At 49.9% G+C, this 140,051-nt stretch overlaps 8 protein-coding genes and 1 long non-coding RNA gene across 14 annotated transcripts; 5 read left to right on the top strand and 4 right to left on the bottom strand.

Annotated features, from left to right (window-relative positions):
* Positions 1-1,586: 1,586 nt before the first annotated feature.
* Positions 1,587-20,741, bottom strand: apoba (apolipoprotein Ba). Its single transcript, XM_018732711.2, has 29 exons — positions 20,687-20,741; positions 20,175-20,219; positions 19,598-19,710; positions 19,347-19,492; positions 18,892-19,039; positions 18,381-18,533; positions 18,036-18,160; positions 17,655-17,740; positions 17,067-17,520; positions 16,722-16,839; positions 16,468-16,614; positions 16,144-16,355; positions 15,839-16,046; positions 15,507-15,686; positions 15,203-15,406; positions 14,613-14,780; positions 14,279-14,484; positions 13,979-14,161; positions 13,770-13,900; positions 13,471-13,681; positions 13,211-13,380; positions 12,949-13,124; positions 12,640-12,761; positions 12,124-12,494; positions 4,153-11,682; positions 3,926-4,037; positions 3,430-3,459; positions 3,009-3,195; positions 1,587-2,863 (listed from the first exon to the last, which is right to left on the bottom strand). The coding sequence occupies exons 1-29, from the start codon at positions 20,739-20,741 to the stop codon at positions 1,661-1,663; spliced, it is 13,194 nt and encodes a 4,397-aa protein (XP_018588227.2). The 3' UTR covers positions 1,587-1,660.
* A 204-nt stretch (positions 20,742-20,945) lies between these two features.
* On the top strand, positions 20,946-21,390 carry LOC108922522 (uncharacterized). The gene is made up of 3 exons (XR_001965143.2): positions 20,946-21,105; positions 21,212-21,264; positions 21,355-21,390. It is a non-coding gene; the product is annotated as an uncharacterized LOC108922522 (long non-coding RNA).
* Positions 21,391-31,222: 9,832 nt separating this feature from the next.
* LOC108921352 (G-protein coupled receptor family C group 6 member A-like) lies at positions 31,223-37,603 on the top strand. Its single transcript, XM_018730812.2, has 6 exons — positions 31,223-31,480; positions 31,590-31,899; positions 33,834-34,682; positions 35,386-35,592; positions 35,700-35,814; positions 36,292-37,603. Exons 1-6 carry the CDS (start codon positions 31,290-31,292, stop codon positions 37,221-37,223), a joined length of 2,604 nt encoding a protein of 867 aa, XP_018586328.2. The 5' UTR covers positions 31,223-31,289; the 3' UTR covers positions 37,224-37,603.
* An 8,947-nt stretch (positions 37,604-46,550) lies between these two features.
* LOC108923409 (hippocalcin-like protein 1) lies at positions 46,551-71,877 on the top strand. 5 transcript variants are annotated; one of them, XM_018734130.2, is made up of 5 exons: positions 46,551-46,934; positions 66,755-67,099; positions 67,728-68,247; positions 70,135-70,240; positions 70,813-71,877. In XM_018734130.2, the coding sequence occupies exons 3-5, from the start codon at positions 67,870-67,872 to the stop codon at positions 70,908-70,910; spliced, it is 582 nt and encodes a 193-aa protein (XP_018589646.1). In that variant the 5' UTR covers positions 46,551-46,934; positions 66,755-67,099; positions 67,728-67,869; the 3' UTR covers positions 70,911-71,877. The 5 variants fall into 5 exon arrangements, with proteins under 5 accessions (XP_018589646.1, XP_018589636.1, XP_018589656.1 ...); XM_018734140.2 differs by lacking the exon at positions 46,551-46,934 and adding an exon at positions 58,993-59,141; XM_018734120.2 differs by lacking the exon at positions 66,755-67,099.
* Positions 71,878-81,063: 9,186 nt separating this feature from the next.
* odc1 (ornithine decarboxylase 1) lies at positions 81,064-86,002 on the bottom strand. 2 transcript variants are annotated; one of them, XM_018734541.2, is made up of 11 exons: positions 85,809-86,002; positions 84,060-84,202; positions 83,668-83,803; positions 83,375-83,548; positions 83,107-83,279; positions 82,801-83,017; positions 82,606-82,689; positions 82,337-82,499; positions 82,139-82,254; positions 81,834-82,048; positions 81,064-81,711 (listed from the first exon to the last, which is right to left on the bottom strand). In XM_018734541.2, exons 3-11 carry the CDS (start codon positions 83,773-83,775, stop codon positions 81,573-81,575), a joined length of 1,389 nt encoding a protein of 462 aa, XP_018590057.2. In that variant the 5' UTR covers positions 83,776-83,803; positions 84,060-84,202; positions 85,809-86,002; the 3' UTR covers positions 81,064-81,572. The 2 variants fall into 2 exon arrangements, with proteins under 2 accessions (XP_018590057.2, XP_018590050.2); XM_018734534.2 differs by lacking the exon at positions 85,809-86,002 and adding an exon at positions 85,274-85,406.
* A 6,929-nt stretch (positions 86,003-92,931) lies between these two features.
* Positions 92,932-102,531, bottom strand: nol10 (nucleolar protein 10). The gene is made up of 21 exons (XM_029258546.1): positions 102,288-102,531; positions 102,080-102,125; positions 101,557-101,655; positions 101,332-101,409; positions 100,104-100,141; positions 99,816-99,952; positions 99,556-99,621; positions 99,356-99,416; positions 99,196-99,281; positions 98,183-98,261; positions 97,868-98,017; positions 97,669-97,735; positions 96,828-96,880; positions 96,394-96,520; positions 96,128-96,207; positions 95,828-95,926; positions 95,630-95,722; positions 95,354-95,536; positions 94,974-95,254; positions 94,486-94,588; positions 92,932-93,764 (listed from the first exon to the last, which is right to left on the bottom strand). Exons 1-21 carry the CDS (start codon positions 102,351-102,353, stop codon positions 93,624-93,626), a joined length of 2,133 nt encoding a protein of 710 aa, XP_029114379.1. The 5' UTR covers positions 102,354-102,531; the 3' UTR covers positions 92,932-93,623.
* Positions 102,532-104,575: 2,044 nt separating this feature from the next.
* Positions 104,576-110,508, top strand: atp6v1c2 (ATPase H+ transporting V1 subunit C2). Its single transcript, XM_029258679.1, has 12 exons — positions 104,576-104,776; positions 106,075-106,142; positions 106,286-106,371; positions 106,962-107,056; positions 107,339-107,430; positions 107,654-107,752; positions 107,877-107,945; positions 108,342-108,434; positions 108,905-108,992; positions 109,099-109,196; positions 109,321-109,450; positions 109,861-110,508. The coding sequence occupies exons 1-12, from the start codon at positions 104,648-104,650 to the stop codon at positions 109,951-109,953; spliced, it is 1,140 nt and encodes a 379-aa protein (XP_029114512.1). The 5' UTR covers positions 104,576-104,647; the 3' UTR covers positions 109,954-110,508.
* A 54-nt stretch (positions 110,509-110,562) lies between these two features.
* pdia6 (protein disulfide isomerase family A, member 6) lies at positions 110,563-116,370 on the bottom strand. Its single transcript, XM_018734415.2, has 13 exons — positions 116,278-116,370; positions 115,065-115,206; positions 114,450-114,507; positions 113,701-113,827; positions 113,455-113,561; positions 113,210-113,343; positions 112,982-113,096; positions 112,317-112,457; positions 112,131-112,215; positions 111,829-111,901; positions 111,561-111,719; positions 111,296-111,392; positions 110,563-111,136 (listed from the first exon to the last, which is right to left on the bottom strand). The coding sequence occupies exons 1-13, from the start codon at positions 116,291-116,293 to the stop codon at positions 111,068-111,070; spliced, it is 1,323 nt and encodes a 440-aa protein (XP_018589931.2). The 5' UTR covers positions 116,294-116,370; the 3' UTR covers positions 110,563-111,067.
* A 4,581-nt stretch (positions 116,371-120,951) lies between these two features.
* On the top strand, positions 120,952-123,289 carry kcnf1b (potassium voltage-gated channel, subfamily F, member 1b). The gene has a single exon (XM_029258683.1). The coding sequence runs from the start codon at positions 121,358-121,360 to the stop codon at positions 122,819-122,821; it is 1,464 nt and encodes a 487-aa protein (XP_029114516.1). The 5' UTR covers positions 120,952-121,357; the 3' UTR covers positions 122,822-123,289.
* Positions 123,290-140,051: the final 16,762 nt, after the last annotated feature.

The following is a 140,051-nucleotide window of genomic DNA, read 5'->3' as shown; positions in this document are numbered from 1 at the left end:
AATGTAAATGCACCTTTCATCAGAGCCTGTTTCTCACAGTTGCTCCTTGGGGCCAATAAAGAGAACGTTCACGGTCCACAGGAATCGACACACCTGAATGCATGTCAGAGCGTGCTGGGATATCGAGGAGGAACCAGCTATAGAGATGCTCAAGGAAAAGGATGAACCCAGGAATTGGTTTGCAAGAGCTGTTATAGCTTCAAATCCCAGAGAGCTGTTCAAAAAAATCCCCCGTCCTTTGAGAAGATACATGGAACACAATCATGTGTCATATTTACAGGGACTACTGGCAACAGGTGTACATTTACTGATTTAGCGCTCACTTTTCCCCAGAGCAACTTCCAGCAATAAGCTACTTGCACTGATTTACCCGTTTACACAAGAGGGTCATTTTGACCGTATCAATTCAGGACAGGTACCTAGATCGAGGGCGCTGCAGCAGAAGATGGGATTCGAACCCGGGACCTTCAAGTCCAGAAGCAGCAGCACTCATTGGTCATCAGTGGCACTTAGTGAGGGCGGAGGTGCCAACGGATACAGGGTCTGGCACAGGTTCCAAAGCTCGTCCATGTAGGAACGAGGAGAAGACGGCGGTGGCGGCGCTGCTGTGGGCGGGGCCTCCGGACCACCATGACCACATGATCTATAACCTTTGAACAGACGACTGTGGGAAACGCAGCACGCTCCGCTGCATGCCCGGCCCCCGGATTCCTGACAGGTGGCTGCCGCCGTGCTTAGCAACATTTGTTGCAGCTCCGTTTCAGGAGGGTATATGAAATGTCAGCGGGGGGTTACAGTGGGGGGGTGGGGGGGGTTACAGTTTCCCACCAGGTAACCAGGGGGAATAAGTAGAGGGAATGTGGAGAACAATAATGGAGAGGTCAGGAGGCCGCTTGGGAAGCCGAAGTACAGAGCACAAGGGCTCGTCCACCTCCTAACCATGAGTGTGTCTGCAGCGCCACCACATGGCCGCGTGGGGAACTGCCCCCGATGGTCTGCAGGGGATCAATTCCCCGAGCCGATTGAATCCGAGGGAGAATCGATACGTCTTTGTCAAGAGTGGGATCCCTAAAGTTACGCTGTATCCTTAACTGTATTTTTGAAACCCGAAAGAAATGAGCCGGAGCGTTCAAGGATCCGCACTGGCGACCCCCGGAGCTTCTGTTCCTCCGGTGCGAGGACCACCGCAAAGTTCGTACTGCGACATAATTTCGTAAATTAATCCCAGGGCCCAGACTGAAAACAAAGGTAATCTAATGTTTTGCGAGTCAAACGTGTCTGTTTGGCTGCCGCCGCTGCACAAAATACGTAATACAGAGACAATCATGAACATTGCATTAAAATTGTCTTTATTGAAATTGCATATGTGTCTGTAGAAAACATACAAAGGAACAATAGTTCCAACAAAGAACTGCCGCTTGTTAAAACATAGTAAAGTAAATTAGCACACCGGTGTTGGTTAAATTGCACATAAAGGAAAAACAATAACTTTGACGAGATCTGCATGAGTTACTATAACAACTTTAAATATTTTCCCAATGATTTTATGAGATAACAAAAGTCCATTTTTTTATTTGCTGTACGTTCCCTCATTTGAACCCCTTCACTGAGGCCACATCTTTCTCCCGTTCAGATGGTAGTGTTTGCAGGCCGTCGGCCACTAACTAGCTGTGGGCCACTCGCTGAACGACTTCCAGCGGAAGGGCAGCGGGACGTCAACGTCCACCTTCCTGTTGCTCACCTTCATGTACGGCTGCACGCTTTCGGAAACCTCCTGCAAGAGCTGGATGAACCTGTCCAAGAGGTTTCTGAAGCCTGTTTCCACTCCATCGATCCACAGCTGGAGATTGGTGTTCAGGTGCTCAATGGTCATCTCAGCATAGACCTCCTGGAATCTCTCTTTGGCCTCTTGTTTGTAACCTGCAATTACATTTTTGGACTCCGCAATTCGAGCGTTGATGTTGCGCAAGGCATCACGGGTCACCGCAAAGGCGTCATCGATAAAGGCAGAGAGCATCTCCAGCTCTTTGGTCTTCAAGGATGCCAATAACTCGTCGGCCTTCTGAAGGCACAGCTGCAGGAAGTTCTTCAGTTTCTCAATCACTTCTTCCAGCTTCACTTTCTTCAAGGTCTTGGCCATGTCAGTGATGTAATCCCTCGTGCTCCGCAGGGCAGATTTCACATTCTCCACTATTTCCCTTCCACTGACCACGTAGTTTGTACCTGGCACTGTGAATTCAAGGTGTTTTACGTGACTGATGAAGGCATCTGTGTAGGATTCGACGTAGTCTGCAGCAGTCTGGATGACCTGGTCAACTCTCGTGGTGATGGAGATCCAGAGCTCCTGTGCTGTGAGCTTCTCCTGGAAGCCAGGCAGCTGTAATTTGGTCTCACGCAGGAACTTCATGACTGCATCCAGCAAGACCTTGACGTTCTTCCGGTACTGCTTGAGAAGTTGCCTGACGTTGCTGGATAGGTCATCGCTCATCTTCTGGAGGTTCACAACTTGCACATTTTCAACGGCTCTCTTGTACACTGCTTTGCTCCTTTCGCCCATCTGCTCAATCTCGTTTTGCAGGGTGTCCAGGCTCTTGAGGATCTCCTGGTTGGCTTTCTCGATGGAGCTAGACACGGTGTTCTTCAGCTTCAGAGAGGCACGGTTCAAGTCCATGCCCAAGTGAGCAGTGTGGTGCTTGTTAGCGAACTTGTAGAGAGCAGATGTGATGTCCGGCACTCGCTCCCTCAGTCCACTGAGCATATCGTATGGAACCTGGGCGTTCCAGGAGGTCTGCAGGTTCAGCCTGTCCGAGTCCCTCAGAGTCGCTCTGACGCTTAAGATGTCTATATCTTTCTCTGGAGCAGACTGGGCCAGAAAAATTCAGAGCAGTTAGATTACTCACTTGATCAGACATGCTCACTAATTCCCGTATCCCATCCGAAGGAAGCGACCCGAGACAAAACAAACTAACAAAGTTTCGAGGAAGAGGACGACAAGAAGTTTGTCTCACCGGGTATCGAGCGTACAGCTTTCCGAGCACCTGCGATGGGTTCCTCCTCTGCAAGAGGAATCCGAGGAACCCCGAGGATGGAGAGGAGAGTGTGATGCTTGTGCTGTCTTTGTGACACACGTAGCGGACGCTCAGGTCGGTGAATGTTGGACTAGTGATGTCGATATTCAGGGTGTGGCGAGACCCACTGGAAAGCAAATATGTGATGAACCTTCAATGAGGGGGTGCACGGCACACAAGTGAAGGTCTCTGTTCTCAACAGTCTTGCAATGGAATGTCAATATCTATGCTTCACATGTAATTTTATCGCATGGCGTAAGTCCAGTTTTCATTGAATTTATATTCTCGTTTTCAAATGCCGGTGAAGTGAAGGCTACTGCTTAAATGCAACCGGTGCATATTCTTATAGAGAATAATTTACCTGGTGCCTTGAGAAGCTTGACGTTTCATTCTGAAAGGGAACAAGCGCTTGTTAAAAATAGCAACTGTGGATATTACAGCTATTTAAAATTAGAGCGTTTACACCTGTTGATAGTTGACTTAACATGAATTCATATTCAGACCATCTTGGACATAGTTTAGCGTTTTACAGTTCAGAGTTCTTATTAATAGGGGCAGTTGGTGGATTGCACTCAGAGGACCATTGATCTAGGTAATCAGCCAGCAGTGATACAGTAAAAATGACGGCGCTTCATCAATGGCTCAGTAAGCATAGATATCTCAACACTGTAAATGGCTTACAGTAACACTGCAAATGAGTCGTGACGAATGGTTTGGTCCTTGATCACGTGGATAGCCTTATAACCCCCCACACGTTACGCATCTCATAGTCTCGCAACTGCCAGACGTAAGAGAGAACACAGCTTGGAGAGTAAAATTTCTGTACGTTCACCAGAGCAGAAAGCAAAATGTTTTACCTGAGATCCTGGGTGAGAGCCTGCTGCCATTCCATGGAAAGGTCAGAGTGGTTGAGGGTGCCCTTTCCAGTCACGCTCAAGGCATCGTTTTTAACATGGGCAGTTGCAGTTGCTGTGAGCACACGAGCACAAGGAGTCGCACTCTTATTGCACTGCAAATCTTTTCTGTCTCTGTGTAAGACTAAAACGGGACAGAACATAACACAAATCTTTACCGACACACTTACCGTCCAGCTCGTACTCCAGGAAGAGCATGGTGGAGGTGCAGGTGGACTTGAGCGAGGCAACAAAGGAGGGTTCTTTGTTCTCCAGGTTTGCAGCCCATGTTACATTGTAAATGGGAGAAGACACCTTCACCGTTGTGGAAAGGGACCCAAAGTACGGAATAAAGACACCAGTGGGTAAGTGGAGGTTAATCTCAGGAACTTCAATCTTCTGTTCAGGGATGCTGATGGTTGGCAGCTCAAAGTTGGAAATCTTACTGGCAATCTCATCCAGGTGGATGGTGTGAGCTCCAAGAGAGAAAGATTTTGGCAGGGTGATCGATGACAAAGTGATTTCGTACTTTGGCACCTTCACTGCCAGGGAGGAGATTTTGTCCCTCAAGTAGGCTACATCAATGTTGACGCTGGGTACTTGTACCTTGGGTAGACCAGGCAGGTAAACATGAAATTTGGGCACTTTGATGTTCTTTGGGATCTCAATATTCTGGGGATCAATGGTGTAGGAAGGCACCGACAGAGAGGTAAAAGGCAATCTGAAAGCTGGAATGGTGAAAGAAGGAACAGTGATCTGGTCTGGGAAGGAGATGCCCTCATCTACCAAGTCAAATTCCCTGATGTTTTGAGGAATGTCCTTCACCCACTTAGGAACTGTCAAGGTGATTTCTGGGATGCTAAAAGTGACACCATTCTCAAAAACTTTAGTGGGCAGAGCGAAATAAAACCCTTCCTTGTTCTTTGTGTACACAACAGTAGAGGAGGCATTAAGGAACTGCAGCTTATCTTCATTAGTGGTCTCGTCAAACTTCAGCACATCCCACAGGCTCTTCTGGTAGATGGGCAGCCTGATAGCCTTCAGCAAGGCAACGGAGCCCTCCACAGACTCGCTGACCTCCAGTCGTACTTCGGAATCATCGTTGGACAGTACCAAGTCACTTGCGTGCACAACAAATGCCAGCCGCTCCCGGCCACTCCAGGTGAACTTCTGGTGCTCCGCAGTGACTACAAGGTCAATGTTCTCAAGTATGCTTACATCACCAGTGTTACTAGGCTGGGACACATCGATCTCTACTCTGGATTTCAGGGTTGTCAATGGAACATATTCAAAAGTTACCTTGGCGTTGTGATTTCCCTTGGTTTTATAGAATGCCATATTGCCCTGATTGTTGCTGCTGTAGGTCAGTGTTGCATAGACACGGCGCAAAGATGCCTCCAGAGCCAGGTTTTCACTCATTTCCATGTTCCACACTTTAGTCTTCTGGTAGTCAACATTGGAGTTTGCTGTGGTCTTCATGGTGGATCGCAGGCCATTAGCATTCAGATAGGTGTTAGCCTCATTCTCAAAGGCTCCAGCAAATTTGCCATTTGACATCATAGTTCCATCAATTTTTCCTTTAGTTGAAGTCTCCAGGGAGAGATCTGATGACAGTCCCTCCAGGGCTAAGCTGTGCTCAATGTTCCCCTTGCCAAGAGTATCATATTTGGGCACGCTGAATTCATATTCCAAATTCATCTTGGAGGCCACATTTGGTTTAGTCTTAGTATTTCCTTTAAGTTCCTGTTTAAAATCCAGTTTCAGTATTGGCAGATTCGCCTTAGCCACAGTTGACAAGGAGGCATCCATATTCTTCCTGGTGAGGCTCACTGTGCTCTCGTGATTAGCCTGAACATAGGTGTGCACCAAGGACAGGGCAGTGGCCAACTTAAGACCTCTTTTTCTTGTGAGGCTGGTGGTTCCTTCCAGTCTGCTTTTGAGGACATCAAAAACTGAGGTGGTGGAAGTTTCAAGTCTGGCCACGATGTTGGACTGGTTGTATAAACCACCGTTGGCATTCACAGTGATCACAGAGGACTTAAATGAGAAGTCGTACGTAACGTTTCCCATAGCAGGAATGTTAATGCTGTTCTGTTCAGCTGGTAGAGTGAAAGTGGGCAGGGTTAGCTGTCTGAGGGTATCAGGAACATGCAGTACTGGCAGCCCAAGTGTAGGCAGGACAAGGGTGTACGATGGAATGGAGAAGCCCATCACTTTGAAGCTGGGTGTGCTAAACTCTTTGGGAAAGATGAAGCTGAATGCAGGCAATTCTTCTGTGAACGAAGAGACCTCAATGTTTAACATGGGGATGACAAATGCAGGCACAGTCAGGCTCCTGGGTGGCAAGTTGGAGAGATCAGTCTTGTATTTCTCAAATCGTGCCTTAGCTTGATTGTAGGAGTCTGTCAGGAGATTGACAGCTTTGTCTCTTCCCTGTTCAAATTTTGTAGCCAGGAGCTTGGATTTTTCATTGATGGCACGGTAAATTGGTGTCAGGTCAAAGTCAAAGGAATGACTGTCAGGGTTTTTCTGATACTGAACCTTGAAAGTCATGTCAAATACCTGCCTGGTAGACGCAAGGAGTTTTTTCAGGCCAAAGTCTTCCCAAAGAGAAAATTCTGTGATTTGGGGGGTTTTCATGTCTGTGTAGGGCACATCAAGAGCAGGGATGGTGAGGTTCTTTGTCAAGAAGTCAAGGTTAGCTTCACCGTTCATCGCTGCATAGACACTGATATCTTTCTCATTGTTCTCCACAATAAAGTTCTGGTGGTACTTGTACTGATTGAATCGGGCCAGGCTGACCCACTCAATATGCTGCACTCCACTTTTGAGGACTACGTTGTAATCATTCTGAAGATCAATCTTGCCAGTCAGCTCGATGGGGAACATCACCTTAACATTTTCTTTATTCTTGGTATCAAAGACCATCTCAAAAGGACGGACTAAGAAGAAAAGTGAATTAGAAAGATCTCCACTAACTCTGCCAATCAACTCAGTGTTGTGGGAGCCTTGTAGCTCAATTGTAAGGTCTTTCACTTCAGCCTTTCCATCCAACAGCAGAACGCTGCTTTTGATAAAAGGAGTTTCGGTCTCAGCTCGGGCATTAACACGGATGTAGCTGAAAATGGCAGATTCAATATTTGCACTTTGCTTCATTTTGATGGTCTTGCTTTTTGTCTCCCCTGTGAATGTAAGCTTTGCAGTGCTGATGTCAATATTGAACTGAAGGTCACTCTTGTGTGTGCCATCATCAGCGTAATCCAAAATAGACCATTTTCCACTTCCATCGGTCTCAGCAGTGACAGAAATGGCATTAGCTTCCAGTTGGGCACTTGCTTTATGGTTCAGAGAAACCTGACTTGATATGTCTGGCTCTTGGATATTTAGGTTATGATGATAGGCGGTTTGTGTGGATGCAGAAATTCCACCCTGGAAGAGTAGCCTGATGTCATTCCTCATTTCTGCTGTGTACACCTCTGTGGTAGCCTTAGCTTCAGTCTTTACTTCTCCCAGAACTGATGTGGGATTGAGAGTAACTGAGGCCTGGTGGTCAATGTTAAGGGCTTTGTGCTCAAATTTCAAGTTCTCACCGAGGACCATGTTGTTCATTGTATGGGCTTCAATACTAGCGGCAGCACTCAAAGTGTATTCAAGGAAATCCACAGATGATTGTGCTTGGGAGGACAGTGTAGCAATGAATTTTGGGTTCTTCTGGCTCTCGGTTGAGTTTTTCAGTGCAGCTTCTGTCTTAAGGTTGTACTGAGGGCAAACAACTCTGAACTCACTGTAGAGCTTGCCAAAAGCAGGGACCTGGACTTCACTGGGGATCATTGGAATCTTTATCTCAGGTATCTGGAGCATATCCATTTTGAAATTTTCCAGATTGAGTTTAGGGATAGCAATCTCCGGGAACTTGATTTCCGAAAGGGTGATCTCTGGAAATGTCAGGTCTGGTAGGTCAGACAGGTATACCACTCTCAGGTCTCCAAAGACGTCATCAGGACTTGGCAGTGAGATGTCCATGCTTCTGATGCTATTGATGAAGGAAATTATTATTTCCTTTATTTCTTCAAAGTCAATGGTGACAGAGGCAATTCTATAGGTGTCCAGAACAGTGAACTCTGGGATAGAAATCTTTTCTGGGACTTGAATCTCCTGCAGCTTCTGAAGGTTGATCTGAATGGCGGGCACAACCAGATCAGTGAAAGGAACGGTAAAGGATGGAAAATCAAACTGGAATGTCTTCAGTGTATTGATAAAGAGTTGAATTGCCTGTTCAATTTCATTAACAATTTCTTGATTCTCAGAGACTTTGCGGATTTCCTCTGTCATTTTGTTCAATATAACTGTGATGTAGTTGACAATGTTGACATAGTATTCACTTGCTTTTTGAAGATACAAAATAATTTCTTCTCTGATGTTCATGTTGCTAATTCTCTGTCTGAGGTCATCAAGGCTCTCCTGCAGTTTCATCTTGATGTCACTGATAGCTGTGAAGTCAATCATTTCCTGCATTGTCGTAAAAACCTCTGCAACCCTTGTCTCTTCCAGTTGTTTCAGGACGTTCATGACACAATCCCGGGTCTCTTTCACAAACATCCTGGAGGCCTCAAGTTTCTGAGGAATGTCATATGCTTGGATTTGCTCATTCACACTCTTAGTCAGTGCAGCAATGTTCTTGTTTGCCATGTTGACAAATGCATCGTAGTCAAACTCCATAATCTGCTGTACGATCGTTGTTATGTAAGCATTCAGATTGTCAATGACTTCCTTGAAGTCTATTACCTTCAGCTGATCAAGTGCACCTACCAGATTTTCCTTCAGTTTCTCAGACAGATATTGGAAGTCAATAGATTTTAGGGTATTAATCGCAATCTGTACTACTTTTTGTATTTTGTATTGTTTGATGACCTCTACTCCCTGGTCCACAAACATTGTAATTTTCTTATCAAACTCATACTTCACTACAATTTCCCTCACCGTAGAGTAAATATAAGTGACCTTTTCAGCAATTTCATACTCCTCTATCCAGTTGATGATTACATCTTTCATGGATTCAAGAACTCTGGCAATTTCTTCAGTGTGAATTTGAGCTGACAGCTTGTGAATGTATTCATTTACTTCAATGTCAGGGATGTTTTCCTTCAGTTTATGAACAAATGTCATAATGTCAAAGTTCATAATGGATTGTTTCAGTTTACTTACAGTTTCCAGAATCTTAGCTTTTATGTCATACTTAGCATCAAGCTTCTGCAACCAGGCAATACTGCTGTCCTTCAGTTGTTGTAAATCAAGTTGCCTGATGATGTCTTCAATGGCATGAATAACATTAAGAATGGTCAAGGAGATCTCGTGTCTTTCGTCAAAGGTTCTTAGCTTATGTCCAATCTCCATGAGAGAGTTTCTGACGGCATTAGTCAAGGTACCTCTTTCAATGTGTTCCTTAATAATAGCTACAGAATCTCTGATTTTATATGCCAGTTCACTTAATGTTCTTTCAAAAGCTGCCCTCAGGTTCTCCAAAGAGGCTTCCAGGTCCTCCGTGGTTATGATGTACTCCTCTGTCAGCACAATAAGCTTCTTCTTTGCCACATTGATCTTGTTTTCTAGGTCCATTTCTGTAATGTAATCATTAAGTTTCTTTGGTATGCTGTCTAAGCTGGCCTTGAACTCTTCAGCAAGCTGGCTGATGTCCTCACTGTTGATGTACTGCTGCAGGGACTCAAGAGCGTTCAAGATGGTGATTTTAAATTGATCAAAAATTTCAGGGAAGCTTTCTATGAAAGGCAGCGCAATTACATGGACGTTACCATTCTTGTCATACTTCAGGAAACCTGAGATACTGTATTCTTTATCCTGGTCCCCACTGGCAGCTTTCTCTAGCACTTTTCCAGAGAGCTCAACTCCAACCCTCTCATCGTTATTGTATGCACTAATTTCCTGGTTGTAGGCATAGCTGTTCACACTCGATTTCATCTTCCATGCAGCAGACTGCTCACTGGGAGTCAGAAGACCATCAACCTTGGTGTCTAACTGTGTTACTACAGGTGCTCCACGATCCAGTTGGTGTCTGCTTGACGCCCTGCAGTCATGGGAGTAGGCCACAGTCAAGGGTTCTGCCTTCAACAGCAGTTTGCTGTACATCTGACCCGTATGCATTCCATGTGTGATCAGTTCACCATTGGCATTCAGCAGAGCATCCACACTGATGCTAAATGGCATTACAAGGGTGCGGAGGGTGTTTTCAAGTTTGAGCGATTCAGAGTTGATCTTTGTCTCGCTGTTAAATTTAGAAGAAAGTCCCGCAACTTCCAGGTCAGCATTGTGGCTTAGCTGAGATCCTAGGTACTTGCCAGTGGTGCTACATTTCACTTTGCCTTGCAGGCCAGCATAGCCAATTTCGTATGAGTGTCTGAACTCTTGGTCCACTCCGTAGGCTCCCCGCAGATTTCCAGTCAGATCCATCTTGTAAGGCTCCAGCTTGACCTGTCCGTCATTGGTCAACTCAACATTTAGAAGCTTAAGGTTGTTGTTCATACTCACAGATGCAACGAAGGGCTTCATGTTAACCTTGATGTCATGCTTGTAGGAAGTGCTGTCAGAGATGAAGTTGTCAGACTTAGAGTGGAAGGCCAAGGTCCAGAGGGTAAGGGTCAGACTGTGAGTGTGCTCAGTTTTCATTTTCTTCAGAGATCCCATCAGGTTGTTTGCGAACATGAGTCCCTGTTTGTTCACCTTCAGATTCATTCTGTTCCTCGAGCTCATGTCAAACAAGTTTCCTTCATAAATGCTGTTCAAGTAAGCCTCATCACCTCCAAGTTTTCCTTCAATGACGAGCTCTGCGCTGTGCTGGCGGATACTACCTTTTGATGTTGTAGATAGAATTGCTCCAGCACCATCAATCTTGCCATTGAAGTTGTTTTCAAAGGTCAGGGGCTTTGACTGCAATGTGGTTGTGCCGCTAGTTTCCAGTCGATCATAACTTATTGTCACAGTGCCCTTGTGTAACCCACGGGTGGCCTCAAAGGTGATGGAGCCATCAGAGTTGATCTCCATGCCCCGGTCATTCAAGGAACCTGACAGAAGTGAGTAGGCACGGTTCTTCCCTTCATCAGCTTGGCTCTCCACTCGTATGTTTGCAGCTTCATAGGTAATAATTAATTCCGCTTTGTTTTTGAGTACAGGCCCAAGAGCGGCACTTACTGCATCTGACTTGAGGGACAGCTGACCATCCTTGTAACTGAGCTCTGCAACATGTTTAAGAGAATTTTTTTGTACATTGGTGTCAGACACAATTAACAAGTCACCATAGTTGAAAGATCCCGTAATCGTGTTGTCCACCTGGAGATATGTGGATTCAAACTTAAAGGTTGACTCTCCAGTTGCAATTTTCTCCAGATTGGGGTTCAGTCTGAAGGACTGAGCATAAACGGAGTTGGCATACACTGGGCCGACTCGGAAGTTTCCTTTTATGTTGTATTCTCCAGTCAGGTCCAGATCAGCTGTATTCTCGACACCTTGGAAAGAGAAGTGTAAGGAGGTCTGAAGACCTATGGGGCTGGAAGCTTCAAACTTGTAATTTGATTTTAATAAAGTGCTGACTTCTTCATATGTCACTGACTCGATAACACTATAACTAGTATCGATGAGGGTGTGTCTGAAGGAACAATTCACACCGTACATCAGATCTTCCAGGAAAGAGCCAGTAATCATTGCCGTGCCTATAATGAGAGAGAAGGAAGGTAAAAAATATGGTTTTACCAGTTCTGCACGTCCCTTCATGCATTGCTTACCATGTTATTCAAAGAATGTCAGGCTAATAAATAATATAATTCATACTGGGGTGCCTTGCAACGGACTGGCGTCCCGTCCTGGGTGTGTCCCCTCCCCCTCTAGCCTTACGCCCTGTGTTGCCGGGTAGGCTCCGGCTCCCCGCGACCCCGTATGGGACAAGCGGTTCAGAAAATGTGTGTGTGTGTGTGTGTGTGTGTGTGTGTGTGTGTGTGTGTGTGTGTGTGTGTGTGTGTAATTTTACATCGAGCAAGCCATTAAAATCGACTTGCATTCTTGGATCACGTTTTATATGACAACCGATGCTCTTGATTTTTATAACTATTTATTTAAATTTGAAAAAGAAGCTAAATGAAGATTTAGATGATTACCTTCAGAATTATAGGACAGGATGTTCACAGGACTATCAGCTTTGACTTTGTATGAGGCAATGTAGCTGGGTACATTGACTGTGTTGTTGCCACCAGAGATGGAACCCTCCCAGTTGTAGAAGTTGCTGCTCAACTTGGCTGACGCCTCAGCAACACCCAAAAGAGGGACATGGATTTCATAGTCATGAGGGATGGTGAAAGTGGGGATTGGTTGCATCCGTTTTGGAATATACAAGCCAATCTCTGGGATGTCCACTTCAGGGAAAGTCACAGCTGGGGGAATGTTCAGATCTTTTGAGGATTTCCCCCCAAATGGCAGAGGGATAGCGATGGGGACACTGTCCTTGTATTCGTATCTCAACAAGCCGTCACTGTTGGGGAAAAAAGGAAAAGGTTCCGGATCCATGAATAAACCTTTAGAGAAATTAATGGCTTTCATAATTTATTGAATTCAACGCTAGGAAATGAAGGCCATTCTTCTGAACGTAGAGCTTCTGTTAATTTTCCATTACTTACTACGTCAGGAACAGTTTCTCTGGCAGAGAAGGCATGGTCAGGTCTTTGAAGCTTTCCATGTTCCTCAGATTCTCCACATAGGGGAATTGCACAGCCATCTTGTCCAGCCAGATGTTGCTTGCCTAAAAGAATATATAAAAATTCACACTATTACTCATCTTCAACAATGCTGAACATATGTTCATTTTAAATGAGTAAAAACATTGCAAAAGGTACCATATTTTGAGCGTGACTTTCCTCTGTAAATCAGACTCACAGCCTACAACTTGTAACTGGTTTTCTACATTAAACCTGTATTTTCTCCCTTACCTCAATGGTTTTGGAGACAATGTGACGCAGTTTCATGTCAGTCTTGGTCACCTTCTGATCCAGGATATCATCAACAATATTCTGCAGGTGCTGCTGGTAAACCTCTGTGTCAGGGATGAGTTTTTTGATTTCGGAGCTTGTGTCGGACTTCATCTCCACCTCCACCTTCTTCTTGTCTACAAAAGACACTGACTTTATTTCCTACCCATCAACACAGACATGATCATGGCAATGCACTGTCGAATATCCTAGCGCAGTATACCAAATCTAAAGGTGACTCTCTGAAGGGAGCTTGTCTCTGGGAGTTTGACGGCTGTCTCAAGCTGTAGCATCAGGCCGTTGTGTTTCAAAGTGGCCGTGGTGGTGGCGTCCGTCTGCAGCGCGGGGACGGTGAGCTGGAACTGTGCCATAGCATCCTTCATGGCATCAACTCTGCAGAAATCATGGAAGTCCAAGACCATTAGCAGCAATGAATGAGTTTCAGGAGCACTAAAGCATAGTAACGTACGCCGCCAGAATTACCTAGTGCGCCCAACGAGGGTGAACTGAGGAATGTTCTTATTGGTGACATCTAGTGTGATAGCTTGCATCTTCTTTCCCTTCGCAGTAGTGTCAGAGGCAGACACCTTAATTCCAGCCTCCACATCATAATCAGGGATCTGAATGTCAGTAGACAGCATGTTCTTGTGCCTGTTGTACTTGACCGTTGCAGTGGCCTCAGTAGGTTGGGAACCTGAGAAAAAACGATACTTCCCGGGGTAAATGGGGAGAGCAAAAAATAGACAACGCTGTGAGCAACTTGAAACTCATTTCATTGGTACCTTCTGCCTTTAGGACCATCTTGACGACATCAACCTTGTGGCGTCCCTCTTTTCCCTCCTTGAGCAGGTCGTAAGAAATGGTGGCAGTGTATTCTTTGACGTCTTCTGTTGGTTGAACCTCCAGAGCAAACCTACAGCAGGGAAGGCATTAGACTGTGGGATCCTGTCAGCGAAGCACAAAACAAAAGCAGGAAAAGGGCAGGACGTACCGTGTCTCTCCTGTGAGCGGGTAGTAGGGAGCAGCATCGGTGGAGCTGGCATTGGAGTAACGCAGTGTGACGCAGTATTTGACTCCCAAGAAGGGTGTACTGCAGTCCACAAGGTCTGTCCTGTCCTCAACCATTGAGGGTACCATTTTTGTCTGTGTGGTGGACACAGACAGCAGTCTGTTGCTGTGTTTTCAGGTGAAAAAGATTTTAAAGAGTTAGTTAACATCAGGTACAGCAGCATGTTCCGAAACCAAAGATCTGTAGAGGTCCACATAGAGGATGGCAAAGAAGCAGACTCACCTGACACTGAAGAGCTGGGTGGTTCCTTGAGGAGCAGGGATGGTGAGCTTAACCTGGTTGCTGGAGATGGCGAGATTAGCATTGAGAGCACTCTCGTGGAACATGCTGGTATGCATTTTGATGCCTGCTGTCACAAATTCAGGAATGTGGATGCCCATCTGTGTCACAAACTCCACTCCCATGGAGGGCATGAAAGACAGTTCCTTCTGCGGATAGAAAAAAAAACAGGCTCACTGAGATCTGCCTCTAGTTTAAGCAGGAGATGGAAATCAAGGTCTTGCTAACATTTCAGCAACCAGAAATGCTGAAGGTGGAGGGCTGCAGAGACACTTACCTTGCCAGGTACCATCTTGAAGCCTCCTTTGGCTCCTGGAGCAAAGATACCAGACAGGGTGAACTTCAGAGGAAAACCAGCAGCAGTGGGAAGAGCAAACTCGTTGTCCATGAATATGTAGTGAGCAAAGAGCTCGTTGTCCGTCTTCGTCACCAGAGCCCGGAAGAACTGAGATGAGAAAAAGAAGGCAAGGGGTTTCATGTTGAAACCTTTGTGGAAAAAGTGATCGGAAAACATTCTGGGACAGCTTGTACTATATGGTCAGAGCTGCTGCCTTTGGTCCCAATGGTCAGAGGTTCAAATGCCACCTTGAGTTTGAGCAAGGTGCTTACACTATATTTCTCCAGTAAAATTACCCAGCTGTATAAATGGATAAACAGTTGTAGGCAAATTAACATCGTAAGTCCCTTTGGAGAAAAGTGTCGGCTAAATGAATGGATGTACGCATTCATGTCTGATGATGAAAACTGACACGATTTCTAAGCTTGTCTGAGTGACCCTTCTTCCCCTCCACTGTTCAGTTCACTGCCACTGTGTCCATTCTGTACTGCAATAATGTACCACAACAACGTGTGCAGAGCTGCATGTACCTCTGAAGGAATTGCCTCGAAGAAGGTCTGAGCCAACATATAAGCACTCTGAGCCATTGACTTCATCTCACTTGATTTGATATAACCCAACTCATTTCCCATGATCCTCAAGTAGGACATGAACTCAGGAGACTGTTGGGAGCGCAGCTGCTTCACCAGCTTTTGGAAACTGCGGTTGACTTCTTTCATGATGTCCCTGGGAACCTGGCAACAAAATAAAAGGACAAACTGTTAAAAAACTGAGAAGGAAGACAGAACTAACTCAGAATGATCCAACTGTCTGTGAAATGGTTTGCACAAATACCTGTTTCTTCACTCTTTCATTCTTCAGTGGAGCCACCCAGTTCTGAAGAACCTCCTGGATCCTGGATGGCATCTTGTTCTCAACCCAGTACATGGCCAAGGATACAGCATCAGGGAAAAATCCTTTCTCTCCAAAGAGAGCGTTGATGGTTGGTTCAAAACCACTCCCCTCTATACCGACCTTTGATAAGAAGAAATGATTGATACATACAGAAGATGTAATCAGAACACTTCAAGAACGTAAAAAATCTTGACACAAGTGAAAAAAGACTTCAGTGTTGCATCTCTGTGAGTCAACAGGCCTTGGGTGTGATGAAATGTTCAGTTTCATACCTCAAGGATGTCTAGGTTGTATCCAAATGCATTCAGGGTTGTCTCCAGCATAACCTCTCTGGGCATGTAACCAGTGGACTCAAAAAGCACATTTCCTTCCATAGACGCCATCATGGGGTTGATTTTGTAGTTGCGGGAGAACTTGGTGAAGTCCATGGGGGAAGGAACATTGTTTCTTCCCAGAGCTTGCTTAATCATCTCCCTTGTTCTGCAATGTGTTAAAGTGGCACAATCATAAAGCAAATAGGAATGTTGTTCGTGTGGACTGAATCGTAGATCCCCTGCAGATCCAGAAAGGTGCCTACCTTTGGGATTTAGCATCCTCAGAGCTCAGGATGTTGGTGATGTGGGATGCCACGAAGCTCTTGACCTGCTCGTTCGGCTCTGCTGCAAGGGTGCTAATTAGCTGGGCCAAGTTGGCCTTCTCAGGACTTTTCATCAGCATGAGGTAGGCAGCAATTCGCCTTTGGACTGGGCCACTGGTATCCTCATAGGTCTCCTGCAGGGCTTTGCTGATCTACAAGATTGGCATTGAGAATGGAAAAATTTTATAATGCACACAGGCTCAAAGCAGTCCAAGAAGGACACTGTGCTTATCCAAGGGGGGAATGGAAATGGAGGTTCTTTACCTTTTGGTCAACGTTCATCTGCCTGAAAGCCTGGACGGCAGCCTGCTGAACCGAGGAAGACGCTGCAGGTTGTGTCATGCATTTGAGGAGGGTGGACTGTAGAGCTGGATTGGCGGCCTGCATGGCTGCTCCCATGTTGCCGATGACCTGGAAAAGAAACAGCGAGTTTGGGTATTTCGCTGTGAAGACCCCCAGAGCAATGTAGAAATTCCTTTCCATCCATATAGAGATCCTTGAATGCCCAGGATACAGACCCTCAGTGTCAGGAAAGTCTTGTCCTCATCACCAGAGCAGTCGCCAGCCAGGAGGGAGGCCATGAACTGGGACACGTCGGCTATCTCGGGGGTCACCTTTCCCTTGGTCTGGAAGAACCTGGTAGAACACAAAGCCCAAGGCGGTTAAAGTCTGAACAACTGAACCTGTGCTTTGGCTTCATTGCAACTCCTCTGCTCTCCACTTATACCACATTGATGTACATGGGACCACCAAGAAAGTAGTAAAGCAAATTTAAAATGACATTTAAGGAAGGGTATATTTCAAGAGACCTTTTAGTGTATCCAGATGCTGTGTAATGAGAGAGTGAAAAAGACTGGACTCACTTCCTGACGGCGTTGCTCAGGCCATACATGATGGCTTTGCTCTGCCTGTGCTGAGCCATACTGAGCATGTCTCTCACACGGCAGCCGCACGGCTTCTGCACAAGGCCCATGGTGTAGACGGCAGCATCTATCCCCAGTGCGCCCACTGTGCCCATTTTCTGAAGGGCCTGCAGAATGGCACTGGTGCACTCAACCGTACCGCACTGGAGCAGGGCCTGCATGGTCAGGGAGGTGGAGATCGCCATCATCTCGGACACAGCGGGTCCCAGAGTCTCGTTCTTCAGGCCTCGCATCTCAGTTACAAGCTTCTGGAAGAGGCCGGCCCTCTGCTGACCCTGGTCGGTCTGAGCCAAGCCACTCAGGTCCCTAAGGGTGGTCAGCATGATGTCCTTGGTCTGGATGGGGGATTTGTCCGGCACAAAATCCAAGTGCAGGGGCTTCCGGTTGGACTCATCTACACAACGGATCAGTCAGGCAGATAGAGTGAAATTTAGCGGGAGCTTCTCCTTCAACAGATGCAACAGGTCCTAATTCAGCCCAGTTGTATTCCAGCCATAGCAAAAGGTTCGGATTTCAGAGGCACCGTACCGTAGTCCGAGATTCTGTTGTTGATCTTGCTGGAATCCTGCAGGGTTAGAGTCTGCAGCACCTCCGATGTCATTCCGTACGTGGCCCTGTGTGGGGGGGAGTGAGTGGAGGTGCTTAGGGCGCAAAGAGAATCACAAACCACCTGTGGTTCTGCTGCTCAAACACACAGCCCTCTGTTAGTGCACAGCTCCAAAGGGGCCCTACAACTTCACAAGCTAATCCAATATACCAGGCAGCAAATTAAATTTACTCAAAATCAGGCTCCCATCTGAAATTTAGACTCAGGACCTTTCAGACCAGCACCGCGCTTCCCACACTATTGTAAGCGGCAGCACGTGAGAAAGTGCTGCTGAGGGCCACCGAAGGCTCTTTGGCTCATACTTGTGGGAAAACGGCAGGAAGATGTGCTTCTCCATGCAGCTAGCTGCCGTCATGTGTTTCTTCTGGCTGTCAAACTGGTACGAGCAGGTCTGCGTGCTTTGGATCAGCTTGGACAGCGGCCTGCTCTGTGGACGGGAGAGACGGGTGTTGTCAGTCGCACAATTCGGGGACAAAATGAGAAGGTCCTGACAGACCTCCTAGGATCGAAACCCTGGGCGCTCACATGGCGTCGTCACTGAAGTTCTCGGCAAGATCAAACCGACTACTTTCGGACTGGGTGAACGAGTACGAAATTGTTCTGCAGGCTTTTTTGCAACAATGCCCCCTGGTGGGGAGGCCCCTTACCATCCCTGAGACGAGGGCCAGCGGGCTGGTGTGGTCACTCATGGGGTTAAACTGGTCACACTGTGACAGATCCCTGGTCACGGTGACGTCGGCGGCTGTCTCCTTCCTGGAGTTAGCGGTAAAGTCTGTCTTGCAGAGTCCGTGAACCGTGGGCTGCGGGGAAGAAAGAGAAAACAACACTGATGGTTTCGTGATTTGACAAGCTCAGGTCATGGGCTCAGTGACTGTCTCTTTTATACGATGATGGAGAGAGGAAAATTTACAGCACATAACCGCGTTTTATATAAAACAGTCCTCAGCTGTGCCACCCATCCTGAAAATAAATGAACATAGATAGATAGATAGATAGATAGATAGATAGATAGATGGATAGATAGGCAAAGAGCCAAAAACATACACAAAACAATTAGGAAACACAAACACTCAACAACAAATATATTCTCGGCACCAGTCGCATTTATGGGTGTATTTACAGGTGCATTCTGGGTAACGGGTCACTAAGGCCTCCTACCATGAACTTGTTGTTCTCCTCCTCGACCAGCGGCACCATGAGAGCGGAGATGATGCCCCTCTTGACGTTCAGGATGTTGGCGGGCTCGTCCTGCTCGGGGTACAGGTTCACCTCGGTGACCTGCTCAACCACGAACTTCAGAGGGTTCCTGAGGAAGGAGCACAAAGTTTCGGTTTACCTGACTGTCTTCTTCAAAGCAGCTCACTGTGGTAAACTGCTTACAGTGATTTACCCATTCCACAGCAGGGGAATTTTTACTGCATTCTACTGAATTCAGGGTGAGTACTTAGGCTAAGGGTAGGACAGCAGAAGGTGGGACTGGAACCCGGGTCCTTTGAGCACAACATGGCAGCACTAACCGCTGCGCCCCCTGCTGCCCATCATGGTGGCCTGAAAGCCATAAGCCCCCATGTTTGCCCATCTCTGCCGGAGCACGGGATGCCGAAGGGACCTACTTCTCCATGGCGGCGCGGAAGTCCTCGGAGCCGGCGGCCGGCCGGTACACGGGCTGCCCCTGGGAGTCGATGACGGACACCTCGCTGAGGGTGCACTCGGTGGTGCGCAGGACGAAGCTGCACGTCTGGGGCACCTCGAGCTCCACCTGTCGGAACAGGGAGAGGGGTCAAACGTCGGGCACGGCCTCATACTCGCAGTGCGGTGCGGCGCCGAGACGAGCGATGCCCCCCACCACCTCCGCAACACCTACCTTACAGGTGACCTTGGGTCCATTCTTCAAGTTGGCCGTTCCGCTAACTCCATTCCTGCTCTCGGCGTTATACTGGTACACATATTTCCTAAAGTTCTTATACCTTGTCGCCACTTGAAAAAGACAAAGTATTGAAACATTAATTTTGAGATAGCTGATAGAGTAAATGCCCACCAGCAGTACTGTGTACCGTTCTGTAAGTGTCATATTTAATAGTCTGCGTATTCAACAGCCTTAATGACCGAGCTCTTTGCGCAAACATTCATTGCCATGTTCTCCACCTCCATGGGGAGGCACTGCTGTGGAACGCAGCACTCGGGTGCGATAACACACCGGTCAAAGATCGAGTTCCACATCACCGGTGTCTCTCAGGACCTTCAGCCCCGTGTTGACAGGCTGCCAGTTCTCTGAGTCAACATTATGTGTTTACGGGGCAGCGAGGGGGACGGTGCAAGGGTCCGGTGCCTCTATCTCAGCTCTTGTATCTCGGCCCAGATAAGCGAGGGCTGCGCTGCTCTGTCCCCCTAACCAAGCTGTGCGACCGGTGACCAAGGGAATCGAACCCGGGCGGACTTACGCAAACATGTGGGGGTCTGATTGTCTCCGCTGTCGCTGCCTTGTTCTAGAGAGAAAATGGAATTTTAAAAATTAACTGTGATAATAGCAGTTCAATCAGGTGTGTGTGTGTGTGTGTGTGTGTGTGTGTGTGTGTGTGTGTGTGTGTGTGTGCGCGTGTGTGCGCAACAGTAAACAGCAGACAGTACACAGCACAACATATTACAGAGTCGGGAGCAAAAGAGTAAACTGACTTTTACTGGCCTCAAATAGAATGGAAAAGGGCTAAAATGTGCTGCGTTCTCCATAATTTTAAATAAAATACCACTTTAAAGCGAAAGCGATGCCAGGAAAACCCTGCCAGGTGACACAAAGAGTAAGCTGCCACACGTAAAGGTAACGGCTGAAATAAGAACGTCAGCGTGAAATACAACGTTGGCACCGGTCAGCGGCTATAAAGACCGAGGATGAAAACGCCTTCCGAGAGGATCGGGGCCGAGGGCCACGCGCGGGTGCCCGCTCAGCGCTACTCACGGGCCAAGGCGCAGGTGATCAGGAGCAGCAGGAAGCAGAGCCTGGAGTCCCCCATGGTGGGTACTGTGGCGCTCTGTCTCTCCGCTGTGTCTCCGCTGTGTCTCCGCTCCTCTCTCACCTGAGACTGAGTCTCCGTCTTGGCCCCGGCTCTTTTATACCTCCCATGGGGCCATGGGAGCGGAGCCCGGTCCAAAGTGTCCTCTGAGGCTCCAAAGGTCCCTGCGTGCGGCTCGGGGAACAAAGCTGAGTTGCTCCGCAAACCTGCCCAGATGAGCTGGGAGCCTCGTGGGCTGGAGGACCCCCCCCCACCCCGAGTCCGTCCCAACCCCCATTTCACAGCCCCCAGTGGCTTCAAGTGACCCTCTGAACGGGGGGGTCGGACTCCTGCGGATGTCCAGGGCTCCGATATACGAGCACAGGTGACTCCAGAAGGGAAAGAGCAGGGAAATTCTTTGCTTCTTTATAGTTTCTTTATTGATTTGTTTCTTTATTGTTTATTTACTGACAGTGTTTGTATATTTTCAGAAATGTATTTGTATGTACGGTGCTGCTCGAGAGTGCGCGACCCTGTCGGGACGGTCAGTGTTGCTGTATGAAGTGTTAAAATAAGATCTAAATGTTACACACACACACACACACACATTTTCAGAACCGCTTGTCCCATACAGGGTCGCGGGAAACCAGAGCCTGCCTGGCAACGCAGGGCGTGAGGCCGGAGGGGGAGGGGACACACCCAGGACGGGACGCCAGTCCGTCGCAAGGTACCCCAAGCGGGACTCAAACCCCAGACCCACCGGAGAGCAGGACTGTGGTCCAACCCACTGTGCCACCGCACCCCCGATCTACATGTTAAATCTTAAAATAAACATGTAAAATGAGTAAATGACTGTGATTTACACCCTTGATCCTACTTACCTACTTGGATTCTTACTCAATAACCTTTTTGTGGTAAAAGTAAGGGACACGGGGGCTTCGCACACTTTCAAGCAGCTCTGTGTTTATTTATTTATCTAGCAATTTTCTCCAAAGCCACTTACAGTACTGCTTACACTGATTTACCCATTTGTGCAGAGGGGTCATTTTTCCTGTATCAGTACAGGGTGAGTACCTTGAGCAAGGGCAGTAGAGCAGAGGGGGGATTCGAACCCGTGGCCTCCGAGTTGTTTGTCTCTTTAATTGTTCCCTGTGTCACCTGTAAACGTGTGCCCCTCGCGAGTTCGCTCTAAAAAAAACAGCTTCTTGTGTCACTCTGATTCATCGTTGTTTTCCCATAAACAGGTCCAAAGGTTGGGGGCGTGGTGGTGCAGTAGGTTGAACTGGGTCCTGCTCTCTGCTGGATCTGGGGTTCAAGTCCCGCTTGGGGTGCCTTGCGATGGACTGGTGTCCTGTCCTGATTGTGTATCCCCACCCCCAGCCCCTTGCCCTGTGTTGCAGGGTTAGGCTGATGCGGTTTGGTCACTTCGGTTGCACTGAAATACAGAAATCCACCAGATGATGTGCGTAGGTGAGATCCAAAGGTCTCGGTCGCACGGCGGCAAGCCCTGGTGGACCACTGCACGGCAACTCAAAGCCACGGGCCTTTTTAGCCGCCGGTCGGTGGAGGTAAAAGACACGGTAAAAAGGAGACCGGGTGCAGGATGCAGCAGTTTCACACGTGTCTGGAAAAATGAGCAATTCCACCACGGCGGCGCTCCAGCCGCGAGCATCTTCTCGCACCTTCTGCGTGAATCACCGCTTGCACTATCTGGGTGTCACGTTATCTATACGGCGCACATATCTGCCCCGTGACATAACGCACGTATCGCCGGGACGCCTCTATCTATCGGCGCGTGAGAGAAGTCAGCATTTCGCATCCCCCGCCCTCTCACAGGATCCCGAACGAAACCCCACAGGGAATCTGGTTTCATTCACTGTATTTTTGCCGAGCGCTGTACGAGTAAAGGGTCAGCGTAGCGCGTTAATAAACATCAATAATGTAAAGAGGCTAAAAAGGCCGGCTGTACGTAACATGAGCACAAGACCTAGAGTAGCTGGTAAAGCTGTACTTGTGCCCACTGGCCGCCGAGGAAAGGAAAACAACCGAACTCCCAACCGAAAGGGAAAGGAACCTCTGGGGGTCCGAGTGCCCGCGGTCGCCCGTCCCCTCTTACACAGAGTCCAAGCACTAACAGCTAACAGACGGAAGTATATACGGCTGTTAATGGTGTGTGTGTGTGCTGACAGTGTGTGTTTACCAAACAGTTACATGTGCCCTACTTAACTCAGCTGTCCACGCATGAGCAGAGAAGGCACCCCCCCCACAGCCCATTAACTCAACCCTGGACGTGATCACAAGGACCCCGGAACTGAGCAGTGAGTTGCGGGCGTTAATCTCGTAGAAATGAGTCTGAACAGTGACGGCCGGGAGGAGGGGAGGGGAGGGGATCGTCCTGCGGTCTGGTTACTGTGTGACAGACCGGACACTTTGCCGTGTCCCTTCGCCTGCAGTGCCCCCAACCCCCCCAGGCACCGAGAGACCTTTGTGTCCAAACATCATGTGCAGCTCCTATCAGGAGGGGACGCTCGCAAACACACAGCTGGACAGCAGAGACGCTCCGGCTCACAGCGGTTTTCGCTGAAATTTAGGTTGAGTTTGCGGTCCTGGTCTCTCCATCGATCGGAAGCCTTGAACTTTGGATCGACGGTTCAGCTCCTCTCCCCGCCGGCCTGAACCCCCCCGTTCCCCGCTCTGAGCCGAGACGACGGGTGGGACGTGAGAAGAGAGATGCTGAGTGAGGACTGGGATCTTCGGTCTGCTCCTCCTTTACAGCATTTGGTGGTTTCCATGGAGACGCCCTGCAATGGCCCAGAACCACATAAACAGCCATTACATTTACGAAGGGGCTCTTCTGCTCCTCTCCTCTCCTCCAGAACCACAGTGCATTTTTTCCCTGATCCGCAAGTGCAAAGTTCAGGGTTCGAACGCCAGTGCAGTGCTCCGGCTGGGTTAGCACGACCCACTTTCCGCCGCCGATATGATGTCCTGCAGCCATAAGGAAAGTGAGACACCGGTGCCTAATCAGAGATGCTGAGAGGCCTGATTCTTCGCCAAGCTTATCGGGCAAAAGTCCACGCAACTATCCTGGGTACGATAACATAACACACCTGGTATTTCCACTGGATTCGTCCCGCTACCCTCCGGCTGGCACGGCACCACCCGCAGCGTTACACAACCGGCGCAGAAACCGTGATTTTACCGCGCACCCGAGACAGTTCGGACCTCCACCGGCCCCCTCCTGCCAAGGGCCGATGGGTGTTCGATGACTCGGGGAGAGGGGGTTTGAGGAATTGTGGGTGGTTGTGGGACCCCACCGGTGCCCACGACAAGCCGGGGGGAGGGGGGGCACATGAAATGAAGGCTGATGTGCAAAAAGATTGAATTTGTGTTCAGAGCTCTTCGCTGTAAAGGTGAAGTTGAAAGTTAGAGATTATACTCCAGTCTCCCTGGCTCTGTTCACCCTGCTTACCGTGTTAAGCTTCGTACTCTTTTTCCAGCAGCTCTGTCTCGTCTCTCTTTGGAATCATTATTATTTATTGAGATCTCGGACATGTTTTCTGTACCGGTCCCTTTAAAAAACCTAAAAGCAAGTTGCGCTTCTCCGAAACCCGACTGTCCCGTTTCCGGGTTCTGGAGAACACGGCGCTCGACCCGGGGCTCAAAGCGGAAACCTCGATCGGGCCTCAGCGGAGGCCGATGAGCTGAAAGCGCAGTAAACTTGAGGCGAGTTAATGATGAAGCCGTCGAGAATAAATAGGATTGGGTAACGCGCTGTGCTGGACGCGGTGTGGTCACACTGCCGTGGCGCTGCGCGCCAAAACAAGGGTGAGAGCAAACACACCGCTGGGTTCCTACGCGCTGCGGCCTTCTCCTCCGCTCACGGCTGCTCGCGTGTGCTTTCGAAGCTGGAGACGTTCCCTGGTTTTCCCGGTGAGGGATGCGAGTGAGGGGTTACCGCTTCCAGAAGTTTCCAGGGCTCCTCACCTCAGTGAACATCACTCCAGCGCCTAAGGGTTGTTTACTCGCCCTCGTTCCAAAAGTTTCCCTGCCTGACAAAAATTGATGTGGCCTTTCCCTCACGTTGAGAGCACGCGGGAGACTGCGTGTGTGGGAGCGCGCAGCAGGCGAGGAGCACGAGCCACCCGTGTCCCGGCGCTCATCTGCGGGCCGTTCGCCCTTTTCGCGACGTGCCGAACTGTGATGCTCGGCTCCTTCGCCGTTCGGAATGAGTTCACCTTTGAAAGACTTGCACCGATCTACGCTGTGCGGCACCAGCAGGTGGCGCAGTGGTCAGAGCGCTCACGATGCAAGGGAAGGACCCAGGTTCGAATCCCACCTCCTGCTGTTACACCCTGGATCCAGTGACTTACCCTGAAGTGATACAGTAAAAATTACCCTGCTGTTTAAATGGGTGGATTTCTGTACTTCAGTGCAACCAAAGTGACCAAGTATAAAAGGATTGGATCAATGAATGAAGAACAAAAACAATAATACTGGCCTCACATCCACTGTGATCCTACAGGGGGCAGTAGGTGGCGTAGCAGTTAGTGCCATTGCCTTGTACCTGTAGGTCCTGGGCTTGAATCCCATATCCTGCTGTAGTGCCCTTGATCAAGGTACTTCTACCTTTTACTGAATTGATAGAGTGAAAATCACCCCACTGTATACATAGTATAAGTAGCTTCATGCTGTAAGTCACTATGGAGAAAAGCATCAGAAAAATTAATAATGAGTAATAAATGTGGTGTATTACCACCCTGATACCTTGCTGTGTTAAATCCTTCTGACTGGGCCTCCTTCACTTTCATTTACATTTATTTATTTATCTAATGTTTTTCTCCAAGAGGGAGTGCGGTGGAGCAGTGGGTTGGACCGGGTCCTGCTCTCCAGTGGGTCTGGGGTTCGAGTCCTGCTCGAGGTGCCTTGTGACGGACTGGCGTCCCGTCCTGGGTGTGTCCCCTCCCCCTCCAGCCTTACGCCCTGAGTTTCCAGGTTACCGTATGGGACAAGCGGTATCAGATGGTGTGTGTGTGTGTGTGTGTGTGTGTGCTTTTCTCCAAAGTGACTCACAGTGTTAGGTTATTTACAATTATTTACCCATTTTATACAGCTGGGTCACTTTACTGTAGTAATTTAGGGTAAGTACCTTTCGTGACAGAGTTCCCTAGAAAATACGCACCGCATTATCCGCTCATTTGCCTGTCTCTAGCCGACTCGTGCACACACACACACACACGGGATGCATGCAGCCACACGGCACGGCAAGCCAACAGGCAGCCACAGAGACTGAGACACAGAGCTGCTCTGGTAACGCAGGTGAAAGCGTTAATAAAAAGTGTACCTTTTCATTTAGTCATTATCACTTAAAAGTTTCCTCCATGGTGGCGTACAGCACTGCACCTAATTTACACTGATTTACCCATTTATACAGCTGAGGAATTTTTACTGCAGCACTGCAAGGTGGCATTGAAGACCAGTTCTACTCTAACCACTGCGCCACCTGCTGGATGTCGATTTGAAATGCACCCGTGAGAGGCGCTGCAGCTACTGCTTCACACACGTCAGCGCCTCCTGCAGTGTGTGTGGGCTGGTGCCCCAAGCAATGGGCCACAGGACTGAGGACACACACCTGGGACCCCCCCCAGACACACTCAACACAGCTCTTGACACAGAGGAGGATGTGCTGCAGTGACTCAGGGAAACTTATCAAGGGAGGGAGGGAGTCCGCTGATGGGACACTTTCTGACACACACACACACACACACACACACACACACACACACACACACACACTCAACTGGACTTTGCATGTTTCCCTTCTGCGTTGGATCCTACCTTTGAACCACCATAAATGAGAGCATCAGGAGTGTCGCCTGGTAACCTAGGACAACAGAGCTTGAAGATCAGCGGTAACACTCTTCCCCAGGCATTTTTGAAAAAAGCCACAAATTTATTATTCACTTCATCATGAACAAAAAGTACAGGATGAATGTGTGGAAACACTACGTCCTTTGTTTCTGTGTGTTTCGGGTGTCCACGGGTAGGAAAGGGATGGTGAGCATCTCCCGGGTCCCACTGTAAGCTCAGCAGGACAGTAGGGGGTGGGACAAGTCGGAGAGGCCGTGCAGCATGTGAGTAGCAAAGTAATGCTGTCAGTGCCCTTCCGCCGTCAGCCTCTGTTTTCGTCACTCAGCCAAACAGAGGCCTGATAAGAGCTCTCTGCTCACTCAGCAAAGGGGATAAAGCAGCTCTGACAACAGGCCTCATGGCAAGAACTTCACAAGTTAATGGTACCTCAACCACCAACCTAGTGATGGTACCTCAACCATCAACACAGTGATGGTACCTCAACCACCAACCTAGTGATGGTACCTCAACCATCAACACAGTGATGGTACCTCAACCACCAGCACAGTGATGGTACCTCAACCATCAACACAGTGATGGTACCTCAACCACCAACCTAGTGATGGTACCTCAACCATCAACACAGTGATGGTACCTCAACCACCAACCTAGTGATGGTACCTCAACCACCAGCACAGTGATGGTACCTCAACCATCAACACAGTGATGGTACCTCAACCACCAACCTAGTGATGGTACCTCAACCATCAACACAGTGATGGTACCTCAACCACCATCCTAGTGATGGTACCTCAACCACCAGCACAGTGATGGTACCTCAACCATCAACACAGTGATGGTACCTCAACCACCAACCTAGTGATGGTACCTCAACCATCAACACAGTGATGGTACCTCAACCACCAACCTAGTGATGGTACCTCAACCATCAACACAGTGATGGTACCTCAACCACCAACCTAGTGATGGTACCTCAACCACCAGCACAGTGATGGTACCTCAACCATCAACACAGTGATGGTACCTCAACCACCAGCACAGTGATGGTACCTCAACCATCAACACAGTGATGGTACCTCAACCACCAGCACAGTGATGGTACCTCAACCACCAACCTAGTGATGGTACCTCAACCATCAACACAGTGATGGTACCTCAACCACCAGCACAGTGATGGTACCTCAACCATCAACACAGTGATGGTACCTCAACCACCAGCACAGTGATGGTACCTCAACCATCAACACAGTGATGGTACCTCAACCACCAACCTAGTGATGGTACCTCAACCATCAACACAGTGATGGTACCTCAACCACCATCCTAGTGATGGTACCTCAACCACCAGCACAGTGATGGTACCTCAACCATCAACACAGTGATGGTACCTCAACCACCAGCACAGTGATGGTACCTCAACCACCAGCACAGTGATGGTACCTCAACCATCAACACAGTGATGGTACCTCAACCACCAGCACAGTGATGGTACCTCAACCATCAACACAGTGATGGTACCTCAACCACCAACCTAGTGATGGTACCTCAACCATCAACACAGTGATGGTACCTCAACCACCAACCTAGTGATGGTACCTCAACCACCAGCACAGTGATGGTACCTCAACCACCAACCTAGTGATGGTACCTCAACCATCAACACAGTGATGGTACCTCAACCACCAGCACAGTGATGGTACCTCAACCATCAACACAGTGATGGTACCTCAACCACCAACCTAGTGATGGTACCTCAACCATCAACACAGTGATGGTACCTCAACCACCAACCTAGTGATGGTACCTCAACCATCAACACAGTGATGGTACCTCAACCACCAACCTAGTGATGGTACCTAAACCATCAACACAGTGATGGTACCTCAACCACCATCCTAGTGATGGTACCTCAACCACCAGCACAGTGATGGTACCTCAACCATCAACACAGTGATGGTACCTCAACCACCAGCACAGTGATGGTACCTCAACCATCAACACAGTGATGGTACCTCAACCACCAACCTAGTGATGGTACCTCAACCACCAGCACAGTGATGGTACCTCAACCATCAACACAGTGATGGTACCTCAACCACCAGCACAGTGATGGTACCTCAACCACCAACCTAGTGATGGTACCTCAACCACCAACCTAGCGATTTTATCTCAACTACGATCTCAACTGATGGTGAACAATACGCCAATCCTGAAAGATAATGCTGAAACCACCCCCCATGATGATGGTAGATGATTGTAAGTACACCCCCACCCCCAGTGATGGCAGCTACACCAGCTTCACCACAGCAGCTGTTGCCTCAGGCTTCTGCCACAAAGCCTGTAGAGCGTGGCATCCAGACATCCAACAGTAAGGCCGATATTTTCGGAATGCATTTTTTGCTGAAAATGTGTCGGATGTATCGTTAGTTCACTCTGGAGCCTGATGTTGCTCCAAAAGCCGTGGCAACATGAGTCCCGTGTCCTTCACTGCTTTGCCTCATTGCTTCGTGTGCCTTGTTCTCCTGCCTGAGGGACGAGGACACGGCCCACAGTCAATATTTGTCCGCTTTCGGAGAATTTCTGAAAGCCCTGCATGTTTGCTTCTAAGGACGAGAGCAGCTGGGCGGTGCAGACGTGGTGCGTTTTTTTAATTCAAGGTGTCTTCTAATCATGCAGTGACCCCCCACCCCCACCTTGCTGGACACGGTCATTGGATGTACCACGCTGACCTGGTACATACTGTGTCATCCAGGCATCTGATTGCGAGTTTGAAAAAGGGCAGGAAAGCAAAACATTTAGACTGCATGTGCCAGCTGACCCCGAGTTCCTGTTGGGTTCCACGAATGAAAACAAGTCACGTGTTACTGTTTCACACGCTGTCTGGGAGCCGAGTGAGGAGCGCGGCGATGGCCCGGCTCAACCAACTCCGACTGCTGCGTCTTTATAAAACGAGCGTCGACGAACGAGGGAAAAGTTCACCTGAAATATTTCGAAATGCCCTCACTCCACATGATGCCCGTCGAATGGTCTCCGTTGTCAATATTAACGAACGAGACGTTCTCATGAGCAATTTGCTGAAAGATGATGAAAACACGGGGGACGGTAAGACAAAGAGCAGGAAAGCCGGCTGCGCGTGCTTCAGAAAGAACCCGTTTGCTCCACAAAGCCTAGAGAGACCCCTGCTGGAACTGTTTATGGTCCACAAGTCATTGTAATAATTATTAGTCCGTGTTTAATAATAATCCACAATAATAATAACAGCAACCATTAATGGGAGGTCTTCTCTCTCCTCGCATCCTTTTCCTTGCAGCAACATTCAAATTAAGGCAACACCATTGATGTGCGAATTCAACATCATCTATTTGACAGTCAAATACGGCGTGTTGAAGAGCACAAAGGACTGAGGACGGATGTTTGCGCGCTTGTTTGTGGATTGTTCTGCGGCGGCGACGTCAGCAAAGCGCAAAAGGGCAACACGTGATTTGCGGACGCACGCGACTGCACACGTGAGCCTCGAACGAGGCTGAGGTGGAGCGGCAGGTGGCGGAGCGGCCGGAAAGGTCCGGAAGGTCACGTGCGGCGCGTCGGTTCGCGCCCCGGGGGAGGCCCGGCCTCAGCCAAGCAGCGAAATGATAATAAAGCGTGAGAAATCCATGCAAATGTAAGTATTTTGACAGTTGAACGGTTTTTCAGGGCAGAGCGCAGCCTCTCGAAACGCCAAAACGGGATAATTAGGCCCAATCGGGGCTCTAGCTGTTATGAAAGAGGAACAAAGTGTGCGGGAAGAGAGCGAGAACGAGAAGAGCGGGTTTTTTCTCGTGTTCTCTTTTCTCAGTTCCACGGTAAAGGTGGACATTTTTTGCTGAATTCCTTTTTGCGTCCCCTTGTCCACCTGTCGCGTCCAGCCTGGGTTGTGACGGCAAGTTATTAGCAAGGCTTTCACGAGGACACGCCGTCAAATGAAACAGAGCACAGGATCGCAGTCCCTGACCTGCAATCAGACTGAATTCCTCTCTGGGACTAATACAGTTACATGTAAAATTCATTCATTCATTCATTCATTCATCCATCCATCCCTTCCTGCAAAAACACCTGTTGCAATAAAGGCCAAAATGCAGGTTGTGCAGTGATCAGCACTGCTTCCTTTGGCCCTGAAGAAGCCAGGTTTGAATCCCACCTCCTGCTGTATTTACCCTCAGTCAAGGCACTTAACCTGAACTGATACTGTGAAAATTACCCTTTTACATAAACAAATAAATCTAACTAGTTTAACGCTGGAAGGTCATTTGGAGGCAAGTGTGAATGAATTAAATGTAAATTTAAAAGAGGCGAGAGGGCACGGTGGTGCAGCGGGTTTGGCGGGTCCCGCTCTCTGGCGGCTCTGGGGTTCGATTCCCGCTTGGGTTGCCTTGCAGTGGACTGGCATCCCATCTTGGGTGTGTGAAAGGGGTGATTACCAGTGTTGTGCCCCCCCCCCCCCCCCCCCAATGTCACACATGCAAATGATTTCCAGAAGTGGCAAAGAAGCTTTTGTGTGCATAAAGATGATGATTCCTGTTTTTGTTCTGCATGACAACTTTGTCATAATCTATGCAAATGAGCTCACGTCCCTGTGAGCGATACAAGGCGTTTGTGGAGCAGAGAAGAAAGCGCCCTCAGAAGGTTGGCAGCGCTGACCGTCGGTGCACCAGCTCAAACATGTGCTGCTTCTCCTACCTCTGGCTTGTGCTCCACGCCTGTGCCCTCCTGGAGTCTCAGACTCTGGCGCCTGGGGGCTCGGCGTGGTTTAGTAAACCCGGAAACATCACCATCGGTGGGCTTTTCCCCTTTCACCAGCAAGCGATCGCATCTTATGACCTTTCGTTGCTCGACACCGTTAACTGCACAGAGTAAGTACTGTGAGAAGACGTTCAGGCTTCGTGTTGTTGGTGCCTCTGCTGATGAAGAGGTCCTTCATTGTTGTCTCCACTGATTCTGTTGTCTCTGACACTTCTTCAGCTTCGATCTGACGGCCTTCCTAGACACCCTAGTGATGTTATACTCCATCGAGCAAATCAACAATTCAACGATGCTGCCCAACATCTCTTTGGGCTATAAGATCCACGACACGTGCAGCGACTCCCCCACGGCGATAAGGACCGTTTTGGGGTTCATGCAGGACAAAAACCAGCCGGCGGACAACTGCTCCATCTCCATCCCCTGCAATTTCTCTACGCTGGAGCCCAGGGTGAAGGCAGTGATCGGAGAGGAGTCCTCCGAGATATCCACAGTGGTTGCCCGCCTGCTGGCCGTGCCTATGATCGCACAGGTTTGACCTGATTCCTCACCGAGTTTGCACTTGTTTCTTTGCCTTCCTTACTGGAAAACCCGTCGATAGGAAGCACATCACACATCGAATCGTTTTCTGTTGCCTTAGGTATTAATAGTTTGTCTCAGTGAGCGGAGAAACCCACCTTTGTTTTTCCGAGTAGGGGAGCGCGGCGGCGCAGCAGGTTTGACCTGTTCCTGCTCTCCGGTGTGTCTGGGGTTCGTGTCCCGCTCGGGGCGCCTTGCGACGGACCGGTGTCCCGTCCTGTCCTCGGGGTGTCCCCTCCCCGTGTCCCCCTCTGGCCTTGTGCCCTGTGTTGCCGGGTTAGGCTCCGGCTCGCTGCAACCCCACTCGGGACAAGCGGTTTCAGTCAGTGTGTGTGTGTGTGTGTGTGTGTGTTTACTGAGTTGTACTCCGCCTTGGAGAAAATACCTCTTCTTTGTTTCTATCTGTTTTTCCTGCTTTATGCCTGTGTTAAAGCATTCTGTGTCACTGCGTGAGAAGAGCACTCCATAAAAATAAAAATAAATAAAATAAGTAGTACCTGCAAAAGTAGGACTGCGGCACAGTGCTCCTCAAAAGAAGGCGGCAGCTCAGCTGTCTGGAAAACAAGGGTTTTATTGTTCATTTTTCGGGTTATGAATAAAAATTTCTAAATATTAATTCTTAGGGTTGGGAATTGGATAAGATTGCATTTAACCATTTAGCTGACACTTTTCTCCAAAGCGACTCACAGGGTTACGGTTACAATTATTTACCCATTTATACAGCTGGGTAATTTTGGGCAAATGCTTTGCTCAAGGGCACTGCAGCAGAGGTGAGGCTGAAACCTGCGACCTTTAGGTCCAAAGGGAGTAGCTCTAACCCTAACACTACCAGCTGTCCCTATTCCCTACCCCCATTTATTCATTTATCGGACGCTTTTATCCAAAGCGACGAACATCTCATAGAAAATACAACATGTTCATTACTTTAGCAGGAAGAGACACTTAGATGCAGACGTGTGATTCTTAAGTGCGGTTAATTTCTTTCTTTCCACCGTACGAACCGATGTTCGTCGCACGAGCAGCCGCATAAAACTTTATCCGAATATCAACGATTCCTGATCATCTTCCTAGTAATTTTTTTTGAGATACATATAAACATTTGCGTTCCATTTACATTAAAAACATTGACGTTAAGAACAGCGGACGGAGGTGCTCCTTTCAGATCTGAAGGCTGTAGGTCCTGCCCACTGCTTTAGTACCATCAGGCAAGGAATTACCTTAAATCGCTTCAGTAAAAATTACTCAGCTGTGAGCAGCTTAACATTGTAACTTACTTGCAATGTTGACAAGTAACACACACACACACATTTTCAGAACCGCTTGTCCCATACGGGGTCACGGGGAACCGGAGCCTAACCCGGCAACTCAGGGCGTAAGGCTGGAGGGGGAGGGGACACACCCAGGACGGGACGCCAGTCCGTCGCAAGGCACCCCAAGCGGGACTCGAACCCCAGACCCACCGGAGAGCAGGACTGTGGTCCAACCCACTGCGCCACCGCACCCCCTGACAAGTAACAATGTGAGCTAAATGAATAAACATAAATGCAAAAAGACACTGCTGCTACATTGAAAAATGTGGGGTTTTCAGAAGACATTCCTCTTGTTTCCAGTGGTCTTCAGAGCGTACTGGAATTATTATTATTATTATTATTTAAACTATTTCACATTACAGATTTGAATCAGTCCTGAAATATTTCCAAACACCAGCTCATTCTATCGCACTTCAGACGCTATCAGTGTCAGCTTTTCAAGATACGTTAATTTAACGCTGCGGCTGCATCGTCTGCATAGGAGACGTCTACATAAATCTTCCAGGTTCAGGAAATTTGTCATATTTCCAAGAGGTGAAGCCGGATAATTTTCTAATGTCTGTCCACCTGTTTCTAGATAAGCTACGCATCGACGAGTCAGGTGCTCAGCGACAAGTCCAAATATCCTTCATTCCTGCGCACGGTGTCGAGTGACGTGCATCAGGCAAAGGCGATTGTCGAGCTGATAAAAACCCTGAGCTTTCACAGCATCGGACTAATTGGCAGCGACGACGAATACGGCAAATACGGCATAGAGAATATAGCCGATGGTCTGGAGAACCTCACCGTGTGCTCAGCCTTCAAGGAGATCCTGCCCTCTTACTTTTCACAGAACGACAGCCAGACACAATCCGAGCTGAGCGAAGTCATAGATAAGATAAAAAACTCTACGGCGGAAGCTATTGTGATTTTCACCAAAGATCTGAATGTGGAGCTCATCCTGGAAGAAGCAGCCAGGCAGAATTTCAGTAGGACTTGGATTGCCAGTGACACCTGGTCCACCTCCACCAGAATCGCAAGCATGGACGGCATTCGGAAGATCGGGAGGGTCTTTGGTTTCATCTGGAAGACGAAGAAAGTGCCGGGGTTTGAGGAACACATACGGAGCATTCAGAAGAAGGCCAAGGAAGATCCTTCATACTGGGGCCCTTTTCTGGCCTGCCCCAACACTTCTGCTGCAAGCGATCGGTGGAACTGCTCATTTGAAGTAAAAAAGGGAGAGCCTGAGGACGATGTCGACAACGATAGCGGGAATGACACGGTTACATGCATGGACCTTGGGTGTTTTGTGCAACACGTGCAGATGTTCACTGGAGAGCACTATGCCATATATCTGGCCGTGAACGCCATAGCTCAAGGTTTGAGAAGCCTGCTCCGGTGCGACGATGTGAAATGTGAACGGAATACGGACTTCTACCCGTGGGAGGTGAGATTTCCTGCTTCTGTTTTCGCAGTGTTCTCCACTAAATTCTGGAGAGCCCCAAACCTGCTGACACGAGACTTCGCGCACGTTGTAATTTTCAGTATCTTCATGATCGCTGACAAGCTGAAAAATCCAGGCCTCCAGGAGCAGCCCGAAAGAGCACTCTCCAGACCTGGCGTTGGCCATCCGTACACGTGGAGCACCGATAAATCTATAGGGGGGACATACGAATTGAAAAAACCTGATTTCACCAATTCTAGTTTTGGTGGAACAGCATATATACTGTATATCTTTTCATTCTAACCATGTACATAAGCATTTTATTGAATAATTGTCTTTATTGACCTTAAGTAATGAGGTTTGAAGAAGTTTAGAGACAAGCAGGAAATGGACAGGAGTAAGATGAGGGACTCTGGGGACATACCATGAAAAAACCTGTTTGGTGCTGAAGAAATCATTTTTTCTTTTATATTTGCTATGATGTCGCTTGGACAGGTACCTCTAGAGCGTAATTACTGTTCTTACTATTAGTATTGGTGCTGCGGATGACATGCGGACCTCATGCATTAGTAAGTCAATCAAATGATGGAGTATGTTTAAGGCACAAAGGCACCTGCAGATGATGTTCTGCTGAAAATTGAAAGGTGAAAAATCTAAGTTGACCAAACAACACAATAATATTTATCCCGTCTGTTATGAATTCCAGCTTCACGATGCAGTGAGTAAAGTCAATTTCACCTTGAACGACACAAACGTAGCATTTGATGAGAATGGGGACCCCAGCATTGGCTACAACATCTTGAGCTGGAACACGAGCAGCGTGGAGATTCCGTTCGAGATTATCGGCGAGTACAACCTCTGCGGGAACGTCACCCTCCCACAGTCCCTCGTCGATGAGTTCACCAGCATCGCGGTAAGACCTCCGGCCCCCAGGCCTCCGTGCCCACGCATGTTGAGAGCAGGGGGGTCGGTGCTTATCGGGACTCTACCCCGTTCCTCTGTTTCGTTCCCGGACTCCAGGCGATTTTAGGGTGCGACAAACAGTGCAGACCCGGCTACGGCTTGGTTACGAGCGACAAAATCTGCTGCCAAAAATGCACGACCTGCAGCACGGACAGTTTTTCCCCCGGAGGAGGTAAGCGGGCGGAACGATGGGGAGCACAGTGGCATAGCAGGTAGCGCTGCTTCCTCACACCTCCTGGGCTCTGAGTTCGGACATGTGGGTGGTGACGTTCTCCCCATCTTCACGTGGTTCATGCTTCTTTCCTCCAGGTACTCTGTCTCATGCGTTTCAGGTGGACTGGTGACTCCAAAATGCCCCTGGTGTGTGTCTGTGAGTGTGTAAGAGAATGAGTGTGTATGATTGCCCTGTGATAGACTGGAATCCTGTCCAGGTGGTACCCTGCTCACACCCTATGACTAGATAGACTCTGGACCACCGAGTCCCTGAAGAGAGCAAATGGTTAATGCTAACGGGTGATGGATGTATGCTGGTGGGGCGAGACACCCCTCATCGATTTACGATTAAATGGAAGTGAGACCAGCTCCTAACGTTTCTGTTAATGAATCCAGAAGAAGTCGCGAGGGCTACGGTCTCGCTGTGTCCCCACAGGTGTGCAGTGCAGCACGTGTGAGGAAAACATGACTTCCTCCGCCAACCGTTCCACCTGCGTGTCACTCAAGGAGAAGTACCTGGAATGGAGCGACCCCGCGGCCGTCACCCTGTCCGTGTTCAGCGCCATCGGCATCCTCTTCCTGCTCTCCATCGCCGCCCTGCTGGTGAAGCACCGCAACACCCCCATCGTGAAAGGCGCCGGAGGGCAAAGCTGCTTCGTCATCCTGGTGTCGCTTTGCGCCTGCTTCTGCAGCGTCTACACCTTCATCGGGAGGCCCACCTATCTGTCCTGCAAGGTGGGCCTGCCCCTCTTCACGGTGTGCTTCACGCTCTCCGTGTCGTGCATCGTGGCCAACCTCTTCCAGATATTCGTCGGCTTCGTGTTTGACGCCGAGCTCAGCGCCAAGGTGAGGCGGTTCAACAGGCCCGTCGCCATAGTAACGGCCTGCATGGGCATGCAGGGGCTGCTCTGCTTGCTGTGGTTTGTGCTGAGCCCACCCACTATGATAGAGGACAAGAAAGACCAGGTCATCAACCTGACCTGCACTCGGGGCTCCGACATCATCTTCGGGATCCAGCTGGCCTACACGGCCTTCCTCTGCATCGTCTGCTTCCTCTTCGCCTTCAAGGGGAAGCGCCTGCCCGACCTGTACAAAAACGCCAGCTTTGTGACCATCAGCATGCTCATCTACCTCGTGGTGTGGGTCCTCTTCTTCCCCATGTACATGCACTTGATGAAGACGGACGTGCAACCCATCGAGGCCACGGCTATCCTGGTGGCCACCGGCAGCCTGCTCTGCTGCCACTTCTGCCCCAAATGCTACGTCATTCTGTTCAAGAAGGAGATCAACGAGGAGAGGGCCATCCTGGAGCGCATCCGGAAACACTTTGAGAACAAGGGAATCTCCACCGTGACGTTGGGCCGCTGAATCCGGACCTTCGGCAGCAGAGCTCAGGCTTTGTGCCTCGAAAACGTTTATTCTTCATGAGAAAACACCTGAGAGTTTCACATTTTACACTCGACGCTGCTCCCAGTTGGTGTTTTCCGCCGGGATGGGCGCCGTTGGCTGCAGGTGGCGCTCATGTCCTTCCAGCTTTGACAAGGAGCTCCACTGTCTTCGCAGCTTTCTGCCCGTATATTGAGCGCAAAATATGTATGTGAAACATTGTTAACACAGCTTTGTGATAAAGAGCGCTCTTCTCTCGCCGCTGAATTCTCCTGGCTAAACATTCCAGCTTGTAAAGGCACAAGGGGCACAGCGAATAGCGCTGCTGTCTCACAGCGCCTGGGTGGTGCGAGAGGACGTGGGTTCGATCGCCACTCAGTCTGTGTGGAGTTTGCATGCTCTCCCCGTGTCTGTGTGTGGGTGCTCTGGTTTCCTCCCACACTCCAAAGACATACTATTCAGGTTCATCCATAGTGTGTGAGTGACAGAGAGAGAGAGAGTGTGTGTGTGTGTGTTCCACTGATGTATGGATGAGTGACCCAGTGTATGTAGTGTATCTAGCAGTGTAAGTCACCATGGTGAATAAGGTGTGTGGGCTGGTAACACTACATAGAGTTCACTGGAAGTCGCTTTAGAGAAAAGTGTCTGCTAAATAAATAAATGTAAAGATGTGATGTGTCGCTTTAGCAGAAAACTGTCTACCAGCAGAGGGTATTGAAGAGTGAGGAATGTTCCTGAAGAAACGAAAATGAGCGAAATAGACAGAAGATACGTCTCCGGGCACCGCGGCCGGCCCGGCGCAGTCGTCCACAGGGTACCGCTGGCTTCCCTTCCTGCCTCCCTCCAGGAACCAGCTACACTCCGTTAAGCCCATAACTGTTCAGCTCAAAAGCGTAAAAACGAAAAGGTGAATTGCCGGAAACTTTGCGAAGGCCACACCCGTGTCATTGCGCTTAAAAACGTGCTAATTTTGGCTGAAAAGCGGTAAAAAGGCCCGACGGAGGCCCGCGCAGGCTGCCGGGGGTCAGGAGGCCTGCGACAGATACCTCCCAGTCTCGAATTAAAGTCCCTTTTCGGATTTCATCCCTTTTTCCTTCGCGCTGTAATTATGACCAATTACCCAGTTCTTTCTATTTTCATTTCTTGCCCGTCGCACATATTTAACCTTTTCCGCGCAACTCTGTCATTATGTGGCGTTTTTAAGGTACACTCGCACTTTCGGCTTTTCCGCATTCATTTCTTCCAGTTCCGGCGCGAGTGAGCCGTTTATATTTTTAACCCTTTAGGATACGTGTAGCTGCAGGCCGGACTGTCGTCTCCTTCCCGAGACCTGGCGCCCACGCCGGCGGCACGGGGAGGGGCAGAGATCAGGAGCGAGGTGAGGAACGTCGCACGTGTTCGCGGGATGAATCCGTCAACAATCGGCATCGAATAGCAGTTTGTGGAGACAAAGTCATTTTATTTTCACTCTTTTCAAATCACTTTTAAATCCAACACACCTCCAAGTTAATAGAAATTGTGACGAATTTAAAAGATCAAATCGTCTGAAATTATTCTTTATTTATTATAGGTGCGTTTCAGGGTTTTACAGAAGCCGGTTTGTGAGGGTCGATGTTTTATTGTTTGCGACGGTGACTTTAGAGTTACAAACAAAACAAATTACGAACAGATCTTTGGTTCCGCTTGCGTTCATTAGCCACACACTGTTTAAACTGCCCTTGCAGGTGTTTTTTTAACCTGCAAACCTTTGCATCGCGAGTCCTGTGTGTAAAGAAACGGTTTCTTAGGGAGTTCAAAGGGGTCCATTTAACGTCGGCGCTTGACGGGAGCGGAGAAGGTTCCGGAACGTTCCGGTGCGCGTGACGCACAGGGGGATGAATTGTTGAGGTAAGAGACAATAATAACTGCACAGACGTCACCCTGAGCGTTTTGGCAACAGCGAGAACGATGAGACGAGACTCGGATAACATTTTCGGAGGGAATTAATTGAATGTTGTGACTAATTTGCATGGCTCCCCTCCTGCTCTCTCTTTTTCTGCTAACTTCCAAAGAAGCAAACAATGAAGCTGCTTTCACTTCCAGTCAAAACAGAGTCTGGGCAGATGATTAAAAATCGAAGCCTGTCCCCGGACAGAGGCCGGCCGGAGAGAGGGAAACGCCCACGCTTAGCGGCAACAAATTAATCACACTTTAAATGGCAGCTCTGCTTGTTGTCGGTGTGCTCCAACACACACACGTGCAGAGCAGAGCATCTTCCTACTTTTAATAAACATCTGGCTTTGGACGTTTCTACCGAGCACCGAACACCTGCAGCAACGGATAAAAATGTGACCATTTCAAAGCGACGGCGACGCAATAACAGAAAGCACGAAAGGACCGGGAATGATTTGCACAACTTCTTGAAAACACCTTGTCTTGTGAGGTGTTCTGGCATCTACTCCCTGTTTCTCTCCTAAGTCTAGCATTGCTGCTGGCCACACACTCCCGCTCGGGCGCTGCTGTTACACACTCGATAAAAGAGCCACTAAATTCTGCTCCTGTCGGTGGGCGGAGACAACGGCACCAGCGCTACGTCACTCCGCCTCCTCCACCCCGGATCATCAGTCCCGCCGTCTCGAGCCCCGCGCTCGCACCCTTTGGCGGGGCCGTGGGTTTGTTTGCTTTAGTCATTTCTCAGCTCAACAATCATTAATTGTTATTTATCTATTTTGCCCACGATTTTCTGCAAAGCGGGGCTGTCCGACATTCTGCCGCAAGAACGTCTGTAAAATTATTAATATGCAGTGTACTGACCGTAGGGGGCGCGGTGGTGCAGCAGGTTTGGCTGGGTCCTGCTCTCTGGTGGGTCTGGGGTTCAAGTCCCGCTTGGGGTTTCTTGTGATGGACTGGCATCCCGTCCTGGGTGTGTCCCCTCCCCCTCCAGCCTTGCACCCTGTATTTCCAGGTTGGGCTCTGGTTTGCCGCGACCCCGTTCAGGCGGTTTCAGCCACTGTGTGTGTGTGTGTGTACCGACTGTGAATGCTATATTTTCTATTACATCACATGACAATAAAGTTCTATCCTTTCTTGTGTTTTATTCAGCTGCAGCGTGTGCTCGAGCGCAGGTCTATTTTTAATCTGAACTTGGATGACCCCGGGGTCATCCAAGTTCGGGTTAAAAATAGACCTGCGCTTGAACACACCGGCACCGGAATAAAACCAAAAGAAAAGGATATTTTTTTTCCATTTAAACATGTAAGATGCAGTATATGTCACTATGATTTCCACACTTGCGCTCCTTGAACCTGTTCGCAGCTGTGGCCCTCGGCCAAAAATGGCGGGACACCCCCCGCTGTAGGGCTACTTACGCTCATTTACCCCTTCATACAGCAGGGTAATTTTCACTGCATCAGCTCAGATTAAGCACTTTGGTCAAGGGTACTACAGCAGAAGCGGGAATTTAAAAGCGGCTCCTTCGATTGCAAGGCGGCAGCTCTAACCACAGCGCCACCTGCTGCTCATTGCATTGACAGATCGACACATAATGACAGGACAGCATGCGATCGCCGCGTTCTTCCCCAGGGGTTACAGCCCTCACAAGGTCCTGTCCAGCGGTCCGGCCCTCTAACGCCGCACACCAAGGTTTTAGAACAGCCTCGGAGAAGCGTGTTCCACAGCAACGATTCATCTCGTTTCTTTCCTGCTTGTTAAATGGAAGCGGTGGAGACGTGACCTCCCGGCGTCGAGCGCTCCTCCAGCTTTGCGGTTCGGTTCCCGGCGGTGGGGGGCTTTGGCAGAAGATCACCTGTTAGCGCGGCCCCTTCCCATTAAAGAGGAGACGCTGCTTCAGCTCGGCCGTACTCTGGGGGTCCCAGGAGGACGTGCGGTCGTCTCATTCTCTTAGAGGAAGTTTCCTTCCAGTCCAGATTCCCTTGGGGTGGAAGGGGCTCCATCGGGGGCATCTCCTCCATCCTCCTTCTCATCTCATCGCCTTCGCCTCCAGTCGCCACGGTGTTTGCCGCACGACAGAGAGAGAGAGAGAGAAAGACAAGGAGGAGAGTGAGCTCTCCCGCAGGGCTCCTTAACCATCCTCGGGCGAGCTCGGGTGCACAAATGAGCAAAACCACAATGCGACTCAGAGCGACTCATTCCCGCGTCCTGTTTGCTTTCTGCTGCAAAGGTCAAACAGGAGCGGAGGAGTGAGATGTGTAAACACCTCGCTGCCTGCACAGCGACTTCATATGAAAGAGCAGTGTATCCAGGAGGGCCACAGGCAGGCGTGGAAGGTACCAGAAAAGAGCAGTTCAACTTAAACAGACGCAAATGTTTACGCACCTCATCAATCTGCAGGTGGCACCAGCACATGGCATCCAGACTGCTGCCAACACGTACGTTACTCTGTCATCGATGAAAACGTTCTTCATTAAAATTTCTCCCCACATTTGATTAAACTTAATTTAATCAGTTCAGAGGGAAATTATTTCAAAGCACATTATTATGTCCAGTAAGCGCAATAACCGTGTTTAATTAGTTTATCCTATAAGAGCGTTTTCACATCACCTTTAGCCCTGAACACTGCGCCACTTTTACATCTTCAAGATATACCACTAAATAAAACAGCACTTTGTTGCCGGGCAACAGCAACCACTTTTTTTCGTTAGTTTGAAATTCTCTCTACTTGCCAGTGCTTTACGGTTTTGTTTGCCTTCTGGAATTTATGCTATAAATATTTAAGCCCTTTGAGTCATTCTGAATTAGGAGTGCCTGCGGAACAAAAAGTTATGAGGGTATATAAATGGCTTTCTTTCTAAAAACAAAGCAGCCCGAAGGGCTACGAAACGATCCCATAGGGACCCGGCGCCGCACGCGAGTGCGATGGCGCGTTTTCACGAGGACACGGCAATTCACAGGGGCCCGTGAGCGAAACCAAACACGCTGCTGGAGACCCAACATTTTTCCGTTTCTAAACGAGATCCATCATACATTTTTGAGCGAGCATCTACAGTCGTCCCCCAGAAAAGATGAGAACGATCCACGTCCAGCAGTTCTTGGGACCTCGCGGAACGCGGCGCCAGGGCTGCCACTAACACCCCTGGCAATTTCGAATAAAGACAGAAGAGGGATGAACGACGGCTTGGGGGCTCAAAGCCGCAGGGTCCGAGGACAAACCCTTGAGGAACCACCTCTGTTGGCAGCAAGCAGCTCTCATTGCCTCCTGCAGGTAGGTGCCACGAATGAAGCCGGGTGCCGAACGCCCATGATCCGCATCACCCACGTCCCTCCGCAGCTACGGGGCTGAATCACAACCACAAACCCATCAATGTTTGGCTTAAACTTTGATGGCGACACCTCGCGGTGCGTAAACACCGAGATAAAGCTAATCTCTTCCAAACAGTGCTGCGTCGGCCTGAAAAGACGTCCGCATCTGGATTGTGGCCCGGCGCTCCTTGGTTGCCCGTTGTGTTGCAGAAGCCTTATAATGCGGAGCTGGCAAAGTCAGGAAGGAAACACAAAGCGCAAAGAAATCTGCAGATTCGTCTTGGCAGCAGCTCAATAGGATCCGCAGCCCCCCGGTGGCCCAAACCTATTCGTGTGTTCATATGTGTCGCAAGCGCTCCGCACCGACTCACCGCGCACCTCGGCGGGCCCAGAAAACGCCACTGTCTCGGAGCACGCTGCCGGCGGTCAGCCAGAGAAACCCCCCACCGCACCCCCGAGAGAGCGAGGTGGGCTATGGAGAGACAATAACGCTTTTGAAGAGCTTATGTTTATGCTGCTCAAGTGAGATGGACCATCGACCACAGGGTGTGGATTTACACATTGAAGGGTTAGGGTTAGAAATAGGGGTTAGGGGTTCAGGGTTAGGGTTGGCCCAGCAAAACATACCTAGTAAAGAACGCTTGCGTGAAAATGTTTGCTAAGCAGGTATATTCTGGAGAAAGCCAGGAAGCAGGTCCATTCAAGGAGAAATCATCTTGTTCCGTGGCAAAGGCAGCAGCGCAACAATAATGATCCAGGGTCTCTTACTGACACACGAACAGCAGCACTAACAGCAATACAATATAATACTTTTGCATAATGATTCCGGAGGTAATTATATTAGAGGTCTCTGGAGGACCCGTTATGTGACAGAACAACTTTTTCATTGAACTTCTGACTCGTCTGAAGTTTGACAGAGCGAGGTGTCGGGTTCTTTCGCACCAAGCTGGAGGCTGTGCTTTCCAGCGTGAACGCCGGAGCCCCGCTGCCCGGGTTCGAGGGCTGCCGCAGCTCAGAGCTCACGTGTCCGGATCTGCGGCCCACTCCGGAGACCAAAAACCTCGCTGGCGCCGCACACACATCACTGACATCACATTCTACCGCAGAAGGGCAGCTGAGGGAAGGTATAAATCCAGGGCGATTATTTCTGCAGAGCAATTTCTTTCTGTATTTACAAAGGGGGTTGGAAGCCCTTTAGCTGAAGCGCGGCAGACAGGTTTGTGAGTTCTGGGTCATTTAATCATGGCTCTCTCTCTCACACACACACACAGACACACACACAGAATAAACACGGGCGCTTATCTGCTCCTGTGCAGCGGCATGGCCAGAGTTAACAGGTACTTTCATTTACTCCGAGTGGTAGGGCGCAGCGGGAGATGTGGGAGGTCGCCCTCGAACCCCGGAACACAAAGGAAAGCACCAGCGCCCACCATGGGGTCATCCAAGCACTAACCCTTGCAGCGCTGTTATCACCAAACGTGCCCGATGAATAAAACATTGTATCAGTGAGCATCCTGGCGGCTCGTTGCACAATAGCAGGGCTCCTATTTAAAACCTAATTACTGCGTTGGCGCCGAGCGCTGCTGCCCTTTGTCTTCCCACGGCCTGCACCGGGACCGGCGCACCGGCCTGTATTTTTAATCACCTGCTTAGGCCTCGTTTTTATCGGTGCCAGGAGCACACTCATTAAACGTTCCTGTGGGAGAGCGCGGCACCGCAGAGGCTCCCGTCGGGATGGAATCGGCCTCGGGGCGCGAGCCACCGTTGCCAAGGACACAGACCTCCAACGCCTGTCGGGTCCCCTGACCGGGCGACTCCTCCTTGTGATTAACATCACTTGTCTCCAACCCCACCTGTTACCCGGGAGCTGTGAACCCGCTGTGCTCCTAATTAGAGCGCATGCGCGCGTCGGCCACCAGGTGGCGCTGTCCTGTGCGCCTTTGCGAGAGAGAACGGGTTTCCGACAAGCGCAAAAAAGTCGTTCTTATGGGAGGGGGTCGGGGTGGGGACATTCTGTAATACGTGTCAGAGATTAAGAAAGAAAGAAAAAAAACACTGAGAAACATGGGTAGATAAATAAGGATTGCTTATTTATCATCATTATCATGGATCAGCTGGAGCCAAATATTTCTATATCTGGCAACCAATTTTCTGTCCCTTTGAGTGCTTCACTGAAAGAAAACTGCAGCAAAAATAAAATATAAGAAACTGTATTTAATGCTAAATATCACTTTTATCACAGCCACTGCAATACAGGGGCTATTTGTAGAGAAAATTTTCGTTGTCAAGTTAATACTGATCTTGGACCCGAGAGAATGACGTTTGGCCTTCATCTGCAGGTGTCTCGTTGTTGCATGTAATTGTGCTTTAAAACTAATTTCCACGAGTTTAACCCCGGCTGCGATTCACGATGGTCGTGGGAAAAACGGAGGAGACAGAATTACATTTTTTGGAAAGTCGGGGTGGGGGGACATGTCCCCCGGGGCTGTTATACCGCTGACCCCGGTGCTCAAGCAGGAAAAAGACAAGAATTGCATTAAAAAAAGAATAATGTGCCCCTTTTGCCTCAATGTAGAGCTTCTCGAGGACAATAAATGTCACATTAATCGCTCTTTGAGTTCTGTGACGCAATGGCGTCATAAAAATTGGCTCTATTGTAATCGTGAGACTTTCCAGTGGTTAAGGCTGCTGGAAACTGTGGAGAAGCTCATTAATTCCAGGGTGTGTGAAGGACCAACATCAGTGACTTCCTGTGCAAAATGTTAACAAGCTTCATAATTATGGCAATGAAGTGTTGAAACATCAAAAGATCCATCAATGCATAAGGCATCCAGACTGGAGATTGCAAAGAAACAGAGCTGGAGTGAGGCCTACTGTGTGTGTGTGTGTGTTTTTATTCATATACCCTACATATTTCAGTGGTTGCGTTACCCAGTAGTAACAATAATTTACTGAATGAGGTTCTACTCATCACTGCGCCGCAGTGTCCTTTCTGAACGACACAATGACCGAACGTGGAGCCGCAGGGAAAACGAGATACACGCTCCTCCACGGGCTTAAACTCGCTTGTGGTGTGTTTAACTCTTATTGTTGATTCTTGATGTTGTTTTGTGCACCGTGTGTGGAGCGTGAAGAAATGCGTTTGCAAAATAAAAAACTCCTCTAGAAGTAGAAGAAAAAGATGACGATGGTGAGGATGTTAGCGATCATTATAAAGAAGAAGATGCTGGAGAACAAGGAGAGGAGGACAGGCAGGGACTCGCTCTATGCGTTGCTAGGAGACCACACGGACAGGTCAAGTCGGAACCCTGCTCGTTCCTATTTCTCCTTCGTGGCGCTAACATTTGGGGGGAAATTTCCCGCTCATTTCCCTGCACTGTGGGCGCGTGTCGCTAAGCGCGAGGCGAGGCGAGCGAGGCGAGCGAGGCGCGTCCGCCTGGGTGGAACCACGTGGCTCCTACTAGGGAAGAGAAGTTTGCGCACTTTTCCTCCTTGTTTCTACACGACAGCAATCATTATACACAACTAGTTGCTATATAATCATTTCTTCGCCAGAATTAGGGCACTTCACATATGACGGGGGGAAAGTTCTGGATGGCAAAAGGTCGTAGAAAAATCCTGAGTCCGACGGTGCTGCAGCCATGCGGTGCCTCGCTTCTCCTTTACTCTCTTTACTGTACTCTGCTCGAGGTAAAACATTGCTATAATTTTAACCACGGCTATGTGACTCTTCCTTTCTGCGACAGCGCAGCGAGTTCACTTCCTGAGAGTGTGTGTGTGTGTGCGCGCGCGAGTGTGTGCGCGGACGAATCCACGTATCAACACGCGAGGGGAATATTACAAAATCTTGAACCGTAAAGTACAATATCTGGAGCTTTTACCAAAATAACGACAGGTGTGCACAAAGACGGAGCCATCGCCACGTAAGCGCAGGAAACCCGCGCGGGGACGGCGCTCGCGTGCCCTTCCTCCGGGCCCACCCGGGTGCGTGAGGAATGGACTCGTCCATTGAGAGCCGCTCGAGACGAGCGCGGCTGAGGCTCGAGGAGGAGCGTACGGTCCCCCCCCCCCCCCGGTTGGAAGGGTACGGGGTCGATCCACGACAGCGATTCTTCCACGCGTGAGCTCGTCTCCAGTGGGACTTACAGTGCGCACGTTTACTGGAAGCCGTGTTTTTTTTTTAACTACAGTTCATTGTTTTACGAGTTTTCCCGTACAGAGTAGGAATAGAAAGCACAACAAGGGTCGGAGCACGTCATTCTCAGTGCTAACTGTTGCGCCTACGGTCACGCTCACGGTGCTCTCGGCTCTCTGAGCAAGTTTCTTTTTTAGTTATTACTTATTACTTATAACTATTTTCTTTCTGATCACTGATCAGTTTTGTGTCAGATGTTGTCTTACTTATTATATCAGTAAAACACAGCCTGAAGTGGACCTCAGTGGACGGACTCAGCAGTAAGTACTGGGGGAGTGGGTTAGCAGGCAGGAGTGTGCATCTTATTTTAATTTTTCATGTGTAACTTATGTTTGTTTACTTCAGCACAGGGCTTGTGTATATTATATGCTTTTGCCGATATATCTTTCAAAACGACTGTCCACATACATAGCGCTAGCGTGCGTTTCTTGTCCCGAGTCACGCGCGTGCAGTTCATTGATTTTGACCATTCGCGGCGGATACTCGCTGTAATAACAGTCACGGTCTTTTCTGTGTTTTTGTTCAGCTCTGGCGGAGGAAAGATTCGGACAGGCCGGTTAGGAGACGCCTCAGCTACTTTAGTTCCCCCTTTCTGACCCCAACGAACATCTTTTTTGTAGTTTGGTGCCTTGCCTATTTTAGCGATATTCGCGGTTATTCACTCACTCACTGTCCGCACCGAGCGAGCATATTATTTCCTTTAAAATAAGTGTTTGTGCAAACTTTTTTCTCTCTTCTTAACCGAGTGCGTTTTCGTCGCGGCGCCCGTTACTTTGGGGAACGCCTCGCGACCGACTTGTTGGAGCGCGGCGGCGGCGCGCGATAGGCGCCACGCGCTGTAGCGGACGCATCTTAGACAGCTCGCGACGAACGGTCGCGCGGGAGAGCGGCGAGCGCTGGAAACCTGCGTTTTGATCGCCCGAATTTCACTGCGGAAAATGGGCTCGTGCGCCGTTTCAGCGCGATTGGCAGGCAGATGTGGTCAGAAGCAGCTGTGTTTCCGTGCAGGACAGATGAGTCAATATTATTCCACATCCTAGACAACGTAGTAGTTTTTCCTCTAGTTTCTTCCTTTCTCTTTCTTTTGTCTTAATGTTGTGAAGTAAACTAAATACTTCCAGCACATGATCGGTACAAAGTTAGGGTAAATAAGTGACGCTAGAACTGTTTTGTCATATTTGTTACTCATGTTTTGTGCATGATCCAAGAAATATTGAGGAAAACATCTGTCCTGGATTCCATTTTGACATTCAGCTCCGGAGAGCACGGAGCTCAGGCTGCGTGGAGTGTGGGACTGTGTATGACGGAGGTGTCCACCTCCCAGGTGGGAGTAGCATTGACATCCAACAGTTTCTGCTCCATCCTCTTCTCTTCTTCTTGTGGCTCAGTTAAGGTGAACCAAGTGTTACCAGGCTGGAGGCTCCTCCCAGCAACATTTAGCACAAATTTACAAACTTGATTTCACTCAACGCTGCAGAAATTGCTGGCTTGATGTCAGATTCTTCTCCCAGCTGCTGCCAGGAAGCCTTTTGCTTCTTCATCTTCCATCTCAGTTGACAGGAGAAAAAAATGAGATGTTGCCATTACTTTGCCCTTCCAGAAACAGCTGGAATGGTTGTAGCAGAGATTAGATGGGAGATATTGGTGGTGCTGGTGCTAGTTCTGGATACTAGCTCTTGCTAACTCCAACTAGAGTGTTTTTTTTTCCCCACCTAAGGTGGAAGGGCTGCTGTGCAGAAAGTAGGCATGTCAGGGTGCAGGAGTACTTTCTGTCCTGGAAGGGTGGGTAAGGCTGTGTGATGTAACACTTGCCAGACAGTAATGAGACAGACAAGCAGGAATCATCTCCCTAAGAACTTAATGTTTGAGGAAGTTGAGAGAGCTGCTTTGGGTGGGTCACAATTCATGAGTGACAAGCAGGCCCCACCCACTTGCTGGCTAATGGCTACCTTTCCCCTCTAGGCTGGAACTTTGCTCTGCCAATGGGTAAAATGTTGTGCGCAGTACTATGTGGAGAATGATGACTTTAAAGTAGAAAGTCATGGTTTTAATTCTCTTTTCAATTTTTATGGCAAAACAATCTCTCTGAGAAGTGAAATATTATGTAAGACCAACACTCAGATTCATATAAGCAGTGCTGGAAACAGATGAAAAGTGTTACTTTGTTTGCACTAGCTGTGTGCCTAAGCTCATGTGAAAAGCAAATAGATATTGTCACCCAGTACAGCTTTTATTGTGAGAAGCTCATCTCCAAGGTAAGGCTTCATTTGGCAAATCCTGATTAATTAATACAAGACTTCATTTTCTAAGTGGAGAACACAGTGCATTACTTAACCTTACTTAATTTTGCAGACACTTTTCTCCAAAGCAGCTTCCAATGAACACTGAGCAGGGATCGAATCCATGTCCTCTTACACCACCCTGGTACTGAGACAGTGAATACACAAATCAAATAAATTTCTCACCGAGAGAGTTGACATTTACCTTCAACCGATACCTGTAATTTACATTTATTTAGCAGACGCTTTTCTCCAAAGCGATGTACATCTCAGAGAAAATACAATTTGTCCATTACATTAACAGAAAGAGACATAGCTTTAGATATGTGATTCTTAAGTAAACCTAGTCTGTTACTTTCCACTTGATGCACCGATGTTCATCACTCAAGTAGGTGCATAAAACTCAGGATAGACAAATCCTGGTCACCTTCCTACCATTATTTTAAGTTACACAAACATTTACATACAATACAGGAGTAGCAGCTGTGTAAAGGACTATCTGGGCAGGATCACAAAGTTACAGTGCATGAGCATTTACACCATACATGACATTTACTGTCTCTATTAACATCAACAAGAATACATTTTATCTCTGGCTTATATTTTGAATTGACTATGCAAACTGAATCATTTAGTCCTGTCCAAATGGTCTGCAATATATGGCTTTTTTCTTTTTTTTTTTTAAATCTAATGCTAGATGAAATGTCTGCACAGCAAACTTGTCATAGCACTGGAATTTCTCTTTCTGTTTCACTCTATTACTGTCTTACACTTGTCCCCGATTTTCAGCTTCAACCATGATAACATATCTCCTGGCACACTGACAAGCTGAGTCTCTTAAGCTGTACAGTGCCTTTCAGTGCAGTGCAGTTGTCTCGATCATATCAAACCTTTATCTGCCTGAAAATGACAGACCCAGCACTTGCGTTCAGCTTAACAGATACTTGTTCCACCAAGTTTACAGATGCCTCTGCCAGCTTTTCATTGACCCATTAAGCCATTAGTAATTTTTCATTTGTTTAGGTAATATGTTTTATTGGTGGAACTAATCCCTTGTGGCATTTGTGTTTCTGGGTGGAGAGATTAAATGTTGTGAGAGAACCTTTATGCAGCCTTTTGATGGCGTTTCATAACAGGTGTGGTTTAGACCCCATCATCAATGTTTCATAGAGATGACTGACTAGGACTTTGTTTTCAGAAACCATCCTCATCTCAATTGTCACACATATTCCCTTTTAGGGACAGGAAGCAAGAGAGACCCCACCTAATCCTTTAACATCCCTTTCATTTCTCTGGCTTGTAGCCCTGAAATCTTTACCTGTTTTTAGTAAAGCTGCATTTGGATGACATTTCCCACTACCATGATTACAAGTTGTTCAGCTGCTAAGAGAGATGTTGAAGGGGGACCAGCATAGATATTACTTCCAAGATGGCATCTATAAGATGGTATGATCTGTTTCATGTTGAGGTGTTTGGCCCTCAGAGCAGTCTCTTCAATAATATAATAGTGGGTATGGTTTATGTTTGGAGGTAGGACCTGAGTAACAGTACATGCAGCAATGGGAGTGGTTGTTCACAACAGGGCAGCAGGGGAACTGGTCCCTACAAGTGGGCTATGATCTTTTTCTTGGTGTGGGAATAAAAACTCAAAAGACCCATAACATACACCAAGGAGATGATGTCATGACAACTTTCACTAACCAACCTGCACTTTATACCTCAAGGGCAGACAAGAGTCCTTTCATCACTGTTTCTGGGGGAAAATACTGAGACATTTCTAGCTGTCGGACTGTGTAATTGCTCCTGATCTTGAGGCTCTGTGCTTCTAGGGTTTGATGGGATTAATACACAACATTTTGTCCTGGGACTCAGGTCACGTTTGTGACAAGGTGATGTGGTTTGTGATTCATGCTTGTGTTTTTCCTCAGTAACAGGACTCTAAAATCCACTCCTTTAAATCCACTCTGTTGTAAAAGTGGATTAAGTATTTGTTTTCTGGATTTTTTTTTTAACTCTTAGAAAGAAACAGGTATTCATAGCTATATACACCTAATGGTGTTTCATTAGTCTCTCTGTGTTAAATTTGTATTTCAAGTTAATGGATAGGCGGGCTTGGGATTCGAGGGGCTGGGCTTGTGAGTCAAGCTCTTTGTCAGTATAACACAGCACAGGGCTATTGAGGGAAAATAAGCCAAATTCTCCATCTGATTACTCAGGCCCTACTTTATAATCCTGTGAGCCCGTGTATTATTTATGTAGCCACCGATGCCCTCCAAGCTGCATTTCAAACACCTGGCTCCACATATCTTAATGAGCCTGTTGCTAAGAGGAACAAAAGTTAATGGCCTTTATGTTTTATGCATGGAATATTTTTAAACAGCATTTTTGTACACACTGGAGGCTAATATCCCTCAGATGCTCAGAACAGGTGACTAAGGGCCTCAACTTGAGTCTGACTAACCAGTGGCAAAACATCAGAAGTAAAGTTTTCTATTTTGTGCAATCGATAATGGTTTCTTCAGGACTATTCGTTTTAAATTACTTTTTGTGCATTTGCTGCAAGGTTATTGTGTGGATGTAAATCTGTGGCTTCCTGGGAGTGCTTTGGTGCCATGTGGTTTCCCTGCTATTTTATAGGATTTTCTGACTGTAGTAACCTAGCTATCAACTTAGAAAAGATTTTCTTGCTGAAGAAAGGAAATGGGATGTGGGCTAGTGGCTGTAGGAGGATTCTGGGAATGTGGGTGGCTAGATGTAGGCATCCAAGGAGACAGTATGCATTGTGATTGGTCCTTCTGGAAAATTCTTGTCCAATCACTAGCTTCTTTTGTGGCAACGTAATTACACAGCCCACAGTTGGCTTTCAAGCCTTCAAGAAAGTCTGGTTAACGTCTTAAATTCTGATGCAATCTTTGGGTAACTGAGTAGGAGTTGTGTGTGGGGGACAGAGAACTCCTCCTCTGTGGAGAGTATACAGCTTGGAATAAATGCTTTGAAAAAAAAGCAGCATTACCTCTGCTGTAGCCAGAGAGGTGGTAAGGACCCACAGTGGGACTTGAGAAGCTGTCACTGTTGTAGTTGTTGGTCAGGTTGTCTATGGTCTGGCATTCATAAAGCTACCCCAACCTATTTCTGCCATCTTAGTTATATATCCGTTTTCACAAGAGGCACTTGGGTGTGGGCGGCCCGGGAGAGGGCTTTCCAGTGACTTGGCCACGGTCGTAGCTCTCGTCTTCCTGCCCAGTGAGCTTTGGCTAAATCAAGCCCCTACGGGAAAAGTTCAGAACCCCTCTTCTTCCTCTGGACCTTTGGGCCAATTTCTAAGTTGTACTTTTGCTGAGATGTACGTCACTTTGGACAAAAGCGTCTGCTAAATGAATAAATGTAATGTAAATAAGGTGCGTTCCACTATGATATATAGGTGTGTAAGATGTGGTCCGGTGTTTAACACCTCATTCACTACCACTTTTACATAGAAGTGACAGGGAAGATTGTCTAATTACAGAAATGGAACCCCTGTGCAATCCTTGAACAGGAAATTTCAAAATAAGTGTTTCAGGAAAGAATGGACCTGGTGGTGGGAGGGCACCACAGAAGGCAGTGGAAGCAAACGGAGGGTCAGAAGCTAGCAATGAAAAAAAAGGAGAAAAGGCATGGGAAAACTCAAATACTGCAAAGGTGTGGTCACCCACATTAAAAATGCCAGTATCACCCACAATTTCACAGCTAATAAAAGAAAGGGGTCTAGTGCTGCAATTTCTTATTTCCCTCTTCATGATTTGACCTGTTGCCATAACATCCCCTCCCTCTCCTTTGTGCGCAATCCATTTCCTTGTTTGTTGCAGCAGGGCTGGCAAATGAGAGAAAATTCCAGTTTCTTGCTGGTAAAATGGACCCGTTTGACATGTCTGAGCACATTCAGGGTTTCACTATGTTCTCTACTGCAAGAGCCAAATTCTCAGTTACGGCCCTATGACGCTTTGCGTTTCTGTTTTTTCCTCATAAATGTGATTCACTTTATGGGTGCATGTACAGTAAAAAGACATTTAAAGATTTTTTTTTTTTTATACCAGTAGTGCATATGTTTAGTAGTTAACTGTTACAAATGATCAATATTGGTAATTATATATTTATTCACCATGCAGTACTGGATGACCCTAAAGCAACAGTATCCTTGGGGCTTGAATTAAGAATGTGGTAATTCAGGGCTTTTTAAAAGTTAGTTCCAAAACAACATACAACTGTATTGTTAGGGATTTCTCTCTCTTCACTGTGACTAGCGCACAGAAATGTTGAAGCCCTTCCATTACCAGAGGTCATGTAGTACATGTCCCAGGGTGGTGTGTGAAACTGTCATATGCCCACTAGCATTTTTGTAGTTTCACAAGACAATTTACTGCCAGGAAAACTGTGACTTACCTATACAGCTCTGTGACAACTGCAGGATACCATATTACTGAATGGTCTGGTTCTATATACATGGTTTGTTTTTTGAGCTCCTTGGTTCAAGTTTTAATCAGAACTGTGTATGTGAAAATGGAAGTGATACAAGGAAGGAAAACCAGAGCAGTAAACTCAATGTTCTGGGACTGGGAGGCTGCACTGTTAAAATCATGATGCTGTTCTGGTAGTTACTCTGCACTCATTTGGCCATTGAATTGAGATCCATTTGCACAGATCCCTTACTGGCTACTACTCTGCAGTCCAAAACTTGATCAAGGTCAGTTAACAAGTCTCTGCCTATCGCATTAACCCATATGCTGGACTGGGCTCAAGTCACAGGTCAGGAGGCTGCATGCTTACACATTGTGTCATACTCTGCTGGGCTTTATGTGGACAGTGCTATGTCACAGACATGTGAGGATTTGCTGGAGAAATTTAACTAGCAAAATGCTTTGGCTCAGTTAAGTTTTTGACATGCTCTCAACAGTCTTTTTAATCCCGGTTCAACAGAGCAATACAGAGAATACAGTACGAAGAATAGAAAAGCCCAGAGAATACAAAACCAGCCAAGACAATCATCCTCCACCAACACACATCTCCAGTTCACACTACTATCCCTAGTATGAGTGAAAGAAACAAGATGTAGGAGTCAAACAGAAATACTGGACTGTAATGTCAAGGGTTGGTTACAGAAAACCCCTTACTGCTCATTAAGAACATGACAAATGCTGTGGCTCAAAGGAGGCTGGAAAGGAACACTTGTTTTTTCATCTACTGTAAACGAGCTCAATTTGAACATTAGGAGAAGGCGGTCATCATTCAAAGGTGTATCACTAGATGAAACACTGAAGGAAGCAGAGGTAATTACTCTGTGCTGCCTCATTAATGTTTTACAGTTCCTTTAAAAGTTTGTTAAAAACAACTCTGTAGTCTGGAAGTGTAGCTTCTGTGCTCTGATGCTTGGCCTGCCTCATACCTTTCATACCTCGTCTTTACATTCTGTACACCTCTCTTAAATGCGCTTTGTCCCGACTGCAGTCGGCACACATGCTGTTTGACCACAGTGAAATGAGAAAAAGCAGGCTGAAGGGGATGGTGTGGTAGACTCCATTTGTTTTGGCACCTTAACAAATGCACCAGTGAATAAACCACATTATTGATCCGTTTGTTTGTGTGAATATATGTGCATGTCTGTCTGTATTTCTGCACAAATCTCAACCTGTATGAAGTTTATAGATTTTGCAGTCTCTATACAAGAAATGGGAACACACGTTGGCTTGAGGAATTGTGGGCCTGCTATTGTAAAGAAAGCACCAAGTGTCATGAACATGGAAATGAGTTATTCTGCAGAGAAACCAAATTAACCAGAGATATTTGTTTTTCAACAGTTGTACAGTGCACACTTTCACAGTGATGTAAATGAGTATGCAACTGTGCAGGCTTTACACCTATACCTAATGTATGCAAATGTCAACCTCTTTATACTACACTTTGATCTTAACCAAAAGACCAAGAAACTAATCTGTCTATACACAGTAAAGAAACTCACTGTTAAGACTGTCTTGACAAGAGTTCTGGGTTAGTGGAGTTTTGTACTCAAGGCATTTTTATAACTGTAGACGGAGCCATGTCTTCAGTGTCCAGGCTTCACGCCCATATAGCCTTGTAGAAAATACCAACTTGAAAAGTTCCGCTTTTCGTCCTTGCAGATACCTCAGGACGTTTGAGGAGCTTTTCCACATATTTTATTGCAGCTCTGCCAGCTGCTGGTATTCAACATGTCTCCTGCCTCATAGATCCCTTTTTTCAGTATTAATTCCAAGAAGCAAAAGTTGTCAGCAGCTTCTGTGCCTTCACAATCAACACTAGTTTGCTATTGTTGCAGTTGTCATTTTTGTTTTCTTCAAATTTAATCATCCCATTTTTTTCCCCACTTTCCAGTTTGACTTTTTGGACAGGACTTTAAGGTCTTCTTAATCCTGTGTTATTCATGTGCTGTCAGCACATGGGATGTAGTTGCCATTCCTTCCTCTGAAACATTACAAACTTTCTAAAATAAAACCTAAATTCAACAAAAATTCTGTCTTTAGCAGTGAACACAGGACAGTCTTCTTAGTGATTAAGGTTTACACTATCTTCACCCCTCCAATATTATTTCAAAGTTCCGATTACTATGATGATATTTTGCAGGCTGCTGTGCTGTTTAGGCAGGGAAGTCCCAAACCTAAGGCCAGTCTCTGAGAGGGAGTTCTTCCTTTCATTCAATGCCAAGATGACTGTTAGGAAGTCCTCTTCCTGCACGATTTGCAATCGAATGGGCCGTGTCTCGTGTCCAGTGTTTATTACCATGTGTAATCAAATTCAGTTTGGCACACAGTCCACAGGACAGCTTGCTGTTGTAACTGCTATTCTATGTCCATTTGGCCGCACTGACCGGTTTTTGCCAGCAGAGACTAACTCAGCTGATCTTTGTTTTGTTTCAGTAAGGCTGCTATAGACAAGGTCATTGCATTGTTTAGCAACACTAACAGATTTTGGGAGATGGTTATTACAAATTGCACCGATTCCTTCTTATCTGGCAATTTGCTTATCCTACAGCAATCTGATAAAGATGTCTAGGGGATTCATTTTTACTATGAAGGGTCATAAAATCCCATGCATTGCTGAAAGTAGTGGAATGGAGCTTAAAGTAATCAAAAGTACAGAACTACACGCAAAGTATCCTCTGGCAGTGTGAACACCAACAACAGCACCTCAGTTTTCAGTAAGCGTAGCTACCTTTGAGGTTTTCAGTATGATTTATCTCAAAACTGGCACAATTTTGATACTAGTGATTATAGCTGCTAATCTTAAATGACAGTGTAGTTCATGTTAATGGTAGCTGGAGCACTGTGCATGGAAACAGTGCGGTGTGCTGTTTGGGTCCAAGAGTCTCCCTTCTTCTGTTGATACCTAGTGAAAATATAAGAGCACTCAGATAGATGGTAAACAGGGCCTCAGTGTGTGAACTGAATCAGATGACAGCATGGCCTGTCTGGAAGGTGACACCAGCCTATGTGGGTGAAAGTGGAGAGGCCTGTGTGTTCCTAAGCCCAACTGAAAATCGGGTCAAAAGAGTGAGTGGAGGTTCACCCCACCTTCTTATTCTCATCAGTTGTATTAAATATATCTATGAGTAATACTTTCATCCCAGCACCTCTCAGTATTCCCTTTGCTTGGCACGCGGTAAAAAAGCCCAACCGTCACACACGAACCGCTCGGGTTTCCGCCACAGCATTGTGGTCTCAGTGCCAGGCGGATGAATAAGTAACGAGAGGTGTATGGAGAGAGGGAAGTAATGGTCGCCGATTTCTCGTGGGCTGCTGAAGACAGATGGACTCGGGGCGACTGCTTTGCAGAGGCGTTTGGCCTTTCGAGTCCAAGAAAGGCACATCATGTGTCAGGTGATGCGCAGTCCTCAAGGGGGACAGGGCATGCGTGCTGAAAACCCAAATCTTCACACTAAGGAAAAACCCAAAAAAGCCTAAACAAAGCATTGCAAAGGCACCTCCAGCAGCTTAGCTTGTCCTTGCCACAGCAACAGCCTGTGTGGGGGCTGCAGTTGGCCGAGCCAGGCGGCAGGCAGGCAGGTCAACAGCACAATGTACGGGTAGGCCATGTGAGGACCATCGAACATACAGGGGCAGGAAGATGGCAATTACCATTTCCCAGTTGCCTCTCTATGCTTGAAAAACATATCCTTCGTGATATTCCTTTCTCCCTCTTTTTCTATATCATTATTATACCTATAAACATTTGCAGGCTGTGCAGGTCACATGATGACCTTTTGTGTGTAATCCTAGTGCCTGTGAATATATGTAAACACAAAGTTCTGTCTATGCTTACAATGGAGCCATTTGTCCCCAGAAATACAGAGTGGCAAACTTACGGATCTATTTTTGGTTTATGTCAGAGTGACTTCAGGTCCCATAAAACAATACTTGGCTATTAATTGTTATTGAGCTAGTAATAACCCCACACACACACACACACACACACACACACACACACACACACACACACACACAGAAACCGCTTGTCCCGAGCAGGGTTGCAGCAAAACCGGAGCCTAACCCGGCAACACAGGGCAACAAGGCTTGGGGGGGGACACACCCAGGATGGGACGCCAGTCCATCACAAGACACCCCAAACAGGCCTCGAACCCCAGACCTGCCAGAGAACGGGACCCGGCCAAACCCACTGCACCACCGCGCCCTCTAGTAATAATTAGCTTAATAATAATTAATTAAAAGATGTATATACGCAGTTTGCTTCAAATCATTTTCTGTACAAGTCTAGAAAATTGGACACAGATCTGTAGCTATATATCTACCACTCTGTGATTGGAAGAAAAGCAGCAACACACACAGTGTAAGCAAAGGGAGGCCACCAGAGCACTGTGTGAATGAAGAAAAACAACTAGGGATGCGGATAAATGGTAGTGACCTGGGAGCAATGTGGGGGAAAAAAAGCAAAACTACAGGAAAATCAGCCTTGATTTGTGGCCATTATGTTCCAGTTTCTCACACATGTGTCAGAGACATTAATAACTAATTTCTTGAAATAAACATTTTTGTTAATATGGCAGAACAGGGTAAGGCACCTTTCTCCTTTCAGACATCAAGGTAGTCATTTTCTCCCCAATGGGCCACAATAAACGTTCTTCCTTATTTTCTCCGTTAGTCATCTAGAGAAAGTGCTGGGATCATGAAGGGTCAGCACTCTACCTGTATGTTACTTACATTAAATAAATGCGTATCTGGTACCTGACTGTGCATGACTGAAAAGACAACCAGGGGGTCTGGCCCTGGTCCAGCATGGAAACAGGGGAGTTGCTGTCTGCCCTCAAAAGGGAATGGCCAGTGGTTTCCTGCCACTGCCTTTTCCCATTCCCCATCATGCATTAACTATCCTTGAGTTTGACCCTGGCTTTGTTCCAGACCAGGGAAACTCATCAGGGGTTCTGGTGGACATGTGGATAGGATATGGTCCCATCAGCCCATGGAAGGTAGCCCACTATAAAGCACTTAAAAACTTGTCATTACTCTGAACACACATGCAAATGCAGTGATGTGATCCTAGTTTGATCCACACTTGACCAACTCGACAGTTGTAAAAACTCACACCCATGCTGAAATGTGTGTTGTACAGCCTCTGAGTTCTGCTCTGTTCTCCTTGCAAAGAGCATGCACACCTCTGAGCTCCATGTCACTGCCAGGTGCCTGTAGGATAGTCAGATCAAAGGTGTGACAAGGCATTACTCCTCTTGCATAAATGTCCTGTATTGAATTGCTGGGCATATGTAAAGCATTTCACAAAAGAAAAGTCATGCAAACGTTGTGGTTTTCACAGAGTAAGCAGTTTTATAGCAGCTGTCCTCGTTCAGCAGCTGTGTTTTATGTTCCTGTGGACCCATGTTTGGGCGGGTCAGTGTATCTGTGTTTTTGCGTTGCGAGTGTGTTTATGTCTAGAGAGCTTGTTTCTCTTTCAGCATCCGGCAGTAGTTGTAGATTTGGTATGTTCCTGTCAATGCAGGAAGTAGATTATACCCAGTGTACTTTCCTTTCTCTTTTGATACCCGCCCTTCTTTATGGCTCGCCTTCACATTCTGACTCTGTCATTAAACGGATCTCTATGTCCACCCCTCAGCGCTGATGGAGAGCAGCATGACAAATTGTTCATGAAACTTTCAGACTGTTAAACTTGGTAAGTGTCTGCAGCAGCATAAACTGTGGAAAGAACTAGTATGAGAAGTGGATGCAGTTGCATAGCTGTTTATGTGCTTACAGGAACTGGCCTGGCCAGGTTGCATTACTGTTTCACGTTGAACTTATGAATAGTGGTGCACATCCTGCACCTTTAACAGATTCTAAACATGGAGCACATTTCACAAACTGAAGTAGGCTTCAGACAAATTTGTGCCACTTCTACCTAAAAGGAGTGCATGGTTCAACTCAACCCTTGCTCAGTGTCCTTTCAGTCACCTTCAGGGTATTTTTATCCTGGATGTGACATTTTCCATTTGCAGAAGCCAATTTACATGCTGTATTAGTCAGATAAGTTGCAAAAATTCTGTGGCGATAAGGAGGAAACCAAATGGTGCTGTACAGTGCTCTGCATTGGTGAACTGATTGAGGTGTACTGCTCTGAAGGAACGTGAAAGTTTGAGGAAGTGGTAAAGGAAGCATTGACCTATTAGTTGGTTACAACTATAGACCTCAGTATTGTATTTGTACTGGTATCTTAAGCTCCATCAGTGAACACCTGGCTGTTGAAAGTAAGTGCATCAGCTTTTTCTTTTGTAAGTGAACTTTTTCAGGACCTCTACCTATGTCCATCTTTGTGTGAGCCTGGACCGGAGGTGGCTACTAACGTTGGGGGTGGGGGCTCCGTGACTGTCAGTGGACCTATGTGCAGGACTTTGAGTGTGTAGTGGGGACATCCTGTCTGATCTATCATAATCCACTAAAACAATGGACTGCCAGGCAGCCAGAGACTTGGGCCACGCCAGACTGGCGGAGAGAACAGCCATTGTTTGCCTGCACTTCACAGGATATTTCAAGCAGAAAGCCTCTAGCATCCTGTTGATTTTGTCATGTCTTTTTTTGCTTTACAAAAATGGTTCTTCGTTTTATGAACAGACACTATGACCAAGGTTTTCAGTATCCTGATGCAATTTAGACACTGAGGAGTATGATTTCAGGTATCATCACAATAGAAGCAGCATGCATGGCTATAGCCCGCTTTGGTCATTTCAGTGACTTAAGTATCTGTGGCTATTGCTGCAGGACAGGTGCTATTCACAGACAAGGACCTCTCTTTCTGACCAGTCCTCCCTGTTTTGTGGTACCCGAGCTGCCGCTTTCCCCGTGAAGCCATAGGTGTGGTGTGACACAAATACTGACAGCATCAACTGTGAGTTAACTGACATCATCCTTCAGGACTGAGCTTTAAGGAGAGCTTGTGTGTTCTGCAGACAGTTGCAGTTGGCAGTCCTCATATGTACAATGTACACAGAAATTAAAAAAAGGTGAACACTCAGGTGCAGATACCAGGAGTTTGGCCTTGACCACCTGCTGCTAGTGTCATGAGGCCCCGCCCTGGAATTATAAGACAGGTGGGGAACACAATGTGCAGACTGAATAACACCTTTCTCAGCAGGAATATCTATCTGTTAATCTATCCTGGATTTTAGACTGGGGGGATCTGTACTCAAGACTTCCCCACAGAAACACCTTCACTACACTTCATCCCTTTTGAGGTGAGAAAAGTAAATGAAGGCTTGGCACAGCAAAGGATGAAAAGGGGTGTGGATCCTCCTGAGAGAAAAGCTGGAAAATCCCCATTTTGAAAGGAGAAACATGAAAGATTTGCATTACATTAATTAGTTTAGCAGATGCTTTTTTCCAAAACAACTTAGAATGTTAGTGTACCTACAATTATTTACCCATTTATACAGCTGGATAATGTTACTGGAACAATTTTAGGGTAAGTACCTTGCTCAGGGGTACTACAGCCCAATGTGGGGATCAAACCTGTGCTTTTTGGGTCCAAAGGCAACAGCTCTAACCATTATGCTTGTGTGTGTGTGTGTGTGTGTGTGTGTATGTGTGTGTATATATATAAAAAATCTGTCTGTATAATCTATTTAAAATCTTCCTTCTCCTGCCTTGCTACCAACTACAAACATGGTCAACAGAGATGGGGGTTCACCCTGCATTTAATGAGGGCCCATTTGTCTATTTGCAGAGCATCCCAAAGATTATTTGAGAGGTGCGTGCAGGGCTACTCTGAATTATATACTGAATTAGGACCACAATTGGGTTCGGCAAACCATCACATAACCACCACAGTGCCAGTCCAAATGAGACTGGCGTGGGAGAGCAGCACACTTGTGGGTGTACATGTGTAAAGGGAAGAACAAACTACATTCAAAAAAGTTAAACTGACTGCAGCATGCCCTATCACAGAAAGGTGGCACAGCTTTGTCTCGCACAGCTATTCCGTGTTTGCAGAGGTCTGCACAGAGGTAAAATGAACAAACAACTTCATACTTAGATGCAAATTACATGTTGGCACAAGTACCACACAATAAACCCACGTAGTGAAAGGACTATTGGTGTACAGCAGTAGTAAAGTGTTTAAACATTATGTAAACATAAGTTTACAAAGCATTTAATATCTCACTGGTAGGGTTGAACACTGGTATCCGGTATTAGCACCATATCGTATAGTTTTATTTTATACCAGTAAATACCCCTTTCACAAATTTCAAGTACCATTATCAGTATTTTAGCCCAACAAAAACTTTATTTTCTATATTATTCCCCCGGCGGGGGGGGGGGGGGGGGGGGGGGGGGATTACGAAAATTTGACAAAATCATACTTATTTAAGAAAGATGGTGATTTACAATCATATGACCAAAACGATACTTGATTGATTTGACTACAGTATAGTCCACACTCCTGTGTGTAGCATAAGTTTCCAGTGTTAGCAGCTTTAGTGCCAAAGTATTTCTGTGTACCAGGAAGCAATGTGCCATCAGAGAGAGTGTTTTGTATAGCAGGCAATAGAGTGAGTCAAGAGAAGTCTCGCATAGACACATCAAAAGTCAATATACCTATTTTTTTGAAGAAAATACAAATACTTAACCAGTATTTACCTAATACTGAAAGCACATTGTTCACAAGCTTGTTCAGCTTGAGTTTCATTGTCAGTATCTAGTGCATAAGATATACATATATAATTGATAGTTAACGATACTGTTAAAACACTATACCGTTTCACTGGTACCAATATTGTACTGTATTGCTTAATCCTTAACAGTGTCCAACCTTACTTACTGTTATGCAAAAATGGGACATTTAGTGTGTAAAGCTGGAGCTTGAAGCCCCATGTTGGTTTCACAGGGCAGCTATATGAACAACCTCAGGCCTCAAAGACCATGATTTGACAGATCTTCCTAGTAGCTGCTGGTTTACACCTGAAGCTGTTGACCTGCTGTCAGAATAATAAGGGGAATAACTTAAATCAAACCGTAGAAGTTTAGGTCAAGAAACAGCCTGCATACCTCCTCCTCACCAGGGTTAGAATGACTACTTCCTCTCTGCTCGTTCCATAATGTGATTACTGCAGTCATGAGGAGGGTGAACCCGAGCGCTAACTCCATGCCTTTAGCTCCACCAGACACTTCAGTTCTCCAGTCAATAACACACTCTTAGGTCTGCAGGAAATCTATTGACTTGCACTATGATTGCAGTTGCTTTAATTCAAAGTGACTGAAGGGGCCACATGACTGTGGAGCTGGGACTCTCTCACGGGGGTACATGGGTGCAGTTCTGTATCCTGAGATTTGCAAGCTGAGGAATCCCTCAGGGATTCTTCCCTTCAGGGATCCCCAATCATGACCCCTTCTCTTTACCCTCTAGGCCTAAAGCACAACTGAACTGTACATTTCTGGAAAAATTTTATAGTCCTCAAAGAAAGATGGAGTAAGTTGGGAGCAGAAGCTGAGAGGAGTGCAATTCTTACAGGGAGTTATTTTTTATTTATTTTTTTTTAAAAAAAGTTTCATGGCAACAGTTTCTGTTGTGTCAATAAAACTTAGTTAAGATTGACAATTTTGTTAGAAAACTTCTCATTTACAACTCCAACATACAACTAAAATCTTGGAGTTTGTTAGAGGTTCTTTGTTGGCTCTCCTGCCTGCCTACCCACCTCAGAACACCTTTATAAGATTTAGCCCCCCCCCCCAAAAAAAAAAAAAAAAGAAAAGCACAAGACTGTTTTTTGCAGGTGCATTTGGACAATTACATTGTGGATTAGTAAAACAATTGATGGGGGGGGGGGCTTTATCATTACCTCTTAGAACTTAAAGGGAAGAGAGGAACATTTTAACAAGGAAAGCAGCCTGTTGGAGCAAATCAGACACTTTCAAGATAAACACAGGAAATCAGACAAATACTCCCATCACTGGGAAGTCCAACAGGAAGGTAGCTACACAAGCAGCAAGTCAGTCAGACAGGTAGATGAAAACCAGGCTTAGTTGCATGCTTACTGCTCTTCTTTCTTGCTGCTACTGCTTCACTTTGCCTTCATCACTCATCCCTAGGAAGCATCAATGCTTCAGTAACAACTAACAGTGTTAGAGGTAACCATGTCACTGAAGGAAAAGAGAATGCATTTGAGCAGTACATGGTTCACCAAGACCAGTAACCACCTGAACCCCACTCCTTCTCCCACTTCCAGGTCCCTTGCTCAGCAGGAGCTGGTCATTCCACCAGTTCCCACTGAAACAGCTCAGAGTTACCATGGAAACCATGTCTGGCAAGGGATTTTTTTTTAAATGCAATCCTACCCCTCAGTTAGGCTGTAACCACCATCAGCTCTTTGCTGTCTCCTGTACTCAAACCTCCTGCCCCCCATAGCAGACCAGGTGGCAGGTAGGTTCCTGTGGAGAGAATACACTGCCACAATTGCTAGGTACTCCACCACCGCATCATGTATGGTCCACTACTCCAGTAATCAACACACGAAGTGCTTCCAGCTTCAGGTGGCAACGCAGAGACCCAATTAATCTGTTTTCCACTCTCTCAGAAGAGCAGATGGTTGAAACGAGTGGAAATAAGGAAGACAACCACCCCCCTATCTTCCATCTTTCATGTTTTCCCTCCTCATTTTTTTTCCTGGCTTCTTCAGTCATATTCTCCGTAGTCTTTTTAATTAGTTAATTTCATATTTGTTAGAAACGTTACAAAGAGTCAAACATAACCTAATAGACATGTTGTACAGGTATTTTGAAGCAGTTCAGGTTTGGCACCACTGTCAAGGGTAAATGTTTCTCTCCTGGGGTTTCAGTCCTTCGCCTTTCATCTCTATGGCTTTTTTAATAAGACAAACTAATGCTGTTGTTCCATACCTCACACCTTTCTTCTCATTCCCCCCTCATCTCTTTCACTCCTTGATGGCCCCCAGTTACTTAATTTTCTCAAGTGCTGTTGATGTGGAACAAAAGTTGTTGGTGCAGTCTCTCTTTGCAACAGCTCAAATGTAGTAGATGTGCTGATATTCCAAACTGTTGGTTTACAGGTGATTATCCCAACATACCACTTAAATTCTCAGTAAATTCTCACACCGTCTGATGCAGAATGCTGGAATTCAGTGTAAGCGAGCCTGATCTAGGGCTACAGTACATGTTCTCAAGTCTAGTGTACAATGACAGTTTTCAGTCAGAAAAGGCACTGAAATCATGTAAACTATTCCAGTAACTTCAAATTGTAGTATGAATTCTGGCTGATGCACTATTCTGAGATATAATTTCCTTCACCCTGCTGACATCCATCATCATTCTTGGCATCCCTACAGTATGTCCATGTTAATGAGTCATTATGTGGTCAATGTGCCCTGACTCACAGCATAATCACGGAATGTGCTTCGCTCTCCAATTCCCTCAGGATTCCATTAATAACCACGTTCCAAAGCCCTGAAAGTGGCCACACTGATGACGCACATTTAGGTCCTTCTACCCAGATGTTTTTTGATTAGATACCTCACATTTGAAATGACTGAAGTGAATCAGATTTTGTATTTACCCACTGTCTGGAATAAGACCGTGTGAACAAATGATTTTTTCCAAAAGAAACATTCATTGAAATTACCTTAGGATGAGCAAAATCAGAGCTTACAGTAGCTTATACCCATTTGCCCAGGAATTTTCTGCTATGAAGATTACTGCGCACAGTACTCCTTATTTCTTTGGCAGGTGCATTAGAGAGAATAAATTAGGCATAGTCTTTGGGAATAGAAAACAAAGCATTGAACTAGAGGCACGTAACAACCAGGGGCATCAGGATGTTGGAATACACATCATTAAACAAAGTTGATTGCCGACATAGAGACTACCTCCACCGGCATGAAAATTGGTTGCCATGGCAGCCACGTGTTCTTTTTAATGATATGTTTACACAGCAGACTGGTTTCTAGTCCTGAAAAGTGCAGCACAGTCCTCATGTGTTGTCATACTCCCTGGGAGAAGGACTACAAGTGGGCGGAGCCAGTGGCACATTGACAATCTGACAATTCACCTGACTCCCAGCTCACCGAAATGTCATGCAGAGTGTCACAGCACTCTGGCAGCCCCCCAAAGTAGCCTGTCACTGGGATAGGGTAAGAGGAGTCATGAACAAAAAGCTTGAATAGTTCTTTGTGGGAGTTATGAGCATAGCACTGCAGCAAGTTTAAAATATCGGTTAAGAAAGTGGTAGAAATGGTCACAAGTGTCCACTAGGTCAAAGCACCTGGTAGATCATTATTTTTTCAGGATGTTGCTACTCATTTAATTCAGTGTTGGACATCAATTTCCCTGCTTCACCTGGGCAGGTAATTTGGGTTCCAGCAGGTGGTCTGCTACTCAGTCTTTACCCAAATGTGGCCAAATGCTTATCTGTGCTTTTATTTCAGTCCGACAGCAGTTGTATTGTCCCAAAAACAGGGTACTCTGTGGAATATTTACACCAAAATGAAAGCTGTTGGAGGCAAAAATTCTTTGCTTTCAAAGTAAATATATGCATAAAAATATATAAGCAGTGCAGTGTATGTATATACACATTGTACATGGCAGTTATCCCCCATGTGATACTAATTTGTATTATACCTAAGTTTGTTTCCTAGAAAATTAGTGATTTTTCCCCTTTGAATGGTTTTCAGCAAACAGTAGGAAATAAAATTATTCCCTCATTGAAAGGTCATTTAACAACCAATTTCTTTGTCAGCATTTATATTAATATTGCATATTTACACACCAAATCATGTAAACTTGGTACAGCAAACATTTCACAGTCAAACAGTGCAAGAACAGAAAGAACTGCAAATGTTTACTTTCAGTTAAGCATAAGAAATTAGTGAGCGTATTCAACACAAACCTAATCCAGTGCAATGCTGCCGTCTACCTTCTTCTAATGCAAATTTAATTGGGAAACGTGCGTCACCCAGTGTCTGACACAGAGAGGAACAAATTAGCAAAGATGGGCTGCATTTTCTGAGGAATTGTACAATATAACAAGTGTCATCTCACAAAGGGTTAAATCTGTGTCCTTACCAAGTATAGACTTCCCAACTTCACTGTCCATTGCTAAGAGACCCACATGACCTTTTGCCTTGGGGGACAGCGTAGTCATAGTGAAGGGAGCAGGGCTCAATGTGGATGAAACAAGCAGAAGAGATGAGTTTTTCCACCGTATATTAAAGCAGTACATTTCCATCCCTCAGTCCCCACAGTTTCTACTTGTTACTCTACAACACATCTCATTTCTCTTTGTAGACCAGCCGCCCAGCAGAGGGAGAGAGACGCAGAGAGAGAAGTAGGAAGACGCATAACAAATTACTCCACAAGACACCTCTTCAGAAACACTTCACAGCAGTCTAAATGCTTGAGGAAACTTCCCCATTAAAAGTTTTCACACAGCCAGACAATCGCAGCAGCTCCGAACTCTCTAGTGACACTCCCAACTCAAGCTGCAAGTGAACACTCCAACCATGCAGTTGCTTCCTATTGCGTGGAGTGTGTGCAGGTGCTCGAGCAGTCTCCCAGTCCTTACATATTGCATTCCTGCTCCTGCAGCTCTGCACAGCAAGGTCTCTTCCGCCCAGTAGGAACACCAGTCAGGTGACAACTTACCCTTACCGTACTTTAATATGATATACTTGTGTAAACTTCAAGCCTTTGGAAGGCTGAGTCGATGAGTCACTCTGCTCGCGTACAACAGACACGTTGTTCAGAGCTGGTGCAGGTCAGAAATGGAAGGGTTTCTAGTAACATTTTGCATACAAGCCCCTCCTTTCACCAGTCATTAGCTTCAACCCCTGATTTGACCCCCAGGGGCTTGTCTGGGTGTTGTTTGAAGATCTTGTCTCTGCTTTATTGTGTCTGTCTGTAACATCAGACACATTATCTGCAGCATCACCTGTTAAATCCTATACAGATAGCAAGCTATGCGTGAGCAGAGCACACCCACTGGATCTCCCTTTAGCCCAACGCTAATCGCGTCATCTTTGTTTTCTTTTTACAGTATGCATTTGTCACATTTAGTCATTGGTGGAACAAAGCAATTTGTCAGATTTGATTTTTCTCTTTGAGGGGGAAAAATGTCCTGGGAGCCACGACGACAAACAAAATTGATTGAAAACAGGGAATGATGAATGTTTGCATTACAAGCTTTTGGTTGTTTGTCTTGTTTCATGCTAGAGTGCTCACCAAGCCTCCAACAACCACCCCCCCTTTTCTGTCTTGTTAGAGCTCAGATCAGCAGCAGCAGCAGCTGTTGCGAGGAAAAGCGAGTGAAATCTGAGGGGCGAGTCAAGAGGAGAGAAGAGCAGTTGTTGAAAGGAGGGAGTCAAGAGTGACGAAGAGGACAGGCGGCCAAGGAGCTGAGCAGGATGGGTAAACAGAACAGCAAGCTGCGACCTGAGGTCCTCAACGATCTACGGGAGAACACAGAGTTTACAGATCATGAGCTGCAGGAGTGGTACAAGGGCTTTCTGAAGGACTGCCCCACGGGGCATCTGACTGTAGACGAGTTCAAGAAGATCTATGCCAACTTCTTCCCCTATGGTGATGCCTCTAAGTTCGCCGAGCACGTCTTCCGCACCTTCGATACCAACGGAGATGGCACGATTGATTTCCGGGAGTTCATCATCGCACTTAGTGTGACATCGCGTGGCAAGCTGGAGCAGAAGCTCAAGTGGGCCTTCAGCATGTATGACCTGGATGGCAATGGCTACATCAGCCGAGCAGAGATGCTGGAGATTGTGCAGGCAAGTACCCATTCATTTCCCTTCCTTTTATAGTCTCTCTATTCCATTTCACTTTCACACACACACACACACACACACACACACACACACACACATTTTCAGAACCGCTTGTCCCATATGGGGTCACGGGGAACCGGAGCCTACCCGACAACACAGGGCGTAAGGCCGGAGGGGGAGGGGACACACCCAGGACGGGATGCCGGTCCGTCGCAAGGCACCCCAAGCGGGACTCGAACCCCAGACCCACTGGAGAGCAGGACCCGGTCCAACCCACTGCGCCACCGCGCCCCCCTCATTTCACTTTCATTTTGTTCTCATTCTTCGCTGATTGACCTTGAATATTTATAGCATGAACATCGACAGGAGAAGAACAACTTACTCCTTTTTTGTTCAGTTACGGAGTGTTTTGATGCCACTCTCACCAGTCGTATTTATTGGTATATTTTTGCTTGCATTTGACAAACGATGTGAGTGATCAAACAAGTGACACCTTTTGAATGTTGTCAACAATGAACCAACAAACCACAAGGATGAAACAATTGAATTTGTTTTGGGGGAACAGCATTTCCCAGAAATGCTGAACTCAGCAGGGACTACTAGAGTTATGGATGAAGTGGCTTTACATTTCTGTCTCCAGGGGATTGCCAAAGGAAAGTGAGAGGATGAACCAATTTGGGCTCAGCCCCCACTCCCATGATCCTGTGCAATGAAGGAGAATCTCGTAACACAGACCTATATTGTCAATCTGACTTGTTAACTAGCATAGTGACTGGCCAGCTGAGGGAGCTGTATTCTCCTTTTAGCACCACACTTTCTGTAAGTTCTTCAGGTAGCATGAAATGTTTTGTATTTAGGTCAGTCAGAAGTTCTCAGTCTAATATACACATCCTTGATTGAACAACCACACTGTCAGTAGCAGAGCTCCCCTTCCAGCAGCCTCAACAGAGACGTGGCACAGATGATGGCACTGTCTGGGGAAAGCACATACTGCTTTGTGGGTTCTTGCGCACAAGATAGTGCAGCATCAGTCCAAAAGGACATGCTGGTATCCAGATCAACCTGATCTTCTTGGGTTGTTTGGCAGCCTTCAGGTACAATGTCCCTGCCGGTGATGGGAAGCTGTGACACTGTCAGCTGCTGCATTTCTACAGTATGTACAGCAATCAGAGCTGGGTATGGAGTACCATGTGACCTATCCCACCTAGGCCCTGCGGTGGATGAAAATGGGGGCTTGGCAACCCTACCTTTCACAACCTGGCAAATTACACATCTATTACAAGAGAGAAAGTGCGAGAGGAAATTGGTCTGCACTGAAACGCCACTGTTCATAATGACTTGATGGCTGTTATCAGCAATAATTGGTTACTCTATGTCCCCTCCACTCCATTCAAAAAATTCAGCTCTTTTGTTTGTGTCACTCCACGGCTCCTGAAATGACTTCTCACGGAGTGCTGAATAATTCATGAGGTCCAAACACATTAAATGCTATCAGGAGGCCACTGAGAACTCTCCTTCACAAAACTTCTGAGCCGTTGGTTATGGTTTGAGCAAGGGGTGGGCACAGATACTGGACAGCGAGAACCATGAATAATGTGATCAGAAACACACACGCACGGGTTTGCGATGACCCGGCACAGGGGTGATGGGAACAGACACAGGACTTCTCTAATGCCTACAGGGAGACTGAGGTCAAACCCAGAGAAACTTAATTACTCCTCATACTCTTTCGGTTTTATAAAAGTTTACCCAGTGGAGTTTACGATCTGGAACAAAAATAGATAAAAACAGCATATATCCGATATCTAGTGTTGACTTTTCTCTTGCTTTTTTCTCCCTCTCCCATGATACTCATATTTCGTTTCCCACCCCCTTTTGCAAAAAATTCAGGCAATTTACAAAATGGTGTCTTCGGTGATGAAGATGCCAGAGGATGAATCCACCCCAGAGAAGCGAACGGACAAGATCTTCAGACAGATGGACACTAACAACGATGGTAGGGGCACTGCATAGCACTTTAACCATTGTTCTTTTTTTCCCTTTTTTGAATTGAACACAAGTCAACAGCCCATGGTTCCTCATGTTAGAAATGATCACTCTGTTGCCATGATCAGGCCTTCCTCCTGTAAGCACTGCGCACACTCAGCTCTACACCATCACCACTCCTGAGACAGCTGCTGACTGGAGGAGGCCATGTGGGTCACACAGTGGCTTGTAGCTCCTCCTTGCTAATTTGGTTTAATCGTGGTGCCGGTGATACTCTGCCAGCACTGAGAAACGTGCTTAAGAGGGCCACGGAAGTTTCTGTAACCAGTACAGTCTCAGGAGTGGCACACAATAGAGGGATTCTATTCTCTTTGGGCATCCACTTAGCAGAGGGTGAAGTGACTAAGGGTTTGTACATTTAACTCTCAGGCTAGTTCTCCACAGCTGCAAGGTTGGGGAATGTGTTTACTGATAAGAATTGTCCCACTATGTAGGTGTTCACATCGCTAAAGGTAGAATCTCTTGTTGGATTGAGTTCAGTGTCAGCCAATGGCTCAGAGTCCCTGTAACCCCACCCTACAGGTAAGCTCTCGTTGGAGGAGTTCATCAAAGGTGCCAAGAGCGACCCGTCTATCGTCCGACTACTGCAGTGTGACCCCAGCAGCGCCAGCCAATTCTGAGCAGACACCCCCACCCGGCCAACCCACTCCTTTACAACCATTTTCGTGCCGCCCGTGGCATCTCGCCCGTAGAGCAACTCATTATTGCAGCGCCTATAACGGACATTTCTCATTTTGAACACTTACCCCTGTTACGTTCCGTCATTAAGGCTGCAGTTCCTCCTCAGTCCATGGAAGGATATTTAAGTGTTGATTATAACCACCATTTCAGTTGTAGTGGATGCTGAGTATGGATGGATGGATGGATGTATGTAAATATATTAACATGCTGTTCTGTGCAGACACAACACTGTTACTGGAGGCCTGGGTCACCCGCATGTTGTGTTTGTCGCTTGGAGCGCTGTCCAAGGTGCCGTGTCCGCAGTGCAGTCGCTAACAGAATCAGCTGAGGAAAACACCCACGCCTCTCACATGTGGCTGAATGTAGTTTAAACTTTGCAGATGGGTTTGTTCATCCTCCTTTGTGACGGCATGGCTTATAGGTGTGCTGTGGCTGGTGTTGAGTTCATAGTGACATGATTAAAAGGTGTAGTTCATGCAGTTGTAATCGTAAAAGGTGCAGCTGAAGAAACAGCCTCCCGATCGTCCCATTCCTCTTGAATTTCTCAGAGACAAGTGCCGTTTTTGGTATGTGATGTTCCTCGCACCCCAAGAGCTGCATGCGTGGTGGTGCTTGCCCTCCCCATCTCCCAGCAGCCCCGCGTGGTCAGTCTCACGCTAGACAACTGGGGGCAGTCCCTGCTTTAATGACAGATGACAGTGTGGCAGTGACCAGTGCAAAGCCATTTCTCTGATGAAACGTGTGTGTGGGTCCTGGGGGAGGGGGACGATGGAGGTTGAGCCATACAATGACTGAACAATGAAATGTGTGTGCTCCCTTTGCTCCGACCCCACCTCCTTCCAGTGCACGCACAGCAAGAACCTGCACATTTTAGCGTTACCGATATTTTTAGCCGCTTACCGCTAAGACCTGTAATCAGAAAAGAAAAAAAAATAAAGTGTTTTCTTGTCTTTGAGCCTCTGTGTGTGTGAGAGAGTGAGACAGAGACATGTGTCACAGTGTAATGTTGCAAAACTACAAGGATTGCCTGCAAGAAGCCAAAGTACTGGTCATCTAGACCCAGTGCATAAAAGAACCCCACACTTAGCTGGTGAGTGGGGGGAAGGGTCAAGTGGTCCTTTATTAATCTGACCTTAGGTAGGAAGTGACTGAACCCTCTTCCTGTTCACAGCTGCTAACATTACTTCACTTCAGCGTAACTGCAACTTGACCACAAACACGAGAGGCCTCTGAGCGGACCAGTTAACTTGAGTGACCCCCGTGAAAGAAAATTCACAGCTTCCGCTCTGTGACGACACATAGGGGCTCAAGTGAGGAAGCTGGAAACCAGAGAAGGAGGCAGCAGATGGTAACACAAATGAGTGCTGAAGAAGCTGCACACTGCAACCCCAACTGGTGACCCATGAGCTCCCTCACTGCTGACCCTGTTGCATTACTATCCTCTCCCTGCAGTCAGGAAGCAAGAGTGATGAAGGAAAGACAAGATGGCTCAGCCTCAAGTTCTTTCAGTCTCACAGTTCAGAGGGACAGAAACTGCTGGATTGTGGTCAGTTTCCCCACTGATCATGGTCACCCCCACGCCTGTGCAGGTGCCCCTTCGCCTACCCGCCACAAAATCCCAGCTACGGAACTATGCTTCCTCACCACCGAAAGAGAGAGGGTCCGATGGGATCGCCGCAGGGGATCCCGATTGGCTGGAGAAGCGTTGCCGTGGGGACCCAGGTGCGAGATGGCGCCAGGCCCCCCAATTTTAATGAGCACTGCTGCTCAACCTAATGAGGCAAGGTGAGACACGGTAATATGCACTGGTTAGCACCCGAGGCATCTGCATTAGCCGCTCAGGGGTGTCACTGACCCAGACGCCGAATTGCTGACTTGACCAGAGACAGGCAATTACGTGCCTCTAGGCTTAGGCACACACGCACGCACACACACACACACACACACACACACGCGCACACACACACACCGCTCGACAAATAGGGGTGGGAGGGGGAGCAGTGTAAACAAGCTCAGGATTGCTGCCCTTTCAACCCATTGGCAGCAGTCAGGATGAAACACAAAGCCGCAACCCCCCAAACTTACACCCTGCAGCTCTGAGAACAACGTCGGCAAAGTACAAACATATATTGAGCGTTTCCCCTCGATATGAGTTTCTGTGAAAGAGAGAGAAGAGAGGAGCCACAGGAGAACACGGCAGGACGTCCACTCGGCACTGGAAACGGACGCAGCGAGGGGGAGCGCCGTCGTCTGGGTAAGACATCCCCCCCCAAGGAAGACGAGCCCAGTGCTGGTCAACAGTGTGGAGGTAAGAAGTTCCTTTCAGCCACTCTCTCCATTTGCATTAGGCCTCTGTGTGTGTATGTGCGTGTTTGCATGCCTAGTATCTACGCCATTGATATATTTATACAAGTGTGTATACCTGTACTGGGGAGGTTTTCAGGTGTCAGTCACTGAATAAATTACTCTTGAGCTCCGAAGCGAAAGACAGGTCCCCATGACTGCTGCACGAATGTTGCACAAGGGGAAATCCCTCTATCCAGGGTGTGTGTGTGTGTGTGTGTGTGTGTGTGTGCGCGCACCGAAGGGTCCAGTACACACGCCCATGTCATTTAAGCACAGCAGGCCAGAGGTCTCACTTACTGTAATTACTTTTAAGTAAAGGCTTTATCAGAAATTACTCTGTGAAATCCAAAACATCTCTAATGTGATGGCATTCAATTTCTGAAAAGGCATGATTTAGGCTTCCGTTACCATGCCGACAGTAATGGGGGAGGTTGGGATCTTGACGAGGGGAGACTGAGCTCCCCACAACGGTGGCTGGTGGGAGGCCCACTCAAGAGACCCACCCACGGGTCCTGCTCCACTGTGTGCGATGTTCTAAACTTATCCAAAATGAGGCGTGGTGACAGGATTAACATTCATTTATGTCTAAAGCGCTGAAATTTAAATGAGTCGTACATCTGACTGAAGGAAAGCAGTTTCCTAATCCTGCACCGTTTCCTGATTTATCCCAGGAACATGTGTAACACGCATGTTGTTGCTGGTCACCAACACCAGACAAGTTGTAAACACTGTGGAAGTGAGCTGAATTAAGGCGATCACACACTCCTGTTGCACATTGCTGCTTTTTACTGCCATTTAACAGCTTGGTGAATACAAGGGCACATTCACACCATAGCAAAGTTAACGAATTTCTTTCACAATTAACACACACGTAATTATCTATATGTGGTTTTGAGCAAATAGAAGTACATCGAATCCTCCATTAACACATGAAAGGGTAATTTTTGCAACTTGTGAGTGCAGCTGAGAGTAACTACTCCATATTCCATATGCAGTTCAGAAGCAGTGCAGTGTCCCGCCCTGATCACGGGTTCAAGGACTGCTGGTAGGTCCACCGCGTCAGGGGGACGGGTCCTGTCTGCCTCCATCTGCAGCATCAGGCTGCGGAAGTGCAGTAGGAAAGATGGAGACGCAACAGCAGATATAAACTTGTATAAATGGGAGACTCAATATGCCAGCAAACAGTGCCAAACCCTGAGGGGAGGGACACGGGTTCAAATGGGGGATGATGCCACTTTACTGCAAGACAGATATGCTGGTGCCAGGGTTTATAGGCCTGAAAAGCAGCAAGCAATAACAATAATGACATCACAGCAACACTCATCATCATAATGCAGCATTTGGTGATGAAAATTGGTCTCTTCCTTTTCACAGGAACCAAATGGCTGTTTTTGTTTTCCACAATGACACAAACAATCCATCTCCAGCATCCAACGCCTGAGTCACCGGTAGCATCCCGTCAACTTCCGCTACAACTTCCCTGCCGGAGTTCAGTCAGTGCAAACCGTGCTTTCCCACAATTCATTACCAATCAATCATTCTTTTAGTCAGTCAGTCAGCTTGAGTTCCGTTACCTTGTTTGTGAGACAAGGATGAGATGTTATGACAGATGCAAAAAAAAAAAAAAAAAAAAAAAGGGCTGAATATAAAACTCAGTCTTTTTAGAGCAGCAGCTTCTGAGTGCTATCAGTCTTCACTGCTCAGACAGACAAGATGTCAAGTTCATGTCTGCTGTTGACCACATATACAGAGTTCTTCCAGAGCATTCTGTCCCCCTCAGTGTCCTAGGGCTGAAAGGGCTGTGTCCACTCTCACTGTGGTTGAGTACATCCATCTGGATGCTGCTCATCTTCCAACTTTTCCTCAGTCATCATCTTTAGAGTCCAGCCTTCTCAGGTTATCCGCCAAGTATGAAAACCTCAATCACTGGTGCTTCCAGCGAGTTCTACTTTGACTAGACCCAACATCCATCCATCTGTGGATGACTGCCTGTCCATGGTGGCCTTAGTTCCCCCCAGGACCACAATCCCAAGGAGTCCATGTTTCTCCTCTCCTGCCACTTACATGTAAAGTTGGGCATCTATTATCTGATGCCCTCCCCAAAGGATCTTACAGTGCTAAGCTACTGATTGACCTATTTGTACAGCAGGTCAATTTTTACTGTGTCGGCTGAGGATGGGTACCTTCATCAAGGGTTCTGTAGCAGCAGATGCTATTTGAATCTTCGTCTCTAGGCTCCAAAGGTGAGAGCTGTAAATACTGCGCCACCTGCTGCCCTTCTCAACACCAGCTGTCACACCCATACAGTGAGGAAATGGTGTCACTTTATTTCTAACCTTCATCCTAGTGGACACAGGAGCACATCTCAGGACCTTCTCCGCACCTTTCCTTGCAGCTCGTCTTTGGCGTCTCTCGAAAGCATATAATGCAGGAAATTGTACAGTCAGTGGTTTATAGAACACACAAAAAAAAAAAAAAAAAAGCCACCACAGTTCACTAATGAAGCAGTGCAGGTGGGTGTAGTCAGAGCATCTGTGGCTCCTCTACTCTTCTCCCAGCCGTGTGAAGAGCCATTGGTGCACAGGGAGGAGAGTACAGCAGAGTGGGCCGTACTGCACGGCCTTGCCCCCCAAGGTGGTTGTGGTGGGGGGCAATGGGCCTCGACTCAGCAGACGTGTGGCTTCCAGACCATCCCCTTCACGACGAAAGGCCGCGTCCCCTGCGGACGGAAAGTTTCCCCGTCTCCTGGAGCCCAGCAGGTCCCACTGTACTCTGGTGCAGCGGTGCGACTGGTCCAGGACCAGTGACCAAAACAGGAACGAGGCGCTGGCAGTGCAGTGTGTGAAGGAGAAGGACAAGAGCAAAACTCAGAGTCAGATCAGAAATGAAAGTTTGCACTCCTATTAGAAGTAGGACACACACCTGTCAAGCTTTTGATAGGAACGCCAATAAGCGCCAATTTGCATGAATTGCGATTTGAAATGCAAAACCGAAACATCACTTATGTGGCAGAAATGAAACCACAGGATGTTGAAACTACTAAAACTGATCCAATGTCGTGTTTAAATCTGTCGCCAGAAGGTTGTGAGGCAAAACATCTGGTGTCTGAAGGACTTTTCACTTTGCTTTTCCGCCCAACTCTGACATCTGTACACTTGGAAACATCACAGTGACATTCAAACCCGACCTGGAGAAATAAATCGCAGCGAAGCACAACATTCCGAAAAGCCATTATTTAAAATCAACAATCAAGTTCGTTACCATGGATACGTGGCTCCGCTGAGTTCCCCCGAAACACTTTTTATAGATACTATTCAGCTTTACCACGGTAAAGCACCGTTTTCTCCTCCCCGTCATTCTCAGCATAAAGAACCTGGTCCCTTCAGGAAGAAAACAGCTAGGTGGAACACACTGACTGTCCAGCAGGTGGCGCTGCGCTGACCTGGCCAGAGCCTAACAGTGTTCCCAAGGCCATACTCCAGTCTATGAGTATCAACACCCCCATCCCCGTAAGGACTCGGATGACTCCAGTCAAATACACCCATGAGCCTGGTTGTGTGACCTCTGACCCCAGAACATCCTGGAATTTATGGAAGTACAGTACTATGAGCATGTGCTCACAGTGCCCCCCAGAGGCACCTCTTCAGAATGCACATCATCCACCTGTCAAACAGCTCTGCTGAGGTTCTTCTTGAAAAAGAAGAATGTCACATTTACTCCACAGACTATTGCTACCATTAATGCAGACACAGAAGAGCCAAACCAAACCTTCAGGGCTGCAATGCGAGTTGTATTTAACTAGTGCTGCACACTGGACCCTCAACCTTCTGGCCCTCAGATCCCCCCGGGTTCCACCCTGGCCGAAGCACCGTGTCCTCGATGCCGAGACCCCCCCCTCAACCCACCCTTCGTTCCTCACCACCGAAACACGTTCCTCGGCGCACCACAAGCTGGGCATCTGCTGCGGCGCCGCAACTTCCAAAGCCCCTGTTGCTAAGCAACTAGTGTGTGCACCCAGCGTGCGGCACTTCCTGCGCAGGTTTATTCTCTCCTCAAGTTCTTGTGCTCCAGGCTGGTGTCAGCACAGGGCTCATCGACATAACCTCAATACAGTCAATATTCTAGGAGCATAAAGGGCTGAATATTAATTAGGATTTAGTCCATTTTTACTCATAAAACAGCCACGTCAACATCTGACACCGTTCTCCAAGGTAACTATCAGCGTGAGGTTTGCACACAGACACACTGATTTACCCTTTTCTACCACATGGTGGCTTTTGCTGAATTGCTTCAGAGCAAGAACCCTCATCAAGAGCGCTACAGCAGGAGGTGGGGTTTGGACCTGGATCCTTCCAGTTACAGGCAACGAGCCCAACTGCTGCACCACCTACTGTCCGCCATGGAACACCACGGTCATTACAACATGTGGCCAGTAAGACGAGCCCTGCTGGAGCAGCGAGCTGGAGCTCAGCTTGATTGTGCGAGTAAGTTACTGAAACCGAGAAGCGTCCACAGAGAGCAGACACAACACACACAGTTTCACACACACAAACAGCGTGAACACAGGCAGAAGTGACAATTTGTTTCACTTCTGTGGACCTCTACTCAGTTTCCTGCTCCCCACCCCCATGTACATTCGGCATCTAGCTCACAGGGTCACTGGACTTTAAGACGTGCAGGGAAATATGACGGGTTCGAGGAAAGACCCCCAGCAGGGTGGGGCCAAAGCAACAGCAAACAAAACAGGAAAATACATTTCAAGTGAAAATCATAGTCCTTCCCTGAGGGAAGAACTTCAGCACAGGAGTCTCTGCGGCCCATAACGATCAGAAGTCCGCAGTGGGAACCGAACACTTCGAACCCTGTCCAGCTCATGCAGTGCATCTGCTGGTTCGAGGACTAAGGTGCCACTTGTACTAATTTTTTTTCTTCCTTCTCATTTACAGCACCAACTTCACACTCAGCTATACTGGGAACCAGCGAACAAGTTCACACGCTCACCTCGGTCCAGTTGGGCTCAGCAGCACAACAGTGACATACCTGTAGATCTGCGGGGTTCCAAAGGTCACGTGGACCCTTCCTGGAGTCTCCTGTGAGCCACAGCTCAGACAAGGGTTCAGCCAGTGGGTCCCAACCCCAGGGGTCAACATGCAGTGAAGAAGGGTGACCTCAGAAAGGTCCTCTTGGATTATTAGTGCTCTTGGGGCTGCTGGCAGTGCTGTGGTTAGCACTGCTGCCTTTGAACCCAAAGGTCACGAGGTCAAGTCTCACCTCCAGATGTAGTACCCTTGAGCAAGGTCCCGTCCGAACCACTCACCCCATACGGGACACGGGAGCCTAACCCGGCACGCAGGGCGTAAGGCCGGAAGGGGAGGGGGGCACACTCAGGACGGGACGCCAGTCTGTCACAAGGCACCCCAAGCGGGACTTGAACCCCAAACCCACCGAAGAGCAGGACCAGGACCAACCCCCTGCACCCCTTCTCCTTGAGCAAGGTACTTACCCTAAATTGCTCCAGTAAAATTACCCAGCCCTACAAATGGGTAAATGATTGTAAGTAACTTAACATGGTAAGTCACTGAGGAGAAAAGTGTCAGATAAAGAATAAATGTAAATGTTTCCTGGACATGCAGGCCTCTTCACAGCGCAACTTCATTCAGCCCAGGGGGTCTGTGGCTGGAAAAGGTACTTTAGTTATTTGTACTCTGGGGCAATTAGAGGGGGAAAATACAGGAGCTTTGATTCCAAACCCTTGGCGGGGGGTTCATTTTGCATCAGCAGGCTAGTTTTACACACCCGGGCTGCGTGGACTCTAATACGGGGTGTCAGCAGAAACAAGCCTCTCGCAAGCATTCAGTCATTTAAGTTCTATGATAAATCACTCCAAAGAACAAACGAGGAAACCTTCTCAAACATCGCTAACCCTTGGGTCCACAAAGCGGCAGAAGTGCAGCTTCGGGTTCCATGAAACACGGGTGGCTCCTTACTGCCAGGTGCTTTGAATTGACAGTAAGGAGTAACAATGAGCACCTGCCGCCGCTCAGGTGTGTGGAACGGCACCCTTTCCGCTCATCCTCTCCTGGCCAAAGGAGATCCGTTGAGAGACGAGTGAGAACAAGAGGGTCGCAGCTGACCTGGGGCCAAAAGCTAAGGGTGAAACTCCAGTTCTTTGTGCTGTTTGTGTGGAACTGCAGCTGGCGTCTTTGCCTCATTCCTTCAAGGAGCACTTTGAGACTTGAACACGTTGACTCACCTTACAAACAAATCTGTTTGTACATCTAAAGTGATGATCTGATATATATAAATACATATAATTCATTCTGTAAACATGTGCAATATTCTTCATATTGCCATTGATCACCAGCACTGAACACCACGTGTAAAAATTGCAATATATAGGGGATGCCTGGTACTCCGCCTCCCAAGGTTGCAGGTTTGATCCCCATCAGCCCTTGAGCAAGGTACTTAGTCTATATTGTGCCAGTAAAATTACCTAGCTGCATAAATGGGTAGACTAGTGTAACCTTAACACTGTAAGTCGCTTTGGCAGTGTTAAGTGTTAAATGAATGAAAGTGAATGTAAATATTGGCGCCAAGCTGAACTAAGGGAGCTGCTGTTCCTGTGGTTTTACTGCCATCTAGCGGCCAGAGACAGAACTGCAGCTCAAATTCAAAATTCACACCACCACATCTACATGCATTCATTTAGCTGACACTTTTCTGCAAAGTAACTTAGTTGTTTACTTGGGTTTTTTGTAAATCAATTTAGACTCTCAAGGATACTACAGCTGGAGGTGGGACTCAAACCTGCAACCTTTGGGTCAGATGTTAAGGTGTTTAAGCGTGGTATTTGGACTGCATGTCGTCACCTCGACTGGTGATAAAACGTTTTAAGTCCAAATGCCAAGCTCCCCAAACACCTGAACATCTAAATCAACAACCTGAGCTACAAACACCAATCTTCTCTAACTTTGCTAACCTTTGGGTCCACAAACAGTAGCTCCGGCCCTTACGCTAGCAGCCTGGCCCTGCCGTGTTACTTTCTCCATTTATCTGAGGCTTTTCTATCCAAGGGTGAGCACCTTGGATTGAGGGAACTACAACTGAGGATGGGGTTAAGGTTAGTGCAGCTTCTGCTGAATGCAAAGGGCCTAGGTTTGAATCCCATCTTCATTCCAACCAGTTTCAATCTGAAAATGTGAAAGTAGCTTCAGTTTTCCATACCTCCTTGAAAAGTTACCTGTACCATTGATTGGAGTAAAAATCAGTGGAATAAATGTAGAACAACCTTTCTACAAATATTGATTTCTGGCACTTTTGTCAGTGAGATTGAGGGCTTTTTTTTTTTTTTTTTTTGAAAAAACTTGAACTTAAAAAAAAAAAAAATTCACCTGCTGTCAAACCCAACTCCACCTGACTGATCAGAGACCCCTTAATGGGGTTACAGGGTCACTAAAAACCATCTAGTGCATTTGACGGCATGGGCATCACCTTAAGGTTCCTTCTTCAAATCCCACCACCTGGTGTAGTACCCTTGAATTGACAGTAACAGCCCAGCTGTTCAAACAGTGGGTTGTTGAGTTTGTGGGTTACAGTGGAAATAGATTCCAGCTACAGTTGAGGTGAGCTTGTTGCACTCAGATGTAACTATAGATGCACATCTGGCATAATTTAGTTGCAAAACCTTTCCCCACATGCAAAAAAAATGAAGGAATGCACACATATCTACATGTTTTTATTTAAAAAAAATACAAAATTAAAAAAGTTTCCATAGGAAAGCAATGTAATGTGCAATCCCGTCTTCCCAGATCCATTTTCTAATGCATCGGCTCGCAAATTCATCTCACTAAACATTACATAGCAGAGAACGAACAAAGGAAAAAGGCAAGTTTGCATGAGAGGGTGAGACCTGTACACAAGAGGAGACCCATGAATCACTAAATATGTAGCAGCCATTCTGAGGACTTGCCCCCCCCACCCCCTTACAATGGGGAGTCAGCAGAAGCAGCTGAGTTCCAAGACCCTGCAGGAAATTCAGTTCCCCCTCTGAAATGCATCCCTTCCCTTAGAAAAACCCCTACAGGGGACCCAGCAAGCTTCAGCCCCACTCAAGTGGATCTCCTGCTTCCATACAGTGGAAAAACATGCATACACACGCCCTCTGACCTTCTCCAAGTCAAATAACTGGCCTCTCAAGGGTGAGTATGGAGGTGAGGGTGAGAGCGAGAGTGGGGTAAAAGCATGCTGCTCTGCAGTTAGAGCACACGGGCTGAGCATGGCTTCGCAGGTAGCTCTAGGCTGCTCTCACGCCCACAGCAGGCCGGCATGCCGCTGGGACACGACTCCTCCAGCAGGCTGGGTGGTCCCTGGGTGCGGATCTGCTGCAGCACTTGCCTGGCATAACAAAGAGATGGACATCAGGGAAATGGAGCCAAAGCACCCACTAGTACACTGCTAACATCCTGCAAGTTGGTTTCCCCAGCAGGAGATTAACGAGACTCGGACCTAGAACTCACCAGGAGGAACGGGACATGACGTAATGGATGTCTGGCCGCTCAAAGCCATTGAAAGTGGAGGAAGCGGCAACGGTGTAGGCGCCCATGTTGTCAAAGAGCAGCCAGTCGCCCAGCTGCAGGTCTGGCAGCTGACACTGCTCCAAGATGCGGTCCAGGCCGTCGCATGTAGGACCCCAGATGCTGCAGGGGAACATGTGCTCGTCCGGCTTGGGTTTCTGCACATGGGGGGGTTGAGACCACGTTAGACCAGAGATGAGCAAAAATGCCAAAGGCAACATATCCATCCCATAAAGCAGACATCTCACCTTGTGAAGAATGGGCTGCACCACAGCGTGGTCATACTGGATGCAGTTGAATGACCCGTAGACGCCATCATTTACATAGTACATGAGGGTCCTGTCATAGTTCCCATCATCCTCATCTGAGGGAGGAAGAGGAACTACATGAAGCAGTCCATCCAAGACACCAGCCAGGTGATCAGATCACACCCAACAGCTCCTCACCATCAGAAGAGGGATCCTCCTTCATTATGACCTTCTTGGCAATGATGTTGACCGCCAGCATGAAGGCTGATGCCACATAGTACCGGCCAGGCTCAGCAATGATCCTGACACCACAGTCAGCAGGGAAGTACTTGTCCAGAGCCGGGTTTATGACGCCTGTGATCTAAGGAGGTCAAGGGAGGCTTGGTAAGTGTGGAGCAGAGTCGAGGCTCTACCTTGAAAACATACACAGGGGGTGAGGCTCAGATCACAAGAGTTAAAAAACATACCTCTTCAAATTTGAGTTTGACATCTTCAGAGCCAGGGAAGCCACCACCGATGTCCAGGAGAGTCATATTAAAGCCCAGCTCAGCCTGTAAAAAGGGGAAAAGACATTGGATTTGTACACCTTCCAAAATGAAGCTGAAGATCACCTGGCCTTAAATGACCTGGGGAATCCCAGATTCTAAGCGCCACCTGCTCACCCCCATATCGAAGACACAGCGGGCATCTGAAATGGCCTGGACGTAAGTGCTTGAATCCGTACAGCCGCTGCCCACGTGGAAGCTGACCCCGATAACATCCAGTCCAAGGTCCTTGGCCTGCTCCAGCAGCAGACGACTAGCCTTCAGCGTCGCTCCGAACTTCACGCTGAGCCGACACACAGCTTTGGAGTCGTCTGTGGCGATGCGGAGCACCAGCCTGGAGGAAGAGCGAGGTCAGAGGAATTAGGTGACCGATGGAGGCGGACACGAGGCTACATTGCCACAGGAAGGACTGGGGTCACTCACTTGGCATCGTTGTGGCATCGGGCAACTTTCATGAGCTCCACCTCACTGTCAAAGGTCATCATCTGCACCTTCTGGGCTGCAGCATACTTGATCTGAGAGAGCTGCTTACAGGGGTTGGCATAGATGATCCTGCTGGGGTCCACACCCAGGGAGCGAACCATCTCAATCTCTGTCTGCAGGAAGACCACCAGATTTAAATGGTTATAAGGACATATGAGCAGACTGGCTTTACAAATGATGGGTAACTTGGGCAGTAAGACTGTTATACCTTGCTGGCACAGTCAAAACCGGCGCCCAAGGAGGCCAGAGTCATGACGACAGCACGGCTGTTGTTACACTTGACGGCATAGAAGGGCGTGACGCGGGGCATGGCCCGCACCCACCGCAGGTGCTTCTTCAGCACATCACCCAGGTCGGCGACAAAGAAGGCGTCCTTGTCATCCTGGGGAAGAGGCGCTGGTTAAACCTTACAAGCGTGCACATGCACAAATAGGACAGGCTGGGAAATGCCAAGTGACGCATCTTGCGTTCACCAGCTGAGCGGCAGAATAAGAGACCTACCGACATGGATGACTCATTTATCTTCTGCTCCACAACATCTCGTGCAGAAAAGCCCTCCTCTAGGAAGGTGAAGCCAAAGTCGTCCACGGAGAAAGCGGCAGCCTCCATTTCAGTGTTCAACCGATCACAAAAGAAACTGCAGACAGGAAAACGGAAAAGAATCAAGATACGAAACCACCGGCATTCACCTTCGTATCTGAAATAAGGCAACAATTAGCAAGTACAAGATAAAGTTGGTCAGAAACTAACCAAACATTTGTCTGCTTCACCAAAGCCCAGGCAGAAAGATAAGCTGCTACGCAAACCGTTTACGGCACTCTCCCGGCGTTCTTTTTAAACCCCCATCATTATGCATCGGGCTGTACGTTAAGGACAAACGTGGTCAATCTCACCTGGATAAGGAAAAGATGGGATTTCGGCACGATCAAGTGCACAGCAGCCAAGGCGGTTCGCCCGTGAAGTTGAAACCTTTCAAATAGGACTCAAGGCCGCAGCCAGTTGAGTAGCGAAAGTGCGCTTTCCTCAAGCGAGAGTTCTGTGGGGATGAGAGAACAACATCATGATGATCATGTGTTCGCTGCAAACCGTACACCTGCTGATCGTGAGTAAAAAGTACACCTTTTCCCACATCACAAGGAGGTGATTGTAATGTCTTCCTCACTGCATCAAGGGCCAGTTTAGAGCCGTACAGCATTTTCACCCCGTTTTCCCACAACACACTCGCATGAGACGCCACTCATCAGCGAATGAATGAATGGCTCCTCGCTGAAGCACATGCCGCATCGGCTCATAAAGACCCTCCGCCGCGCTGCCGCGTGACTGAGCGCAGCCAATGGAAGCGGACGTGGTCAGACAATAGCAAGATTGGCGTTGCGAGGAGCCAACCGCACCGTACTGACGCAATCACGTGCACTGGGCTCAGCCAATAGGGTTGCGACAGACGCCGGTCTCGCTTCGATCTGCAACTCACAGATGGCGAAGTGACCGCGTAAAAACAGTTCGGCAGAACAAATTCTACGCGAAATACATTAATTTACGCAAATTAAAAAAAAACGCTCACTTACCGTAATACTGTAAATTAACATTAACCGTTCCGTTGATCTACGTTGCTCGTGTACGTTAAAATCGAATTTTAGGGAAGTAATAACACAATCCGAAATACTAACTAGGCGAATCTTTTGTCTATAGATGATTTAATAAAAAGTAGCCAGGGAAGACGGGCACACTTAGTTACACAAACAAAGCGGCTTTGGGATCCGGATGGATCACCAGTGAAGTCCCAGTATTCGCTACCCGCCCGGTCGCTTGCGTGACAACTGACGCTCTGGAAAATCTCCACATAGTGGTTGAAGGACGAACCCAAAAGAAAAAAAAAAAAAAAAATTATATATATATATATAAACAGTCTATTTACTCGGTCCGACAACGTTCTGAAATCTTTAAGATGTCATTACATGAGGGTTTTTTTTTTTTTCCCTTAAGAAAAAAGAAAAAAAAAAAAAAAAAAAAAAAAAAGCCGTTCGGTTCTACTGCGAAAAACCGCACTAGTGACTAGGGCTGAGCGCGCGACTCAAGTGTGCGAACATTCCGGCGCGCCGAGACTTACCTTAAAAAGCATTTACGAAACTTGTCCATTAGACGAGAATACTGGAAAGAAATAAAAACGTATTGTTCCTCCCGAACGAAGCCCGCTCGTCCACGACACGCCGCAGCCCTCTACTACAAAACCGAGGCGCTCCTCACTCACTCTATTTATACCTCCGCCGTCGCCGTGGCAACGCACCAGCTGAAACCGGCCGAGCTGCGGGGCCACAAACCGGTTTGGTCCCGCTCGAGACGCCACGCGCTCCGCCAGACAGGAAGAAGGGCGGGGACAGTGCCGACCGCGTGCTTCCCCGGCGGAAACGGCCTCTGCTCGTCGCCTCGCCTCGTGGCGATGCGCGAGAAACAGAAATTGAGCGAATAACGGCAAAAAAACGGCCCGCTCGTTTGTTCCGTTCCGCTCCGCTGTGGTGTCCGTGTAGGAGACCCCTGCTAATATTTCAGACATCACAGGAAGTTTCCTCACACCTTCTGGGAGGTTAAAAGTGTTTTTTCTTGTGCTGTTAAACGAGAGCGAAGTACTTATGACGTTAATTTACCGTCGCTCACTTAACGCTTAAGTTGTCTGCGAATGGACGTTTGCGTGGCGACGCTCCCTGGCCTGCGGAAACCGGAGCGCCGTCGCCTGACGCCGCTAACCCCCTTTCCCGGCAAGCGACGCCTCGGCTCCGCCGTTTCCTGCTGCCGTCGTTTCCTCTGCGTCGCCCTCGTTGCCACGAGCCGATCTCGGTCATCGCCTTCCTCGCAACGCCCTAGTGCTTCGAATCGGTATTTCAAGGTGTTCTCAAACTTGGCGCGTCACCACGAGTTTCGAAAGGCCTTCGGTGATTCACTTTGAGGAAATGTAGGTGCGGCTGAAGCGGACGATTGACAAACCGGGAAAAAGTGATTTTGTTGCACGGGGTTGTAGTTTCCCTCTTTTTTGGGAACACGAGAAGTGTCGGCACACTTTGCGACACGCAACCCTTGAGCGATGGTGTCACCGCTTGCTCAAGAAACGTCCACCCGAGGCCTGATGTTGCTGTGAAAACACTTCTGCGGCGCTAACTGGTCCTTGTTGCAGCAACTAGGGTCAAGGAGACTGGAGTTGGCAAACAAGAATATGGACGTGATCTCCTGCTCCGCGTCTTTGAGATAGGGCTTTTCTGGAAGGTCTGTCACGTGAGGGAATATGCGTTGCGAGCGCTGCCCGGTCGTAAATGAGCGTGTGCGAACACGGTGGCACGTGTACCGATGAGTAAGGCATTCCAGATACACACGGGGTGTAACATCTTGTCCTGTGTATCTTACAAAGGTTGTACGCAAGGACCCAGTCCAGCCGACCTCGCCGTGAATCCGCAGACAAAAAGAACAACTACAACAGGTAAAACGCACAAGATCTGATAAATCGTCTGAAGTTGCATTGTGTGACACACTTGTATTTATCATTGTGGAGAAATCCCAACAAATACGGGTTGGACAAAACAAATACTGAACGGATGCAGGCTGAACAAATAGTTCCCTAAGTTTCTGGGAGACAAGGCCAGGGATACTAGGAAATGAATTTGCTCACCAGGGTTCTGTAGTTTTTACATAATGATCTCACCCAAGAGAAGAAATAATCAGGATTCTTGAATTAGGAGTGTTTGCGTAATGCGCTTCAAGAATGCAGCCCCCCAAGGCAAAGAGAGCTAGTTTGAACAATGACGAAGGCGGCCGGGTTGAAATCTTCCTCGTTCCCGAGTAAACCGGTTGCAACCGATCGATGTGCAGGCAGACTTGCGCTGTCCTGCTGACACCTCAAAGGCTTCCAGGGCTTCGCTTCTGATGAGGCGCCACTTGGGGTTGGTGACCTTTGAGGTCACCCTATGGAGCCGCTATTGGTAGATTCCACGAACAGGTATTCGACCACCAGCGACCCACCCACCCCGGCCTCAGTGCACCATGACATTCGCGTTCCGCAACCAGAGCAGCAGATTCTTGTCAGGTTTCATTGGTTTAGTGACGTACTGAAGGTTTTAGTCTCACGTTCTTATCTTCATGTGTCAGCGTCACCGTGCTGAAAAACTGCCATAAACATGTTGACATCTGCAGACACAGTAACACAAATTTAGAGTGACCCAGATGAGCAAAGGTTCACGTGTACCGCGTGCTGCGGTAGGATAAGAGGGTTCTTGTCTTTCCTCTCCAAGACACGAGATCTCCTGATGTCAGCCTGTAATCCCAGTGTCACAGCAGGTGTCCTACAGAAAACATCCCGGAGCACCAGGGGATTAACCAGCAGCCAGCAGGATAGCCTCAGGTGCCGGCCACAGCGCGGGCCCCTTTGTCACGTTGCTCATGCAGCATCGCACCAAAGCGAACAGGAAAGAACCAGGTGATTCCCCGTGGAGGAATTTAAAAAAACCTCCAAGATGGACCTTAATCTCAAGACATCACTAAAGAGTGTGTGTTTGATTGACGGCAGTGTATTGCGATGTCTTGGGAGGTCAACATCTTAGTGTAAAAGAAGTTGTTTGTACTCGATAAACTAAATTTGTGTGTGGATGCAAAAGTTGGATTTTAAAAAACAGGATAGGAGAAGATTTAAGGAGTGGACAGCGAGGAAAACAGATGGATCTTGAATCAAATCAAAATTATTGTACTTTGGACACATCGTGAGAAGGAGCAGCAACCAAATGAATGGACTTAACCCCAGCGACAGTGGATATACCCCTTTAAATATGCAAGCGGAGACGAGAAGTTTCTTGAGGAACTCTTCATATGATGCGGTCCCCAAACGTCAACGCTGAGTTGTGAGCACTCGATAGCAGCGATGACTTGATAAACAGCGAGGTGTTGCTGGATACCGAAGAGATGCTGGTCTTCGCAGGTCAAACCTCACGGCGCAGTCCGTCAACGAGGCACAGAGGCCTGGACGCAACGGAGTGTGTTTCACAGCGGGACTTTTTCACCCGGTTTGATCAGTAAAGAGGGACGCGCTCTCCTTTCTCTTCCTGTGATTTTAGTGAGCGGCAACATTTAGGAACAATGTGTTCACACGACAGAATTGCAGATTTTGCTCCTTTAAGACTGCGCAAAGCCAGGCAGTGTGGCCTTAGCAAAGGGACTGTTTATGATCTACACGGGGCAGTCAGGAGCTGCTTGGGGTAAATAAAGAGATGGTTATGACTGAAAACTCTCTTCATCCAAGGAAGCGGGACAAAGAAACGAGAGAAGACAGAGCGGGCCTCGACTCGGTCAGCCCTGTGTACACAACAGCAACGGGGACAGAGCTGAACGGGCAGGAGGCATGATGGGATGGCGGGGCCCGAGCGTTCACGTGGGAAACTTCACAGCCTGGATTTCACTGCTGTCTTAATGAATTTGTGCTCCAGATCAAACGCACTTCGGTCAAACGGCGCTGCGACACAATGTTTCCATACACATGGCCGTCGACACACGGCGAGCGCATGAGCTCATCGGTGAAATGCATTTCAAACCCCAAACCACATCGCTTCTCCTAACGGCATAAACAGGAGGCACTGTGCCTCCGTGGCAGCGGCTGTGGCTGCTGACGTTCCGCAGACGGCGAACCCGGCCGCGTCTCCTGGCATATGCGCCCCAGCGCCGCAGCACCGGGAGCTTCGCCTCATCTCATTTATCTGGAGCTCGCTACGGTCCTGTCCTGTCCTGTCCTGTTCTGGGATGGCGCACAAGGAGCGGCCATGACCGTGACCCAGCTCTAGAATGCCCCACCCCTCGCTCCGCTAGATGTATGGAGCTTCTGTTATCGCCCCCCCCCCCCCCCCCCCCATTCTCTATGCCGTTCTGACCTCGATCTGCGGTCTTGTACAAGGCCTGAGATTGTTACAGCTCCAGGGAGCGGGGGATGAGACTACAACATCTGTGTGTCAGAGTGCGTGTGTGGTCGGTGTGCCATTTCGGAAAAAAACCCCAAAGGTTTGACCATAAACATGCATCGCTGGGTGGGCTAAAAGTTTACTGGGCAAGAAGCACCGCAGCTCAGCTCTTTTCGCTCTCTTTGGACTTGCTTTGGCTCCCGAGCAGCGGTGATGTAAGAGGAGAGTGGCATGCGAGGAGCCTACGTGTCACGTGTGCGCCCTTTGACCTTTACAAAGCGGACCATTGACTATGGCAAGCGGACGGACGAGGGGAGGCTGAGGAGTAACGTGTGAGCACCAGAGCATGTCGTGCAGATTCGAGTTTGGCGGCGGCGCCTCCCTGCTGACATTCAGACCTACAGCCACAGCACCTCCCCTCTGTGGGTCCCACAGGAACGACGGGCCTCTCGATTCCGCTGCGACTTCCGCTGCTCCGCTTCCCTTCTCTAACGTCCTCGTCTTCTCGGCTCGTCCCGCGTCGCACGGAGGGAACCGTCGCCGCTTTGCCTCCTGGACCGGGGAGGCCCTGGGTTTCATGGAATCTGTTTGGTCTTACTGTGTTTCTGCGTCGGGTTCTCCAGCTGTGACGGCGCCGAACGTCCAACCCCACCTGTTTAACGTTTTCCCGACAGACTTTGCTGTGGGAGGACACATCTGACCCCGGGGCGTGGGGTGGTCCTGCATTCCCCGCCGGATGCAAATGGATTTCAGTCACGTCCCCGGGGCTCACCCTCATTCCACCGTCACCCCGTCATTACCGCTTCAGCAAAGCTGTGCATGGTAACGTTCCTGCAACACTGTGCGTGCCACAGTTGCCAAATGCTACCGAGTTGATGTCAAGTCCCTCTAGAATGATCTATCCTGCACCTGTGTCCACTGTTACAGAGACTGAGTCCATCCTGGTGGATGCTGTCCTCTAGAGCCACACACTCTGTCAGCCAAAGGAACTCAACTTGTTTTGTGCCTCTAACCTTCCTCTCTCATCCAAATCAGACGTCATCTTTCTGTCTCTGCCTCCTCCTTTCTCGCTAAAGGACACGTGTATTTCTTCAGCTATTCCTGCTTTCCGATTGACAGGAGGGATCGCGGGACCTGTCCGCCATCTGCCCGGCCTTAGGGTCACTCGAGCTACGGCCTTTACTTCCCGACAGCTGCTTGCATAATCCTTTTAATCGCTCACACCCCAACAGCCCTCTGGTTGACAGCTGCTCGCTAACACCTTAAAGCACTTACTGCTCTCTTGTAGCACGTCGCTGATGTCACCAAGAGTGGAGGACACGTTGGATGGTCGACTCAAGATCTGCATGCTCTTCCAGCTGTGACCACTTGGTGATCTCACTGACAGGTAGCCCAAAACCAAAAGTCGGTAGGTTCTTGCTTATGGCTCCAGTCTGGTGGAATGGGCTCCCTCTGTCCTTCAGCACTGCTGAATCCTTTCCAGCATTCAAGTAGGATCTCAGACCCACATCTCTCCAGATCCCCTACCTGGTCCATAAACTTACATCACAACAGGTGCCACGATCACCTTGTGCGCCAGTGAAAATTGTTGGTATTGGACACACTGACTGTTCTTAAATAATCATATCTTCATAAAGCTCTTTGTTGCTTGTGCACTTTTACTTTTATCTTGCATTTTGTGCAAAAACCGTATTTAAATGAGTCGGGGATGTTGTGTGTCCCAAAGCGACCTGCGTACATCACAGCTCAACAGACAAACGTGGTCAAAGGTTGGTCCAACAAATCGTAACTGACTGTGGCACTATTTCTGGAATTAGAAATTAAATTTAAGAAGAGACCAAAGTTAGCAATTGCTTTGGTTATTTTTAAATAGCTCCCAGTTCACAGCTTCTTTTCTAGTGTTTGATTATTTCAAGAGCGAATGAATGTCGGAGTTTGCAGAAGGACTACAGTGTGTCCAGGGGAAGAGTGAGCGTGTGTGTGTGTGGACACACAGGAGGCTACGAAGCTCATGAGCTCTTCCCGCAGCCACAAGACCCAATGTTCCACTGCTTTTTTCCTGCTGCGTTTACCGCGGTGCACACCCGCAGCCACGCGCACAGTCATGTGTACCCTGTAGGCCTGTCCTGCGTGTGACCCACGTCTTTGGTTCTGTCCTGTGCAGCAGCGAGCGCGGTGCCCAGCACGGACGGCTCACGGGGAGCTGTTCCACACTGTGGCCTTGGGTTGGCTTTCCAGGTTTGACAGGCCTCCGCCTGACTGACCGCAACCACCGCGCCGTGAGGCCTGTCTCACGGACGCCCATCTCTCCCCCCCCCCCCCCCCGCTTCGCCAGGATGGTGTTGTCATCACGGAGACCAGGCACGCGCCACAAAGCCCCCCTGAGCAACCCGCTCCTACCATGATGGAAAAACCACATACCTAAGCGCTCGACTGTAAACACACTCTCACACACCCCAGCTCAAAAGGAATTATTGTGGTGTTAGTGAGGTGTGTGGCAGACTTTTAATGACAAAGCCAGGCATGTACCTGCCTATTATAACATTACTTACTGCACTTCTGAGCATTGTTGCCCACACTGGGCGGCTCCTGGGCTCACCCACGGAGGTACGCAGGCGTGAGGAATGCTGCTCCTCCCACTGTGTGTGTGCGCGCGCGCCAGCGGGAAGCCAGCCTGAGTGGCCGACTCAAAGCCAGGAGTGGAAGCAGTGTGGGTTCATGCCGGGACGTGTGAAACTGTGAGCTGGGGCACAGGGCCCTGCACCAGGAGAGCCAAACACACACACACACCATGCTGTGTCCAAACCGCGCTCTTGCTTTCAGCTGGGACATGCAGACCCTTTAGGAGCACTGAGGAAACAGTGAGGACGGTTGCCAAGGCGGCGCCGAGCTCATTCTCTCCGTCTCGCCGGGACACCCCCCCACCCCTGGGAGCATGCAGCCGTTGTGTCACAGGTGCGAAGAGCTGCGAAGAAGCCCTGTGACACCGTGATCACAGCACTGACCCCAGATGAGTCTCAGTGTGCTGCGAAATTCATTTACCCAACACTGTCCCACAAAGCACTTTACCCTGATTTACCCATTTATACACCACAGTGCATTTTACGATATCAGTTTAGGATGGGGGGGTGCGCAGTGGGTTGGCCTGGGTCCTGCTCTCCGGTGGGTCTGGGGTTCAAGTCCTGCTTGGGGTGCCTGGCGACGGACGGGTGTCCCCTCCCCCTCCAGCCTTTCGCCCTGAGTCGCCGGGTTAGGCTCCGGCTCCCCGCAACCCCGTATGGGACAAGCGGTTCAGAAAGTGTGTGTGTGTGTGTGTGTGAGTTTAAGATAAGTCCCTTAATCAAGAGCACTACAGCAATGAGAGCGCTTAAAAGCTGGATCCTTCGAGTCCATGAGCAGCAGCTCTAACCACGGCCCCACCTGCTGGCCCTTGCACACCCTCCCTCGTGTTAGAGAAGGGGGTGTCCCAACAGCAACGTGTCAGAAGAACACCATGTCTTTTTCCTAGAAACCCCTCCCTCGGAGCCCTATTCCCAGCCGCCTTTCTCATCGCCGCGGTGATGTTGAACAGGCCGCACCGCGACCCCGTCCCGCACCCCACCCCCCGGCGGCTCTCGGCCTTTCAAGTGCCCCTTGGGAAAGGATTACCCTGTGAAAGCAGCGGGCCCTTTCGTCTCGCCGCCCGGGGGGCCCTGCCACTGCAGGGTGGGGTCAAGGTACCGCGGTACTGACTCTGGCCCTCCCTGTCCGGGATAGGAACACAACGTAGCGTGCGTTGCCTGCTCTTCCCCCTGACAAACGTGCACAGACATGTGCGCATACGCCGAGGCGCTGTCCGAGCCTTTGCCCACTGCTGCTAACCTCGTGTGTGACGTGGGGTCCGTGAGCAGGACACACTCCGCGCTTGTGAAGTAGGGCAGAAAACATACGCACACACCAGAGGACCTGTAGCCAACCTCTTTTCAGAGCCACCCGTTTGGAAGTGTGTCATCCTTCCATGAAAAGTGATGCCTTCAGCATGACCCACTTGCCAGCCCCAGTCCTGCTGTCTCCATGGCGATGACGACCAAGGAAGGGCGTTCAAGAATGGGAGTCAGCCGAGAACTCGGAGAACCCACAGTGCAAACACACACGGGTGACGCACGCTGATGCCCGTCAGGTGAAAGTGTTTAATGTTCCACCGTAATTGAGATGCAAAACTCTCTGTGTGTGTGTTAGAGACACGTGTCACTTCAGTGTTTTCCCGATTCAGTGGAATGAACTAGATTTGATGACACAGGGAGAGAGAACGCACGTACGGGGGCGCGCGCGCACACACACAGGCGCACTTTCAAACAAGCACTTAACAGCCAAACACTGCTCGCTTTCCCACCTGTTCCGACAAAACTATTTGATATATAAATATACAAACAACCAAAGCTGAAAACACAGTTCGCCAACATCCTTCAGGAGGGAGGTGGCAGGGCTGTGGAAGTAGGGGATTCGAACCCAACCCACATGGTTTTCCTTCCAGAGAACTGCAGTCCGGGGGGGTCAACGGCGGCCCCGCCCCCGCCCCCGCCCCCTTCCACGTCCTCGTCCCCGGCTCTGCAGGTGTCCGGCGGAACGCCTCAGCTTCCTCCTCTCTTGATGGTGTTCCCTTTCAGCATTCAGCTGCTGCAGCTGCTGCTCCGACTGCAACGACAGACGCACACACACACACACACACACACACCAGTGTGAGGTCCAGCACTGTGTGACAAAGACTTTGACCATAAACACCATCCTGTTTGTATGCTGAGGACACCAACATCATGGGGATGAAGGTCATCCATAAACACGGTGAGCCGTGGGGGGCTGGGTGGGGACTGACAGCAGTAGGCGTGGCTCTCTGTGCCACCATGACACACACCTAGAGTGCAGGATCCATGCAAAGCGGTTGAGAGGACATGACCCCATCGAAGTCGGTTCCTCCGGAGGGCCACTGCCCCCCCATCGCTCAAGACACCTCCTATTGGGACTGAGACTCAAGGACCTTTGAGCTAATTATGCGCAGTTTCTGGGTCTCAAACCCACAGCCCTCGTGGGGCCCAGTGAGGTCACTCAGGCTTGTTATGAGAGAGGAATGTCACACTCTGTGCTTCACAGTTACTGTTTCCTGGGTGTGTGAGAAGGCCGTGGAAATGCAGCCCGAGGGCAGCAGCAAGCAGCATTCTCTCTCTCTCACTCTCACACACACACACACACACACACACACACACACACACACACACACACACACACGGCCTCTACGCTGCTTCCCTGCTAATTCCCACAAGATTTTTTGTGTCAGCAGGTTCAGTGAAACAGCAGTAGAAGGGAGGGGTATCAGAAAATGGAAGAAATACGCACGCACACAGTGGGACGCAGGACCTACCTTCTTTAGGGTGAAGGTGAGCTGCTTGCTGCCCACAGCCGTATCGGTCACATTCAGAGTGCCCATGTTTGTTTCGGCCTTGACCCGCTCCTCCAGAGAGGCCCTGATGGACGGACGGACACACACACGCACAAACGTGTCAGCTGAATCCTGGATAATTCTAATAGAATTAATCTGCTAAACTGACACTTGTAAAAAGAGGGTGGAGCCACATGACAGGTCAACAAGTGTGTGTCCCTCTGCCCTTCATCAACACACCCTGAACATTGACTAAATGGTGTGGACCGGCGCAGCTGTCATCGTCACCGCTGTACTGGCAGACCTACAAACCACTGGCTGGAGCCACAAAAAACAAAAGACTGACAGAGCAACAGTCTGGACTTGGAGGGCGTGAGCCTGGAACCAACACGTTATTGTCAACTACACCTCAACACCAGCAGGAAACGAGGGAGCAGTAGGAAACAGGCAGATCAGGAAGAGAGACTCACTTCTGCATCTTCTGTTTCCGCGCGACGTCACCAAAGCTGTGGAACTCCTCCCCGCTCCGGATCTGGAAGAACCGCGGCTGCGAGGGACTCGGGTTCTGGTTGCGGTCAGGGTTTTGCAAGCTGGTCTCGCGGTCCTGCTGCTTGCGCTCCTGCCGCCTGCGATCACGCTCCTCGGCCCGCAGGAGGCGCCGCTGCTCTCGCACCTCCTCCACCCAGCTCTTGTCATCGTCTGAGCTTTCCTCAGAGCTGCCGTGCCCCTCCTCCTCCTCTTCCTCCTCCTCCTGCGGCCAGAAAAGGTGGTGTCAGGGTCCAGGGTTCGAGCAAACAAATGAGCGAGAGCCCCCTACAGGCAGGGACCGCCACCGCCGCTGTGATCCCACCTGCTGTGCCGCCGCCACTGCCGCCTGCTGCTCCAGGAGCTTGAGCTTCTTCCTCCTCTTCTGACCCACCTTGGAGACGATGGGGTTGAGGAGGCGGAACTCCTCGCTCTGCTCGTCCACCTGATAATCGGGATTCTCAAACATGACCTTGAAGCGATCATCGTTCAGGATGCTCGGGACGACCTGTTGGGGGCGGTACAGCCGGAGCGGGGGGAAGGGTTAGAAGGCACAGTGTAAACAAACATTGCTATGGCAACCAAAGAACTCAGTGCTCACCTTGCCCTTCTTCCTCCTGGCGCCCAGCTGGTCCTCAGCATCACCCTCCTCTATGAGCTTCATGGCCAGCGCCATGTTCACCTTGGGCAGCGTCTGTGGGCCAACGGGGGGGGGCTGAGCCCAAGTGTCTCATCTTGAACCTAAACCATTCCGACCCTCCAGTGCAGTTTATTTGCCTCTGAGGCTCCGCCCCCTCACCTTGACCTGCACCCTCTGCGTCCGGGTCTCCTCAATCTTCTGCCGGATACGGTCTCTGCGGTACTCTTCGTAGGCGAACGGGTTTGCCATGGTCTTCACCTGATCGCCCGCAGCACGGCAGACAACATGTTAGCACGTTAGCAGAGGCTAGCACACAACAGCAGAGCCAAGACTCTTTCCGTCTCTCATGGCTCCGAGGTTCAGCAGCTCCTTCCCAGTATGCCACGGTGACACATGGGGCAGGTTAACATATACAAGTGTCAGGAATAGACCACGTGCGTGTGTGGGACATACACTCACCTTGTGGTAGAGGCGGATGTCAATGAAGAAGCCGTGCATGTAGGCCCTGAGGAGGGCGGAGCCTACCAGGTGGGAGAGACCTGTGGAGAAACAGAGCGCGCTCAGTGAGGCCGTGCCGGGGGTGGGGCTGGAGTTCCTGCAGATGCACGTCCTCGCATTCCCCCCCTCCTGCGCCATTACATAACCCTTCGTTCCTCCGGTTCAGACACAAGACACCCCCCCCCCCCAAGAATCAACCCACACAGCCTCCCCCGCCCCCCCCTCACCCAGGTTCTCCAGGTCCTTGTGTGTGACAAACTTGTAGTCATCGTAGACAGTGCTCTCTGGGTTCTCCTCCAGCTCCTCAGTCAGACTGTCCAGGAAGGAGCACCAGCGAGGGGCGGGGCCAAGGGCCTGGTGGAGGGGTGGGGCACAGAGATCAGAGGTGATGTAGCAGAATCGGCCGCTTATGTACTAATTAAAGAACACGGCACCACAGCGTACCAGTGCCCTTCCCTAGAAGCCACAGCCCCACAGCTCTCTCCCCCGACTCCACGGGTTGTATCCAAGGCAACAGAGCTCAGCTGGGGGGGGTCACATTATCCACCCCAGCTTCCTCCTGTCACCTCCAAGCTGAACTCGAACCCCTGATCACTAGCATCCAACAAGAGGGAAGGGGCAACAGAAGAGCGGGGAGCAGGAAGGGCAGACAGGGACCCACCGGGATGTAGAAGGTGTTCATCTTGGGGTCCTCGTTGGCGGTGAAGAGCATCCCTACAGGGGAGAGAGGAGAGTGTGCGGTCAGCACTAGGGTCACAGAGGTCACAGGGAACACACACCGAGAAGGAGACGCAGACGCTGCAGTTGTCATCACTCTTTCTTTCCTAAATCCTAGACGACTCCAAGAGAAAGGCACACATATAATTTCTTTTCAATCTGCGTATGCCTCCTCTAATAATGCTGAAGCCACATGAATGATCACTGCTCTAACCGCACATTCCAGACAGAACTGGAGGAAATTTCCAGAAATCGTTTTAATTGAGTTTAATTATTCAGCAGGAGACACTTAAGGGACAGACCCCGGCATTTAGCGCAATTAAGGCTTGAACGGATTCCATCGGGCGGGAGCCGAAGGCGCCCAGCGCCACACCGGTGCTGCCACCTGTAGGCGGAGCGAAGGAAGTGCGCCATCCTGCTTCAAAGTGGGGCCACCCAGAGTGTGAGGGTACGTAACGCGGTCATGCCGCGTCTGCTTCTGTGGAGAACTGCACATTATCCACAGGCATAGGAGGAGGAGCAGGCCAGTCTGCCTCATGTAGGGAAGGGTGGGGGTATGAAAAATAAGAGAGAACAAAAATAACATCCCAGAAAGTGTAGCATCCACCCTTGAGAACAGACGAGGAGAAATCCACGCTGAGGATCACTGATACGCAGACTGACGCTGGATGAGACACGAAATATTCATAGGAATATTCGTAAGACTGGACCACCGCTCTACTTTTGAGGTTGGACCACCACTGTGCCTCCCACAGGAGTGAAGAGGAGCCGAACCGCAAGCTCACCTGAGTTGGGGTACACACACACATCGTTGATGTCACTCTTCGGCTCGATGGAGGAGAACAGCTTTCCCTGGACAGGAGCAAGGAAGAGGACACTGGGGTTGGCTGAACTGTAGTGCGTATGAAGGCATGAAGAGACACACACACACACACACACACACACACACACACACACACATAGAGGAAGCAGACATTTGCTCACAGTGTCCTTGTTCCACATCTTGATGATCTTGCAATCTGCGGAAATGACCAAGTCCAGCTGCTGGTGGAAGTTGAGTGACTTGATGGGCACTCCGTAGTAGTGGTCCTTCACCAGCAGGGGGCGACTGGAGCGCAGGTCATACAGCAGCACCTGGAGGATGAGACAAACAAACGATGGAATCTGGCAGAAGCTGAAACACACTGAAACAACGGATTACTGGTTCAGAAAACACACACATGACCCCAGAGGTCCAGCGGTGGCCTCCCCGCACATCCAGGTGCTGTGTATGAGTAGAACCTGGATCGCATATAGTACCTGTCCTGTACTCGTCCCTACTGCCATGCCCAGGCAACCGTTAAACTTTAGCGACGTCACGGAAGGCAGAGCGTCCACCCTGTGGAGAGGAAAAAATAACAATTCAAGTTGATCCAGAATACCACGGTACAAGTTGTGCTTAACCTGCAAAAACAGTCACCATGTTTCTCCCTCCACATCTCTCTCCACTCGACTTCCGTTAAGTTCAGCAGTCTGGTTATGGTTTGCAAGATGGTCAAAGGATGTGAACCCTGATACCTTCAGGACCTGATCACTCCCTACATCCCACTAAGAGCACTGAGCTCCTCTACCTCTGGACGCTTGCTGGTCCCACTCGCTGATGGTCCAACCTCAAAAGTAGAGCGGCGCGGTGGCACAGTGAGTAGCACTGCTGTCTCACAGTGCCTGGGTGGTGCGAGAGGACGTGGGTTCAATCCCCACTCAGTCTGTGTGTTCTCCTCATGTCTGTAGGGGTTTCCTCCCCCAGTCCAAGGACATACTGTTCAGGTTCCCCCATAGTGTGCAAGTGACAGACAGAGAGAAAGTGTGTGTTCCACTGATGTATAGATGAGTGACCCAGTGTATCTAGCAGTGTAAGTTACCATGGTGAATAAGGTGTGTGGGCTGATAACAATACATAGAGTTCATTGGAAGTCTCTTTGGAGAAAAGCGTCTGCTAAGTAAATGTAAAAGCCCGTACGTTCCTAGTTTTGGCCCTGATGCAGTGGAATGAGCTTCCTGTGCCCCTCAGAGCTGCTGAATCCCTTCCAGCATTCAAGAAGGGTCTCAAAACATCTCTTTCAGAGCCACTTCTCTCCTGATCTCCAGACAGGTCCACAAAGGTTCATCACACCATCTGTCATAATCACTTCTGTACTTCGTATCGATTCTACATGCAGCTACTCTGCAAAGACGGTAAATAAACTGAACTGTGGTGTCCCAGAGTGGCACCAAAGGCTCCTAAGAGCGACCGCAGCTCAACACTGTCTCCTCGTGGCCAGTTGGAGACTCACTCTGTTCCCTCTGTGACGCTGCTGAGCGCACAATCCAGCATCCCCACCCGGCTCCGGATGCGAGGGTCCCAGCATTCCACCTTCCCCTGTGCAGAGAGTGGCGAAGGTCAGACAGGACTCAAACGGACCAATCAGGGGTGCGGGCGAGACGCAAACCTACCTCTGCGGTGCCCATGGCAAAGAGGTGATGGACAGGGTTGATATCACACACATTGATGGTCCTTCAAAAAATAACAATGCACAAGTCAACAAGTCAGAAGATTCGCATGCGCGCGCACACACACACACACACACACACACACACACACACACACACACACACACACACACACACGAAGCCAGCAGGATGGAGACACTCACACAGCGTCAGTCTGCAGAGAGTTCAGGAAGCGCCCCTGCTCCAGGTTGAGCCGGTACACCTCAGAGCTGCAGGAGGGCAGGAAAACACCTTCAGTCTTATAACTCGACTTTGCCGGGAGGGAACAATGTAAAAATTCACTGAAGAGCTTCCTGATAAGCACAAAGAAACAGGAGCAGACAGAAACGCTTCCTCTGGCGCAAAGGAGCAGGTGTCACAACATGCAGTTGACAGGAACGTCTCCTCAACCCCCGACCCTCACCTGGCCCCGACAAAGTACAGGTCACAGGAGGGGTAGTGGTAGGAGAAGTCCCGGCCGAACTTGGGGATGCGGGTCTTGTAGTAGTGACCGTGCTGCGAGTGGAACTCGACGTAGCGGTCGCAGCGCAGGAAGACAAGCTGAGACACACAGAATGGTCAACAGGGAACAACGCGGTCAGTGCAAACACACAGCTGCTGCCAGCCTTCGTTTCACTGGGGAGATTGTGTGTTGGCCAGGGGCAGACCCTGTGCCTCCCTCTTACACACACACACACACACGGTGACTCACCTTGGAGTAATCATCGGACAGGATGTCAAAGGTCACCACTAGAAGGCAAACATATCAACAGAGAAGTAGCTCAAACTTAACTGGTTTCCTTCATTCCAGGCAAAAATACACACACACAGAGCGCATGTGTATTTATACACAGCACATGAGCCCCCCCTCAACCCTTAAGGCTCATCAGTGTAACTGATCTGAATGTAACACAATTGTATTTATCGCATGATGAACTTTGACCCGGTCACCTCCTAGCGTGCACCTGTCACCCAGTGTGCAGCTCCAGCTCTGAAACCACTGAATGCGACCCCCCCACCCCATTTGTTTAAAAATTAATCTCCTGGTTCTCCTTCTAGCCTTGAGAGCCCCACATAAAGAGTGTGTGTGAAGCTCCACCAGGGCGTGATTAGACACCCAACACCGGGCCAACGGGACTGGATTCCGTTGCCAGGGTCTCCGCTTACTGTCCATCTCAGTGCTCATTTCATACTGTCCATTTCACTGGTCAACGCAGTAATATTTACTCTACTCGTTTGTCCAACACTTTTCTCCACAGACTTACAAGGTAACTTGGTTACACTGATTTACCCCCTTTATACAACACGGTCGTTGTACTGTATCATTTCAGTACGAGACAGGATCTGAACTCATGGCCACAGGTAGAGCCTCTAACCACGACACCACCTGCTGCCCCTAGTTACCCGGGTAGGACTGGGGGGGTGCAGAATTGCTATGAATATAATGCTCAATAAATAGAGGCTACAAACAAAACAAAAACATTACATTTACATTTATTAATTTAGCAGGCGCTTTTGTCCAAAGCGACGGTACATCTCAGCAGAAGTACAATTTATGCATTACATTGAGAGCAGGAGACACAGCTGCAGACATGAAAGTCTCAAGCAAACCTAGTTTGTTCCCTACCACTTGCTGCACCGAGGTTCATCGTTCGAGTAGGTCCATAAGACACAGGATAGACAAATCCCAATACCCACGCCAATTGTTTTTTTTTTTTTTTTTTTAAATATTATAAGATACACAAATGAGCAAGAACAATGCCAGAGTAGTGGTTGGATAAAGGTTGTATCCGGGGATGCTATGGCATTACGATGCGTGAACAGTTACACCATAAATGAGCTGAAGAGACTGTGTTTGTACTGTATGTGCAGTAAAAGGACATGAAGGTGCTGCAGTACATTTTCAAAGTGGCCTTCTATCTGGTCCCGGTTCTACTCACCGTCCGAGTCGAGACACCTTTCGAACTTGAGGGACAACTGGTACGTGTCGTAGCACCGCACCCTCGGCTTGTAGGTCCCTGAGAGGGGGTCCGGTCGAAAGGGTTCGAGAAGAGACACACGTCAAAGGCGGTCAAATTAGTCCCATGTCTCTGTTCCCCACCACCTTCACTGCGATGACGCGCAGCAGCACCCGCACCCCGACCCCCGGGCAGAGGATTGCTCACCTGCGGCCAGGACGTACTGCCCGTCGCGAGACACTCTGATGGACGTGCACACGGTGGGCATCTCAAAGTCCTGGATGAGCTCAATTCTGCGCTGGATCTCTGGGGACGAGACAGAGATCAGGATTCAGACACACAAGGCAGCAGGGCATAGATGGTGGTGTGTGTGTGCGCATTTGCTACTGTAAACTTTGTTGAGAAAAGCGGCAGCTGGTACTATAGTGCTCAGAGCTGCTGCCTTTAGACCCACAGGTCGCAGGTTCCAATCCCACCTTCAGCTGCAGTACCCTTGAGCAAAGTACTTACCCTGAATTACTCTAGTAAAATGACCCATATGTGAACAGTACACGGGTATATAAGGTAAATAAGGTACACTGACACTGTAAGTCACTTGAAATGAGTCAACAAATGAGCTCCTTCATGTACCTGTGATGTGATTCCACTGCTCACTTGTGTCGTGCACTGCTGTGGCCTTAATAATAACATTAACAATAACAGTAATAAGTCATTGATGTCAGTAACTTACCTACGTCCTTCTTCTGCAAGGCCCGTTTCTTCCGGTCTGAGAGCCACTGAGCGAGAACAACAAGAGAGGCTCAATTATAGTGAAATTAAAGCAAAGGACAAGTCAAGACGACCTGTCCACAGACACGACTCGCGTGGACACAAGAGAAGAGCTCCGAGCTCCGAGCTCCGCGCTCCCACCCCCCCAACCCGCAGAACCGCCGCCTCACCTCAGGAAGAGACTTTCCGTGGCTCAGGTTGTAAATCTTGACATCGTTCACGCTCGTTACCTGCATTTTTACTGCTCTCGAGCGGGCCTCTGGCTCATAACGCGGCGTAAACCGATGGCAAAATAATAATAACTATTAATAACCGCTGACAAGTGGCGCCAACTGAGCCGAGCGCTGCGCTCCACGTTGCCGGCCCCACTACAGCAACAACCGGAAATTGGTCCATCCGACACTGTGGTCCGTGTGGAAACACGGAGTGACGCACATCTAGGGGCCCTGGTTCCCAGCAATGTAATAAAACAGTGCCCTTTGTTTACCATCAGTAAATTACTTACTTTCCACATTTATGGAATGGCGTAGAAAAAAATTATTCATTGGTTTGTTTAATTTCAGCAACGTTTGGACACTTTTTTGTTACTTAGAGAAAACGGGGTGCGTTGAGTGGCGAGTTTCTCTCGTGTGGAGGAGAGTCGCAGTTATTGAAATAAACACTGTGGAGTCAAAACAATACAAATGATTAATTTAAACGATTTAAAGTGGGGGGGAGGAAAAAAAAACAAAATCAAACTTTGTGGGGAGATCTACGCACGTCAATGACATGTTCACTGGTGCCGCGATTGATGTTCCGCTTCTTCTTGTTCTCAAACCGATTGGTTCTGACAAAACTTTTCATTCGAAAGAGTAAATTGAGCAAGAAAAACCATGTTCACATCATACTGTACATCAACACCACGTTCATCTCCGGTGAAAACTTACAAATTATTTAATTATTAACAATTAAAAAGTTGTAAAGCCGCGAAACTTGTGTGTCTCGGGGCGGCTCGTGCCTCGTGTCGTTTTCCGTCATATTTCTCTTCGTCTTCTCTGTCCTTGTTCTTGAATAAACAGCAACAAAAGCCTTACTCAACGGTCAACCACCGACATTTACCGCTTTACACCACTCTGCTCTTGCTGAACATGATACTCAAACTCTTAAAGTCGGATTATTTTCCCCTGAGCGCGCGCTCACTGGCATAGCCTAGACGACCGACGTGTTGCGGCTGACAGAAAAAATTTATGAGTTATTAATAAATGATCTCTCCTAGATGAGAAGCTTCCGGTTCCCAGCAGTCCAGTTACTGAACAGAACAGGGACTTAATTGCAGGCCGTCTCTCCGACTTCATTCACAGAGTTTGAGCAGAGTCAGAGCAGTTCCGTAGAAGTGGAACCAGGCTGGGAGGGAGGGAGGCCTCCTTTGGACCCAAAGGTCAGTCAGGGGGTCGAGTCTCACCTCCAGCTCAGCTGTAGCGCCCTGCGGTACTTTCCCTGAACCGCTGCAGTAAAATGACCCTGCTGCTGTACACAGGGGTAAATAACCGTAGGCAGAAAAACACCGAATCGCCTTGGAGAAAAGCATCGGAGCCTTTTTGTACTAATTAATTCACACCTATGTTAATGCCACTAACTCCGTCTCGAGGACACCCGAGAACTGGGGGGTGGGGCAGGTGGGGGGGGTCGTCTACCTGAGCGTCACTGACGTCACCGCACCGCGCTCCGCTCCGCTCCGCAGGACCGGCCGACAGTCAGCGGCTCCTCGTCATCACACCCGTCACCCGTGTTCGCACCTGCCTGGGTACAGCGCGGAGAGCGGCGCCTCCAGGTAAGAGAGCTCGCACACAGTGTACCATGCTATACTGTGGTATTCTGTAGCCAAAGGTACTTTGCTGTGATGATCTGTTACGTACTGTGGTACAAAATGCTGCATGGAGGTAAACTGCAGCGTTCTGTGCTTTACATTTACTCGCTTACGTGACGCTTTTCTCCAAGCCAAGGCAGCTTAGCGTTTAGCTGTTTATAGCTGTTTATCCATTTATACAGCTGGGTCATTTTACTGGAGCAACTTTGTTTTGGGTGGAAGGGGGGGTTAGTACCTTGCTCAAGGGTACTGCAGCCAGAGGCGAGATTCAAACCTCCAAGCCAGCAGCTCCAACCTCTTACTGCGGTATACTATGGTGTTCTGTAATAGACCCACAAATGAAACTATAGTCACTATGATGATGTCACTGTCACTCTCTGTGTCCCGCACAGAAATATAAAACTGTTTCTGTTTATTCCTTTATAGTTTGTTTCTTCCGCTGTGTCCCAGGACATCCTTGAAACACGTCAATAATAATACGGAAGAGAGCAAACACAGCTGGCACACAAAAGTACACAGCAGATATCGGAGCTCAGACCCACCTGTTGGGCACATGTTATATTTACCGTGGCGCTGAGGCCGTCGTTCGGCGACTCTGAACTATGGGCTGAACGTGAAGATTAAAGCATCGTTTGTGTGTATTGTTCAGGTTCCGGGGGGGCAGGTCACGGCGCGGTCGGCGCCATGGCCGAGTTCTGGCTGGTCGCAGCCCCCCTGGATGAGAGCAGCCTGCAGGCCATGGGGACGCTGATCCGGGCGACGTCCTGCACCGGCCTGGTCTCCAGCTTCAGGTTTCCGATCCCAGAGCTCAAGGTACGTGCGGATGACCGGCCCCCGCAGAAAATGCGCGTGTGTTTTTTACTATGTGGGTCAGGGCCACGCTGAGCGAGACCGAAGCCACGGGGGGCGACGAGGAAGGGAGCTTCCAGCGAGCCTCGCTAATGAGATGGAGCTCGTGTTTCAGTCTGTAAAGAAATGGACGTTTCCACTGATCCGGGGTGAGCAGATGTGGGGCTGCAGGGGTGGGACAAGGGACAGGGGACAGGGGACGGCGGGTCCTCCACCTAAGGTGAGCTTTTTATTAGGGGTGAAAAAGGGGATGTGGCCCCTTTAAGACAGAAAACCTAAAACAACTAACAGCAGGATGTGGAAACAAACAAAAAACAACGACGCTTCAGAGTCACCTACAGGGGTCCATCTGCTCCATCAGTCCTCCAACCTGCTGCCTTCAGTGTCCATCTGGGTTGTGGTAGCTGGTATCAGGAGGAGGAGTCGGGTCCTGTCCACCACCCAATCGCTCAGAAACAGTCTCAACCAGGACTTGAGGTTCTGGCACTTTTGCTTTCCCTGGTTGAAATTCCAGCACCTTCCCTGGGTCCTCACCTGCTCCTCCAGGGGGCGCTGTGCTGGCCACTGGGATGTGGGAGTGATTCCTGCAAGATTGCACTCCAGAACCTTAGATGGCAGTTGGAAGCCCACTTGGACAAGAGACATGTGACTGCAGTCAGCCTGGACGGTGGCAGCGGGTGCGAGCTGTTTCATCCCTGAGGTTGAGGAACCACACGGAGCCACCTCGTTTCCTGTCTGTGGGCCATACGGGTCCTTGTGTAGCCAAGGACTTCTGGTCCACTAGGCCAAATCCTGGAGGACATGTCCCTCTGCCCACAGGTGGCGTTGCTCCGTCTCGTGCTGCAGCGTCAAGGCCGTCAATCCATTTCAGAGAAAGATGTCTATAAGGCATTGCTCAGCTGTGGAAACGTCCCCGGTTTGACCCACCCGTCCTCAGGCCCTTGTTCCCGTGCCAGTTGTCCACCGTCCTCTGGACCAGAGCAAGTTCCGGACAGCCTCTGGTTCTGTCCCGTCCTATCCCAGGCAGAGAAACTGCAGTTGTTTCCAGTGCCGTTTCTTCATCTTCTCATTTTCTCCCCAAGGCCAGTGAAGCAAAGGAGGATGTGTCACTTTTTCACGAGCTCTGCCCCCCCCCATTCAGCCCCCTGTAGGGCTGTCGGTGCAGGCAGTTTCTGCTGTCGGGGTGGCAGCTGGCGTCTCCGTGGAAACACATCCACAGGCCGGAGTCCAGCCACCTCACCATGTTCTCGGTGTTCCGACAGGTGGGCACGCTGGATGTCCTGCTGGGCCTTTCGGATGACCTGTCCCACTTGGACTCCCTGGCGGAGAGGTGAGCAGTCCAGTTCGGTGAGGATTTTTCACCGAGGTGCTGCAGAGCAGGGGCTTCAACCCCCCCGTCCATCGTGATGCAAGGCCCCCCCTGGCTGGAGCAGACTTGCAGGGTCTGACCGCGTCCCCCTCCGTGTCTGCCAGTGTTATCTGCAGGATGGCGCAGAGTCTGCTGGAGGTCACTGAGCAGAGCAGGGACAAAGTGCTGGAGAACGCCCTGGCCAACAGAGGTGAGGGGGGGAGCCGGGGGCGGAGTTTGTTAGCTGAGCACTAACAGTCGGCTTTACGCTGTTTACATCCCAGCTGTGGGTGAAATCATGCAAACTGCTGTAACTCGGCGGTTGTTTGTGTGAATTTTTCATAAAAACACAATAGGGTGACAACAAACACCCCCCGCCCCCGACAGAGTCCAAATGACAGACCACAGCTGGAACACCCGCAGCCCTCCAGCATGACTTTACAAAGGAAGGAGAGTGAAAGGAGTAACAGAACTTAGATGTAAACGGAGCAAAGGGGTCGGGACCCATCGCTCCTATGAGGTCACTGGGATGCGCTGGAAGGGCGACGCCCACACGGTCACATGGCTGCTGCTCACATTGCTTTGCAGACTGACTACATTGCGTTTGTGTGCCTTTTCCCCCAGCAGAGCTGAAGAAGCGGCAGGGTCCCCCGGCGCCCCCCAGGAAAGTGTGCGTTCAGGCGTTGCCGGGTACCGCGCTCTCGCACCGTGTCGTCCGCATGGACCGTGTGCTCGTGTGCCAAAGCGTGTCGTTGGCTTGCAGTGCCCTTCTGCTCTCACCCGTGTCCCTCGTCCCCTCAGTGGACCCGGTGAGCTACGTCACCCACTTCCGGTGGGACAGGGCCAAGTACCCGACCAGCCTGCCTCTCAAGGGCCTGACGGAGCTCATCTCCAAGGTAACGCCCCCTGCTGTTTGGCCGCCCTGAGCCCGGCTCACAGACGCCCCTGGAAATGAGAGTTTGGAGCTATAGGGCGCGCCGGCGGGGGGTGCGTGTGTGATCGCAGCCCGGGCTCGGGTTTCCGTGGTTTCGCAGTGTCGGGTTTTTGGAGTGTCAGGTGTTTTTCCATGATAGAGCGGGTGGGTCGCCTGGTGCGCTGACAGGTGTTGCGTAGATTTATGTGCGGCGCGGTTCGTCCGCTGCCACCGGCCTGCGCTCACGTCCTCTCACACATTTCAGCAAATGTCGCAGGTGCAGACGGAGTTGAAGTCCCGCGGTGCAGCCTACGCCAACCTGAAGGCGAGCCTGCAGAAGGTTGAGTGCCGTGCCGAGTGAGTAGCTGCGTGACACCGTCACACCATGCGAAGGGTCCTGGGTGGAGGGGAGACGTGACACACACACACAAGCATACACCCCTAAAAACCGGCTCAATGTAGCATCAGAAGAACCACACTTTTGTGACAAGACTCAGAGTAAACTGGTAATTTACCACACTGCACAGTGGTGCGCATGGTAACTCTGGGCGTTCTGCACTGAAGGAGTCATCTCCCACAGGCACAGCCTGCAGACTCGAACCCTGACGGACATCGTGAAGAAGGAGGACCTCGTCTTAGACTCGGAGTATCTCACCACCCTACTTGTTGTGGTGCCCAGGTGAGTGAGGCTCTAATGCAGGAGAATGGGTTTGGGTTCGACTCTCCATCCGGAGTGGGACGTGACCTTGGTGCCCACGTGTTATGTCTCTCACTGTCTTTCTGTGTGCGCGTTTCTCAAACAGGGAGCGCTTCCTGCAGTGGAATGAGAGTTACGAGTCCTTGTCAGAGTTTGTGGTTCCTCGGTCCAGCAGGTCTGTTCAACGGAGTGTTTTGAGCACCTTAACCAACTGTACTGAGGCTAAAGTGGTTAACACACCCCAGCTAATGCACACGGGCTCCTGTAGAGTCACATATCCATGGATGGAAAGTAGGACGATTCTCAGCTCCTTTGCCAGCAGGGTAAGATTACCCCTAGAAAGGAAGAGTGAGGCTAATGGCAGCCATTGATCTCAGGTTCGTTTTCCTCACACCCATCTGCCTGATTACCTTGTGAAAGCGGCCTTTGGCTTCGGGGTCTCCTTCGGTTGCGGTCCCGGCCGGATGCTTTCCGTTCCCTTGCTCCCGTGGAAAGAAATACTGTCGAATGTGCTTCTTGGTGCGTTCGGTGTCGCGAGGTTGCCACGACAACGTGTGTGTGTGTGCTGCAGGAAGGTGCTAGACGAAGCCGAGGGCGGGATTTTTACCGTCACCCTGTTCAAGAAGGCTGTCGTGGATTTCAAGGCCGCGGCCAAGCAGAACAGGCAAGCGCCCTCGTTTATCTCACAACACGATGACAAAATACACTTATGAGACGCTGGCTCCTCACCTTCTCAAGAAAAAAAATTAACTTTCCCTACATTTCTGTACACAGCCAGTAGCCGGCAGTAAAAGCACCCAAACCGTGCGACTGCCTTCATTCAACTCACTTCCATAGTGTTTCGTTTGTCTCTCGTATTCTGAGCGTTAACAGAACTGTTGCAGCCGCTACAGTCACAGCTGTCGTATGAACCTGAACTGTAAATAAGAAGAGGGATACCTGTTTTGATTGTAACTTTGTGGTAAAAGCAGCAGCAGAGTAAGAAACAACACGTGAACAGAGCGTTGAGCAGAATTTGGGCCCCACTTGCGTCGGGAAGTTCTGGAGCAATTGCGCAGAGCTCCCAGAATTCCCCACGGAGAAACGGGGCATCCGCATTTATTGGTGAATGTCGCCGTCCTGCTTCTGCCGCAGCTTCGCGGTACGAGACTTCGCCTTCGCGGACTTGGAGCGGCAGCAGCAGGAGTCCCTGCGGCTCGCTGCGGAGATGAAGGAGCAGCATGTGAGTCGTGTTTCCGACCGCTGGGTTCTACTGGCCCCCGGCAGGAACGAACCGAGGGACGAGCACCGACTGGGGGCTGCGTTATGACCCTGCCTCCCCTTTTCAGGCGACCTTTGTGCTTTGGCTCAAGGTGAACTTCAGCGAGATCTTCGCTGCCTCGATCCATGTGAAGGCAATAAGGGTCTTTGTGGAGTCTGTGCTCAGGTGGGTCAACTGACTGTTTTCCGATCGGTCGAACCAAACAGACGCAGGGTCCGACTGGTCGCACAATACAGCAAATGACGACCGATTGGCCAGGTGCACTAACCTGAGAGATGTGATCGGTCAGGTACGGTCTGCCCGTGAACTTCCAGGCACTTCTGCTGCAGCCTGACAAGAAGAGCAGCAAGAAGCTGAGGGCCCTGTTGAACTCGCTGTTCGCGCACCTGGACCCGTCCGCTGCGGCCACCAAAGCTGACGTGAGACTTTACCACTAATACGTTCATTAAAGCAGTACTTTAAACATGAGTTTATTTCAAAATAAAATGGTTGCAAACACACACACACTTTCTGAACCGCTTGTCCCATACGGGGTCACGGGGAACCAGAGCCTAACCTGGCAACACAGGGCGGAAGGCTGGAGGGGGAGGGGACTCGATCCATCCCACTGCCCCCCCCTCCCCCCCGTTTGAAACACCCAAAGTAATTTTAATTATTATGGGGCAGCTGGTAGCATAGTGGTTAGAGCTGCTGCCTTTGGAGCCTAAGGTTGCAGGTTTGACTCCCATTTCCAGCTGCAAAACCCTCAAACAAGGTACTTTGCTTTGGAGAAATGCAAATGTATTTCATGACCACTGTTCCATGTTTGACTTCCCTCCTTTCTGCCCAGGCTCGAGTGGACATCCCAGGCCTCAGCATGGCCCCCCCTGACTACTACTCCTACATCTGCTACAAGATCGACATCAGCATGGTGGCCAGTTAGGGGACACAAGGTGCCTCCAGCCCTTGTCTGCCATGGGCTCTAGATGCACTCTGGCAGAGGGTCACCCCTCCCCCCTGTTACTGAGCTATTCCAGGTAGTTATTTTGCTTTAAACAAGGAACAAAACTACCACTGTTCTGTTTACAGCACATGTGCAGCAAGTCCATTTATTAACTACTTATGACTCATTCTCCCAACATTAGCTACAGGGGAAGGTTTTATATACAAAAATACAATTATTTTTACAAGTGGGTCATTTTACTGTATCAACAATTCACAGTTAAGTACCTGGCCCAATATAAGCTGTACTTTCAGCTATTGTGAACCTTTTGTTTACCTGTTTGCTTCAAGAATAAATATAAAGATCAAAGGTACAACAGCAGGAGAGTGGATTCAAAGGAAGGACCTTCACGCTGTAAAGCAGGGGCTGTGACCACTGTAGCACCTGCTGACCTACTACTACTTTGAGCTGTTCAGAAACACAGAGGGGTAAGAGGGGCTTATGACACCACACACACCCCTATTCCCACCAAGAGAAAAAAAAAAAAACCCAAACCAACAGCCAAATATTTTTTTTTAATTTCCCCCCCAAAAAAATTTTTCCACATTTAAAATAGCCAGGTAACAAAAAAAAAAAAAAAAAAAAAAATACAAATTAATTCAATCATTTCCTCTTCTCTGAACCACAGCACACTGAAATACATTCCAAATTTGCACATTGACAACACTAATACAGCAGGATGCCGAGTAACAGAAGCAACTGGATACAGCTGATCATTCCTGAAAGTGTCACCTGACTCACATTGGTGGGCATGGCCTCAGGGGGTGCACTCTGCTGTGCCTCCAGGCATTCGAAAGGGTTCACTGCCCTTGATGGCACTTCTGATCGCGTTTAAACCACTCCGATGGACCAGGGAGACAGGGAGGGGCTCAGACAGAGCTCCGCCCCTTTCACATAGGGCCTCTCCCACATGGCAGATTAAAGGCAGGAGGGACAAAATCTACTTAGTTTGTCAAACATTTAAAAAAAAAAAGTACAAGAAAAACAGCATCCTGGTTTCTTCTCATCCACGGGAGAGGAAGGACGAGCCGGAGCAGATCCGGCACTGCTGCATTCACAACTCATCTTTGCCCAAATCGTCAAGCTCCACGTCGCTCAGGTCGATGTCGTCCTCCACGGGCAGCTGCCAACAGGCGATCAAGTGAGAGAGACTTCAGGAGAAAACATCCTGAGATTCAGCTCAGCCTTCCTGATGAACCCATCACGAGGACGAGTCCCAAGGTCTTACTGGCCCTCACTGTGTGAATGGCAAAAGCTCTGGGTCCCCGGGGACACCACTCACCTCGCCGTCCTTGCCATCCCACGGCTCCACAGCGTTGATTTTGGGCAGAGCGCCTCCTCCCACCGGGGCAGTGGAACCACGTCCCACCGACAAGTCCCTGCAGGTGGCGACAGCGGAGAAGGAAGCACATGAGAGCCCGTCTGCCAGAGGTGTGATCCTCACCAAAGGAGTCCCATCATCGCTCTAGTATCATATCTGCAAGAAAGGGCTCCACTCCATGCCTGTGCAGAGCTTGCTAGATGTCAGGGTGGAGGGGAGGCTCTACCTGAGGAACTCGTGGATGCCTGTCTCACTGAAGGAACCCTTGAGGAGGGCAAACTTCATTTTGCGTGCGTTTATGGCTGCCATGGCGGGGTATCCGAAGCCCCCAATGCCCAGCGAGGTCTCCAGCTCCATCTGGGCACCAGCCTCAGTCCACAGCCAGCTAGGAAGAGGAGAACAATCAGCTCACACTCATGCCTCTCCTGAAGAGATTTCACCACCGCCTTTGATGCGACAATTCACGAAAGGGCACCCAGCCTCCAGGAACTGACCCCCACATCTTCTTCTTGTACTTTTCTGCCATCTTCATCATCACCTCCAGATAGCCGTTCCTGCCCGAGGCACCTGCAAACAGGAAGCGGGAATGAAAATGCAACTCCTCACTGAAGCTTCCTGGCGGAGTTTCATACTGACAGCACAGCTGTGGCAAAACCTCCCGAATTTAGATGTAGCGTTTCAGCAGGTGTTTCCTACACCCCCCCTTTCAATGAGCACCACTTCAGAAGGCAGGTGGAAGGAACACCAAGTGGAAACGCCATGAGCTGAAGCTCTTGGGCAAGGGGGGGAAGAATACCTGTGTCCAGAATGTGGGGCAGCACAGCAATGATGCACAGCTGGTGGTCCTCACACGTCTTCTTCAGGACATCCTCATTGAGCATCTGAGGAAGAGAGAAGACACCAAGATCAGTCCCCACATCCAAGGGTCTCGACTCCATTTTCCACCACAGACGACAGCAACAACGCAGCAGCGCTTTCACACCTCCAGCAGCTCCGGCGGGGGGGCGTTCTCAGAGAAGAGGTCCAGGGCCCGTGCCACGATGTCGGATCTGGACCGACCGCCCTCGTAGTCCTCCGGATCCTCACCCTTGCGGAAGACCTTGATGGTGGGGAACCCGCGGATCTGCGGAGGGAGAGAAGACCCAGAGGAGATTGGTACTAATCAGTACCGATCAATACAGCAATTCCATCGCTCAGGTTGGAGAGCTAGAGCCGCCCCACAACTTTCAGTCTTGTGAAAGAAAAACTAACAGGCCCACCAGGAAAAATCCCCTCTCACCCCACTACTACTCTGGCGCTGACTCCTAGTCATCATGTTTGCGGAGGGCTGGGAACACAGTGGTGAGAGCTGCTGCCTTTGGACCCAAGAGATCACAGGGTCAAGTCTCACCTCAAGCTGTAGTACCCTTAAGCAAGGTACTTTCCCTAAATTGTGCCATTAAAATTACCCAGCTGTACATACGGGCAAACAATTGTAGGCAACTTAACGCAAGTCACTTCAGATAGAAGTGCGAGCTAGATGCAGCCATACTGTATTTTACGATATACCGTACACAGGAGACACATCAAGCTCTAGGTCAAACTGCCAGCTGGTCCTCTATGATTTGGAGCTCATCGGTATGGAGCAGCGATGCTGCAGATACTCACCCCGTAACGACTGGCCAGGACTTGGTGCACGGTGGCATCCACGGCTCCCAGGCGGACTTTACCCTTGGTCTGCTCCTTGAGCTCCGTGGCTGCGGCCGCCCACTCCGGCTCCAAGCTGCATACAGAGGTGCGCTGTCAGAGTCACAAAGTCTCCCGACGCCACCGCCCCACCGTCCCCCCCCCTCCAATCAGCTCACGGTCAGCCCAAAGGACGAGCTGCACACTCACTTCTTGCAGTGACCACACCAGGGAGCGAAGAACTCCACCATCCACACATCGTCGCTGTTCAGCACCGTCTGGTCAAAGTTGTCGTCCGTCAGCTCCACCACATCCTTCTTGCTCGCACCGCCACCGCTGCCACTCTGAGAACACAGCAGCAATTACCCACAATCTAACGGGGTGCTCTACCAGTGTTGCTTTACAGTTACAGGTGTGTCTAAGACAAGTTCTTCGAACATCCCGGCACGAGATACCTGTCTGCTCTGGTCTGAACCTCCACTCTTCCCAGCCATGCGGTCCTTGACCAAGGAGCGCAGAGCATTTATGGCTGCATCCACAATGGCCTGGCTGCTGCGCCCGCCTGGGTATTGTTGAGGTCAAAGATTTGTCAGGAAAGCAGAAAGGAGTTTCATCAACACAGAAAATTAACATTAATACCAAGAACTCCATCATACATGATGTGACGTCGTCAACAGGACACAGTCGCCATGCTGCGTTACCTTGGTAGTCCTCCGGCTTGTTTTTGTTGGAGCCAAATATCTTGATGGTGGGGAATCCACGGACGCCGTACTGACCACCCAGGGACTTGTGCTGGTCGGCATCCACGGCACCCACCTTCACGATGCCCTGGAGAACAACACGCATTTGCCGGTTGCATCAAGGCTTCAAAGCTGGTGTTCAAAAACCATTCACGCAACCGGGAGCGGACTGGCACCAAGAAACCGACAGGCTGCACGCAGCGACTGGGAACACTGGGACACGGTGCACAGCGATTGGAGACTAAAATGAACAAAAATGAAGAGATGACAAATGGAGGACAAAGCTAATAAGCCGTTTCCCCAGATAGTAGGAGCCAGGAGGAGCAGGAGGGCACCGCTGGGATTGGCATGGCAGCCCGTCCCAAATTTTAGGTCGGTACATTTACATTTATTCATTTAGCTGACACTTTTCTCCAAAGCGACTTACGATGTTAAGGTCACAATTACTACATGCTTACAATCATTTACCCATTTATACAGCTCGGTAATTTTAGGGTAAGTACCTTGCTCAAGGGTACTACAGCCGCAGGTGGGGGATCGAACCTGTGACCTTTGGGTCCAAAGGCAGAAGCTCTAACCACTACGCTACCAGCCGTTCCAGGTCGGTACAAGCCATATCCGCAGAGACTCGCACAGTTTAACCGTCTCGCTCCGGGATGGGTATTCACTGCGCTGTGGTGTGAGGGTGGGTGCTGGGGGGCACAGTTTACCTTCAGGGCAGTAGCAGCTTTCTTCCAGTCTGGGACCAACCTCTGACAGTGACCGCACCTGCGGGAGCAAACTCACTGTTTTACTGCCACTAACAACACATTTACACCTCGGCTATCGCAAACATCCCCGAGACCCATCAGGTATAGTGCCAGGCCAGAGCAATCAAACACTGATAAGGGAAAGGAATCAGGCACACCCACAGCGACCTGTGCAAATACACTGTGCGAGTGGGGAAGGAGGAGAAGCCGATCAAGATGCGGCTCCACCGCAGTCCGTTCGGTTGTTACCGTCTTTCATAAAACTGGATGAACGCAGAGTTTTATGCCTGGGAAGAAGTGTGTGCAGGCTTTCGGCTCAACTGAATACCGTGCGAACTTGAAAGTAGACAAATTGTCATTTCTGTCAATAATTTAAGCAGTTCCAGGGCTGAGAAAACAGCACTGAAGACTAAGTTACCGTATATGCAGTTCTAGGGCTCTAACCCCATATCCATCACTGCCGATCCCTCTACTCCCCCCGTCCCTCACAAAGCCTGGCTTCCAGGAGCAAGAGTGCTGCAATAATTATTATTATAACGGTTTATGAAGATACCAAGCAAAGTAAGACTCACTCACCATGGGGCGTAGAACTCAACCAGCCAAAGGCTGTCGCTCTGCATGACCTCCCGGTCGAAGTTCGACGGGCTGAGATCGACCACATCGTCGCTGGGTGAGTAGAGCCCCTGGACGGAGAGGACCAGGACACAGGCCACGGCACCTGACAGGACAAGAGAGAGGATGGGCAGAACAACAAAGGTGTGACAACACACAGCAACTTGGACAGAGTGCCCAAGTGCATTATGGGAATGCATTCTGCATTTGTCATTACAGCAACAGCAATCCTGAGCTCCGCACAACTTCAGTATACCGCTTCACTTCTGACTGGAATACATACAAAATATTATTCATTTATTTTGTAATGAAAACATTTAACAACAACATTAAATTTACAGCAAAAAAAAAAAAAAAAAAAAAAAAAAAAAAAAAAAAAAAAAAAAAAAAAACAACTTCCATGATGATGTTGAGGAATGTATCAATTCTATCTTGACCTCCAGTAACTGTAAAGCTGTAATTAACTTAAAAAAGGAAATCCTGAGCCGGTGTCACACAGCAAGCAAGTGAGGTATCCCTGCTTGCTTGCTCTGAAGGGGGGAAAAAACCATTATTTGGGATAGACTTTCCCTCCAACAGACTCTCAGAGCTTCACCAGTGGCCCCAGAGGGATCCTGGTCCTCCTTCACACCCGAGTACTGCATCAGTTCAAAAATACAACAAACCGTCCTCTCAGTGCTAACGCTGATGTTTCAGAGCTGGAGATGCAGACAACACAGAGACCAGGATGTCCACAAAGGAGGATCTACCCTGAGTGTCGCACACAAACTAAGCTATGCTGTGGTATGATATGGTATGGCCACACTTGTGCTGCTGGGGCTGCAGTCCATCACATGCCCCTTACCAGTCCTTTCCATGGTTGGCGAGCTACTGGTTACCACCCAACACCATGGTGAACGAAAAGGAAGCTAGGATCCATTTGATTTCACCAACTCACTAGCTCTGCGCAGCTTAATAATAATAATAATAATAATAATAATAATAATAATAAGCCGTTACACAGTAAATCCAACAAAACTGTATATTGCGGCCGTGCAGGACACGGCGGCGCTCATGGGAAATCCGCACGTCACGCGAACGCGCTCCGCCATCGCATCGCTCTAACGAGCACGAAACCGGCATCCGCGTTTAAACGCATTCCAGTGAAAAAGTTATGAGGGAAAATAAGCTTATTCACCCAAAAAAGACTGCATGTTTACAGCTCCAACGCCGCTCAGCTTCACACTCTCCGCAACTGCCTCCCGGCGCTCGCGTAAAAGTAATACAAGAGAAAAAAACCTCGCCGTGGCCCGCTCTGATTGGCCGACGCAGGCACACTCCGCGATTTAACCAATGGCGGTCCGCCGTGTACGTTTCTCCACGCACCGGGGGCGTGGTCTTGATACAGTGGGCGGGGTTGAATGGTGATTGACAGGTGTACCGGCTCTAGATGGCGGAGTGAAAGACGGACAGTTCAAGTTTCGTGTTTGGGTTATTTAACGGTAAATGACTAAAACTGTTCATAGGTGGGAGGGGGTGCGGTGGCGCAGTGGGTTGGACCACAGTCCTGCTCTCCGGTGGGTCTGGGGTTCGAGTCCCGCTTGGGGTGCCTTGCGACGGACTGGCGTCCCGTCCTGGGTGTGTCCCCTCCCCCTCCAGCCTTGCGCCCTGAGTTGCCGGGTTAGGCTCCGGTTCCCCGTGACCCCGTAAGGGACAAGCGGTTCTGAAAATGTGTGTGTGTTCATAGGTGTTATTTGTACACTGGGGGAACTTGACTTTTACAGACTTTCACGCCAGTGTTTTGCAGACCTCTATGTGATTCCTGCACTCGTCGTTCGTACAAAAATGCAAATTTTACTAAAGATAACATTATGATCATACAGTAATATATGATCTTGTGAAATGTCTCGCTATTTTATTACGTATTCAGCAGATGCTTTTCTCCAAAGCAACTTCCAATGAACTCTATGTAGGGTTATCAGCCCACACACCTTATTTATCACCGTGACTTACACTGGGTCACTCATCCATACATCAGTGGAACACACACACACACACACACACACACACCATGGGGGAACCTGAACAGTATGTCCTTGGACTGGGGGAGGAAACCCACACAGACACAAGGAGAACATGCCATTTCCACACAGACTGAGTGGGGATTGAACCCACACCCGCTTGCACCACCCAGGCACTGTGAGACAGCAGCAGCACTACTCACTGTGCCACTATGCAGCCATACTTTAATTTGTGGTAAATTCCTGTGCACCAATTACCCCATAAACAGTGTGCTGTTACAGGTTACACTCGACACACCCATACAAGCGTGTTCAAGGAAACAGTCCCTCCCCAGCAGATGCTGGAGCCCCCAAAGGCCAGGTACAAATACAGTGTACAGTGTACAACACCATACTTTCTGACTGCCAGAATACCCCCTGTTGAGTGGACATGTTAACTGCCAGCATCCTTCAGTATCGTTCAACATCCCTTTCACCTGGCCAATAAGCCCCACCCACCAGTCTTTTTATAGCAGTGAAGCTGCTGATTTCGCCCTGTCCTTCTTCCCTCTCTGCTGTTGTCCGTCCAGCTCAAAAGCTCATTCCTTTTATTCTCCCAGTCTTTAATTCCTTGCTCTTCTCTGGTTGCTTCCCACCCTCCCACCAAAATGAGCCACGTCTCATCACCGTAAAAGAAACTGTCACGTGGTCCATGAGGAGCTCAGCACTCCTCGGTCCACGAGTACAGACCTGTCTCCCTCCTCAATTTCCTTTCCAAAACTCTTGCAAATGCAGCTCTCATTTCCACCTGGAGCATCAGACATTTCCGCACACATTGCTGCCCGCCTGTCGGACATCTCTTCATGGATGTCCGGTCACCACCTCCAACTCAACATCTCCAAAACAGAGATTCTGCACCTCCCAGCTGGCCTGTCCTCCTGTCACCATCTATCGATCAAACTGGACAACTCACTCATTTTTCTACCTCCTCGGCTAAGAGTCCAGGAGTGATGATCGACTCGAGTCTGTCTTTCTCTCGGCACATCGAAGCCACAACCTCGTCCTGCAGATACATCCTGCATAATATTCATAGGATCCGTCCCTACCTCACTATTGACTCCGCCCAACTGCTTGTCCAGGCCATGGTGACTTCCCGTCTGGACACTGCAACTCTCTCCTGTGTGGCCTTCCTGCTACTGCCATCAAACCTCTGCAGCTTCTACAGAACGCTGCTGCACAAGTTGTGTTTGATTTGCCAAAGGTTTCCCATGTATCTCCTCTACTTGTTTCTCTGCACTGGCTTCCTATAGCTGCCCGGATCAAATTCAAGACCCTGGTTATTGCCTACAAATGCATCAATAGAACTGCTCCCAGATATCTACAGGACTTGATCATTTGCTACACACCAGCCAGACTGCTACACATCTTCCACATCTGCCCGCTTGGTGGTCCGACGCACAAAAGGTAAAGCATGGAAGTTCTTGGTTTTGGCTCCGTTGTGGTGGAACGACGTCCCCCTTCCACTCAGAACTGCTGAATCTCTGTCCACATTTAAAAAGGGTTTTAAAACTCACCTCCTCTGGACTCACTTTGCCCTTGATCTCTTAAGCTCATATAAGGTGTAAATGTTCATGCCATATAACTTTGAGATCATACCTGTTAAACGATGGATAAACCTTCATGCAGCTACTCCTGTAATGTAATGTAAATTCTCGTATATTAAAATTGCTTCCTACAGCCCAGCAGGAGTGCTGAGCTCCTCCATCTCTGGCTGCTTGGTGGTCACACTCACTATGGGTCCAAAATCAAAAAGCCCACTGATTCTCAGTTTTAGCCTCTCTCTGTCCTCCAGAGCTGCTGAATCCCTCATTCCAGTCAAGAAGAGCTTCAAATCTCATCTCATTTAGATTAATTTCTCTCCTGACAGCTCCATCAACGAGTCCAACACCATCTGCTTATCTATGTATCTTCTGAATGTCAATTCTACAGCAGCTACTGGAGGGATGTAAACCAGCAACATGGTGGTGTCACACACACAAGCCACGTGTCCAAAGTCCTGTGTCTGTGTCTAAAGCTCTTTGTTGTTGATACACTTTAGTTCACTCTCAGTTGCACATCAATCTGGAGGAAAGTGTCTGATGAATAAATCAATGTAAACTACAGGTGGAGAGTGCGTGTATACCAGAGCACCCTGGGTAAAGCGGAGCAACACACAGGCATCGTGCTTCTCTGTCAATTGTTGCAGAGGAGCTGGGGAGACATGGACATGTAGGCTGATATCCTGGTCACACAAAAATGAATGTCAGTTATGAAAAAAAAAAACACCTTCCAGCACGGGGAGTCAAACTTTTGACTGGTACTACAATTCACACCTTTAAATGTGCCAGCAGGTGGCGCAGTGGTTAGCGCTGCCCCCCTTGGCCTTGAAGGACGGGGATGCAAATCCATGCACTTTTAGCAGTAGTACCCTTGATGAAGGTACTTGCCATGAACTGAAAGAGTAAAAATTAGCCGGCAGTACACACACACACACACACACACACACACACACACACACACACACACACACACATTTTCAGAACCGCTTGTCCCATACGGGGTCACGGGGAACCGGAGCCAACCCGGCAACACAGGGCGTAAGGCCGGAGGGGGAGGGGACACACCCAGGACGGGACGCCAGTCCGTCGCAAGGCACCCCAAGCGGGACTCGAACCCCAGACCCACTGGAGAACAGGACCCGGTCGAACCCACTGCGCCACCGCACCCCCTTAGCCGGCAGTATAAAAGGGTAAATCTCTTGATGTAGGGAAAGTGACAGAGAGGTGAGTGCAGGTGAGGCGCAGCGAACTGGCGGTTCTCCCTGCAGTGGTTCCAGTTGCTGTCGGCGGGGGGCGCTATTTCCACGCAAGAGCGCAGCCCCCGATTCGGTTCATTGGTACCGGTGCCATAATTCGGAAGGTAGAATGAGAGTCACTGAGTCCCGTGAGCGCAGGTGAAGAGGAGACGCGCGGCGGCTCTATGAACTCTTTAAGAGCGCGGCGCTACATAAAGAGACTTGAACCACTTTTTACACCTGACTCCTCTCACACACACACACACACACACATTTTCATTTTCATGCACCTGACGCTTTTCTCATAGCAACTTACTCCGCTTTACTTCATTATTTACTGGGCCAATTCTCAGGGTAAAGACCTCGATCGAAGGCGCGACAGCAGGAGGTGGGATTCGAACTGCGGTTCCCTAAGGTACAGCAGTAGAGTAAACCAGTGCACCGCCAGTTTACACACGTGGGAGGTATTTCCTCCTGCAATAACACAGTACTACTAGTAATAACACTATAGTAAGATTGAAGTAACGCTGCAGGGTCACTGTAGAAACAGTGTCGTAACGCCGTAGTAACAGTGTAGTAACACCGTAGTAAGGCTGCAGTAAGCAGCGGATTGGAGCGCATTTTCACTCTTGTTTCGTCGCGGTCTCTGCACGTGCAGGCGGGGGGGGGCACGAGGTGAACATGCCATGGTGAAGGTGATCATGCTCGAGGTGATGCACGCGGTCAAGGTGTACGTTGTGGTGTAAGTGTGACGAACGTTACAGATGACGGTAGAACGCGATGCGGAGGGTGCGCGAGACGAAGATGATGAAGATGATGAAGATGACGAAGATGACGAAGGCGCTCCCCCCTCTTAGTTATTTAAGTTACCGCCCGATTTGCGCCGTCCGTCACCACAGCTGCACGCTTCACGCCGGTGCGCCCCCTGCAGAGAGCGGAAAACGCTGCGAGTGCGCGTGGTGAGGGCGCGCGCGCGCGCGCATCCGGCAGAGGCAGAAACAGAGAGAGAGAGAGAGAGAGAGAGAGAGAGGCGGAAGGGGGGGAGGTGGGGTGTCAAGAGAGAGGAGCGGAGCGGAGAAGAGACCTGTTAGCGGAGCGCGCGGCGCTTCTCTCTCTCCCGTCGCTCCGCGCGCGCCCCTCACTGAGCCCCTCATGAAGCCGCTCTCCGTTCGCAACGACTTCATTCGCGCTCTTCCCGGGCACGAGCTGCCGGACCCGGCTGCCGCCGCGTGTCTTTTGCTCCATCTCTGATTTGGGAGCGATCCTGGGGACTGCACAACATTTTTTGCAGCGTCCTAAAGTTTTTCTTTTCTTTTTTCCCGCTTTTGCTTAAAAATCTTTTTTTTTTTTTTTTTCCCTGCGACAACTGGCAGGAGGGGGAAGCGCATCTGCGCGTGACACCCATGACGCCGCGGATGCTGTGACCCTCGCTCGGCTCGGCGGACATGCGGGGGGCTCCCAGGGGCCGCGCCGCCGAGTGCGCGAGCTCGCAGTGCAGCCGCGACGCCGAGCTCGTGGTGAACATCGGCGGCGTGCGCCAGGTGCTGTGCGGGGACGTGCTGAAGCGCTACCCGGAGACGCGCCTGGCCGAGCTGCTGGACTGCTCCTCTCGCGGCCTGGACGCAGTGCCCTCCCTCTGCGACGACTACGACCCGGGAAAGGGCGAGTTCTACTTCGACAGGGACCCGGACGCCTTCCGCTGCATCCTGGAGGTCTACTACTTCGGGGAGGTACACATGAAGCGCGGCTTCTGCCCCATCTGCTTCACCAAGGAGATGGAGTTCTGGAAGGTGGACACCAGCTTCCTGGACGAGTGCTGCCGGAGCAGCCTGAGCGAGAAGGAGGAGGAGCTGGCCGAGATCGCCCACAAGGTGCGGCTCATCCTCGACGACCTGGAGGGCGACCCGGGCGCCGGCCGCTGGCAGCGGGGCCAGAAGTTCACGTGGAAGCTCATGGAGAAGCCAGAGTCGTCGGCGGCGGCGCGCGTCGTCGCCGTCGTCTCCTTCCTCTTTATCCTCGTGTCCTCCGTGGTGATGTGCATGAGCACGATCCCCGACCTGCAGGTGGAGGATGCCGACGGGAACCACGTGGAGCACCCCACGCTGGAGGCCGTCGAGACGGTGTGCATCGGCTGGTTCACCGTGGAGTACCTGCTGCGCCTCATCTCCTCGCCCAACAAGGTACACTTTGCGCTCTCCTTCATGAACATCATAGACTTCATGGCCATCATGCCCTTCTACGTGGTGCTCACACTCACGCACCTGGGCACCGCCGTCATGGAGCTGGCCAACGTGCAGCAGGCGGTGCAGGCGCTCCGCATCATGCGCATCGCGCGCATCTTCAAGCTGGCGCGCCACTCGTCCGGCCTGCAGACGCTCACCTACGCCCTCAAGAGGAGCTTCAAGGAGCTCGGCCTGCTGCTCATGTACATGGGCGTGGGCATCTTCGTCTTCTCCGCGCTCGGTTACACCATGGAGCAGAGTCACCCCGAGACCCTGTTCAAAAGCATCCCCCAGTCCTTCTGGTGGGCCATCATCACCATGACCACCGTGGGCTACGGGGACATCTACCCAAAAACCACGCTGGGCCGATGCAACGCCGCCATCAGCTTCCTGTGCGGGGTCATAGCCATCGCGCTGCCCATCCACCCCATCATCAACAACTTTGTCATCTACTACAACAAGCAGAAGGTGCTGGAGACGGCGGCCAAACACGAGCTGGAGCTCATGGAGCTGCACTCCCACGAGGGCGGTGCCACGGGGTCTCGGGAGCGGGGGGGGTGGCGCGAGGCCGAGGCCGGGGGCGGGGCGGGGCCCGGGGTCGGGGTCGGGGCCGGCTCGCTCCCGGACGCCCGCGTCCCGCTCATGACGGAGTGCCGCAGGACCGGGCAGCCCGAGAGCTGCGAGTGACCGCGCTAAACAGAGTCGCAGACCCCCCACAGAGACTGAGCGCTCTGCCACCAGAGACTGTGAAGCTCCTTGAGGCGAAGGTCCACGCGGTGCAGCATCTTCTGGAACATCTCCACTAGACAGGGACATCCGAGGGACACCAGAGCCATACCGGACCAGACCAGAGCAGACTCCTAAGAGTGATACCTGAAGGGCGTTCCACGGCTCTCGCGGAGATCTGCGATATCTGACAGATGTGGGAGCGCCATCTCTGGTATCAGTGGTGCGTGACTGACACCAGAGTGATACCAGTGCTGGAGCGGTATCTGTGGGATATCAGTGATCTCCGAGGTGAGACCCTCCCAAAGTCCTGCAAGAAGAGCCCAGCGCCCGACGTGTAAGAGCTGCCCGTTTTATGGTTATTTAATAAAGTTCCTGCATGAGAAACTCACTGGAGGAGGTGAACGTTTGTTACCGCGGTGCCAGAAGAGCCTTTAAAATCTGACCTTGAAATAACTGAAATTTTCCTCCGTCCATATATACAGTATCAGTATGTGGCGCGCGGCACCGACGCTCCCTGAACACACCGTCGGAAAAGTGCGCGTCCGACGCGCGTGAACAGAATGGAGGGACAAACTATTAAAGGTGATGTTCGCAGAAAAGGAGCGCGAATGTTGTCCGAGTGCGACGCCACGCGACGCGGAACACGCGGGGATTCGGGGGGTTGGGGCGGGGGGTTGTGTGCGCGCGCGCGCTCCGTCTCCTGGACCGAACCCTCATCCTCGTGGCAGGAGCCGATACAAACTAACCTTCGTTTGACGCGGGACCTTCCGGTGTCGGTAATCCGATACAAGTTGGTCTCCGTGGGAGCGCAAACTCGCCCCGCGTGGACGGTCAAACACCGGCTTCTTCCACGCGAGTTTTTTTCTTTTTGCAATTCTATAACACTCCGCTCTGTCAGCGCGCTTTCCACACCACTTTTCCACAACCGCGACAATGAATGATGCGCCATCATATTTCATACGCAGCTTTAATATGCAGACCGCCTGCATCATCATGCCCGCGCGCTCCAGGAGGCGCACGTGAAGATCGAGTATGAAAATATGCGGGGATTTGATGGAAATTGACCGAGAAGCAGCCGGGAGGGATTCGGAGAACAAAGGCGCGTTTGGGGAAGAATGAAAGTGCCGCAAAAATGTGTTTTGTATCGCTGAGTGTGTGTGTGTGTGCGCGCGCTTTAGACAGGGAACAAGTGTCTGTTGAACCCGTAAAAGTACCCTTGGAACGTGGCACAAATGATCCGAATTAGTGTAAAAAATGACAGATGATCTCTGTGTCTATAAATACACACAAGACTGGAGATGCAGCTCTGCCTCTGGCCTGAGCAGTGATTATGATCTCTGTGGTGTTCTCCTCAGGCAGGAGCTGCTGGACACACACACACACACACACACACACACACAGAGCGTTTTTCTCTTTCCTTCTGTCCCCTGTCCACGCCTGCTGTCTCCACGGTGACCCCCACCCCCCTCCAGCCCACTCTGAACCCACCGGTCCCACTCCAGACGGGTTTTGGCTCTGACGTCCCGCTCTTACTGATAACTTCAACTTGGGCTCTAATGGAGTCTAAACGGAGGGAGGTGGGTCTGGGGTCGCCGTGCACTCACTCTCACTCACTCTCTCTCTCTCTCTCTCTCTTTCTCTCTGAGACACACACCTTCCCCACAGGAAGTACACAGAGCGTCACCTCATGTTGACAGACCCAGAGGAGCCCAGATCCTCAGCCTCTGTCCTGGTTCTGACAGGCGGTCCTGAGCCCGTGTCCCCGATGTCATGTCATCGGAACCCCGACGAGCGAGCGCGGGAACCGACCGTGTGACCTTCTGTTCCGTGACCCATTAGCACACATGACACTAGGAAAGTGGCCATTAAAGTTCTTGGAAATGTAGCTCGTATTTACTTTTACATTTACTCATTTATCAGACACTTCTCCAAAGCGATGTGCATCTCGTAGAAAATACAATGTGTCTTGGATGTAGACACATAATCCTAGAGTACAGTCCATTAGTCACGTACCACGCTAGAAACCAGTGTACTTCGCCCAAGTAGTTCTTGAAAGGTTTTTCCATTATTAAACGAATTGTTAGTAATAATTATTAAACACGAGGAGCACTTACCAGATCGGGGAGAAGCGAGTGCAACAGAGGTGAGTTTTGAGATCTTTCTTAAATGTGCAGAGAGGTTCAGCAGTTCTGAGTGAGAGGGGGAGGCTGTTCCACCACATCGGAGCCAGAGCCAAAAACCTTAGTGCTTTTGATTTTAAATCTTTTGTGTGTAGGACCACCAAGTGGTCCGAGGTGGGGGAGCGTAGCGGTCTGGTTGGGGTGTAGCGAAGGATCAGGTCTTGTAGATATTGGGGAGGAGGTGCCTTGATGGTTTTGTAGACCCTACCCAGAGAGACGAGGAGGGGGGGATACGTGGGAACGCTTCGGCAGGTCAAACAACTCGTACCGCGGTATTCTGTATCAACTGGAGAGGTCTGACGGTAGACCCTGGGAGACGAGACAGAAGAGAGCTGCAGTAGTACAAGTGAGGTATCACCATGGTGTGGACCAGGAGTTGTGTACAGTATGTCGTGAGATGGGGGCGGAACCTGCACGTGATTTCGGAGGAGGAAGGCGCTCCGCTGCAGCAGAGGACTCCGGGAGGTAGAACCAGCAATCGGCCGCTCAGAACTCGAGTTCCTCCAACCTGTGCTGTGACACGCGTGTCCTTGCGCGTCAGTCCTTACACTCATCTTATGAAGAGTCCTCGAAATATGAATGGAATAAGAGATGGAGCTGTGCCGTGTCATCGCTGAGGAAGTTTCTAGAGCACCTTTCGACTCCGCGTGCCCGGCCTGTGCCGGAAAGCGAGGTATGAATCATCGCACGCCGCTCACACTCTCGAATCAAATGGATTCAAATATAGACAAACGTGAAACACGCCCCGTCTGCGGGGAAGTTACCGCGGTGCGTTCCCACCTGGCGGAGCCGCACCTGTCGAAGGCCGCGCTGAAAAGGAGCGCAGCGGCTGCCCTCCCCCTCGTACCCGGCACAGGAGGCGGAGCCCCTCGCCGACGGCCGTCGCCCCGGAGCTCTGGCTGCGGCAGCCGATCATCTGGAATCACCTGGAGCCCCGTGCGCAGGACCGAGTGCACCTTTCTAAAGGTACAAGAGCAGCCCTCATCCTGCACATCTTCCCCAATGACCTGTGGCGCCGCCCCCGGGATGGTGCGTCCTTCAGCGAGACACACAGCACACACTTACGGTCAGTTAACGAACTAACCAATTAGTGACGGAGAGAAGCGAGTCGGTTGCTCCACCTGCGAGAGAGGGTGTGGCGTATCCCAGCATTTAAAAACATCACAAGTCACTCATTTCCGTCTCCATTTCAGTCTTTTTCATTTGCATTTCATGAAATTTAGTTCCAAGCTCCCGCCTCAGGCTCCGCCTCCATGAGAGGTGCCCAGGTGCGTTCCGCTCCGCCGAAGCGTTCTGTCGCCTCTCGTTAGGTCTCAGCGTGCGCCAGGGTTCGCCGCCTAAATAATTCACACACCCCAATCGACCACGGAACGCCCTCGGTCTGCATCTGCGTCTGAGCGACTGCTGTCTCTCACACACACACACACACACACACACACACACACACACACACACACACACACACACACACTCGCTGCACACCTCAGCACACTGCTAACACACAGAATGTTAAAACGCCCCCAAGGCTGTGTGCTGACAGCTCGGAGGAGAAGCACCAGGGTCCCGGAGTCGAGATTTTACTCTTCCGTTGGTGTGACTCTTTTGTCCAAAGCGACTTCACATATCAAGCCACCTACACTGATTTGCCCATTTATACAGCGGGGTAAATCTTACTGTACTAATTCAGGATAAGTACCTTGATCCAGGGCAGGTGCTGGGACTCAAACCTGAGGTGTCCGAGTCCAAAGGCCGAAGGTGGCAGCTCTAATCGCTGCGCCCCCTGTTGACCACACGTTACACTCGTATGAGCGACATGGTGGTTTTAACTGCACTACACTGTACTGCGCTGTCACTGTCCCCGGAATGAAGGTGTGCCACACGCCCACGCCGTTACGACCCCCGATCACTGCGCAAATCTCACAGACACGGTCCCCCGAGGCTCTGTCACCCGTCACCGTGCCACCCGTAGTGAGCTGGCGTCAGCCCAGCGCATCACAAGCGCTCAGGAGTCTTGATCCCTGTGGCAAATTACAGGGCTGGAGGGCTTCAATTAGGCTGTTGTGTCCTGGCAAAGGGGAGTGGGGCGGGGGAGGGTTTCGGAAACAAAAGGCACCGAGATGAACATCTCATTGCCTCCTGCACCGAGAAACACGAAGCAAGCGGTCCTCGTGTACCAGGTGCTTGTGTGTGCGTTCGAGGCAAAACCTTTCCAGAACTCCAGATCCTGCTGCAGGTCGACACCTCACTTTCGCACCCCAAACCCCAAGCTCGGCTGCGTATCACCGTCAGTCAGCGACACCAAGCAGGACCGCCGATGCGCAACCAGCAGCCGGAGCAGCAGGGGGCGCGGCGCCTAGACCCATCGCCGTGCGCTCGGAAGGTTCTGGGATCAAATCCTCGCTCTGATGCCTGGATCCAGGTACTTACCCTGAAGCGATACAGTGAAAACGACCCGCTCGGGTACGTTAGTCAATCGGCGTAAGTAGCTCACAGGGGTGTGAGAGGAACGAAGAAACACTTAATAAACAGAACAAACCCCTGGTGAGATACTGAAGGGCGAGAAGGGCGCAGGAACGCGTGGCGTCAGCGCCTCGAACACGCAGAACACGGAGGTTCCGTTCGCCGTCACGGCGCAGGTCGCGAGGCTCATTAGGCGGCAGCCGTTTCCCGCAGTCCGGCGCCGTTCGATCAAGCGACTATTGAAAGCGAACGAGCAAAGAGGAGGTATGAGAGCGTGTGTACGGGAGAGGTTACGCACCACTTACGTTACATAGCAAGGGCCGCACACACGCGCACCGAAGTAACAGACCGAGTGTAAAGTAACAAAGTTTGAAGAAAATGCAGTAAACGCTAGACAAATACCATAGTATAATTACGCCCAGAGGTGTGTATGAAGAGGTACGAATGATATGGACACGGAAGTAGGAAGAGCAGCGGGACGGTTGGTATTGGGGCGCAATAGGCGACGCTTTCGTCAGCGCAGTATATGACTTTCGGACGGGTGCTACGTGATTAATTCTCACGTCCGTTCACTTGTGGACACGGATATTAATGGATGTTAAGGGACGCTCCTGGACGGCAAAAGCTCACTTTCTTACTTGCCTAAATACACACTTTTTTGGTCGTGTTACGTGAGGATTGTTTCTCCGCTTCCGAAAAAGCTCCTTGGTTTTGAGACGACTTCATCCTGTCGGTGCGGAGAGCCCAGCGATGCCCCCCCGTCGAGAGAAGGTGCTATTTAAGCCCGTCTCGGCTGTAGCGAGTGCAGCGTGTCCAGACCGAGGACGGGGAGGACAGGCTGGACGGGGTGGTAGTTTTGGGCCGACTGCAGCGAGCACCGTCTCTTTAAAGGCCGCGCAGCAGCGGCAATTTTCCGGAAATAAGACTGAAAGCAGCGCATTACGGGTCAAGGGGTTTCCAAAGGACGCTCCGGCGTCTTCTGGCTCCGGGTCCTCGCCGAGACTCCCACCGCGAAAATAATGACCTCTCGCGTTCCCTAATGGCTCGCACGGGCAATTAGACGACTAAACGAGTTTCGAGGAACTTTCCCGAAAAGCCCGACTTTCCGAGCACGGTAAACGGAGAGCAAAGGTCCCTTTGAAAGCCGATCCCCCCCACACACACACATGCAAGCGCCCGCGGTGTCTCCTAGCTGCAACAACAATGGAACGCGCACAATTAACTACAGCTAATAACCCAAAGACATTTATTCATTCTTGTTACATTTGTGCCTGACAGCGTATTCATGAAAAATGCACCAACGGAGCGCAGCCGTGTCTGTGGAGAAATCCCACAATGCCTCCCGCAATCAGGACCCCAAGCGTGCGACCGGGGGGAGGTCGCGTGTTCGGACCCCGAGGACGCGGGCGCCGAGGAGCGAAGCGCACAGACGAACGGAGACGCCCGATGCAGCTGGAAGGAACAGTTGGCGACGTGTTTTCGCTCTTCATTTCAATGTTATAAATGCTGGCGTGTCGCTAATCAGATGCAAATGATGCCGATGTGAATCATGCACTCGAGGACGTGGAGGAATCGGGAGGGGCGCCCGCCGGCCGAACGTGCCGAGTCGTTTTGCCCGACCGCGTCTCCCGGGCGCGACGGAACCGGCCTCGAGAGCCCTTCGACCTTTGACCTTCCTCTTCGTTCCAGTCGCTGCGCGGGGGGCCCACGGGTAGCCGCAGTCGCCAAGTACCGTGCACGGTCAGCGTCGGCACGGCCTCGGCGTCAGAGGCGCCTTCCGTCCACCGGGCTGGATCTGTTTCCCACGAAGCAAAGCCGCGGACGTGTCCGGAGCACCGTCCGGGAGCCCATCCCGAGCCGACGAACCGGAGCTCAATGTGACCTTCGGCATGAATTATTGACGGATGCGAGCGTCCGTTTGCGAGGCCCCGTCAGTCACGCGCTGCCGTGTCCCGCCGTCACGGAGAGAGAGAGAGAGAGAAAGAGGGAGACGGGTCACTCGGCACCACGACGTGTTTGCACGAGAGATGTCTGCACGAGAGTCCGGAGCTGAAGCCTGAGGGACGCAGGGGTCCACTCGCGAGACAGACTGTGACTGCATACGCTAGTGGGGCCGAGAGCGCGAGACACACACACACACACACACACACACACACACACACACACAGAGGAAATGCTGCAACGTCAAAAAACCGAGAGTGAACAAGGAGGTACCGAAAGAGCGCAAACCGAGAGCGAGAGACGAGGCCCCGAAACACGCCGAAGCGAGAGCGAACAAGGAGGTGTGGAGGTATCGTGAAGCGAGAGCTGCCAAACCAAGTCAACGAGGAGACCCTGAAACATGACGAAGCAAAATGAGCAAAGGAGATAAACTGAGAGCCGAACACAGAGAAGCGTCACAAGCTGAGACTCTGAGTAGGAGCTTCTGAGAGACGATCGGGAAGGGAGAGGCGGACGAGAGCTGCTTAAACAGCACAGAGCGAGACTCAAAGAGCGGATGCCGAGTTCCGAGAAAACAGGGCCCGAAACGGGAGCGATCGGAGGCCCTTCGCGGACCTACGAAGTGTGCGCGAGTCCCTCCGGACAGGAAGTTGGAGCTTGGCGCCGCCGGTGAGGTCTGAGCGCCGGGAGGGGGTCCTCCACGGCGACAGCTCGCTCCGGCTCTCTCCATCAGCCGTGTTTGCGAGCTAATCTATTTATATCCCCCTTGAGAGGGTCCCGGTCTGTCGGCGAAAGACAGGTGGTAATTTCAGCTTCCGCCGGGCTCCTATCGCCTTATTTTTCGTTATCATCACTTGGGAAAAATACTTCGGATCCCGTTCGGAGCGCAGAACTCACAACGGCGCTTACAGGTGAAACACACGAAGGGTACAACAGCGGCCTCCCTCCCGGGGAACACGTGACTCCCGTGGCAGCCGTGAGAGCGACCTGCTCGGTGTCGGTGTTGGTACCAGCATCAGTGTTAGCGTGTCGGTGTCGGCGTCAGTGTCGGCGTGCGCCACCGTTGCTCGACTCCTGTGAAAAGGTGTTTATTCCGCGCCTCCCGTGGTCTCCGTTGAGCTGCCGTGGAAGCGCCTGCCGCTTTGCTGCCGCGGCCGGTTTGACCGTGCACACGACCGCGGTAATAACAGGGTCACTATCTTCCTGGCGGACTGTCAGCTCCCGAACACGACTTATCTGGGCTAGGGGGGTGGGAGCAGGAGTTCGGCAGCAGGGGGTGGCGGGGGGGGCGTCGGAGTCCTTCGGCAGAGGTCGCCGCTCCGGCGCGCATCGCTCCGGAATGGTGCAAAGGGAGGGGCGGAGTAAGTCAGCACGGAGGGTGTGTGAGCACAAGGGAGCGGCGCAAGGCCTGGGTTCGAAAGCCCGCGCTCTGGACGCATCTGGACTCCCGCAGCGAAGTGCCGGATCCTCGCCATCCACATGACGGGAGGACGGAGGCCGTCCGACGTCTCGCTAAACGGGTGTCCGCGCACCGGGAGCCACGGAGAATGTGTCTTAGCGCCGCTCCGGGCGTACCGGGAGCCGGGGCGCGGGTCCCCGTACCGCAAAGCATCGTGGGACGCGGCAAGATGAGACGTCCCGGCAAGCATATTAAACGTGCGTGAAAACGAATGGGAAACGATCCCGCCGTAACGTTTCCTTAATGCGTGAGCGCGCGCCGAAGGGATATTGCCTCCGTCGTCTCCTCTCTCCCGCCGTCGTCGAGGGCAGCGGATTCCTTCGAGAAACGACTCGAGAAACTCCTTCAAGGAAAGTTCCTGTCCTCGCATAGCCGGTCCCGTGTTCCGTCCTGCTTTATTTATAACACGGCGCACTGCAATAAAGCACGACGCAGTACCTCACAGCACGCTAATTTAGTGCCAACATTAATTTTGCATCAGTAATAATTAATATCGGCCTGTTTATCGAACAGAGCACCGTTTGCTGCAAAGCGTCAGAGTGCTCTAAGTAGCTAACAAATGGCATAGCAATAAATAAATTAGTCGTGTGCCAACAAGATGCTCCAGCCCTGGGGAGAAAACAATGGGCACACGACTCAGGTAATAAAGCTCCACGGAGAAAAACGGCACCAGTCTCACTCCAGCAGTCAATGTACCGAGGCCGGATGGCTGCTGTCTGGCCCCTTAACTAAATTCAGCGCCGGACTGGTATGCGATCGATAAGCGATGATTACGGAGTCACGCGGACGCCGCCATCCTCTCCGGGATCACGTGGCTCCTTCGCGTGTAAAGACACCCCTGTGAGCGATGAGAGAGACTCACGGCCACATCAGCGCTCGCCGCATCCCCGCCAGGTCCCAAAATACAGGGTTTCGACGTGACTTTTTCTTGGCGATTCCCCTCTGGGGGTCCCACGCGCACAAGGTCCAAAATCAGGAGGGCGAAGGTTTTTGGCCTCCCACTCTCACTCAGAACTGCTGAATCTCTCTCTCCACTTAAAAAGGCTCTCAAAACTGACTCCTCCCCTGATCCCCTTTGTGCTCCACAAACACGTACTATTTTCTTTGCGTAGTAATGGAAAAAACCCCGATATAGAGCTACTTGTGTAACGCAGAGCGGTTTACGCTGCGGTACGCGGCACACCGCTGTACTCGAGAATCACGTCTCCGCATCCAAATTGCTCCTTCTGTTGACGTCATGGACTTTGTGTATTGTCCTGTGAGATGTGTGTCACTTTGGAGAAAAGCGTCTGCTAAATGAATAAAAGTCAAAGTAAAGGCACGCGCACACACACACACACACACACAAGAGTTCTAGAGCTTCTACAGCGATACAAACTCTTTCCCGCAGTCAAGGTGTTAAAGGGAGCAGCGGGACGCTCCGTGCCGCACTCGGCGTGCGTGTCTTTGTTTGCGAGCGCGCCGCACGTCCTCCGAGGCCGTTCGTTCCGCTCTCTGCAGCTTGATGTAACAAGTCGTAGAAACGCATCCTTTTCCAAAGGAGGTGTAAACGCGACGCGTCCCTTCGGCTCGGGCAAACGCACGCTTTCCGTGTCGCGTGCTCTCTCAGGCCGCGCGCCCCCCCCCCGTGTTGGCCCTCGCACCCGGTCCTCGTCCGACCGCGTCTCTCTCGCTCTCTCTCTAGAACTTCCCTTCTTTTCGCCTCTTCCTTCCTGCCGTGCGTAGAAGTCGTTTCCTGCCTCCGTCACGCTCGCGGCGCGAACCTCTCGACGCCGCCCGTGGAGATCAAACTGCGGAAGAGCCGCAGGCCGACGGCCGGTTTCCCGCGATCCCTTGCCCCGCTGCTCTGACTGCTCTGCCCGTCCACGCCGCAGCGGGACTCCACTTTACTGCGAGGGATTTTTTAAACCATCGCTGTATCCTTGTATTATGTGTGTGTGTGTGGGGGGGTGTGCAGCCTCTTCCTGTCCTTTTTAGGACATCTCATTTCATTCATGAATAAAGAGTAACATCGGCGGTCCCACCGGTGTTTCAACAAGCTGTGACCTGACGAAGTGTGGGGTAAAGAAAAAAAATGATGGAAAACTGCGGCACTTATATATGTCTGAGAGCAGTGGCCGGGGGAGGGGGTCTGCGCCGCGCCGGCCTCCCCCGGACGGCCACGGCTCTTCCCGCAGAGGCCGCAACGCCGGCTTCTGGGAAACGGCACCATGAATAGATCATGAGGCGAGGAGTCGCGCGGAGGCCGAGCTGCGAGTGGGGAGCGCCGCGTGGGCTCGCATCAGTCCTGGAACCAGGAGGACACTCTTAGCAGGGCCGTCCCAGCTTCACCTAGAGCAAACGGAGCAGAAGACAGGTGAGGACGCATCCCATACATTTACATCGCATTTATTCAGTGACGGATTCTTTTCTGCAAAGCGGATTACAACGTTTACCTACCCTACTTACAATTATTTACCCATTTATACAGCTGGGCAATTTATGGCAAGTACCTTGCTCAAGGGTACTGCAGCTGGAGGTAAGATTCAATCCTGCAACCTTTGGGTCCAAAGAGAGCAGCTCCCCAAAAAGCACCGTCATGCTATACTGTGGCCCCGTAACGCCAAAGTCACGAAACGGAACGTCCCCCTAACTGACGTGAGCACGCAGGCGTTACACGAGAGAAACGCCGCACGCGGGGCAGAGCGTCAGGGTGCGCTGGGGAACGTTAGGGCTCCAGCTCCGGGGGAGCGCAGCTCTCAACGATCACTTACAAAGTTTGTCAATCTTCGCTGAGCGCGGCGGATAAGAAAATGTCAGCGATCGGTCGCGTGCGGATGCCCGCAGCCTGCTGCGGTCGAGTGTGGATCAGAGGGATTAGCAATGCGCGCGTAATTCCGGACGTGCTGCTGCGGTGCGGACCGTCAGGATTAGGGTGTGCGTCCGCAGTGCGGAGCCGGAGACGAACCGCAAGGGCGCCGTGCGGTGCGGGTACCTGCGGTCGGACTCGCGATAGCAGTGATTTGCGGTACCTGCGGCCTTAACTCCAACTCCGGCTACGTGTCGAGGGGCCTCTGCTCGGCGTGTCCCGGGTTCGGGAAACACCGCCGGTCAGCGGCCTCCCCGTGCCTTCAGCAGCACTTCTTTACCCGCAAGTCTGTTTGACTCAGGCTGTCAGCCGCTGGCGCAAAAGCAACGTGCCATCGTGGACGGGAGACAGGCGGCGCACACCCGCGCTTCCCGCTGATCTTCGCTGCCGTGCGTGCGTGCAACACCCCCCTCGCTCCCCAGCCCGCTTTCAGGCAATAATCAAAGGCACTTGCTCGCACTAACACACACCCACACTCGCGCACGCGTGCAGGCGCACACACACACACACGCACAAAGGTGAAGCACTTTGCAGTGCACATCGGTGGAAAGGCGCTGCTGGGGCTGCATCCCTGGCGAGACCCATCATGCACTGTACATCATTCCATTTCCTGTTAGTGCCAGCAGGGCTCCGGGGAATCCCATTTTACATTGTCCGCCGAGAGCCCCCCCCGTATGTTCGAACCCTCCAAAGGCCCCGAGGCGTCAGAGAGGCGCTGCCTGTGTAGCAACGGTGGGCGGGATGTGAAGCTGCTTCGGGGAGCAAAACAAGGTGTGTAGCGGCAGCAGGAGAAGATCCAAGAGACGCGTGTGGGGTGGAAGTGGGAAGAGTCGGGCAGAAAGAGGCGAACGGTCAAGGTCGCCTGAGCATCATCAGCATGTGAGCAGGTCTGAGCCGGACCGCACCTTTGACCTGTGACACACGAACTCGGATTGATGCCCTGGAATCGGAGGGAGCCTGGAAAGTGAGAGGAGCCACATGTGCAGATAAACACAAGAGCGGCCGGAGTCTCCTGGGTCACACACATGCACACACACACCTCAGCCACACATTCTGATTCATCTATTTTACTCAGAACCAGCCTCTTTCTATTTCACTGCAGTTGATATGATGGCTTATAATCTTAAATGACAGACTTATAATAATAAATAATAATAAGGACTTATAAACTTACAGTGGCACAGCAAATAGCGCTGCTGTCTCACAGCGCCTGGGTGGTGTGAGAGGACATGGGCTCGATCCCCACTCAGCCTATGTGGAGTTTGTATGTTCTCCCCGTGTCTTTGTGGGTTTCCTCTGGGTGCTCTGGTTTCTGCCCACAGTCCAAAGACACGGTGTGTGTGTGTGTGTGTGTGTGTGTGTGTGTGTGTGTGTGTGTGTGTGGATGAGTGACCCATTGTAAGTAGTGTATCTAGCAGTGTAAGTCACCGCGGTGAATAAGGTGTGTGGGCTGATAACACTACATAGAGTTCATGGGAAGTCGCTTTGGAGAAAAGCACCTGCTAAATAAATAAATGTACAAAATAATGTTGAAAGGATGGGCAGCCACTCAATGGCAACTCAGAGGCTCTTAACAACAACAGAAAGGATGAAGTGATCATGTGCCTTTGAACGGAAATAGAACGCGACCGCTCACTGCTCTCTCGTTCAGAGACCCATACTACACACATCCAAAGGGTAGAAGACCCCAGACCCACACGCGGTCACTTTCCAAACCCTGCTAAGCATCAATCTCCTCTCCATCTGATGGAGCCTCCCAGCACCTCGTGCGTGAAGGCAAGTTTCAGGTTCAGGCTGCATACCACTATGTTCCCTTCACGGTCTACTTCAACTCTACTTCACAGCTCCGTCGATCAACCATGTTGAGCCTTGCACCTTTCACAGTCACAGGGGGAGTCCCCACGGTCCAAGTCAATCCACCAGCGGTGAAACTCAGTGGAAGCACATGACTTCGACAGATCAATATTTTTAACCTTGACCGCAGCACCCTTTGAAGACCCTGCAAATTTACAGTGCGGAGGACGAGTTTATTTTACATATCAAATATTTTCAAGGCCTGCTTTCACCTTCTGCATTTGACCGTCCCATTGTGTGACTCCTCTGCCTGGGCCAGGGAGCGCGGTCCCCTCCCACTCTCTTCCTTTCCCGCCCATTCTCTCTATCGCTCGCTCTCTCTCTTTCTCTCCCCCTCTCCATGTCTGTCACAGCCAATGATTCAACTGTTTAATAAGAAGCCCATTTGGGTCTCCCACACAACAGGATGCTAATGATCCAAGTTCCTCTCGCAGAGCCGTCATCCTGCCTGACAACCCGTCAACTGTTCCACCGTGTTTGAGCATGTCACCCCCCTGGTGTCCAACACCCATCACAACTCCCTCGCTGCTCACACATTTGTACTCATTTGGTTGCGGAGGAGTATGCGAAAGTCATTAGGGTTGTGTTATCCGTGTGGAGGCAAAGGAGGGGGTCGCTGACATTCACACGACTGGTCTAGAACCATAGTTCTGGCACAAACCCCTGTTGATCCTTGAGCCAATCAAGGAGGTTCCTTTGCCAAGCTGAAGCGAGAAGGTCGATCACTAAAGAGGTATAGTGCTGTTCTGATCTTTCTTCATCCAGGTGATGCCAACCATTGAGCGTACAGCCACTTAGTCCGCTGCCTCTTTGGTTCTAGAGATGGAACTCAAAGGCACGTCACAGATGAATGAAAATGGGAGGGGTATTAACTGGACATGTGGCTGTGACACCAGGATGTATGGGGTGGGGTCTTATCAAGGTCAGTGGAGGGTGGCAGCTGGTAGCATGGTGGTTACAACTGCTGCCTTTGGATCCAGAGGTCACAAGTTCAAGCCTCAGCTGTAGTACCTTTAAGGAAAGTACTTATCCTAAAGCAGTCCTCTACAATTACCCTGCTCTATAAATAAGTACCTTCACATTGTTAGATGCTTCAGAGCATCAACTATAGAAGATGCAAAAAGGGAGGTTGGAGGAAAATGCCTAAGCCAGATGTACCATACTTGAAAGACATGTGGAGAAGTTTGGAAGTCAGTGCAAAAGCTAAGCCCAGGACTAGTAGAGATTGAAGCACACATTTTGTCTTTGAGCCCCACTTGGGCAGCAGCCAAAGTTTTCAATTTGAGACGACAGCTCTGCAGCAACAGGTGGAGAAGGGAGCAACAGTCGTTCGAAGGGCACCTGTTAGCAACCTGCCAGCCAGGTGTCTAAAAATACAGAGCAGACAGGAAGTTAAATTGAGAGAAATAAGCTGCGTGTCCAGAACTGCGAGTGAGACGGGAGCTTGACCTTCATCGTGATGCACAAGTAAATGTCACTTAATTCTGTTTCATTTGTTCATTCTCATTTCCGGATGCCTTGGAGGATATAAGATCCCCGGGAGGGAGGGGGGATGCTGCTCAATGCATAGGAGCCAAAGAGAAATACCGAGAGCTGGAAAAGGCGGCGACGAGCTGCAACGTCTCTGTGCCGCCGGTGACATTAAACATGCGTTTAATTAGCGGCAAGCAAACACAACCACGGCGGGAAGATATAAATAACCTTCGGGGACGATGGCGCACAGAGGCGGGGGAGTACGTGCGCGACTAGAGGCTCGTAGAAGAAATCTCAGGGTCTTCATGGCTAGAAACACTGGTCCAGAAACAAACCGATGTCCACTGGAGCTCTTCACCAAATTGGAGACGCGACTGGCCGCACTCGAGACCCTTGACCCCCTCAGGGAGCTGACGGCAGTTCTAAAACGGAACGCTGGGGCGTCTTCACCACGGCGACGGTATCAAGAGCAATAAGGAGCAATTTCGGTCGAAAGAGCTCAAGCGGCTGCTTTTGCCCCCTTTTTGCCGAACGACGTACGAAACACCCCGGCGGTACACGGGGCCCTTCGGCACGGCTCAGGGACAGGGCTGGATCTGCGAGTCACACGGCTCTCGTTACGCACACCTGTTTCCCCGCCGCTATTAATGCTCTTCCCAATTTCACAGACAGAGAGACACAGAGGAAGAGGGAGCCGTCAGCTCAAAGGAATTTCAATTAGTTTCTTTTTCGGGCGTTCAGCTTTGCTTCTGTAACATGAAATGTATTTGTTTCTGCCAGTGTTTGCTTGTTTTTCTCCCTTCGGTACTTATTTTGTTTGCCTTTACCTTTTTGCCTTTGCTGCAACAGTGTCTTCTAGTTTAAATTCCCTGGACGTGTTGCCGTACGATGAAAGCTCCCGTCTCCCGTTCCTCCCGCGGTTCGCGTCCGCCCCGCGTTGAGCTCTCTGCTAGACACTCCGAAACACAGTGTGAAGGCGCTCAGGAGAAAACATGCAGTGCAAATTAAAAACCAAAGAACATCACTGCCTATATGCAAGACGGTGAGAACCTCAGAAAGAGCTCAGAGAATGCTGGCGTGCGCTGAAACACACTGTCAGTATGGCCAAACGACAGAAGCCCTGCACCACGGATGGCGCCATTCGGCTCTGATCGTATCTCTTCCTCTGAATCACAGCTCGCCGAAGCAGGTTTTTTCCCAGCGTTTCAAGCGCAATGCCTCTGTGAGCTGCCTCCTCCCCGATCAGTTAGAGCAACAACTCAAGCTTCGGGTAGCCGCCTATGAACCGGTCACATGCGCTGGTTTGTCGCGTGAGCGCCATCGACACGTCACTAACGGCTCCTCGGAAACCCCCGGCACAAACGGCTCCGATCTCGAGACAACCACAATGTCTGCGGGGCAAAACGCCTAACGATGGTGAAACAAAGGGTGACGGCAGCATCGAAACAGTGGCAACAGATCCTGGGACTGCGGCCTGAATGTGGTTTCTCTATGAAAAGGGTGTTAGAGAAACCAATCCATGAAACACGGGTCCCCAGGGAAGAACGCTGGTGAATTTTTCAAAGGCCTCTCTGTTCTTCAGGCCCTTCTGTCTTAATTTCCCAGCATCATAAATAAACAGTCTGGTATGAAATATTAAAGAGAAAGATTCTTTAGCGGGAGCTCTGCTCTCTGAGTTGGGCTCTGTACTGCGCGCTTCTAGAGCCTGGGAGCCGTACTGACCTGATTCGCTCCACAGCGGTCGTCTTTATTTTACCGAAGGAGGCTCTTGGTGAAAAGTCTTCAAAAGTTTGTAGAGATGCCGTGACTCCGTATGCGAGGAACCCCAGCGAGTGACTCTGTTCAAAACGCTGCGGTGCAGCGACTCTGTGGGCACGAGGCCGAATTCACTGAAAACTTCTCCATGATCTTTCAGAAGTTTCCTGTGACCCCCCTCCCCCAGGGACACATGCGCAAAAGAGGCAGCACTCGTCCATCCATTGATCGATCCATCCATCCATCCATCCATCCATCATTAATAACTGCTTGTGCAATGCAAGGTCACCCAGCCTATGGTAAAAGAACAGGGTGTGAAGTGGGGTACATGCCGGAAGGTCACCATCAGAGGGTGATCACACGCATTCATTCACTCACATGCACACACGCACACACAAAAGGCAATAGAGTGTGACCAATACACCTGAAACACATCTGTGTACTACGGGAGGAGACGCTCCACACAGATCGAGAAAATTCAAACCCGTGTCTGAGTGAAAAGCCCAAGAGCCGCGTGTCATCAACACTACGCTGCGCCACTGTGCTCCATGAAGAGTAATCCGCCGAAGAGTAATCAATCAATCCATCAATCCCTCGGCTCAGGTCAACTAAAGCGAGGAGCACTGCTCGACCTGCACCGCTCACACCTGCTTAAGACACGGTAACAGCAGGAACATCATGTATTTCTCGTGATGTAGTTGAAATTACAAGTGCCGCCCAAACCATAATTATAAATGTCCGTCAGAACGATCTGAAATAACATCGGTAAAAAAATCTACTTTAAAACGCATTCTGGTCACGACACACTCGTCAGAAGGCAATGGTTAAAAAACAACACATTTTGCAGAATCGCTCCATGCACATGGTAGCAGAATGGAGATTGTGGAGCAGCTGAAAGCAGCCAGTGGCAAAGTGGCTTTAATTTCCAGCTAAGTCTGAATTAAACGGTGCCTTCGCTGGCCTTCTGGGATTCCATCAAAATCACATCCATCCAAATAAATCTTGGCAAGGCTATCGCACTCCATTGCGCCCGGCCTCGGTATTGACAGCCGCGCACCTTAACATCGCACTTGATCGGATTTAACGTGTCAGACCGATGCGAAGCAGCCAGTGGGTTCTGTCGCTCCGGGGAAGAGAATTCGCCGAGACTCGAACGCACCCTGGCAGCGGTTACACCCTCTCCCTTCTGCCTCATGATCCCAAGCACCCGATCACATT

The sequence above is a fragment of the Scleropages formosus genome, chromosome 15, assembly GCF_900964775.1.
Source record: "Scleropages formosus chromosome 15, fSclFor1.1, whole genome shotgun sequence".
Classification (NCBI taxonomy): Eukaryota; Metazoa; Chordata; class Actinopteri; order Osteoglossiformes; family Osteoglossidae; genus Scleropages; species Scleropages formosus.
Note: the sequence above shows the minus strand (reverse complement) of the source record. Positions and strands in the feature narration are given on the sequence as shown.

Excerpts from the sequence above, each read along its gene's own strand:
- atp6v1c2 (XM_029258679.1), top strand. The coding sequence starts at position 104,648 with ATGGCCGAGTTCTGGCTGGTCGCAGCCCCCCTGGATGAGAGCAGCCTG. Across the intron at positions 106,372-106,961 it reads GAACGCCCTGGCCAACAGAG|TGGACCCGGTGAGCTACGTC; the intron begins GTGAGGGGGGGA and ends TCGTCCCCTCAG. Across the intron at positions 109,197-109,320 it reads TTTGTGGAGTCTGTGCTCAG|GTACGGTCTGCCCGTGAACT; the intron begins GTGGGTCAACTG and ends GTGATCGGTCAG.
- odc1 (XM_018734541.2), bottom strand. The coding sequence starts at position 83,775 with ATGGAGGCTGCCGCTTTCTCCGTGGACGACTTTGGCTTCACCTTCCTA. Across the intron at positions 83,018-83,106 it reads CGATGCCACAACGATGCCAA|GCTGGTGCTCCGCATCGCCA; the intron begins GTGAGTGACCCC and ends CTCTTCCTCCAG. Across the intron at positions 82,049-82,138 it reads TGCAGCCCATTCTTCACAAG|AAACCCAAGCCGGACGAGCA; the intron begins GTGAGATGTCTG and ends CCCCATGTGCAG.
- LOC108921352 (XM_018730812.2), top strand. The coding sequence starts at position 31,290 with ATGTGCTGCTTCTCCTACCTCTGGCTTGTGCTCCACGCCTGTGCCCTC. Across the intron at positions 31,481-31,589 it reads GACACCGTTAACTGCACAGA|CTTCGATCTGACGGCCTTCC; the intron begins GTAAGTACTGTG and ends ACACTTCTTCAG. Across the intron at positions 35,593-35,699 it reads ATGAGTTCACCAGCATCGCG|GCGATTTTAGGGTGCGACAA; the intron begins GTAAGACCTCCG and ends CCCGGACTCCAG.
- nol10 (XM_029258546.1), bottom strand. The coding sequence starts at position 102,353 with ATGCAGGTAACGAGCGTGAACGATGTCAAGATTTACAACCTGAGCCAC. Across the intron at positions 98,262-99,195 it reads AGCGTCACAGAGGGAACAGA|GGTGGACGCTCTGCCTTCCG; the intron begins GTGAGTCTCCAA and ends TCCTCTCCACAG. Across the intron at positions 96,521-96,827 it reads TGAACACCTTCTACATCCCG|GCCCTTGGCCCCGCCCCTCG; the intron begins GTGGGTCCCTGT and ends CCCCTCCACCAG.
- LOC108923409 (XM_018734120.2), top strand. The coding sequence starts at position 67,870 with ATGGGTAAACAGAACAGCAAGCTGCGACCTGAGGTCCTCAACGATCTA. Across the intron at positions 68,248-70,134 it reads AGATGCTGGAGATTGTGCAG|GCAATTTACAAAATGGTGTC; the intron begins GCAAGTACCCAT and ends CAAAAAATTCAG. Across the intron at positions 70,241-70,812 it reads GATGGACACTAACAACGATG|GTAAGCTCTCGTTGGAGGAG; the intron begins GTAGGGGCACTG and ends CCCACCCTACAG.
- pdia6 (XM_018734415.2), bottom strand. Across the intron at positions 113,344-113,454 it reads GTTCAGACCAGAGCAGACAG|AGTGGCAGCGGTGGCGGTGC; the intron begins GTATCTCGTGCC and ends CTGTGTTCTCAG. Across the intron at positions 111,393-111,560 it reads GGCATCCACGAGTTCCTCAG|GGACTTGTCGGTGGGACGTG; the intron begins GTAGAGCCTCCC and ends CGCCACCTGCAG.
- kcnf1b (XM_029258683.1), top strand. The coding sequence starts at position 121,358 with ATGCGGGGGGCTCCCAGGGGCCGCGCCGCCGAGTGCGCGAGCTCGCAG.
- apoba (XM_018732711.2), bottom strand. The coding sequence starts at position 20,741 with ATGGGGGACTCCAGGCTCTGCTTCCTGCTGCTCCTGATCACCTGCGCC. Across the intron at positions 12,495-12,639 it reads GAGAAACTGTTCCTGACGTA|TGACGGCTTGTTGAGATACG; the intron begins GTAAGTAATGGA and ends TTTCCCCAACAG. Across the intron at positions 4,038-4,152 it reads CCTGGAGTACGAGCTGGACG|CAACTGCAACTGCCCATGTT; the intron begins GTAAGTGTGTCG and ends GTGTGCTCACAG.